The sequence below is a fragment of the Ailuropoda melanoleuca genome, chromosome 8 (genome assembly GCF_002007445.2).
Source record: "Ailuropoda melanoleuca isolate Jingjing chromosome 8, ASM200744v2, whole genome shotgun sequence".
In the NCBI taxonomy this organism is placed as follows: domain Eukaryota; kingdom Metazoa; phylum Chordata; class Mammalia; order Carnivora; family Ursidae; genus Ailuropoda; species Ailuropoda melanoleuca.
The window spans coordinates 23,375,454-23,519,632 of NC_048225.1; the positions used below are offsets into that span (position 1 = coordinate 23,375,454).

Here is a 144,179-nt window from a genome sequence, read left to right on the forward strand (position 1 = left end):
CTCCCTCTCCCCCTGCTCATACTCTGTCTCTCGAAGGAATTAATAAAATTTTTAAGAAGACATGATGGCGATATTTTTGAATTTTATTTAACAGGTATTAATTTTGAGAATGCTCTTGTAAAAAGGGTTAAATGGGCCAGACATGTATTCCTTATACCTCCCATTAAGCTGCTGGAATAAAGGGGAATATGCTTTCTTTCTCCGACGTCTTCTTAGGCATCTAGAACAGAGTTTGTCTGAAAAAAAAATCGATACAATTCTGCAAACATAGGTCCCAGCAATGTGAACATGAGTATGACATGGTTTCAGTCTTTACAACTAGCGGAAGACTCAGAAACAGACGGGTTCAATGTCATTTAGGAGAATGATAGAGTTATTCCTAAGATGCTTGGAAGCACGGAGGGGCACTAAATATTTACACTCGATGAATAGCTGTGGCCTAACTGTGTGGGAGTGTTTGGAGATCTAAAGTTGGCATGAGCTGTACAAACGCAGAGTGTGATTTTTGAAGAGACCACCTAGAGTCTGTTCATTTATGAGCGGCCCTGGCTCTGTCACTGACAACTGATGCGAACTTGAGCAAGTAAACCTTCTCAGAATCTGTTTCCTTTGTTTACAGCATTAGGAATTGAATGACAATACTTTTTAAGTTGAAATTTTGATAGGCTCTCATTTTAAGCTGGGTGATTTTGTGGCTTCTCTGGTTCCAGACCCCTTGCCTCACTGCCTTCTCCACCCAGGGCCCCCAGAGCCATATAGTGTGGCCCCCTAGGATCCCTGCAGCCTTCAAGGTGGGATGTGAAAACCTTAGGCCCCTCTTTCGGGAGACGGAGGGAAGGGCCAGGGCAGGGACCTTTAGTAAGCTCTCCCGCCCCTTCTGTGCACAGAGACTCATCCCCTCCAGAGCCCTCCCTCGGAGCCCCCTCAGGCAGCTGAGTCATCCCCTTCTCCTCCCACTGGTTTCGAAGAGAAAGAAACTTCTGTACTATGTCTAACGTTATCTGGTCCCTTTTAAAAAATGAGACTGAAATAGGCACGACTCCTCTCTCCAAGGGAATCCCTCATGGCACTATTTTAATTGCGTGATGAATTAAGCCCCGCTGAGCTGCTTTCATAAATCAACCGGATAATGCTGGAACGTTAGGAGGGAAGACAGAATCAGACGGGGGCTCTAAAAGTCAACTTAAAAGACAGAAGGGGAAACAGAGAAGGACCAGACTTACGCCTCAGAAAAGAATCAGATTTGCGCTCACGAGAAAAATTGAGGAAACGGAGAAATGTCTCTTTCTCAGAGCCTGGTTATTGTTGGCAAGCACCAGGGTTCTGCTGCAGGGACCTCCCATGATGTCCAACAGAAAAAATAAAAAGATGAGGCTATGCGGGTGTTTTCATTTTAATTAGGGTTATTTATAGAGCGGAGAATGCTGTGTTTACGTGTTGTGCATTTTCTGTCTCAATGGTCATCGTCAGCTTTTTTGGTGTTCTCATTACAGAAACAGAGAGGCAACCGACCACTTCTGGTTAGTGCCGATCTGAGTGTTGGTCGGCACGCAGAGGGGAGATTCCAGAAACCCCTGCTGAGTCAGGTAGAGATTGAGCTGAGTCTTAAGAAGCAAGAATTCTGAGGTCCTGCCATTTCGGTCCCAGAAAAGATAAAAACTGCTGACATGCCCCGGCTGCCCCTGGGAAGGAATTTTCTGGTGTTAGTCTGGACCGTGAACCAGGAATCTCAGGAAACAAGGAGAAGAGATTGCAAAAGTCTCTCCTGTAGAAGCTGATGAGCCCGAGAAGTGAAGGAAAACACTGGAGGCAAAGCCCCCAGATCTGTCCCTTCACAGCTCCAGGGTGTGGAGAGAGGGAGGAAGGGCCACTGAGTGCTTTGCTGCTGACCCAGACAAGGGGTCTGGGATCTAAGTGCTAGTCCCAACCATACCATAAGTAGGAGTCCTGCGCAAGTCACTTCTCTTCTCTGGTCCTCAGTTTTCCTTTCTGCAAAATGAAGACGCTTGGACTCAATCATCCCTCGGAGTCTTTACTGTTCTTTCATAAACCGGGGAGATCTGTGAGAAGAGGAAAGGGCTGCCTCACTCACTATTTCTTCAAACCATCGTTGGCCAGGGCATTGAATTTCCCAGCATGCCTTTGGCCAGGGCGTTGAATTTCCCGGCATGCCTGTGAACCGGTACCTACTTCTGAAGGAAGGGATAGGGGAGAGAAACAGAAGCTGGTCCAATCCGTCCAACTCCACATGACACCATATACACAGAGATACATTAGCAGAGACATTTCTCTATTAACGAACATGTAAAAACACACACCTTGGAATGCCTTAGCCTGTTGTTTTATGTGAATCATTCTTGATTCCTCTGCAGAGAAGTGTGTGTGCCTCTAAGGGTAAGAAAAGAAACATATTTATCTAATAAACTATCACCCACATTTCAGAGCATCATGGTAAGGTTATGCATGGAGGGGCAAAAAGACAAAAAGAAAGGAATGGAAGTTGGTCTTGTCCACCTCTCACAAAGCAGCCAGTGGTTCCCATTTCATGTCTAGGTTGCCTATCTTCCCCAGACCCTGATCCTGACTTCCTGTTCCTTAAATCACCCCAAACACACCTTGTCTTTGGTGGGGCAATAGTGGGAAAAAAAAGAAGAAAGGTAAAAGATCAGAGCGAAGGCTCTAGAGAAATTTATAATGAGCTAAACAAGAGCCAAAAGAAAGAAGAAAGGACAGAGAGAAAGAGAGAGAGAGGCCACAAGAAAATTTGCTGTTGTGGACAGGACAGAAGAGGTAAATTGGGTTATATAGGCAACCTCAAAGCAGGCTGAGCTCTGAAAACTGCATTCCCCTCCTTGACCATGACCAGAGGACCGCACCCCTGCCACCCTTCCTTCCCCACCAATGGTTTTCCCATCACCTCTCCCCCACATCTCCCTCTTCTGTTTCTAAGCAATCATTCTAGTAACTGAACAGTGCCCTTCCCTTACACTTACACAGATGTAAACAGTTCTCACTGCCCCGCTCACGGCAGGCAGATCTCATTCTGTCTGCCTCCTTCAATCTCTTCTGAAGATAAAGATGAAAAGAATGGTGGGGACACTAGGTTTCCAGGACACGGCAATCAAAGACCAAATCTTCTGATCTGGAGCAAGGCTGAGAAGGTAGAAGAAAGATTAGCAAAACCGTAAATTAGCTTATAGGAGCTGCGGTACACAAGCCCGCTCACAGCAAGGAGAACCCCCAGCAACTCACTGTATTATTCCTAAGAATTTGACTCATGCCTGTCGCTTTGCTTCAAGATCTTCCTAACTTTTTTGTGGTTCCCGTATGCTGAGAAAGCCATTCTTTAAAAGGGAACTGTTACCCATTCCTCAAGTTGTGCAATCATCAATTTGCAAAACCAAAGATTATTACTGCTCTGCCAGATTTCATCTGACCCCAAATAACTAAGGTACCAGTTCTGGTCATTTGCATGGCATTTGGGATCCCAAAAAGGAATATTAAAAGGAAGCACTCATCCTTAAAAGATCAGCTAAAACAATCTTATAGCAGTTTTTCAAAATCTTGTAGCAGTTTTTCAACTCTGTGAGTCCCCAGAAGGCTCATAAATCTCTTCTGACACTAGGCACAGGCCAATAATGATATATCAGATAGAAATTGTCCAAAGGAGTTTAGTATTAAAGCTCCAAAATTTGACCCCATTTCAAAAAATCACAGCCGGATTTCCTTTCAGCCCAGCCACGTTTTTCTACCCCTTCTTCTTCTGGCCAACTTTGAAACAACTGGCTCCATCCTAGAATAGTTCCTTTATTTCATTTACAATTCAGGGGAAGGGTGGCCTTACCACAAGAAGCAAAGACACACACTGTATACATTCAAATGTGCCTGTCCCCAAACCAAGGCACATTTGCACAGGACCCTAAACCCTTAAACCATCCATGCCTTCCTTGCCAGAAACATTCTGGCAAACCGAAGGAGCAAGGATCATCTCTCCTTTTTCTCAGGGTGGATCAGGACTAGGAGAGCTCTCGAATATGTCTTGTTACATCCATCCCTAAGATCTCCACTTATCTTTTCTACACCTTTGAATCCAGGAAGCTGAGGCTCTATTCTTCCTACTGCTAAGAGAGACTTCTATCCATTAATATCCATTCTTCCTTTTTTTTCCCCCCTTAGTCCAACATTTCCTATATTTCTGAATCAGCAGCTGTGCATAGCTGGCATAAACAAGCTTTTTTTTTTTTTAATTTGTCACCTCCTAGTTTTCTGTTTTCCCCGGTTTATTGAGATATAACTGGCATATAACATTGTATTAGTGTAAGGTGTATACCATAATGATTCATTACATATATGTTTTGCAAAATGGTTGTCACAGTAAGTTTAGTTAACACCCATCACTTCACATAGTTACAACTTTTTTCCCCGAGAGATGGCAGATTCTACCAATTTCAGCATCCACCCCTAATTTTTTCTGCCCTTGTTCCCATAAAGGAAGCTTGGGGAAATATTACCAAATCACTCTGCTACTCCTACCTTACTTAGCAAGAGGGTCCACGCCACAAGTTAACCTCCTTCCAGACTGTCTCTATAACCCTTCTTTCTGGTTCTTCCATTTCCCTCAGAAGGGGGCTTCTGTACCATCTCAATCTGGCTGGCCTACAGATAGTTCTCAGTCATTCACTTTCTCACTACAGTGCCGGCAGAAAAGATTCTAGATGTGTTCCCTTATCTCCTTAGTAGCTTTTGATCTTTTAATAATCTGGAAAGTGGTAAAGTGAAAGAATTGACAGCCATCTGAAGACACTTCTCTGGCTGATATCTCTATGGTCTATTTTCTAAGATTTTTCTGTCATCTGAGACCTCAATCTCCAAGGGGAATGGAGTCGAGTACCCATCCTATGACTCAGTCCTCACACCTCATGTTGGGTGAAATTATGTCTATGTTTAGATGTTGTACACTCATTCTTCTTTTCTTAATATCATACTTAACTATTGCTAAGAACTGGCCTAGTTCCAACCATGGAAAGAGGAAAAAAAAGTGACTTGAAGGATATGTAAGTCTAAATCATAAGAGAATCATGGTAATATTTTTTCTCATGATGTCAGGTCATATTCTATTCCCACTACGTTCCATTACATCAACCATCTCTAGTGAGCACAGTAATTTCTAATGCCCAGCTAAGGGACCACTTATTTCAAGAAATATTAGATATATCTACTTACGCCTAAGAACATTTTAAAAATCAGGCAGACCCAACAGACACATGAAAAATTGCTCAACATCACTCGGCATCAGGTAAATACTAATGAAAACCACAATGAGATATCATCTCACGCGGGTCAGAATGGCTAAAATTAACAAGTCAGGAAACAACAGATGTTGGCAAGGATGCAGAGAAAGGAGAACCCCTTTACACTGTTGGTGGGAATGCAAAATACAGCCACTCTGGAAAACAGTATGGAGGTTCCTCAAAAAGTTAAAAATAGAGCTACGTTACGACCCAGGAATTGCACTACTAGGTATTTACCCAAAATATATACAGTAAGTCAAGGGGGCACATGCACCCCAATGTTTATAGCAGCAACGTCCATATTAGCCAAACTATATAAAGAGCCCAGATGTCCATCGACAAATGGATAAAGAAAATGTTGTATATACATACAATGGAATATTACTCAACCATCAAGAAGAATGAAATCTTACCATTTGCAACAACATGGGTAGAACTAGAGGGTGTTATGCTAAGCAAAAAAAGTCAGAGAAAGACAAATATCAAATGATTTCACTCAGGTGGAAATTAAGAAACAAAACAGTTGAATATAGGGAAAGGGAAGGAAAAATAAAACAAGATGGAAACAGAGAAGGAGACAATTATAAAAGACTCTTAACTCTAGGAAACAAAATGAGGGTTGCTGGAAGGGAGAAGGTTGCGGGGGATGAGGTAACTGGGCGATGGGCATTAAGGAGGGCACCTGATGGAATGAGCACTGGGTGTTATATGCAACTAATGAATCTCTAAATTCTACCTCTGAAACTAATAATACATTATATATTAATTAAATTGAATTTGAATTAAAAAATTTTTTAAATAAAATCTTTAAAAAATTTAAAAATTAAAATAAAAATCAGGTAGATCCTTGGGATTGTAACGGAAAATTGTCCATGGAATACTACAGTCACCCTGGTAAATTTCCTTAATCTGTCTTCTCATTTAGTCCTCTGTCCACCATCTCTGGATCCATAAAGCTACATTAAAACCAAAAAGATAAAGGCTTTACTGTGATCTACAATGCCTGATATAATCTAATGCCTATTTCATTTCCAACCTACTCTCCTGCCCCTGCCCATCTTTACTTATTTATGTTTTTAATCAAGCCAGCCTGAAATATACCATGTTCTTCCCTACCACACTCCCTGGCAATCTTTCACATGCTGTTCCCTGAACCTGGAAGGCTTTTCAGCTTCTCTAAAATGTCACTAACTTCGACACATCCTTCAGATCACAAATACTGTGTCTTCCAAAAAAGAAGTCTTCTCTGTTGTCCCCAGACTAATTCACTGATGGTGGACATCTGTGGCTTTTGTGCCCCTGTATCCATTCAACTTTCTAATAATAAGCCTAGTCCATCATTTCTGGGGAACCATGCACCCTCCCCTCAGTCATAGTTCATATTCTCCTGGTGGGGATCCATGGAGTCTAGACCTAAGCCAAAATGATTGGTACAGAGATGGGTTTATTAACCAATCAGACTTCTTAAAAAAAAGATTGATTTATTTATGTGAGAGAAAGACAGAGAGAGTGCACACATGGGGTGGGGGCAGAGGGAGAGGGAGAGAGAGAATCTCAGGCCAACTTCCCTGAGCACGGAGCCGGACATGGGGCTTGATCTCATGACCCGAAGATCATGACCCAAAGTGAAATCAAAAGTCAGATGCTTAACTCACGGAGCCACCCAGGCGCCCCTACCCAATCAGACCTTTATCTGAGAAAGCTGGAATAAAGATTCTTGCTCTTTTCCACTGGGCTTGAGTTGAGATGTAAGCTCTGAAGCTACCGCATCTACAAGACTTCTGAAAAAGGCATCCGCACGGTCAGAGCAGACTTGTGAAACAGAGAAAAATAAATCGGGTTCAGATGGCTTTGGAACCTTTATTGCCAGAGACGCCTACAGATTTCAACTTTTTAATTATGTGAGCAAATAGCACTCCCCCTTTTAAAAAAATATTGATTAATGAATTTATTTATTTATTTTGTTTAAGCCATCTTGATTTGGATTTTCTTTCGTTTTCAAGAGAAAAGTCCCTGAGAACCCTGTGTTTTCTTGCATTTTGGCAAGTCCCAATGTGACTAAGCGTTCGTCCAATTTCTGTTTTTCACATTAGATTGGAAATTTTATGAGAGTGGAAACCATGTGAGTCTTATTTATTGTTGTGTTCCAGTTGCTAGTATAATGTGGGGCACATAGTAAAATATGAATATTTTTGAATGAACAAAGGAATGAATAATGCATGAATGGGAAATTCAAGGATCCCAAGGCCCATCAGGTTCTTTGTTCCAAGGTCCTGACCTCAAAAACAGAGCATAGTTCCCTGTGCCTGATGTTGGCCTTCATGTGCTGTCAGAGGACATTCTTAGCCTCCATTCCCAAAAGAGTAACTTACCCATGTACACCTTAGCGCTATAGTCCGGTAGGCTCCGCTCATGGTTCCTCTCCCACTGCACCACGCCTATGGTTTGAGGGCAGTGGGAGGAGGAAGTGTTCATGCAATGCACACACTCTCAAGCAAGACCACATGACCTTCACACCTAAACCATATTCTCCAGCTCCTTCTTTACTAATAAAGACAATACGTTCACTTTCATCCCATTGACTCCATAGGCTGCCTCTCAGTGTCTACACTGGGGCAAGAAACAAATAAGAAGCTATTTACTCTCCCTATGAGCCCCAACATCCTGTTTATTGAGTTGGAAGTCTTCAGAAACTTGGAAAACCAAGTAGTACTTGTAGATTAAGGGTCCAGTGGGTCCCGGATTGAAGTCTTGAGGTCTTAGATTTTAGCAACGGTGGGTATTGTGAGGTTTTGACCTTATGCCATGGGACTGGTTTTTATAGTCGTGTGGTTGGCTTGTAACTAGAGCAACCTGTGAAGGCGGATTTCAGCCTTAGGCTTTAGAAGTAAACCATATGGGATTTTGACCTTTGTAAGTCACTGTAGTTTATGGGAGTTTTATGTGCAGGTGAGCAGCTTTTCTTAACACCCACAGACCTTAGCAAAATGCCAAACAAATGGGGGGGGTGCTTAGTAAACATGTGCAAACTGTACCATTTCTGGCAAGGATTTGATCAAGGGAAAGAGTCCTGCTTCTCCACCCCTTTGGGCATTGTGCTGGAACAGGGAGTTGCTGGGGCTGAATCAAGGAAGGGATGCTGCAGAACAATGGGGGGCTCCCCCTCCTGGGTTTCTCAGTCCAGAAGTTAGGTCTAGACTTTAAACTTCAAAGGTAGAGCTACTTTCCATTTGTGCAAACGTGCATTATGTGAGAAGCTAGCTTTAAATTTTGAAACCAGTAAAATGTGTCTTAGATCAGTTGCCCATAATTTTGTTTATCTCCTGTTATTCTGAAGAGGGAAATGTAGAAGGAATAACTTTGCATTCATGTAGCTGATTCACAGGTTCCAAGTCACCCCAGAGTAAACTGAATAACTGATCATGTAGGTTTGGAAGGAGGTTTTAGACTGTAGAGTCCCACACTACAGTTTCTCCCAGAAAAGAATAAATTGTTTACATAAACAAATGAAAAGGAAGGAGGGTCTTTATTATTAAAAGAATATGCCATTATCTTGGGATGATAAAGAAAAAAATGTGATTATTATTAGGATTATTACAATCATTGTCAATGGAATTATTAAAAACTCAAAGGCTAGAAGAGAAATTTAAATAGCTATGTCTATAATGCTTGATCTCTGGGAACCCAGCCAGCTCGAGAAATTCAAGAGAAACTAGAATAGTTTGCAAAATCAAAGCATTTGAGTCATACAAACAGAACAGGGGCAATAAAATAGTAGGAAAAGTGGTCCAAAACCTGGAAAAAATCAAAGGGGGAGGATGGTATTTTCTTTCAATATCATACAGAAGCATTGTTTAATAGGCCAGCCCAAGGATGATTTAATTTTGGGGGGGAATTTGTTTATGTTTGGCTTTCCTATTACAATTTGATTAGAGCCCAGACATTGTAAAGTTTGGGTTAACGAGAATATTTGTCTGGTAGAGAAGATAATCCCAAAGGTTAAGTTTTATTGCCCTGTAGGACGTTCACCTACTTGGTATCTACTCTCGCAATCTTATTCTAACGTTCCTTTCTTTAATGCTTATAGAATACCTAGGTCCTCAAAGCTGTCCGCTATGAACCAATTTTACTTGTTTACCAGTTCCCTCAGTAATGAACAATTATGAATAAGGTTTGAGAAGTAATCCTTCCATATTTGAAAGAAAGCCATGTTTTTAACTTTTTGAAAACTGTTCTGTAACGGTTTGGGAGGTCCCACTGAGATGCCCATGGAGCCAATTAGCTGTAATTGTCCATTTCATGGATCAAGTCCAAGAATGTCATTTCTTGGTCCTGTAGTGAGTCTCCAGAGACCCTACAACTTAACCAACCCTGACTCTTTTTTCTGGTCTTTTTTATCTCATTCTGTGTTTTTGGTTCTGCTTCTATCCTTAACCACGCTTGGTTCTGGGTCTGACTTGTGCATGGTTGAGGAATTCTTCCCCATCAATGGCAGCACTGACTGGGAACCTAGTCTTGACATCTGACCCTTTGGGGATCTCTCTTGGATGATGGGGATCTCTTCAAAGGTGAGACACAGTGGAGATTCTGGGTTACTAACTTTTGTCTTACTGTCTACTCATGAGCTCAAATGAGTACTATATGCCCCGTGAGAAGGAGAATAAATCTTTGAGATCTAGTCTGGGGAGTTTTTGTTTTACTCTGACCCATGGCTGAAGTTGCAAAATTGTATCCGGAAGTTTGGAAAGACTTTATCTCTCAGTTTGTGAATGTGAAATAGTTTTTTTTTTTTTACCTCTGGAGTATATTAAAAAATTAGATCATAAAGCACTATAAATTAAAGGAGCAATATTTGAATTAGTTTAGAGAGAATAATAAATGCTTACATAAATTTTTTTCTAGAATTCAGAATATTTTCCTAGAAAATTAAGAAACTGAACATCTCATACTTTGTATTTTTATAGAAATAAAAATTCCTTCTTGTAGAAATCACTAACTCAAAAGTATTTTTATGTAAAAATCCAAATTTGTGTAATTATGATGAATCCACACCGGTTTGGTAATTTCATTTGAAGACATCCATATTTTTAAATATGTATGTATTTTAAATGTGTATAATATAAGCATATGTTTTATTTTTATAAATTTTGAATTATTCTCTCATGAAGGAATTATTCTGAACTTCCTAAGTTTCTTGTATGGGCTTAGTGATCAAATTAGCCAATATTACTCCTACATAATCACAATGATTGTGAAAATCGTAACACTATGTGTTCACCTAAATTAAAATACAATTTCGACAAAGTTTTAACATGTTCTATAATGTTTCCACTTAAAAATAACTCCCAAGATCTTTATTAACTTTAACTAGGACTGACATTAAATTTGGCTAATCTTTGCACACCCCAATAATCTCTAAGTATGATAGAATACACAAGCATTGATCATAATATATATCCTGATTTATAGACTTTTGTTTCTTGCTTTTATATGTTATGGAGTGAATATCCCTCTGGGTCACATCATTGATGACATTCATTTTCATCCATTTAGAAAGGCATGAGTGGCTACTGCAGTTCTACCATGTTATACCCTTGCAGGTCTGCTAAAATGCTAGCAAATGGACAAGTAATTATCAATCATCTACCTCACAGTTTTTTCCTATAAAAGCAGAAGTTAAGGAATTTACGTTATAGTTAATATGGGTAATTAAGACTATACTAACAGACATAGTGTTTGCATAATGATAAGTGTGACCCAGGGAAGAACTGATGCTGCAGTTTAAATTCAGAAGCTACCTGCTGTCAGAATTCCCTTTTGCTCCAGAGAGGTCAGCCTTTTGTTCTAAGGCAAGCCTTCAACTGTTTAGATGTGGCCCACCCACATTCCAGAGAGCAATCTGCTCTACTCAAAATCCACCAATTTAAGTGTTAATCTCAGGCAAAAACATACCCACAGACACATCAAGAATAATGTTTAAGGAATTATGTGGACAACTTGGCTTAATCAAGTTGACACACTAACTATCACACTATTGTTTCTCAGGTGCCTATAATACTATCTTAATCTACTTGGAGAACTCTTGAATTTCTTTTCCTGACATCATATTCTAAATTGGAAAAAAAATTGAACCACTATATTGTACACCTAAAAGAGATATAACACTGTATGTTAACTATACTGGAATTAAAATTTAAATACTTACTTAATACAAAATAAATAAATAAATAAATAAATTGCCCCTGCCCCCCCCCAAAAAAAGCAGTTTCTTTTACACCCAAAACTATTTGGGGGATTTCCCTGGACAATCACAAAGATTTAGTCTTTCATGTAATATAAAGACAAATACTAGAAGGGATTAGGTATACTTGCTATGGTCTATACTTTTAAATTAGCTCAGTGATATTTCCAGAGCTGCATGGGAAGAGTTGTTAAATCAAAGAATCATTTTATGTAGGTAAAATGTCATTAATATAAATGCTTCAGAGATTGTACACTTTATGAATTAAAAGTACCTGGAGATTTATTAATGTCTTCACTCCCTATAATATGTTCTTATCCTCAGGAGAAACATTTGTCAAACCCTTATGAAACAGTTATGTATTGTCCTCCAATAGAGAAGTCTGCAAACCTCCGTTTGGATATTATTGATGACTGTAATAAATTAAGGACACAAGCTATGATTAATTTAATTTCATCCACAAATATTTTCTCCTTCCCTCTGATGCTTACCTGAAGGCTCACAGACTTTTTGTGTGTGTTCAACAAAGGACAATCTCAGAGCCTCATGCGAAGGACTCCATTTTTAATTACTGAAATTTCAGAGTAGAAAGTCCTACATATGGGCTTCCGAGCTTAAAGCTTACAGGCTTTTTAGTTCAAAATCAGGTGAATTCAAGAGCACAGACTGAATCCAATGTCTAGCAACACAAGAATTAATTGCATAGACAGAATGAATTATAAGGGACAGTTCGTTATGGTTATTTGGTGGATTCTCTCTTCATATCCAATATTCTGATGAAAATAAGGAAGACCTTTCCTTTCCCTTCATAATCCACCTTAAACGTTCAATGTCGTAAACTATGCTTTTGTGAACTTAAACTTGTATAAATGGTATCTGATTCTCGATGACCACTCAGAAGTCAGAAGCAATTTGAGGGTTTGCAGGCCATATGGTCTCTGTGGCCACTGCTCAATTTTGATAAATAGATCAAAATAAACATGGTGGTGAGTAGACCCAAATTCTAAGTCGGCCATGGATTATATGCAAATGAATACATATAGTTGTGTTCCAGTAAAACTTTATTCAAAAAAACAGGTGTCTGGCCTGATTTTTACCAGGTGGGTCATAGTTCGTCAACACCTGATCTCAAGCATCCAGAAATTTCTCATTTGTTGCCCTAGGACTTTGACTATTCCAGTATCCACCTAATTGCTAAGTCTAAAACTTATCAAGCACAAGCTTTTATGGGTTAATCTTTTTTAGGGTCTTCAGATTGGTGAGGCTTTTCCTCTCCCTCTGTCTAAATGGATATTTTCTCTCTAATGTGGTGGAGGCTAATAAGCACCAGCTATCTTCCATGCAATGGGAATTAATTAAAAAACACAGGAGTTAGACAGAAGGGAAAAATGGCACCTCTACCGCCGATGTATTTGGGAGAATGCAGCCAAGTGGGAATGCTGGTACTTGATTCTGAATTAGGCAGGCCTGCTTACCCAATCACAAGCACATTCGGAAGCAGGCCTCTCCATGTGGACCTACCCCTGTAACAATCAGAGTGCAACGAACAAGAATGAATACACTCTGCAGGAGTATGTCAGCAGAGGCGTAAGGAGGAGGCTGAATAATTCATGCCCAGGTTTATCTCCCAAATTCTCAATCAGGAAAATAATTCCTCCCTCCCTAGGAGGGAATCAGATTAGGGGATTCTGAGGCCAGGAGTATTTCTGTAATAGAAGTTTATTCACAATGAAATATAAACCAGGGGGAAAAAAGAAAGGGGTTTCTGCCAATACTTAAATAATCTCTGATCCTTAAACTCAACTGATCAAAATGTTCAACAACCCCTCTTTCCTTAGAGGACCAATTCTGGTATTGTAGTCTGGTATTAAGATGCGTAGCTATCTGGCTCTAATTTACCAATGTGATCTTATTAGCCACTCTGGCCAGATGAGTGGACTCATGATTTCTAGAATACGACATTCATATTCCTGCCTCCTTTCTTTTCCCATGCCACTGCTTCCACCCAAAATGCCCTCCCTAATTTTCTTCTTTGATTCATATCGATCCTTTAGGGCCTGCTCCAGCCTCTGGGGAGACTTCCTTGGTCGTTCTAATTCTCTCCACCCTTGAACTTCTAAAGCCCTTCGTGACTGTACCACTCATGAGGGTATTTGCAATGCGTGTTGTCAGTAAATTTTTCAGGAATGTATTCTATTGCCAAACTTAGATTTTTTAGTCCTTAAAGATCAGAAGCATTTAGTAGGATTCTTTGGATTCTCAAAGCAGCTAGCACAGTGATTTCACATAAGGTAGATACTCAAATGTTCACTCGTGATTGTTACGTACATTTTAGAACGATATGTTCTTTTTTCTTTTTTTTAAAGATTTTATTTATTTATTTGACAGAGAGAGACAGCAAGAGAGGGAACACAAGCAAGGGGAGTGTGAAAGGGAGAAGCAGGCTTCCCCCCCACCCCGAGCAGTGAGCCCAATACGGGGCTCGATCCCAGGACCCTGGGATCATGATCTGAGCCGAAGGCAGACGCTTAACGGCTGAACCGCCCAGGCACCCCTTAGAACGATTTGTTAAACGGTTACAAATTTCTAACATTAGGATTCTTCACTAATCCAAACTACTCCCATCAGTAAAAATTAATGAGGAATTGCTCTGTTCAGAATAAGTCTCCAGGCAATTTTACATGTTTTTGTGCTGTTATTGACCCAGAACCATGAAATGAGTTTTTAGTGGGGTTGTTCTCAGCTCTGTGGAAATGCAGGCATGCTGACTTCCTGCCCACTCCTTCTGTGCACAGCTCAGATGTTAAGGCTATTTGCTTCCAGGGATAGAAATGGAGTAGAGTGTTTCTTTCTCCTTCAAGAAACTGTTCAATCATCTTTTGCAATAATACCAAGGTAATTTGGAAGTGTTAGAACACTTGCATGGATCGCGTGAGATCTTTTAAATAACACTGTTCCACAAAACATTAATGTTAATTTGTCAAGGCAATTTTTTTTTACATCAATAGTTCAATGCAGATGTAGCCCCATGCTGGTAAAATAGCCTTAGAAATTTGAAGTGAATTTTAGGTTGTCACAGTATTGAGAGGGGATGCTACTGCCATTTAGCAAGCAATGGCCAGGGACGTTAATCATGGAATGTATAAGACATCACCATGCAATCAACAGCTAACCCACACTCCAAAGGGTTTTCAAATGTCCCTCCAGACATTCACGTGGGTGGAAACCTATTTATAATTCTCTAAGCTTAATACTTAATTGCATTTACATATAAACACCTAGGACCTAACTTTTGTATAATTTTTAAAACAGTTTTGTGTGGTTTAAATTTTTCATAAATGCAAATGCTATGTAAATCGAGGGAAGACTGCATTTTGGCTTGTATGGAAATTTAACAAGCTTCATTAATCATTCTGAAAGTCATATTTCCAGTGGCAGAACCACCTGTGGCATTTGAATCCCCATTGCAACACACTCTTCAGATGTAGAATCATTATTTCAGGTATTTCCTCCATAAAGTATTTTCCAGAAACTTCTTTTCTCCAGCTGTATTCAACCTGCTAATCTACCTTGCTCTTATCTATACTAAAAACATGCTCAATTGTACTTATTAATGCGGGCTACAATTTTTATTAACGTTCATGTCTCAGTTTCTAAAGTGTGAACTACCTTGTGAGCAAAGACTATACCTTATTCATTCTTACACCTGTAAAATCTTGCATGGTACCCAATATATAGAAGGCACTTCAGAAATATTTTGTGAATATATTAATTCATCCTTGCATTTGTTTTATAACAAATATTTATTTAGCATTTACCATGTATAAATAGTGCCTAGATGATAGGAACATTTCAGGCAGCAAATCGAATATGGTCTCTGATCTCATGGAGCTTAACCTCTAATCAGAGAGAGAAAAAAGTATTATTTACACAATTTCTAGCTTTGATAGAATTGTCATACCTACTACAGTTGACAAGTATAAGGTCACTATGAAACTATGAAAGTGGCTAAGGGAGAGAACCAGATTGAGGCTAGAAGAGAACTAGGAAGTGATCTTAAAGTGTATTAGCTATCTACTGCTGTGTAAGAAATCAACCCAAAGTGAGCGGCTTAAAACAACCACTGACAATTGTTGCTCACAAGTCTGCAGATCAATTCAAAGGCTCTGTTGATCTGGGCCAGGCTCTGATCTCAGCGAGGCTTCCTCATGAGTTTGTGGGCTGGGGTTAGTTGGTCTGGGATGGCCTCAGCTAGAATCCTCCAGGAGGTCAGACCAGGGTCATTCACAGGGTGATGGTGGGGTTCCAGGAGAGCAAGCAGAAGCCTGCAAGCCCAGCTGAGGCTCAGGGTCAGAACTGGCACAACATCTCTTCTGCGGCATTCTATTGATCAAGGCAGGTCACATGGCCAGCTCAGATTCCAAGGGTGGGAAAAGAGACCTCCCCCTTCTCAGTGGAAAGAGCTGCAAAGTCACCTGGCAAAAAGTGGAGATGGTGGAGGGGTGGAGAATTATGGCCATTTTTGTAATCAGCTACACCAGGTTAAGACTGAGAGAACAAGTAGGAGTCAACCAAACAGAGGAGAATTGCAGTCAGCATGTAAAGACCCTATGGCAGAAAGAAGCTTGAATCCTTGCAGGAAGTCAAGGAAGCCAGAGAGGCAGCGTGCCGAGTGAGAGGATGAGCTGTATCAAAGGAGACTGGGGAGGAGGGAGGAGCCACAGACTGCAGAGCCAATTCATACAGGCATGTTAAGAATCTGGACCTTTCTCCAGGCAAATGGCTTAAGTACAAGAGGGACATGATCAGAATTTATACACATATATATTTAGATCTCTTATCTTATGCGTGGACCACATCTCAGACAAGTTAGATTAGTATTTCTGGGACCAGGTACCTGTACTAGTAAAATCTTCCCAGGTCATACCAATGCGCAGCCAAGGTGGAAACTCTCTCTCTTAGAGAGAGGCAAGACGTAGGAAGTTACTACCACCTGTTGTCCAGGTGAAAGATGGGAGTAGCTTGAATCAGTCTCTTTACTGAGTGAATGAATGAATGAGTAAATGAGTGGATGAATGAATGAGTAAATGAATGAATGAATGAGTAAATGAGTGAATGAATGAAATCGGACCCAAGTGAGAGGTTTAGGACCTGCCGTGAAACTGCCTTATTTCAAACCACAGCTCCATCGCGTATTAGCTGGGGGACCTCGGGCACCCTGCTTACTCTCTTTGAGCTTCCACGTCTTCATTTCCAAAACGAGGATGGCAGTAATGCCCACCTGCTCAATGTGTTATGCAAACTAATGAGGTAATCCTCCCAGGACACCGAACGCTGTGCCAATGGAATGACAGGCACGCAGGAAGCATTAGCGGCCGTTACTAGCAAACGGATGGTGAATGGATGATATCTACAACAGTCCGTGGTCTCACACAGTGAACAGCTTCATCCCCATTAGTCTCCCCGAGGACACTATTCTAATTGCAACCACACTCTGCAGCCCTGAGTTGGCTCATGTGGTTGTGATTAGGCCAAGGCCTGAGCTGGGACGAGATAGCGTCCATTTCTGCTTGGCTAGCCGTCGACCCCCGGGCTGCTCCTCCTTGGGTCTAATGCTCTGTCATCTGGCTTCAGCCCATCTGGGGGAGGACAGGGAGAAGCCAGACAACCGTGAATGTTGCTGTCTGCTCGCAGCGTTTGCCGTCTAGAGAGGACTGAGAGGAGCTCCTGTCAGGGGAAATGTATAGCTCGGTAGCAAAGGCAGATGCCCTTTGGCTGTGCCATAGCCCAGGGTCAGCTGAAATCCCTGCAGAGACAGCAGGGCTCAGTTGGGGCCTGAGTTTACCACAGACTCCTGTGCAACTCAAAGTGATAAGCAAAGGGGAAAAGGAGGGCACTGGGGCCTGAGCCAGCGCTGTCTCTGAGCGTGTGTGGAGCTGGGGGCTGGAGCAGAGTTCAATTCCCAAAAAAGAGGTGATCTTGCACCATTAAATGTAAAGAACAGTTTTGACTCAATTGCATGTTTTATGGAGGCCTGGACAGAAGATAGAACACTAAGATATCGGAATGATAATGGTGATGGTCTCTGCGTAGTAAGATTGGGGGTGTTTTCATTTTCTTCACCCGCCTTCTCAATAGTCTCATGTTTTGCCACTAAGCCTGCATTTTAATAATCAACAAAAGTGAGAATTTAAAAAATCAAATGGTAAATATGTCAGGAGTTTCCCCTGCATTCTTACTGAATGAATGAATTGTTCTTTATAATTCTATAGTGCGGTTCTGGAGAAAAGAAGGTTGCACTTACAAACAATCCCAAGGGACTCCACTTGGTGTCTTAGATAATCTGGGACCCCAACGAAGCAGACCCATAGTCTCCCCTGCCTTTCTCCTCGTAGGCCTCCTCTCCATCAGCTCTTGCCGCCTGAGGTTTCCCGTACCCATTCCTTGGGACTCAAGGGCTCAGTTTACGGTCTAAGAGGGGAGCTGAATGTAAATCAGATGCTTCTCAGTCATGTAAGTCTAGCTGGATCATCTGTAAAATGAAGATAAAAGTAGTGCCCGTATCACAGGATGCCTGTGAAAATTAAGTGAGATCCTAGATAGAAAGCACTTAACAGCGCCTAGCGTATCGTGACATTTAGGGCAGGATGATCCTTAGTCCAGCCTCTCTCGCTGTCATGCATTTGATACTGACAATAACCTGGGGGCTCTGGTCCTTTGCCTGATAGGAAATACACACAAGAAATACAAATTAAGTCAAATAATAAAAAGAGGCCAGTTTTTCTTATGGCAGCATATGCCCTGTTGAAATCACCTAGTTGTTTTCGGCAAACACCAAGTGTTTTCTGAGGAATTCGAGTGCAGAGGACCCTGTCCCACGTATCTCCCCACCTGATAAGAGGCCTTTGCCTGAAACCCATGGTGGTGAGGAGCAGAGCTTGGAAGACAGGCCTTGGTCCACACCCTCTTTCCCCTCCTGACAGCTGCAGGACTCGAGCAAGCCGCCCTGAGGGTTTCGTCGCTCCCTGGGGTAATGACACCTACCCTGGAGAGCTGGGGTGCAGGTCCTAGTCTGGGATGCCTTCCAGCACGGGCCCAAGAACCATCCCTCACTTCTCTCAGGCTCTGATCGAATGGCAACTTCTCGGAAGGCCTTCTCTGATCAGCCTGCATCTGACAGAGGCTCTCCTCTGTCCATCCCCACACATGTCTGCCCTGGCTCCCCTCACCTCCAAGATGAACACCACAGTGCAACGTGGAAAGAAGTCCTGATCGGTCTCAGCCAATTAAGTACTCAGTGATACCGCGCTGGGCTAGTACATTGCTCTCTGAGCCTCAGTTTCTCCAGCTCTAAAAGAAAGGCAATACCATACTTACCTCAAACAGCTAGGTGGAGGATAAATTTCAATCATGGAAATAAATCTGCCTTGAACATCATCATATAAAAAGGAGACATTCGCATCATTTTTTTTTAAAGTAACATAGCAGTTTATTTCCTGGGTGACACCCTAAAATGAAAAAAAAAAGGGTTTCAGTCAGAATGGGACAAAGAGAACACTTCACTTGGGATCAACGTCTGATTTGAAACCTTGCCACCTCTACCTGACACACCCAACACCCCCTCAACCCCTCCGTCCCCCGGCCCGGCCTCACAGCTAGCTGCACAGGCACTGCTGGGAGCTGGGCTCTGGAACCCTCCATCGCCCTCCCCAGCAACACGCCTTTGGCACATCCCGCCCTGGAGCCAGCCCAGGCTTCGTAATGGGATACAGAGCTTCTCGCTGGGCAAAGTAGAGCTTGTGCCAGGAGAGTTGTCGCTTTCTGCTGGTTGCCTGGTGACCCTAATGGAAAATGAGCTGTGGCAGACAATACCACAGAAACCACTCCCTCAGCTGGCGGGCTCCTCAGAAAGCCCAAGTGCCCAGGGAGGGGGAGGGGGCTGCCTCCAGAAGCGGTTGTCCCTGGGCGCCTCTGTGTAGGTGGTGGTAGGGATGGGCACCCAAGGAGGGCTGGCCACAGCATGGCTCTCCTTGCTGCCTGACCTGTTGCCTGTGAAGGAAGGGTGGGCCCGGCACACTCATGAATGCGGGCCCCGGGCCCAGTTGTAGGTACAAGCACACACACACAGTGTTCCATCTGTGTTGACACTCTGCAGCTCTCACGGCACGTGAGGATGCATTCCGAACCTTCGATGAGGCCCTCTCTCAGACTCACGGCACTGATGCTTACAGTCGCCAGAGAGGGAAGGCTGGGCACGTGCGCTGGGGTGACCCAGCCAAGAGAAGCAGCTCACCCAGGACAAGAGGAGGCTTTCTGGTTGGGTGGCCTTATAGGAAAGAACACCAAGAGGACACTGGTTAGTTGTGAAAATACGTGGTTTAGTTAGTTGTGAAAATAAATGATGGAGTACATTTAAAAGAACTCTAGCTGGAGCCAGGCCGGCTGAAAATGCCAACTTCTCAAAAGTGTGCAGAGGCCCTATGTGTACTAGACAGGCTCTCCCATTCTTATCTCCTTTAATTCCCAGGTTATTATGATAATATTTGTAGCTATCAAAATTTGTGATTTAGAGATGAAATCAAAGCTCGGAGAGATGGGACAATATGTCTGAGGGTCACACAGCTACTCAGAGACTCAGGATTTGACACTTGCTCTTCTGATCTGAAATCTGGCGTTGCTTCCCTAACATCCCCCTTCCACACCCCAAAGAAAAGTCTTTTCCAACACCACACCACCCCTTTTTGTCTCCATTATTCCCCTTCACTCAATCTCTGGCAAGCAACATGCCCCACTCCAGTGGTACATTAGTCTGACCCTGATTTGTCAAGAACAAATGCTATTGATTGATTCAGTCGTTTAGTCAGTCACTCAGCCATTGAACAACTCTTCTGTGAGGCAAATGTCAGGCCACCACGCCAGGTGTCGGGGTGGCCACAGCAAACTTCGAGGCATGCTTCCGATCCTCAAGGAGCATGTATTTATTTATCCCTTGACAAGACAGTTTCCAGACTTGTGAAGGAGTTCCACAAATAAGCGACAGCCAATACCCAGCTCCACACGGCGCTCCCCGTTACTCCTCCTGCTATATTTGGAAAGAAACACAATCTGCATTTTTTTTCCATCCTCCTCTATTCAACCAACCGCCTGAGCAGCACGTCCCTCATCTTCCCAGTCATGCTAGTGATTAGTGTCTGTCCAATGAAAAGGTTAAGAAAAATAACAAGTAATATTGTCTTGATTCATATTTTTGTTTTAGGATTGAAAAGGATTTTGCTGAAAGTATTTCAATGAATTTGTTACCAGCACTTACATAATGGTCTGAGTGCAATGAATAATGGCTGAGAGCACAGCTGAGATCAATCCCATTCATGAGCAAATGAGTCAGGGAGACCCTGCCAGGAGTTCAACCCTCCCTGTCTGCCTCCAGGCCTCGGAGTTTGGAGCAATCCTCAGGTTTCTGGGTGCTTCAGTTCATTTGTACTTGGCTGAAGACAGTTTCCTGTTTCTAAGAAAAGACTGCTCGGATGTCTTCTGAGGTCCTTTGGACAGCACATCCTGCTGGCCTAGCTAGGCATGGCCCAGGGGTAGCGCGGTGGGGGAAGGGAAGCTACAGAGGCAGGGTTGGTTCTCATTAACCCCCTGCAGCCCAAAGGCGTCCTGGGATTCACAGAATGAGGTTGTTACAAATATTTGTCAGATTGGCTGAGAAATGAAGAGAAGGGTAGGCCTGGGCCAAATACACCCAAGCTCTTCGAAGAACATCTGGATTTGCTAAGCCTCAATCAAAAGACACGACAGGACAAGGCCCACAGAAAGAGACAGGTGCGCGCGGCACCTTCCAGCACTGGCGTGGAAGCCGCCCACTCCGGCTGCGGCTCGGGCTCGGGCTCTCTCCAGCCCCGGCTCCCTGCCTGCAGCTCTGCCGTCCTACAGATAGCTTTTCCAGCCACACCGCAGGCTGTTACCATGGAGACAGCTGTTAGGGCAAAACAGAGCTGTCCGATCTTCACCCTGTGGCTCACAACCCCAGGCCCAACGTGGAGGCGAGCCATCCTGCGGCCACAGGCCTCGGTGGGGCGCTCTGGGGACAGACGTAATGGGGACCGTGGGGAGGCGCCGTGGCAGGAATGAGAGCCCGTGGGGGAAGCCCACAGGAGGGTGGGGCGAGCCTCCTGCTATAATGAGGCCAACTCCCTGGCCACCAACCCCAACCCCGCCCCAGCTGGACTTTTCTCCCTGTCCCAACCATCCCAACCGTTGGCTAGCCACAGTTGACAGCATCACACAGTGACTTAGCCAGGCTTTTGATGGGAGAAACAATGCACTGAAGGTTTATCGGGGAGGCTCTGGGAGCAGAGCCTCTGGGGTTGAAATCCTGCCTCTGCTGCTTACTGCGAGGTATGGTCTCCCTAACACCACTCAGGCTCCCTGAAACCTTAGTTTTTCCATTCAGAAAATAGCATGTCACCCCTTGTCAGGTTCTTGTGATCATCAGTTGAGATAATGTAGGTAGATTCCTCCTGATGGATCTCCTGATTTTCATTCTTGCTTCGTTCCGATTCTTACCAAGAGCCAGAGATCTCTTGTTAAAATGTGAACCAGATTATGTTGCTTCCCTTCTGAAATATTCCAATGGCTTCCACCAGAAATAAGAGTCTTAGCGTGTCCCACAAGGCCACACCCACTACCCCCCCCAAAGCTCAGCTCCTGCCCCAGTCTCACTCATGGATCTGCTCCACCCACCCAGGACCGCTTTCCCTTCTTCAAGTTTGCTTCTACCTCAGGACCTTTACACATCCTCTTCTCTCCTCCCAGGAACACTTGCTATGTAAGACTATGTAAGACTGCTATGTTTTACACCCCTAGAGACTCTCTATCCCATTTTCTTATCATTTACTTCTTGGTAGACATTCATGTCCAAAATTGTCTTCGATACTTTTGTGTAATTGTTTACTATCTCTCTCCCCAGAGGAACGCAAACCCCGGGAGAGCAAGGATTTTGTTTTCAACCTCATTGCCAGTTCCTACAACAGTGCCTGACACATAATGGGCACTTAAATAAATGTCTTATTAAATTAAATTATTTAATGAAATGTCTGTTACATAAATATTAGTTGCTTATATTATTAACTGATAGCATAAGAAACATATATCATTAATTGATAACATACTACCTTGTTTGAGTAGTGATAGTAATCACCTCAGACCCAGAAGGGTCCATTACGAATTTATGGGAGGTTTTCACCTCTCACAAAGCTGAGGCCTTGCTTGAGCTTTACAGCTAACCTACAAGATGGCCAGCCCACTTTCACTTGTAGGTGGGGCTGGAGGAGACTTGGCAACCTGCTGGACTTGAAACCAGGCCTTCGCCTTCCGACGCCAAGACAGAGTTTCAATCACCCATGATCTGCCTTCAGATAACGTCACATCTCAAGCTAGAAGAAAATCATACCTATCCTCTGCAGAAGACCTCACTTTTGAGGTGAGAGGAGGCGAGGATTTCAGGCCCATGGCAGGCAATGGTGGGGGCCCCCCTCTGGTCACCTTCAATCTCAGTTCCCTCCATGGCCAAGAAGGGCTGTTTCTGGCTGGTGTCATCTCAGGGGGCACATTGTCCAGCACTCCATCGTCTGAGGCACTGATTCCCTCCATCTTAACAGCTTCCTCCTGGCCCTTCTTCCCCTAGCCCTTGTCTGTTTAAGGCAGTTAGAAGATATGCAAATCAAGGCCTGGGAGAGCCTACTGTGGGCTCTAAGGGCCCCAAGAATGCAAAGCTTACTTAAAGGTCACAGCTGAGGGAAGAGGGTTTGGAGCCCACTCACCCACTCTCTTCTTTCTCTTCTCTCCAAAAGGTCAACAGGGAATTCCCCATCCAAGTGTGGAACATGGAGGCCAAAGGAAGAGAGGAGGTTCTGGGGCTAGCGCCTCTGTGCAGACTGAAGCAAGGGGGCATTCCCTTCTTTACCCTGTGGGATGCATTCATCAAAATAGTCAAAATCGTAATAATGCAGGTCCCTGCACTGGGGTGACCACCTATGAGGGACCCCGCTGGGCTCTGGGATACTGTGGAAGGACCCAGTTCCTTCTGGCTGAGTCAGTTGATCCTAGGACATTTCCCTTGGTTTGCTCAGACCCGAGAACATTTATCACTGTTGGCTGTCAGGCTCACCCTTCTCGTTCTTTCCACCACATCAAAATGGGAAGGGAAGTTTGGAGGGATAGAATCACCTGTCTCTTCCCACCTTTCCTTTGGATTTGCTTGAGGAAAACTGTATAGTTGTGTCCTGGCATTTCCAGGACTATTAATACTCCTTTCCACATTTTCGGGTGGTAGCAACAGCTTAGTCTTCCATTCCCACCCACATCCAGTCACTGAAATGAAACTAACACACAAGTTCCAGAACTAAAGATCTGGCCAGGAATTATTTGTGGGAAGATGGAAATGAAAGGTCTGAGCACCCAACTCCCAGAGACCCGTCATCTCAGTGACGCATCCCATGGTGGGACTAGTTAAGGTGACAAGGATACATCATGTGACACCGTAAGGTCGTTCAGGGCTAAATGTTGACTTATGATTCAGAGCTCTCGGTTTCCAGAGAAGGAGCAAACACTTCTGGGGTAAGTATACCCTCTGCAGTCAACCAGCAAGGGTACAAATCCACTTACTAGTTGCATGAATTTGGGCAGGCTGTTTATCCTCTCCACCCTACCCCCGGCCTCAGTGTTCCTATTCACAAAATGGGCGTCATAAGAGTACTTTTCTTTTAGCATCGTTATGACAATGAAATGACATGAGTTATGAAGCGTAATGGGCACAGGGCCTGGCACATACTCAATGAACGTTAGATGCCGTCACTGCAATTACTATTATCATTCAGTCGAGGCCGTGCATGCTGCTGGATTCAAACATGCTTGTGCATTTCTGGCAAATTCATCGCTGAGGCCATCCCCAAATTTTTACTTTTATTAGCCACGCAGGGTCTCTGCGAGAGAACTCATTCAGAGGAAAGTTGGAGCTAGGTACAGCTATAGTGAATTGTCTCAGGAGCAAACCTTTAGCCAAACAAGGCTGTGGGAAGATTCTCAGAGGCTCCTGTAAATGGAATCAAGGCCCTTCTAATGGGACCTTGAACCTTTGTCTCTATTAGTGATGGTGGAGGGTCGTCTGTTCATTTCAGTTTAGACATTCGAGACCTTGGGCTCTGATATTAGTCATTTACCTCTTAGTATGAATTCCGCCAGGCTCTTAGCTCTCCCTCACAGTAGGAGCATTGAAAACTCATTCTCTGGGTCAAGTGGAAGTTTGTAGCAAGTGTTGTGGGAAGTGGGAGGTTCTTCCTTGAGATCCTAAAAGACACATGGGAAAGACACTTGTACAATGGAACTTTGAGTCCTAGGTTGTCAGGAATGGTCTCAATTTCAAATCATCTCATCTGTTATTCTCATGACCCATCAACTTTTTCTGGAAACTACATTTCCCAGGCTTTTCTTCACACTTGGATGTAGTACAGAAATCCTTTTTTATACCATGTGAGTCTCAGATTTGGTCTGTTAGAGGAGGCCAGTTCATTAGTGGAGAGAAGTCTAGATGACAATCAGTTCTGCTCTCAGCCGAGGACTTCTGATGGGCTAAGAAGTGGAAGAATTCATGGCACATAACTCAAACCAAGCACTCTACCACAAAGGCCCATTCTAGATCCTTTCAAGGCCCTCAGAAAGAACCACCAGTCCCTGAAGTTTCAGTAAAAACCTCCCTGCAAGAATGATGGAGTCCATAATAGAGAAATAGATTAACACCCTCCCTTGGGAATCTTAAAACAAAATCTACTTAGTCCTAATACAGCATCACTTGAATTTGAAAGGCTGACGTAACAAAGATCTGGGGCCTGAACCATCTATGGCAAGAGTCAGTGTCTAGCGGAGGGATCAGATTGGAACTTGATCGTCCTGTGCATCTGTGATTGTCTTAGCCCGTGGAACCTAACGCCCTAACCCGGCTCTCACCAAATGTCAACATGAAATAGCTTCATTAAGTAGAAAGCAGCTTAAGTTTAAAAGGCAACACTGTTACAGAGAAACTCCTTTCACCACCAGTCCTACAGAGATTCCACAAATAACATTTCCTATTACTTAATTTTGATGCTCTCAGCCTCTGCCTCTGCCTTGCTCTGCTCTAATTTGACCACTATTCCAAATCATTTGGGTGTGTGCTCCCTGCCCCTGTTTACTCTGCTGTGAAGTCTGTGGGTGGCAAGCAGGGAGCAGGAGCCCCGGCACGGACCTGGCCTCTGCAGAGAGACTTCCTCATGGAGGGACACCCCTGTGCTTAGCCGGCTGGGGCAGGCAAGTGGGGGAGGGCTATCAGGGCTCAGCCCCCTAGAGACTTTGACTCTCTGATTCCTACTGAAAGCTGTAAGGAAGGGTCTAAGCCCTAACCTGGACTCACATACACACAGGCACACCCCCCCCACACACACACATACACACACTGCCCCCATCCCCCCACCTCCCACTCATTGTATGGAGGAGAAACAGAGCAGAGATATCCCACGCCTGGCTTTCTTTACCAGGGCTCACCAGCCCTCACCAGCCTCTGTTGGATTTGGCTCTTTCCAGTGAAAAATGAGCCCTAAAGCCCTGGAGCCTTCTTGGTGATTTACCGAGAACTTTACTTCCACATGGGCTTTCCGGCTGCAACCAACCCCAAAGAGGCAGAGGGAGGAAGAGGGAGAAATTCATAAATGGATAGGAAGATGAGAAACAGATGTTTGGAGCCTTCCCTGGCAGGGAATTCTCCACCTCGACCTCCTCTCTTCACGAGATTAGAGGGGCTGAGTCCCTGAGAGCAGTCACTTGCTCTACCTACATTTCTCCTTCCTCCCGACCAACCCCCCGACTGCCGCTCCATCTTGCAAAGGTCTTCATGGCGCCTTGCCATGTGCGTATCTACCCGGTTAGGTTATTTCTTTCTGGTAACAAATGAATGCTAGGTGCTCTGACCGTAGACGTGTATTAGACGCAATCCTTTGCCATCAAGCAGCTCACAAGCTAGCAAGGGAGACAGAGAAATAAATAGGCAGATCCAAGAGGATAGGGTCTATTCTAGGACAGAGATCAATGCTGAATATTCTGGAAGCACACGGGAGGGACTCTGAACCCAGTCTTGGGGCTCAGATGAGTGCTGGAATGTCAGAGGACATGGGATCTGAGTTTTGAAGATGTTATTCAATGGAAGGTGGATAGAAGTCACTTTGGATGTATTAACTTCGCAGCCTTCAAGAATTTCATATATTTATGTAGTATAACACAATGGTTAGGGGAAACCTCTCCAAAGCCAGACTGCCTGAGCTCAAAACCCAGATCAGAAACTTACCATCCCATTAGGCAAGTTAATGAAACTCTGTACCTCACTTTCCTAATTCATAATGTGAAGACAATTATACCTGTCCTGTAGGGCTGCTGCAGGAAGTATGTGAAAAATTACTTGTAAAGCATTTAGACTAGTACTTCGCACATCGTAAGCCCTATCTGAGTTTTTCAAAGAAAAAAACTGGTAAGTTCAGGAAGTATTTTGAGCCTGCTCTGTATCAGGCAATGTGCAAGTCCTGTGGATACTTAAAAGTCATAGTCTGTCTTTTTGAGGAAGGCCTGAAGAAGGGTGGTTGAATTCTCAGTGAATTATGATGCAGTATTTTGGGTGGTAAGAGGGAGCTGTCTATAGGTGTGACAACTTCTCCATCCTTCCAGATGATCAAACCTGATCTAGGAGCCAGTATGGACCCTTCCACGGCCCACCCCCAACCTCACACATTTCATCAGCATATCCTACAGAGTCGACTTCTTTATGATCTGTTGAATCCCATCCCTTTGTTCCTTTCCCATTGTTGATGCTTCCTTTGGTTCGTAGTCACCTCTCACCGGGACAGGGACGAGTGAATGCAGAACCAGTCTCCGTACCTCCAGCTCTCTCCTCACCTCGACCGAGTCAGTTCCTTTCCTTCTTCTTTGGAGAAATATTTCTTCAAGTTCACTTTAAAATTGTGTTATTTGGGTTTTTTGTTATTGAGTTGTGCGAGTTCCTCACATATTTTGGAAATTAACCCCTTTATCACATACAAGCTTTGCAATATTTTCTCCAATTTTGTGGGTTGCCTTTTCAGTCTGTTGATGCTTTCCTTTGCCATACAGAAGCTTTTTAGTTTTAAGTAGTCCCGCTTGTCTATCTTTGCTTTTGCTGCCTGTGCCTTTGGTGTCATAGCCATGAAATCTTCAGACCAATGTCATGACAACTTCCCCCTATGTTTTCTTCTAGGGGTTTTAGAGTTTAGATCTTATTTTAAATCTTTAATCCATTTTGAGTTGAATTTTGTGCATGGTGTGAAAGGGGTCCATTTTTATCTTTTTGCATGTGAATATCCAGTTTTCCCAGCACCAGTTGTTGAAAAGACTGTCCTTTTACTATTGTAAAAGTAGTCAAAGATCAGTTGACGCCCTAGTCAAAGATCAGTTGACCGTCTATGCCTGGATTTATTCCTGGGCTCTCTCTTATGCTCCGTTGGTCTATAATGTCTTTTTTAAGGCCAATACCATATGGTTTTAATTATCAAATGTGTTTTTTACTGTACTAGAGTCATGATTTTTGCACTCAAATTTCCTCATAGCATTCCTCAATTCAGAATTTCTCCATTGATCCCCCATTGGCTATAGACAAATAACTAAATTCCTTAACACAGAAGAGTGCTTTGTGATCTGATTCTTATTTTTTTTCCCACTTACATCTCTGGACACCCTCAACCCCTCAACCCAGGTGACACATCCTTCTGTGAAATCACTGTGCTATTTACGTGAGCGTTGCTCTCCATGTCAGGAAAGCATGTCCTACTTCTCTGCTAAAGAATGCATGCATCCTCCGTAACAAATTCTCTGATTTCTCCAGTTCTGCCTTCATCAAAGTTCCTTGCAGCCTGCACCTAACTACACAATGATGGGGAGAGATTGAGGCGTCAGACCATAGCACCCATTTTTCCTACATGAGCTGTGAAATATTTTTTTAAAAAGACCAAAAAAAGTAGATGGAATAGGATCCCCAAATATTACTTTTATCAGTGATACAGCCAACATAATAGTGTGATGTTGATAGCAATGGGCAACTGGACAAAGGAGCTTCCTAATAATGACCCCAGAATTTGGCTATCTTAACCTTCAAAGCACAGGTTCTGATAGACTGGGTGAGTCTTCCTCACTGCAGGGCCTACCTCTGTAAGATTTAGAGCATGGGCTAACACAGGAGACTATGAATCCCTTATGAGCAGGACTAATTTCTCCTTTCAAAACTCAACAAATATATTAAATATATTAATATTTAATTAATTAGTATATTAATCCTTGGAGTGGGGCAAGAAAAGGACAGAGAAAGGCTAGGACTGTTACACTAATGGAGCTCCTTCCACATTAAAGGAAACACCAGGAGTAGAGAAGAAAATTACCTATCCCTTCCATTACACACACACACACACACACACACACACAGGCACACTATAACTCTTATGTTATATGGCGTTTTCCTTTTCTTGTTCCTCTATGAGATTAAAAGATACTTGTGGACAAGAAACATGCCTTTTCATCCTATATAAGTATAAGTCAAATACTTATACTTGACTCAAAGTAGGTGTTCAGCCTCTTTGTTAAATGTTGATGAAGAGTGAAGAGCCAAAGTGTGGTGGGTTCACTTGAGAGGGAACAGCTCTATCGGCAGAAGTTGGAGGAGAAGGAAAAATTGGGAGGAAGCCTTCATGAAAGAGAAGATATCTGAGCTGGACTCTGGCAAATATATCTGCTCTTACTACACAGAAAAGCCAAAAACAACAACAGTTGCATAAACCCAGAGGCGTAAGATTGCATAGCAGGTCCCGGGATGAATGTGGTATATAGAATGTGGGAGGTGAGGCAGGAAGGGCTAATTGTGTTTCCCCACCCTGGAATACTTCATAGAAATACTGAAAAATTTAGCAACCCAAAGAGTGACTCTCTCTTCGAGTTTAATTTTCGTTGTTGTTGTTTTAGTTTGATTTTGATCGTTAGTACAGTAGGGACAGTATTTTAAGCTATAGGGAAGCCTCCTCTAGACCTGTCTGCTTACTCTTCCTAATCCAAAAACAACTCACACTAAGAGTACTAAGAGCCTCTGGGCTCACATCTGGGAAAACCCACAATGCTGATGTCACTCGAGCAGTATGAAGCAACAGGGAGTTGGAGGCCACAAACGTTGGCATCGGGGGAATCACATACTGCATGTCTAGATGATGAAAAATGAAAGTCTGAAAAGGCTGCTGGTTGCAGATGGTGTGATTTTTCTATTTAAATAAAAACCAGGAAGATAAGACGATGTTTCCTTTATTTGCATTTTAAGGATTTTTTTCTCATGAAATAATTACATAAAAATTTCCAGCATAAAATTAAGCTTTATTTACGCAGGAAATCTATATTTGAACCTAAAGTTCATCAACAATGTGTGGACTGTATCCCAAATTTTGATTTCGGATAATACTTGAAACTCTATGACGTTTTGGTGACTCACGTAATGACCACCTACAGAGTTTTCCTCCCGGACCCTCTTTTCTGGGAACAATGTGTCCCACCCACAGGGGCTGGTAACCAGTCATATTTCTGCTGTGTGACCCTGACCCCTGGCTGTACCTAATTGGTTCAGAAATAGGAACTTGACTCACGCAGAGAATTTGGAATTGGGGCTGAGTTAATTTGTCCTTTATGTGACTTAAATTATAAAATCTAAACTTGGGAGCTGAAGATCGGCCATTTGTTGCCTTTGTGTGGACCAAATAATAGAGAAGGATGGGGAGCAGAAAGGAAAGAAAGACACTTTCCTGGATGGCCAAAAAACTTGGCAAGAGACTGGATGCAGCAAAGGAGGGAAAAGGAGTGGTCCAGGTTGATGTCTCAGTTTCTGGCCACGAATATTGTAGGAACTTACAGTACTAATAACAGAACAGAAGAGCAGTTAGGAAGGGGATAAGGATATTAAAGATGAACATTACAAAAGCTCTAAATGAAGTTAGCAGAGTTGGTAAGTTCCTGAGAGGGTGCACTCCCCGAGTGCCGAGCCCAGATCCTTCGAGGCCACCCAAAATTAGGGGCAGAAGAAAAAAAGACTCTAGGAAAGGAGTATAGGAATGAGTTAAAGACCCAGGAGAGATGTTCCACTTTAGGAAAAAGATGAACCATTATATTCTCCCTCTCCAGTATTTTAATTATCTATTCTTTAAAAGATTTTATTTGTTTATTAGAGAAAAAGAGAGAGAGAGAGAGCACCAGCAGGAGGAGGCCCTCCTTCTGCTCTCCATGAGAAGCAGGCTCCCTGCTTCTGTCCTAGGACCCTGAGATCATGACCTGAGCTGAAGGCAGACGCTTAACCAACTGAGCCACCCAGGTGCCCCTCCAATATTTTAATGATCTAAATTGAATATTACAATTATCTAAATCGAATATCACATGACTACTTGGATGTAGTGGGACAGACCACAGAGTTGTTATTTTGATTTAGAAATAGTTGCTCATATACGCTATCTGTGGAAATGTGGACCATTTTGGAGGAAAGCACGGTAATATACATTAAAATTATTGCATGCATAGACTTTGACCTAGTAGAGTGCCTACCCAGACAACCCTCTCTAGACACTGCCTGCCCTACCCACAAGAGAAGCTCCCGGAAAGAGGGTTCCTTTCCCATTGCTGCATGGCCAGAGGTGAGCATTTGACCCATGCTGAACTACTCAGAGCCCTTTCCTTGGGATTTTAAAAAATTATGACAGAGAAAGAGAAAGATTTGGTTTCTTGTTATATGGTTGGACCCAGGCCACCCAAACTCTGAAACTTTTGCAAGACCATGTTTCGTATCATATGGAACGAGAAAAATGGTGGAAGCTTGCCTGCCAAGAGAAGGAATAAAGCTGCAGAAAAGTACAGAAAGGAGAAATAGGAGATGGACAGGAAGTCCTGATGATCTTTCAGTCCCTGGTTCTGGAACCTTCACAGTTCCAGCTGCCTTCCTGTCAGCCACAGAGGCCCATCACTCACCCCTGAATCCATAAAATGCATATTTCCCTAGGAGAACTCAAGATGCCTTCTATTACTTGTAACTAAATGAGTCTCAACAGTAATCCCATTGGGTGGTGATGGATGTTAACTAGACTTATTGTGGTGATCATTTTGCATTATATACAGATATCGAATTATCATGTTGTACACCTGAAACTAATATAATGTTGTATGTCAATTATGCCTCAACAAAAAAATTTTTTAATAAAAGACACTAAGAGTTTGGCCTTAGGAAATAGTTGCAGATCTGTGAAGTTATATATACATTAAGGATAAATATCACTCTTCCCATACAATCCAGTGATCACACTCCTTGATGTTTGCCCAAAGGAGTGGAAAACTTAGTACACACAAAAACCTCAATAAAGTTTCTCTATAATGTTACCAGTGGCTGGTTAGCTCAGTTGGTTGATGTCCAATATCAGTGAGGCCAAGACCATGAGCTTGAGTCATTCATAGGCCAGTTAGTTTCTCTATTTCCAACAGCAACAAAATGCACCTGTATTTTTCCTCAATTTTAGGTCATTGAATTACCATGTGAATGGCTTAGGAAAACTCATAACCACTATAAGGAAAATATAATTTCTCCAAGTGAATTGTTTACAGGCAATGGATCTTAGCAGACCCTTGGCTGTAATGGAGAGCATTATATTTTCTAAAAATGGTTTCTAACTAAAGTATACTAAACTGCACCCATAGAAAGTGTATAATTTGATCTGCTTGGAAATATGTATGGTTTCATGAGACCGACACCACAATTAAAATAACAAATACTTCATCAACTCCAAAATTTCTTTCATGCCCTTTGTAATCCAGTCTTTCCTCCCCCTCATTCCCTGAAACAACAGAACTGCTTTCTTCAAAGCTGAATAGTTTGTTTTTTCTATAATTTTATATAAATGAAATCATAAGTAGGTACTATGATATCCCTTATTATATTTTAATATCTCCAGAAACTAGCTATGCCACCTTTCTTCTTCCTGATATTAGTAATTTGGATCTTCTCCTTTTTCTTTCCTGACCAGTCTAGCTAGAAATTAATTGATTTTAATGAGCTTCTCAAAGAATCATCTCTTGATTTCATTGATTTTCTCATTGCCTTTCTATTTTCTAGTCCATTGATTTGGTCTCTGATCATTCTGTGTCTTTTCTTTCTTTAGGTTTCATTTGCTTTTCTTTTTCTAGTTTATTTTATTTATTTATTTTTTATTACGCTTTTAATTTCAATGCCTGTAGAGTTAACACACAGTGTTATGTTAGTTTTGGGGGTACAATATAGTGATTCAACACCTCCGGACATTACTCAGTGCTCATCGTGATAAGTGCACTTATCACGATGAGCACTGAGTAATGTCCGGAGGTGTTGAATCCACCGCCTTTTCACCCACCCCACCACCCACCTCCCCTCTGGTAACCATGAGACTGTTCTCTATAGTTTGGAGTCTGTTTCTTGGTTTGTTTTTCTATGTTTCCCCCCCCCTTCGCCCATTTGTTTTGTTTCTTAAATTCCACACATGAGTGAAATTGTATAATATTTGTCGTTTTCTGACGTATTTTGCTTAGCATAATACTCTCTCCTCCATCCATGTTGTTGCAAATGGCAAGATTTCATTCTTTTTTATGACTCATAGTCCACTGTATATATCTACCACATCTTCTTTATCCATTCATCTGGGGATGGACACCTGGGCTGCTCCCATAAGGTGGCTATCATAAGATAATGCTGTCATAAATATAAGGGCTGCATATATCCCTTTAAATTAGTGCTTTCATATTTTTGAGGTAAATACCCAGTAGTGCGATTACTGGATCATAGAGGAGTTCTATTTTCAACTTTGTGAGGAACTCCATACTGTGTTCCGGAGTGACTGCACCAGTTGGCATTCCCACATAGTACACAAGTATTCCTTTTTCTCCTCATCCTTGCCAACACTTGTTATTTCTTGTGTTTTGATTTTAGCCATTCTGACAGATACGAGGCGATATCTCCTTGTAGGTTTGATCTGCATTTCCCTGATGGTGAAAGGTGTGGAGCACCTTTGCGTGAGTCCGTTGGCCCTCCAGATGTCTTCTTACGGTGGAAGCTGAGTTCATTGATTTGAGGACTTTCTCTCTTTTCTACTATGAGAACTTTTGTGCTATGAATGTTCCTATAAGTAAGACTTGAATCTACATCTTCTAGGGTTAGTTTTGTGTGTGTGTGTGTTAGGTTTTTATTTTTGCTCAGTTCAGAACACTTGGCAGCTTCTCTTTTGATTTAGGCTAAAACCCATGAGTTATTTATGAATGTTAGCTTACGACTACTTGGGGATTTTCCAGCTATCTTTCTGATACTAATTTGTAATTTAATTCCTTGTGGTTATAGAATAGATTTTCTACGATTTGACTCCTTTTAAATTAATTAGATTTGTTTTATAATACAACATATGGTCTGTCTTGGTAAATGTTTCATTGATACTTGAAAAGAAAGTATATTCTGCTGTTATTGCTTACAGTGTTCTGTAATTGTCAATTAAGTCAATTTGATTAATAGTGTTGTTCCAATCTTCTGGATACTTACTAAATCTTTGACTGTAACTGTGGATCTGTTTGTTTCTCCCATTGGTTCATCCTTTTTTATCTGTTTAGTGCAGCTCAGTTATTAAGGGCATGAATATTTAGGATTGTTATATCATCTTGGCAAATTGACTAGTTTATTATTATTAAACAGCCCTCTTTATCCCTGGTTATATTCTTTGTTCTCAAATCTACTTTTCCTGATATTAATACACCTACTCTAGCTTTATTTTGACTAGTAGTAACACTGTATATCATTTTCCTTCTTTTAATTTTAACCCGTTTGTACCTTTATTTTTGAAGTGCATTCTTAGTGAACATATAGCTGGGGCTTTCTTTCTGTCACTGTGACATTTCTGATTTTCATTTTGGGGTGTTTAAACTATTTCTATTTAATGTGATTACATACGTGATTGGTTTTAAATTTACCAGCTGGCTAATTTTTTTTCCATTTGTTCCATCTGTTTTTTTGTGCCTTTTCCCTACTCCTTATGCTCTCTTTTGGACTAATGGCATATTTTTATTATTCCATTTTATCTCTCTTTTGTATTTTTTTAAATGGTTGATTTTGGGTTCATAGAATATGTCTTTACTTTATCACAGTCAGCCCTCAAGTAATAGTGTACTGCTTTACACACATTAAAAGAAACTTACAACAATAGACTTCCCTTCCCTGCCTCATGGACTCTGGGTGACTGTTGCCATACATTTTATTTCTTCATATCTAATAAGCCCCACATACAGTGTTCTTATGTCTGCCTTAAACAATCAGCGTTCTTGCAGAAAGATTTAAATAATATGAAAACATGTATTTTATGTTTTCTCCGTATTATTACCATTTCCATGGCTTTTAATTCTATTGCACACATTTCCATCTGGATTATTTCCCATCCTTTATGATATCTTTTTTTAAAAATTGCTTATTTTATTTTATACTTTTTAAAAAATATTTTAAATTTTATTTTAATTCCAGTGTTGTTAATACGCAGTGTTACATTAGTTTCGTGTGTACAATACAGTGATTCAACAATTCTATACATCACTCAGTGCTCATGAAGATACGTGTGCTCTTAGTCCCCTTCACACATTTCACCCACCCAGCTCCCCCCCGCCCCCGCTCTGGTAACCATCAATTTGTTTTCTATAGTTAAGAGTCTGCTTTTTGGTTTGTCTCTCTTTTATTTCCCCCCTTTCTCTGTTTGTTTTGTTTCTTAAATCCCACATATAAGTGAAATCATGGCATATTTGTCTTACTCTGACTGACTTATTTAGCTTAAGATTTTAATCTTTAGATCCNTATATATATATAGCATGCCACATCTTCTTTATCCATTCATCTATCAACAGACACTTGGATTGTTTCTATAATTTGGCTATTGTAAATAATTCTGCAATAACAGAGGGGTGTATATATCCTTTCAGATTAGTGTTTTCATAATCTTTGGGGAAATACCCAATAGAGTGATTACTGGATCATAGTATAGTTCCATTTTTAATTTTTTAAAAGGATTTTTATGTATTCATTTGAGAGAGAGAGAGAGAGAGGAATTGAGAGAGAGAGAGAGCACAAGCAGGATGAGGGGCAAAGGGAGAGACAGACGCCCCGCTGAGCAGGGAGCCTGATGCAGGGCTTGATCCTGGGATTCTGGGATTGTGACCTGAGCTGAAGGCAGACACTTAACGGACTGAGCCACCTAGGTGCCTAGGTGCCCCTATCTTTAATTTTTTGAGGAATCTCCATACCGTCTTCCAGAGTGGCCATATTCACTTGCAGTCCCACCAACAGTATGAGAGTTTCCTTCTTCTCCACATCCTCACCAGCTCTTGTTGTTTCGTGTGTTTTTGGTTTTATCCATTCTGACAGGTGTGAGGTTATTTTATTTTCTTCTTGATTCAATATCTCTGTAGGTTGTGAAATGATCACAGTAAGTCTAGTTAACATCTCTCACCACATATAATTACAAATGGTTTTCTTACACTGACAATGTTTAAGACTTGATGATTTCTCATAGTGCAGTTCTACTGGTGATAAAATATTTCAATATTTTATATCTGAAAAAGTCTTTGTTTTGCCGTTGTTTTTGATATCTTCACTGGGTATAAATTCTAGGTTGACCTACTTTTTTTTTTTCTTTCTGTTCTTTAAAGATGTACACTGTCTTCTTGCTTGAATTGCTTTTGAAGAGAAATCTATTATTCTTACTTCTTGTTCCCTGTATATATCTTTTTTCTTTCATTACCATTAAAGTTTCTTTTTTTATCACTGGTTTTCAGCGATCTGACTGCCGTGGGCTTTGCTGTAATTGTTTTCAAGTTTCTTGTGCTTGGGGTTTCTTGGACTTCTATACCTCGGATCTTTGAGTCTATAGTTTTAAGCAAATCTAGGACAATTTCAGGCATTAACAATTCTTTAAATATTTTTTTCTATCACACTCTCTGCCCCTTTGGGGACTCCAGTTACATGTTTATTCAGACACTTAAAATTTCCCCACAGCTCACTGGCTCTCTGTTCATTTTTCCTTCAGTCTTTCTTTTCTATGTGCTTGATTTTGGCTCACGGCTATTGCTATGACTTCAAGTTCACTATTTTTTTTCCTTCTACTGTGTTAAACCTGCCATCAATCCCATCCATTGTATCTTTTGCCTCTTACCTTATAGTTTTCATCTCTAGAAGTTTGCATTGGGTCTCTCTCTCTCTTTTTTTTTTAATGTTCCACATCTGTACTTAACATGTTTAATGTTTCCAATAGCTGTTACGAACATGTGAAATTGTTACTCTCTTGTAATGTCCTGTACACTAATTCTATTATCTGTGTCATTTCTGGGAAATTTCCTAACTGACTTTTTTCCTCTGTATGGGTCATATTTTTCTGCTTCTTTGTATGCCTGGTAATTTTTTATTGGATGTCAGACACTGTGGACTTGTTGGGTATTTTTGTATTCCTAAAAATATTCTTGAGCTAAGTTATTTGGAAATAGTTTGACCGTTCTGAGTCTTGCTTTTAAGCTTTATTAGGCAGGGGTACACAGCATTTAGTCTAGGGCTAATTTTGTTCCATGACTGATGCAAAACCTTTCTCAGTACTCTACCCAATGCTTTATGAATTTTGAAGTTCAAGAACTGGCAAAACTAACCAATGGTAATAGTAGTCAGAATAGTGATTGACTGTAGGGGGACTTGAGAACTTTCTGGACTGTTATGTACACAGATATATCAAATTGAACAATTGAGGTTTGTGACTATCATTGTGTACAAGTTTTACCTCAATAAAAAGTATATTTAGTATTAAATACACTCATATTCAATAGTTAAGAATATAAGGTGATTTGTAAAATTACCTTCTGAATATTTTTCAGTTACTTAAATTTTCAATAAATGTACAATGTTTTTAAAACATAGATAAAACTATTACTTAAAAAAAATGAAGGTATTTTGGGGGAACTCTCTGCCTTGTAGAATGGATGAAGGAGAGGAAACAAGTATTTACTGGACGTTTGCTATATATTAACCCTTTAAAAGTCACTTTATTACATTATTCCATTTGATCAATGTGATAGTTCTATGAAGTAGATATTATCCCATTTGCAAAATAAGAAATGATGGTTCAGGGAGACAGTTGTTAGTTCAAGGTCCCTTGACTTGATCTTAGGTCTGCCTGCTTTTGGAGTCCACGTTTTGATTCTAAAAAGAGACTTAAGCTCCTGGTATGGTCTTTTGAAATTCAGAGAATAAAAAACGCTTGGCAGGATGAGAAAGTCCCAGGAATATATCACTGTCTGCAGGCTGAGGAATTGGCACCTGGACTCAGGGAGTTCACTCTTCTGGCAAAGCGAATTATTCATCAAGGCCGTCATGAATCAAGTACAGTTAATTTGAAACTCAAGGAAGTCTGATCTAAAACAAGAGAAGTGGGTCTTTCACAGAAAATCCAACCAATCTAGGACCCTGCATGGTTAATGTTGGGAGCTGGAGCGATGTGTTTCTTCCTAACAATTTGTCAACAGCTTATAAGGACAAAGGCTGCTTTGTCCCCAGATGGAGTAACCCCTCCAAGGTCAAAGGTCACGGCTGTCAGGTTAGAGGAATGGGTGCATTCCCTGTATCGGCTGCCTCCTGCCCAGGCAAGCCTGACTCACAGGTTGGTCACCTGTCTGGAATGGACTGTGGGAGAGCACACTAGTGAGGTCACCCAGAGAGCAGTGGGCCGGAGCAGTTTCCTTGTCAACTTGTTCAGGTCACACCAGCTCACTCCACCTTTTGTCGAACGCTGTTTCTTTGTGTAGTGAGTCTCTTTCAATATCTACAACATACTTTGATTGCTGGGCGTTAGAAAACCTCATTTGCTTTCTGTGTATTGGTCATTTTCTTAAAGTTTGGGGTATGGAAACTCTGATTCCCAAAAATCCCTCCCAGGTCCAATTGCAAGGGTCATGGGGAGCTCTGGGATTGACTTGAACCTAAAACTCTATTTAGAGTGGGGTGGGAGTAGGCTCTGATGGCTATGTGCAGGCTGGTCGGTGTCCTCTCAAAGCTAGCATATGACTGTTAGGAGGCCATTGAAAGGCTAGTTTGAGCAACAGTTACGGAAGGGAGTCGGCAGAGAGGACGAGCGCGGCTCTCACACTCCAATGGCTCCCACATCCTTCATCTTGTATCCTTGTGTGCAAAATGGGAGCCAGGGAGAAGCACCAGAAGAACTGAGCCTCACTCCCCACCCCTCCCCCACACACTGCCTCTTTTATAACAGGGCTGGGCTGTGCCAAATCCTTTGCTGAAGGCCAGGCCCCAGGCTCCGTGGAGGCTTCCTAGCTTCTATGGCTCATTCGCTTCTGAGACCTTTGAGACCTTTGGCTGAGTTGCATCAAGGGGGCTAATTACTGCCAATTGTGGCTCTGTTGTGTGCTATCTTCTGACGTAAAAAAAATGATCTGCTGGGAACTGGGCTAAAAGTGACATACAACCATTGAGTGCACACACGTTCGGAAGCCACCAGGAAGGCCAACCCAGAGCAGTTTTTAAACATACACACTCAAACCTTCTTTCCTATTAGAGCCAAGAACAGTCAATCAGTGATTGTTCTGAAAAACAGAGGCTTACCTTCTCAACCCTAAGGGAAGGACCCTCTCTGAGGGTCAGTAGTAGGATTTCATGGAGAATGAGCTTCACCTTAAACCTCTGAGTCTTCCCTAGTTTCCCAGCAGAAACAAGATGAGAATGGGAAAGCAAAACATGTCTTGAGGGCTTACTCTATGGGAAGTACTGTTCTGCGCACTTAATATAAGTTAATGGATATTTGAAACCGATCTGGGAGGTAATTGTCATTTTGTGGAAACTGAGGCTCAGAAAAATGATACATATTCCCAAAATCGTATAACTTATTATGTGGTGGAGTCAGAATTTAAACTCAGATTTTAACTGATTGCAAATGCTGAGTTTTCTCCACCATACACAGAAAACTTCCTGGCCCACAGCAATTATTCCTTTAGACTAGTCATCTCCAAATGTTTCTGACCTTACATTCCCATCAGTAAGTATCTTGCAACACCACCTCCAATACATGCATATTGATGAATTAGACACACTAGTTAATATCTAACAGCATTGATTGATAATACAATACCCCAGGGTATTTACTCTCATTATTGACTATAGTTGTAAATCTACGTTTAATATAATGTTGATAATTTAGAAGTTTTGGGGGCCAAATCTAATTAAGTTGCTGTTGTTTTAACTTCTGTATGTGAATGACAAATAATTTGTTCCAGGAGTAGAAGTCATCTGGCTTTTTTTCTTGTCTCTGTGTGCTGGCATGTTTCCTCTGTTTACAACCCAGTTTCATTGTGGGAAACACTGGAAAGGCGCTGGTCCATTCTGTGAAGGGTATTTGGTTAAAATTAGATATTCTGGTTTATAAATGTACCCATTGTGTATATGTAAACCATAAAACACCGTAAGATGCTAAAAATGAAAAGAGAAATAAGAGTACTGGTATACACACCCCTTTTCCATTGCTTAATTCCCACTTTCCCCTAGGTTGTGTGGAATATAGGCAAATGACCCAAGGAAGCCTAACCGTAGGCACCAGGGTCAACATGTATATTCAATATTAGTAAATAAAAACGCATTTCCTAGTTTTAGACTGAAAATAAATATGAGTAGAAGTTCTAAATGGTTTTTTCCACACCCCATGTCTTCCTCTGAAATTCCTGGAGAGTGCTAGGCTTTCCTGGGAGACCCCTGCCCTAGAGGAAGCTGCCGCTCTATTCTCATGCAGATACAGAAGGCTGAGGGTTCGGAGAAGAAAAACAGCCAGTCGGGAACTAAGGAGTCAGCGCGTGGGGCTGGGTCCAGAAGCTGCCCAGGCTGGAGGGCCACAGTAAGCTACGAACACAGGCAAGAGAAAGGCTCCGGGGCCATCCAGCAGACCCCCACCCAGGGAGGGATGGTCAGTCCAACAGCCTGGGTTTCTAGATTTCATCCTTTCTGATTCCAGGTCTTTGAGAGATCTCCCTCCTAAATGTGTGAATACCAGAGTAAATGAAAACACTCTGCGGCACAATGACCCCTTAAGATTTGTTTTCCAAGATGGAAAATAAAGGCATTTCAGCCCTTCCATGGATAAAAATAACTCATCCGTTGATTTTGAAATCCCTTTCATTTGTCTCCCACAGACCAGCCCCATACAATGGCACTTTGTGTGAGAACTTTAGGCATGGGCCAGCCAGGCCCTGCTTCCTTCTGCCTGCCAACGGGAGGAGACGAGAGGCGGGCTCCGAGCCCGGCGGTGGGAGAGGACTTTGGGCAGGCCCAACGTTGCTGTTGGACGTCATTCAGAAGTCCCCACTCCGTGGGGGGAGTCCAAAGAGGAAAGCAAACAGAGCAAGGAGTAGTGGAAAATGCTGAGTCCTGGAGCTGGCCGGAACAGCATTTGCCTTTCCATGCTCAGAGCCAGGCGGTCTGCCCACCTGCAGCTGTCATAGCAAGCGGGCCCATAGCGAGCAGGGAGGCCTGGGCACCCAGCGCCCTGGCCAAAGGCTGGGAGGACAGGGAACAGACGCTCCCGTCTCTTCAGACAGGCCCTCCAGGGCCTGTGCCCTCAATGCTGAAGTCTTCTCCTTGTCCAGGGAATCTGGGGGTGGGGTGGGGTGGAGAAAATGTTTCAAAGGAGGGACAAAAAGACTTTCTTGAGCTGTAGTTTCAGATTTACTAAGAGCTCCCACTTACATGACACTATGTGTCAAACACCAACATATATTAATTGGCAATCACCATATCAGTAGCATTGGTCCTCTTTTCTGGATGAAGACATTGAGGCACAGAGAGGTGAAATAATTTGCCCAAGTCACACAGCTAAAAAGCAGCGGGGCTAGGATTTATCACCGTACAGTTTTACAGCAGAACCCGTATTCTTCAATGTTACTGACCTTCTCTTAAGCCTGTCACGTATATTTCCTCCCTAGGAATAGACAATATGAAGGACAGAGAAAGGAAACTCAGATGAAGAATTAAAGGAATGGGTGAGGAAAGGGTGAGGAGTGATCACCAAGGACTAGAATAACAGACTTTAAAAGAAAGAAAGAAAGAAAAAAGGCAAGAGGCTGTCAGCCCAGGAGAAAGCATGTGAGACCAAGGTATAGAGATGGCAGGAAATGCTGGGCTGGGAGTGGAAGCCATGGCAGCACGGGCCAAACAGACACCTGTTCTTTTGTATGCCCCAAATAGGACTCTGGAAATAATACTCAGAGATCACTCAGCAAATGGGGCTCAGACAGCTCTCAGGGAAGCTGGAGAGCAGGCAGCTGGAGCAGAGAAATGAGCACCTTCTCTCTCTTCCAGTTACAGCCTGGGGTGGAGGCAGGTGTTCAGGGCTCCAGGGAGAGATTAGCACCCTGATGGGGAGAGACAGCCTGTGTCAGTCACCCAGGGAGGCCTGTCACATCCATTTGTAAGCTGAATAGTTCTTGTTCCCAGAGGAAGGAAGGGTAGGAAGGAAAGAATGGAGGGAGGGAGGAAAGGAAAGAGGGAAGGAAGAGATAGGTTATTTGGAGGGGCAAGCCCTTGACCTTCATTAGATACATAGGGCTGGCCTTGGAGTCAAAAGACGTACAACCTAATTTTGCCTCTGTCACCAGTTAGCAAGGTAATCTCAGATCAGTCACCTAAACCCTCTTACCCTAAACCCTTTAGATCTACAATGAGGGGATTGGACTTTATCTCTAAGGTTCTTTCCAGATCTAAAATCCATAGAATGGTGATCTTGGGACCAAGGACAAATCATCTTTGCATACCCCCCAAGTCCTGGTCCTAGCACAGCGGCCCACCGCCCATCTACGCCAACCAATCACTGAGTCCTAGCCATTCTGTCTCCGGAGTACCTCTCTGATCTGCTCACTGCAGATTCTCTTGGAGGTTTCTCTTCCGGACAAACGAAGCCATTTTCCAACTGGTCCACTGCCTACATTCTTGGGCCCTCTGATGCATTCTCTGCTTTATAGACACAACGATTTTTCTATGCACAGATTGGATCATGTGACTTAGCCTGCGGGACAGTCCTCAAACCTCTGCCTTACCCTTCGCATGGGACATGAGGCTCGTCATCATCTCTCCATCTCCCCCTCCTCACCACTCACTCCTCCATTTCAACCTGTGCTCTGGTTCCACAAAAGGACTTGCAGTTTCTCTAGCAGTCCACGAACTTTCTCACCTCTAGGCCTCAACCTGAATCTCCTTCCCTTTCTGCTTGGCTGACTGCTACTCACCTTTAGGGCATAAATTCTTCCAGGCTGGGCACTCCTCCCAGATGTCAAATCATACTGTAATTGCGCTGGATAGCCATTCCCCCTTTACTTGCCTATAGTCTTAATTTATTAAAAGCAGAGTCAAGGTAAAAGTTGTTCTATCTTTTCCTTATGGTTTCCTGATACTGAGTCCAGTGCCAACCACAGAGCAGGTGTTCCATGAATGTTTGCTACCTGAATAAATTTGTTGAGTAGTATCATCACATCCTATAGTCTCAGGACTTGCAATTTCATATCTCCTGCATGTTCAGTTTCTGAAAACCAGGTCTAAAACCTTCTACCACCCCAGGGTCTCCCCTTCTCAACCTGAACGTGAGCACTTAGCAGATTGCTGGACTCCATCAGAACGAATAAAAAGAATTATCATGGTCAATTCTGAATCAGCTAGGGTCAACTTTAAACTAGGATGTGTTGCCTGGAAATTGGATGAGACCCAATACAGTAGAGGAAGAAGGAGAGGGCGGGGAGGACACAGGGAGAATCAGACCTACTTTCTAGTAGAAAGTCTACTTTTGTCACTAATCACATGACTTTGGGCAAGTCTTCTGGCCTCTCTGAACCTTGAGTTCACGCATGCCTCATCGAAGACGCTGGACTAGATAATCCTTTAGGTCCCTTTTAACTTGAAAATGTAAAATTTTGAATTCTGGTGTTTGCTCTTTCATTCATCAGCTTCTAGGTCATTCTCGGGTTTTATAAGGAGACCATGTAAAGTATCATGGAAATGGAAGGAACTGCTGTGAATAATAATTCCAGGACAATGGGTTGACCCTGGGACTGTCCCAGGTACGCCAGTCTTTGTGGTCACTCTTGTTTTAATTCAGTCTTTTTTGGCTGGGTTTCAGGTTTGTGGTTGCTATTTGTGGTGGCCAAGAAGATAATTTGGAATTTGTGGGATTTCTGTTCTGAAATTTCAAGCAGGCTGCACACATGGGTGCCCGGAACAGCTTACACGCCCCACCATCATGCAGGTGGCCCACCCGGTGCCCCTACCTGCTCCCGAGCAAGAAGCCAGAGCCCAGATGAGTACATTCCCTACCCCAGTGGTCTAAAGCCAGTCAGTGAAGAAAATTCTTTAAATCCCCTTGGGTTCAAGTATACAGCTCTGTGCTATCATCATGAAAACTTGACCCTAGGGAAAACAGATACCTCAATGAAATGTCTGTTTACCCTCCAAACACTGGTCATTGTCTTTACCATCATTCTTAACTTTCCCCTGATATGTATAAACATTGCAGACAAAAGGTGCCTTGGCTGCACTATGATTGTAAACTTTCTTATTCTCATGGAAACCAGAACAAATGGGACAACATCAGTCTGCCCGAGAAGTAGATAAGCAGAGAAGATTCCCCAATTCGGTCACTCTCAAGGTCCTGAATTTGAGTTCCCCTAAGATCTGTTTGAAAAAGACCAGTTCGTATGACCATTACACCATTCTCAAAGCCCTTTCGAAGTTCCCAATCCCATCTCTCCTTCTCACATTTGGCATATTCTTGCCTCAAAAAGGCAGTCCCAGATCAAAGCTCATAGTCATCATCAAACTTTCCGCCTCGTGAAGACTGTTGGCACCTCTTCGAGTCACTGACTATTTCCAGGCACATCTGGAGGACAGCCCTCGAAACAGGAGAAGAGTCACAGCTGAAATTTTGGGACTTGCCTGTGGAAAGATTAAAAATAGTCTGCTACTGCCCAGGGTCAGTGTGGAATGGGCAGGGAGAAGGTAGTGGCTATCTCTTGACCCCCTCTAATTCCCACAAGTGGCTGCCAGAAACTTCCTTGCTCCTCCCTGTAGTACCCCACGGAGTGAGCAGAGCTGACCCGACATCAAAGCTCTGTGAAAATGCCGTGGGTGAGAGAGCACTGGAGCCGGAGTGGCAGGGAGGAGAGATTAGGGACAGGACTGTGAACTCACAAGGGCTTTGGGGATCGCACAGCATGTCATGAGACCTGGTGGTCATTGTTGATTCTCTCGCGTTGCCATGGGCAGTTGAGCGTCACTATCATGACTTTGGACGTCAGCACATTGAGATAGGAACCTGGCTTTCTCAGGATAGAAATATTTTCCAGGAAAATGGAAAAGGGAAAAGGGATTGGAACACGGAGTAAAACAGGAAATGGCAGAGGCCAAGGGGCCGAGACAGAGCCACCTGACTCCCTGGTGTGCAGTTTGAAATTCTCATTAAGGGTTTCTTACTTCAATCTCAAGCCTTTTCTAATTTTCTTCAATTGATCAACACCTGCTTTTATCGGCATCCCTAAATCTATGTCTCCTCGCTAGAAGTGTCAGGAAAGTGCTTTTCTCTTCTGTTATTTGTTGTTTTCAGCTGAGGTTCCTCATAGCACGGAGGGATCCCTAAGAGCAGCGGACACCAGCAGCACGCTGAGTCTATTCACCCATAAAATGGCAAGGGCCAGCTACCCAGATCATGTATCCCTGTATCTGAGCCAGAGAAGACCTCTGTACAACAGAACTTGCATGACAAACCACCTTCCCGGAGCCACCACTGTGGAAAGGCAGAGGAAGGGCTGTGGAAGCGGAAAAACTTCCTTATAGAAAGAAACGCTGTCCTTGTCCCATGTTTCATGTATGAAGTGTACCTCCTAGTAACTGGGACTGTACCTCCCGTGGACGCGGGGCCATTAGCCAACATCATCAAAGGAGGCAGTTGGGTGGTAACATGGCCTAATGGAAAGAACAAGGGCTCAGAAGTCAGATGGTGCTGATGAACATGATGACCTTTGGTACGCCCTTCCACAGTAGGTTCTAGAATAAAATGAGCTTCCTGCCAAGTAAACACGGAAAGTGAATAGACAGATATCTTCATTAGGGTCACAAAGCCAACTTCTACAGGGACCGGGCGGGAGCGTAAATGTGTGGGGCTGACCTCCTGGACACGGGAGATTCCTGTTCACTTTGAGGGACACCCCGCACTCAGCGTCACCATGGGTGCTTGCTCTAAAGGAACCCCAGTATTCAAAGACCTCCTGTGACCCTACCTCATACATGAGTCCCAACACTGTGAAGGCCAAACCGAACATCTTTATGGTGCACAAGATCAGCCCACAGTCTAGCCCACGTGTAACTTCTCATCTACATTGCCTGCCTCATTTTACCCAAAGCACAAATCCCAATCCTCTTCCTTTTTAGGTTGAAATAGCTCTGTTGCTGTTGTTATTTGTTCGTTTGTTTTTGTGTGTGTGTGGCTTGAGTGTTCTATCTTGCTCCGCCATAGCAGTGGTAAGCCAGAATAGCCTTGAGCAATGACTTTACCCCGTAACTCCCGGAAAGCCAGTCAAATCTGGATTTTTGATGACCTGCTTCTTCTGAATGACTTCCCTTTTCTTTGCGTCTCTTTTTATCCACACCCTACCCTATTCCCCCAAATCCTGCAGTCGTTTTAGACGATAGGGTCTCTGGCCCAGCTGCAATATGGTGGCCTCGGCAGTATCATTAAGAGAAATCACGAAAGCCCAGTTGCCTGAGACTTCCCCTCTCAACTCTAGCTCCTTGTTGGAGAAGCAGAGGTCTAAGCTTATTTCATTCAAGCATATCTTGTATCTTTTAACCTGGTCAGCATTAAATCAGATACTTCGGGAGAGAACAGCAACTTGGCACCGAAGGATAAGCTCTCCGACCAAATTCTTGACTGAGGCAGAAACCTATTCTCTGTGCCCTGTTTATTCAAGGGGAGAGAGCTCAGATGTGGCCTCAGGTTGGCTCAGGAGTTGTGGCTTTGCTTGGGTTTGCAGCCGAAGACTAAAAAATATAAGGACCTCAAGCCAACTTCCCCAAGTCTCCCAGTGAGTGGTGGTGGCTTGACGGAGGTGTAGGACCCCGAGCCCCCCTCGCGGCCGGCCCGGCTCTCTAACCACTAGACCACACAGTCAGTGTTCAACGTGCACTCAGCAAACCTCAAGTTCCAGGCCGGGAGAAACAGATTTTCCAAACACAGAGCTCTCTTTGTGAACAATTCAGCAAAAATTCTCTTTCCAGCTGTGAGTTGGGGATTCATGTTGCAAATGCTGGTGTTAATTAAAAACATCCACCTTCCACAGTTTCAACAACAAGAGAAAAAGTACCACGCAGGATGTGTTCCTAAGCACTCCTCCCCAAAGCACTTATAAATATGATTTTATTTATGACATGGGCTGCTGGGGGTTCGGGCAGATATGATCATTCCCCCTTTTCAGCCCCCAGTGAAAGAGTTGGGGCCAAGGAGATGAATGTGATGGGTCCAAATTTGCACAGAGCAAAATTAGTATCAGAAGAAGAAACCAGAATACTGTTTGTGTCCAAAGCATCAGCTAAGCTGTTCAACTTTCTGTGTTAATATCAGGAACTTTACCCAGTTGAAATGAAACGTTTATCTGTTGAGTCATAAAAAACTTGCTTCACGTGGCTCTTCGTTCCTTCAGACATGAGCAAAATGCGATGTGACGAGACCAGGAACATTCCACAAAGGATGACACCGTATATTCAATAATCGGGGGACAGCATTATACTTCCGTATATTCTCATTATAAGTTTATTAGGAAATCTTTGAGCTGGTCTTGAGATCATGAGATCAGCAAGACTGAACTACATTTCTTCCTTAGCTTGTCTCCGGTTGGTGAGTCTGTCCTGCTTTTTCACACATGCACCAGACAGGAAAGAATCGAGCCAAACCCACATTGTTATGAATGAATTTCTTTGTTTTTAATCTCACACAGTTTAAAATACAATATGAAATCAGGCTACAGTATATAAAAAACTCTCCAGCAAAATGATGTGCCAGCATCAGCTACTAAAATAAACAAACAAAAAACTCCCCCATAAGAAATTTTTTTGCATTTAAAAAAAAAACACATAGACACTTACATCGCTACATCTCTAAGCTACCTCAGTTCTGATTTTTAAAAAGCACCTGCTTTTCCTTTTTTCATCTTGCTTTTAAATGTTCAGCTTTTAAAAAATATAAATTATATGAAAATACAAGTTGGAAAATAGTCAAACACAATATAACATCTTTTTCACCCCTATACTTCTCAGCTTAAAAAAAAAGTATTCTTAAAAAAAGTTCAGTAACTGAGGCAGTATTCCTGATAGAGATAATTTCATTTTAATATATATACTTTATATATGTATATGTATACATATATTTATGGTTCCTTGAAACTTCTTTGGAATGTAGATATGAGTTCAACACATTTATATAGACCCCAACAGAAAGCAGCATGCACAGCATGACTAGAACAGAGAAGGTGTGATTTTCACCATGAAGATTAGGCAGGTTAATGCTCTAAAACCCAGAGTGTTTGTCTCCAAAGTGAGGAAAAGCACATCTGATCTTTGAATGCTACCTCTGATCCCCAAAGCCACAAAACCAGGGCTCTGTGTAGGGAAGTCCCTCCCCTGCTTGGAGAAGGAAACAAAAGTGACCCTGAACCCAACAGCCAAAACCAACATGGGTTAAGGCATCTCCAGGAAAATAAGGGTTTCATCAGCTCAACCAGATCTGCCCATCCTTCCTCTGAAGTTAACATGTGTTTTTAAAAAGCATAAATGCAACAATTCTGCTACATTTCCAGTGTATAAACCACCCACCACTCTTCCTGGGATGGTCTCTGGCCTCTGGACAGAAGGAGAAAAAGCATCTGGCCAGATGCACAAAGCTGGCTTCACTAGCGCGCTATCTACAAATGCGGAAAACGGCGGACCTAGAGAGAGAGGCATCTTAGCAAACAAGCGGGCTCAGGAAGAGGTACTTTCTTCTCTCTTAACTGCTATGGAGTTCTTGCAGGACTTAGACACGCTCACACGAGGGGAGTTTCCAGCAGAAATGCAAGAGGAAAGGTTGGATGCACTGAGAAAGTCACGTTCTGCCTGGTTGCGAACAGCAAGCGATGGCCGATGCCCTGCCTTGGTTCTACTCTTGCCCGTTACTGAAATGTGGAAAGACTTCACTGAAAAACCCAGGTAATATTTTAGCGGCAGTTCTGCACGTCTGCAAGCGCGCACACGCACGCACGCACACACGCACACACACGTACACACGTGCACGCACACACATACACACGCCTCTGCCAGTGCCCAACAAAGATCACATAATCTAAGAGAAAACAATGTAATCCAAAGGTTCTGCCTCATACTCCCTGAGCAGCTCCTAAAATATTTCGAGAGCTTCATTAAGGCACCCGCATCCGGAAGAAGGTGAGAATACACAGCTGGGCCAACTCTGCCTTTGCTTTCCAAGTGGGCACTCCGATTTATCAGTATGAGGAAACTCAGGAATCACAGAGCTAAGCTCCTGATAATTCAGGCTCTGCAAGAGGACCTGGAAGTCAACGATCCACTTTCTTGAAGATATGCTAACAGGTAGTAACTACTTCCAGTCTCTCAGCCAGAGCCCAAGAAGGGCTCGCCCTGAGAAGCCCACCTTAAATGTCCCTTCGCCTCTCCCACTGAAATCTGCAAGAGAGCTGTCCCTCTGTCATTATCCCTTTTAATCAGGCATCTATCTGGGGGAGGAGGGTGCAAGTGTATTAGGCAATTGTCCTCATTGGTTAGGTGTTTGTTCCCACCCTCCCCACCCCGGAAAAAGATCCAAACCTTTGCAGACCACCCTTCAACACTGCCCCAGTCAAGTGAGTTTGTCGTTGAACTTTGGAGGAACTAGAAATCTATTCAAATCTCACAGACCACCTCATTTTCTTCACTCAAGCTCCTTTTCTTATGTTTCCTTTGCCTTCAAGTCATTCGTCTCTTCTGTAATTATTAACCCTCGCTTACCCTGTGCCAAGATAACAGATCCAAGCACGGGCCGAGTAGTGTCTGCACTCCACTCTGCCTACACGGCCTCCCCTGACACCTGACTCTACTAGCTGAAACTCTTCAAAGGAAAGCCTTGCACTTCTCCTCCCAAAGACAGCCAAGCCACATTTTACTTCTATGCAACCTTAACTTCCATTGTTCCTAAAACCCAGGACGTCTATATGGCTTTGTCAGACACTCTTCACCTCATGTCATGACTGCATTGCTCTTTCACTCACCAATCGGAAAGCTGGACATTTCTCTCTACTGGGTAACAGGGTGGGGGGAAGCAATAAACGTAGGTTGCGGGACAATGAGACATAAAGGAGAAAGTGTAGAGTGTTGGTTTGGAATGACATGCATTCAGGACTTACTTCCAAAGACCTGAGGAGTAATGCCCATGCACCCAGCTTTTATTCCAAGTCATATATGTTATAGGTATAGAACCAATAAAGAACCAAGTCAGTCTTCCTCCTTTGATCTCCTTTCTATGACTTCAACAGTGCTCCTGGCTCCAAAACCAGGGCCGCAAAATACATTCAGTTCGAAGACTTAATGCTTCTTAGTTCAACGTTAAGTCCAAACCCCAAGAATCCACTAATGACAAGTAAGAAGAGGGGAGTGATCATTTTTTAAAACACAGATGAAATTCATATGCACAGGTCCCTTGTACCCAAATCAGCATGATTTTTTTTCCTTCATATAGAAGTCACGTGAATTTGGGATCCCCGATCTCAGTGACAGCACTTTGCATTTCCAGTGGGGTCTATATAAACAGTTTCCTTGCACTGTGACAGAATCCTCAGCTGGCAAACAAAAACAAACTTGCGTGGCACCGCAATACTGAGACCACTTTAGAGCTTAAGACGATTTTTAAGGAAAAAAAAAATACTGGCACAAAATTTAATAAAATAAATTTTAACACAAAAAACAGTTTGGGCCCCTCCCCACTGAAGTCCATCTTTGTTTCGAAAGTTGAGTAAAAAGTAAACAGTCCTTGGTTTTTAGTGCATTCCCCAAATGTTTTATCCCACCTCCCTCTTTTTTGCCCTCCCAGAGCTAAAAACAAAAGCAAATTAATTGCCTTTTCATGGGTCTCATGACTCCTCTGTGTCAATTTCTTTTGCTAATAGGTCCATAACTCAAGACACATTTTTTTTCTCATGGACGATTTTAAAAAAATAATGGGACACGTTAGTCTCCTCCTCCCTTAAGCCAGATTCTTCAAGCTTCTAAGAAGACCTTTCTCTCTCTCTCTCTCTTTCCTGAAAATTTGCTCTAGAATTTTTCGTCCCACCCACCCCACAAGTCCTGGCTCTCTTTTTTCCAACTGTGTACAATTGACTATAGCTGCAGCTCACTTAGCTCCCACCCCTGAATGTAAAAAATGAGTTCTGGAAAATTAAAAATAGAATAACGATTAAAAATTAAGAGTCCGACCAACATGGTTGTTCTTCGACATGTCTCAGCAGAGCTTCCCCGACCCCTTTGGTGTCCGTCACTCATCGGCATCGGGTTTGACGTCCAGCATGGCGTGGAGTTCCTCGGGCGTGTAGCCCAGAAGGCTCTGCAGGTCACACACAAAGCGGTACACGTAGCGTTTACCCGCTGTCTTGTGGATGATGTTTTTGTCATAATAGTAGCGTAGGCCACGGCTCAGTTTCTCATAATTCATCTTAGGCTTGTTTTTCCTTTTTCCCCATCTCCTGGCCACCTGAAATTAAAAGAATAACAAGCGAATAAGAGATGGGGTAGAAACCTAGAGGATAACCCCAGTAGACACCCTGATATGCCCGTATATCCATTCATGTTGACCCATGATGTTCAAGGAAGATGGCTAGAGATTCAAGTACATGGAAAATCTTTCTTGCACCCACCTATTCCGAATTCCCATTTTCAAGAACTGGGCAAGATTCTCTAAATAAATGAAAATACATTGACCCTGTGTTTCTATGTAACAGAGTTGAAGTATTAGGGAGGAAAAAAAAAGACAAGCAACACCATAGATTCTTCTTTTTCTTTATGTTGTTGGTAGGCTACGCTCGCTTTGCAAGCGTGAAATTTAGTGTGAGGGAGTGGAGCCAATCAAGCTTGCATTTCATCAAAGGGAAGCATTTTTTCTGTACTGGGGCGTGCTATCCTCTCGTGTCTGCCAGACCAGAGATGTTGTCTCTCTTGTTCAGTGTTTTCAATTCTGTCATGCTCAGATTCGGGCAAGGCACAGAGCAATCACTCAATAGGCATTTGTTGAATAAAGCAATACATTAGTGAACAGATTGTACTGATCTTCTAAGACCTCTTGAGTTGCCCAACCCCTTCCAGAAAAGGCAACCTATATTTACGAAGGGCCCACTGTGTCCCAGACATTTGTGTATGGTATCCGTGAAATCTTGGAAAACAAATGGGCGGTATAGATATTTACTCTATTGTCTAAAGGATGCAACTCGATCTCGGACAGGCTACGTAACTGGCTTGAGATTGTACCAGCACCAAGGGGCTGAGGTGGGGCTGGAATCCTAGGAAATGTCATCCCGGCCCACATAACCACTTTCCGGAGTTCACTCTCAACCCTCTTCCACACAGCGCTCACGAGTCCCTCCCTTCTTACCTCATCTGGGTCAGAAAGCTTGAACTCCCAGCCGTCTCCTGTCCAGCTGATAAAAGACTGACAGGATTTATCAGTGAGTAATTCCAGAAGAAACTGCCACAGCTGGATTGGTCCACTGCCTGGAAACACAAGCCATTGTGAATCATTACACCAGAGGCTCCGCTCTGCCAGCAACGAATCCCATTATACACAGTGCCCCTCCTGCCTGCTCTCCAGTCCATCCAGCCCCAGGAGGATGACGGCGGCACATAGCACAGAGGCTGGGGGAGGTGCTATGAGTTCCAAAGGACTGAAGGTAAAAACTTCCTACCACTCCCTCCCCAAAAAAGCACTTACAATATACTATTGTCTTATCAATATTATTTTGACTTAAAGGTCAGTCCATTTTTACTGCAATGCAAATTCTAGAAAGAAATTACTGGATCTATCCTCTGAGACATTCTAAGGTGGCATAATCTTTTGTGCCTTCAAGAACTAAGTCATTATTTTTGCCTTAATTAGCAATAAAGACATTAACTAAGGAATATCTTTGCCAGTTCCCATCTGAAGTCAAAGCTCATAAGTGCTTCTAAGAAGGACACAGAAGTTAGACATTCTTTCGGTCACAGGCACGCACCCAAACTAAGAAAGGAGAACGTCATCACTCTATAAGGGATTAACCTGCCACCCATGAAATCCTCAGAGGTCAGGTGAGGACTGTCTCAGAAATTCTTCATGGGTCAGTATATTCTAACTTACACACACACACACACACACACACACACACACACACACACACACACACACAATTCTCTTGTCTTAGCCATCAACGCTGCCAAGATCTTAGTTCTGGAAAGTCAGACATATTCTGATAGTCCATTTATCTTATGCTAAAGGATTTATGCTAATAGATTTCCCATTAAGATAACTTTCTATTCAGATATGACAATGCTGCCAGTGATTCCTATCTTGTTTATGGGTGCAGCCAGAGAAACAGATACGGGTTCAACAGTCCGTGGTGCTTGCTGTGGGGCCTACACTTACAGCGCTATCTTAGAAGCCATCTGGACAGGGGAGGGAAGATGAAGGGGGCCAGGAACACTAACTCACACAGGAAAACTTGACTTTCGAAGGCTCTAATCCTGAACCTGAGCTTCAGATCTGTCTGATCCAAAGTAAGGTGAGATTCAACAGGAAACAAGTTTTTTTCATCTAAAAAAGAAACATTCTTTATGACCTAGAGAGGTCATCTCTTGTTATACCTTATACTTCCACAAGGTATGTTCACATGCATCATTTTGCTTCCTACTAAAATCCACTCCCCTGCCTTCTCTATAGGCAAGGCACAGCTGGTCTTACTGTTTCCATGCTTTCAAGGCAGAAAAATAAAAATGCTCAGAAAAGCGATGTGACTTCGCTCCAGGGCTTTGAGTTAGCGCCCAGGCCTTCAGGCTCCAAGCACCAGGGCAACAGCAGGTGACCTGAATATTCCTTGGGCAGCCAAAGGACGCATCCCCCAGTAACTGCCTGCTGGGGGCCATTCCCGGTGTCCTCTTCAGCACAGGCCAAGCTAAATACGGAAGAGGAAATGGCTCTACCTCATCCTTCTAGCATGCAGCTTGAGTTCTCTCAGACCATCCTGTGAGAAATACCTTACACGTGCTGTACCGCAAGATGGTTCAGCGGACCCTCCGAAATAACTGAACATTCGAAGACACAGCCCAGAATGCTACCCCAGTAAAGCCTTACCCTCTTCTGTTTCCCCTCCTGTTAAAACACCGTTTTGCATACAACTCAGACCCATGTGCAGATTTCTTGGGAGTTGAGTTCAAGTTACCAGCTACTACTGCCTGCCTGGGCTCACAGGACGAAACGGGACATGATAGGAGGAATCTGTGGAGAAGCCATTTTGGACGGGCAGGCGTCAGTCCACATATTGCTATTAAGAAAGGCTATGGAATTTCTGGTAGCCAAGAAATTCAGAAACAGCAGCTGTAACAACCTTGCGAAAGAGCAGGCTTCCGGAAGCTGTGCGAAGTGACTATACACCCAAGAGCATTGTCTTCCTACCCTTTTGAAGAGAGACATAACAAGGAAAAGTCAACTACTCGGAAACTACGTGAATGAGCCCTGGAGTCTGTAGTCGTCCCCCGGGGCCAAGCCCACAGACGGGAGGCATAGCACACAGAGATGAGTCTCTGTAACACCTCGGATGAAGAAAAATGCAAACAAGAGCTAGGCCTTGTCGCGCTCACTATGCACGGGACACTGTGCATGATGCTTTATGTCCATCTCATTATTCCTTACACTTACTCTTACTCCAGGGAGTAGATACTAAGATTATCAAATTTGCTTTTACCATTTTTCACAACAGAGAACTCTGAGGTACTGCGTCACTCGCCTGCAGGCCTTGCCACAAGGCCATTCAGAAGTAAAATGGCCGTGAATGGTACCCAGGAGGTCTGACCCCCAAATCCTTCATCTCGGTACTGCTCTGTCCTTAGACAAGACCAACCCAGGCGCGGGCATCTGAAAGCCTGCCTGGTTGAGGTGAGCCACGGGATAAAAAGACCAAGCCTCTAAAACAAAACAAAACAAAACAAAATCTCTTCCTCACCTCTCACAGCAGACACAGGACACTGGGTTGGCCGGCGGTTCTCCCAACCCTCCAGCCACTGGAGACCCTGGTGTTCACCTCCACAACTAACATGTCCAGCCCCATGAGTCAGTCCCCTCCTGCTAGCCTTTAGGCTAATGTCACTTTACTGTTTCCTCCTCCCACTATTTACCTGCAAACCTCTTTCCCACTTTTCATCTTCATATCCCTTTGGGGAGTGGAGGGCTAGTCCCACCAAGCTGAGGAAGGGGAAGGAAGGACATATCGGGATCCTTCTACCCAGGCAAGTCCTAGTCACTGGCAGGGAGCAGCAGGCACATTCCAGGTCCCAAAGAGAAAGGCCCAAGAACACATCCCAGTCCCTTGCCCTTGGGATGGGGCAGCCACAAAGTGCAAAAGGGGGAGTTTCAGTCCTGTCGCTGGAACAAGCTCACAGAGGCAGGGATGTCAGACAGAATTATTCCTGCTGTTTGCCCTGCCCAGTGCCATTTCCCGAACTGAAATGTCAGAAGTACAAGCTCTCGCTGCCTGCACCAGCCCCTGCTCTGTCTGTATGGCCGGGGTGTGGGGGGAGGGAGGATAGGGTAAATCCCTGTCTGCGGGTTTGGCTTTATTCGCATTTGTGAATTTTCCTCTGTTCATAGGGAACATAACACTGTGAAATTTGGAAACTAGGAGCCTAGCTCATGGGTGAAGTACTGCTCAAGTTCTTTTTACTATTTAAACCAAAGGCAAGAGACAGCATAAATAGGGAAAACAGATGCCTAACAAAAGTGTAGGCACTTGAATGGGGAGCAATGTCTCTGGGAAGCTTCACAACAAGAAAGTCAATATAGGGTGATGTCAGCTCCAGTCTCCTCCCCCCGATTCTGGAAGAAAGTAAGCCCACCAAGTGCTGACAGGCACACACAGGGCTCCTGCCATGGATTCCTAAAGTGGCTGTTCAGCCTTCCGAAAGCACATATGTGGTACCAAATAAAAGGGATCCATGAGATCCCCCCGCCAAGATTCCTCCTTTTTGCTGACTCTTAAACTGCCCTTTTAGCGGTGGGGAGCCGTAACTAGGAAGGACGTGGAATTATTTATTCTCCCAGCTGGAAACACCGGGTCTGGGCAAGCGTTCTGGGTCGAGGGTAAGTCCATTCTCTGGCTGGACTCATGGACGGTCCTACACAGGAGCTTGCTTCCACAACCAGGGTCACGTTCACGGCAGGTCTGGGAAGGGATATCAGGGCCCCTGATGGAAGCACACAGCTGGGAGGTAGCCCCAGGATTGCAATGCACTCTGGAGACCCTGCCAATCACATCCACATCTCGGCCCATGGGAACTTCTTAGGCCCCAGACTTGCTGAAACCCAGACATGAGGCTAGCACTCCCAGTTACAGACTCTCCCAGAGGACATTTCTGGATTGCTTCGTGTAGCTCTGCCCAAACCCCTGGGGCCGCAGGGCTCCTCCAGCCCTCACCCTTGCTCCAACATATGCTAAAATTGTAAAGCCTCTTCCTCACTCTCCCTGTACGTCCTCTCACCCTGGGCCCAGCCCCATCCACCCACCCAACTGGACGGTGCTCCCAGTGACCTTTGTCCCAGGGAGCAGAGAATGGTACTAAGAATAGTGCCAGTCATGGGAAGGGGGAGTTCACACACTCGATGTGACTCACAATGGTGTCCCTGTCTGGGGGCGCCAAGGCAGTCAACGGCGTCCTTCACCATGCTGCCCCGGGTGTCACACATCAGGAATCCGGTGGCATCACTGGGAAACTATGCTTCTCAAGTAGAAACTCTCGGCCACAACAACAGAGGGGTCCCTGTTAGAAGGGAGTCTCTCTCCAAAGAAGTGAAGGAGGGAGGGCACCCCACAGACACACACACACACACACACACACACACACACACATACACACACGCTGGCTGGGCCTGCACACCCCTGCTGACTGCTCCCTCCAGTTCCCTCGCTGGCTGTAGCCGGGGGATTTCCTCTGACTGCTTTGTTCTTCTCAGCTTCTGGGTAAGAGGAAAGTTCTTAGTACAACACTGACAGTCCTGATTTGAAGAACGTGACAGAACCCTAGAAGCAGAACTATCAGGTGGGGACCCTCAAGGCACTTGAGATCCAAGGTGTCAGTCTCTCTTTTTTTTTTTTTTTTTTAAGGCAAAGCTTCAAGTAAATTCCTACTCCTCTGGGTGATGTTTGAAGTCCCCTCTCCTTGCCTAGGAACTGGAAGTCCCACCATCTCTCTTGATGGGGGCTGGTTATTAAAAATCCCCTGTTGCTTTGCTACTGTGCTTGTCAGTATTCCCTTCCTCTGAGTCTAAGTGAACAAGTTCAATATACAGCAATGGACCGAGGACAAAATCTCAGTAAGATTCTCCTGGGACTCATCCTTTCCATCTGGCAATCTGTCCGTAGCTTCTCATTTTCTAGTCCATTGCCATGGACTCACTGCTGGGGAACGGGGAGCGGGGAGCGGGGAGCGGGGCTGGACTGCAGTTTTTCCTTTTCATTTCAACTGCAGGTCCTCACCCCATCATCAGTGCCCCAGCGTGAGGCTAACATATGAGAGCTGATTTCCATGCACACAGAGGTCAGCACGGGGCAGTCATGCTCTCTGGTAGCCTTCTAGCATGGGTTTGCTTCCACGGACACCAAGCCTGACGGTCTGTCTGCTCCGTGCCCATCTCTCATCACTAGAATCAAAGCTCTCAGGGCAGAGATGGTGTTTTTTCACTGGTGCAATGCAAAACGGAGATACTGCCTCACCAACGAACACCGACGATCAAAAAGTGACTTGCCGTTGAATGAGCTGTTCGTGCCCGGTGCGCACAGACTGCGTCTTAGTGACCCTTCTTTTCTCGGCGGCAGGAATGGTACTTCGGACAAGTGCTCAATAAACATTTACTAGCTTGGGCTGCTGAAACACTCGTCCTCTGCAGAAAGGTGTCCACCCCAGCTGCTTCTCTCTATTAAACCCTATATCTGGGACTCATCAACATGAGTGACTCCCAGGCTGCTGGATCAACATGTTCCCCAAAATAAAAACACCCACACCGCCTGTCCTTTGGGGATTCTTTTGCTACTTTGAGAAGTTAATCTCTTCAGCTTGACTCTAAAAGTCAAATCAAATACCTCAGTGCGGGCAAGACACCACGTTTATTTTAACCTATGAAACTCTCATGGTTGGTCACCCTTGCAACAGGGCAGACTCTGCCCTAAGAGCGCACATCTGGCAGGTGGTCCTAAACCAGAGGAACGGGCCTTGACTGGCCCCTCCCTTCCCCCCAGGTGTCTCTACCCACAGCCGAACGATGATGGCAAAAACAGAACACACGAATCCAGAAATGACCCATCTGTTCACAAATCTATCTTCCTCTCCTGCCACTGTAAAGGTGCCCGCCACGGGGGGTACAGGGGTGACCCCGGAGTCTCACAGGGATCACACCCTTCCTGTCAACCCCCTTCTAAACTATCATTCACAAAAGATGGCCAAATCTGTGTCCGTGAAGTCCTTATGAAATGAAGTTGAATGACAAACAGGAAACATCCTGACCATGTCTTGCCCTCCCGCTCCCGACAGTTTCTTGCCCTCTGGATCAAGCTCAACCTGAAACTGCAGACGTCTTCTGCCCGAGGATGAAGAACGGCTCATGGTTTGGCCACCAAAGCACCGGGAAGATTGTTAAAAGAAATGGAAGGGTGGAGACTGCTTGCCATGTTGGTGTGGGGTTATATCTGTAGGTACATTTCCCCCACTTCTGAGTTATGCCCATCCTTTGCCCCCACCCCACCCCGACCTCCTCTCCTCTCCAACACGATCTAAATGCGGTACATCCCATAACTAGCCAACAACGCCTTGGTTCAATGAATCACATGGTCTAGCAGTAAGTTCGTATATCGATGGCTGATAACTCAAGGACAGCAGTTGGGATACAGGTTCTAGTAATTCAACACACAAGCACACTATCTGACAGGTGCTTGAAAAACACACTCCACGAACACAACGGACAATGACTTCATGAACTTGCATTTATTTACTGCTGAAAGAGCCAGCAGCTAACAACGGAAGCAGGTCAGAAAACAGCTCTCAAATCATGTAAAACCAGCCTTTGATGTCAAGTCCATGTCCCCGGCAAGTTAGACCAAAAGAAAGGAGAAAGAATTTCAAAAAAATTAAAAATAAACAAACGTGTCAGGCAGTGGAAAACTGAGAGATGAGAGCGGACAATACCCTAAGAAATTAAAAATATATAGATGGCCAAGGAATGCCCCAAGTGGGGAGGTCAAGCACCCAGCACTTTGCACCCACTTCCTCCCTGATTCACTGCACGATCTTACACAACTAATTTAACCTCTCTGGGCTTTAGTTTTCCCATCTCTAAAATGGAACTAGTGATCCCTGCTCTTCCCTGGTTTATAGAGATGTCAACTAAATCCCTGTTATTAAAAACATATAAGTATAAATTTAAATATATACACACACATATATACAGAGGCGACCACAGTGCTGAACATTCTGGGAACCATTTACAACAGTGAGATTGAACAGAAGAATGAAGCAACAGAAAAAGTATTTTTAAAAGCAGACTTTTCAAAGAAAGACAAGCAAAAAGGATGAAATTTTTAAAAAATAAACATAGCAAAAGCACTAGATAAAATTCAATTATTCTTCCAAGAATTAAATTGGCCTTTTACACAGCAACTTTGGAAAAGGATAAAGTTGCAGGCTACAAGAAAGGTTAAAGTACATAAATGTGACATTTTAAAAAATACCGTACATGAGAACAATCAGTGTGGATTTGTTAAGTTTGGGATAACTCTGTGAAGTTCTTGCTCTGATTCAAAGTAGGTGCGCACAAAAAAAGGACAGATGCAAACTGCTTTGCAAGTGAAAGTATCACAGACATTTAGGGTTTGGGGAAATCTTGGCCACAGACAGACTTAGATCCTCTTTCCCCCAATGTGCTTTTCTCCCTAATCATTTATGCTCCTCGCAAGGCCCACCCCACCTAATTATTATGTAAGGCTGACCCAGGAATTCAGCGGCATTGCCACAAATGTTGGGCCTAGAGTTTGGGGCCTAGAGACAGATCCCAGGGCATGAACTGAAGGTAAAGCAGAAAGTCCTCTCTGGCTAATCAATGCCCCAGACAGACCGGGCCACAAGCCCAGGTGGCAGGCCACGGGTCGGCCAGGCTGCCCCACCTGGAACAGACATTAAGTGAGGCTCCCCAGCCCGTCTGTCTTGGCCTTGAGAAGAAGACAGTTACGCGCGTTAGCGTGTGTGGAGGAAAGGCCCTTGTTTTTGCTTGGGGTCGCCGCACCTGCACATGTGCAAGTACACCTGTGTGGGGGTGGAAGGAGAAAGGAGACTGGTGTTCTCTTAAAGGGGCAGCCTGTATTCAAATGCAGCCACCTCTTCCCTCCAAAGCCAAGGGCTCTGTCTAACCATAGTCAACCTACCACTCAGACACAGACTCGGACAGAGAGCTGGGGAAGCTCAAGTCAGGAAGTGGGTTCTTTAGAGCTTTTCCTTCTGATGTCTTCTAGGTAACTGACTGTTTTAAGAAGTCACCAGAAAGGGTTAGGTTTGGATTTGAGGGTAGGGGGTGAGAATTTTGTTAGAAACCAAAGAAATGCTTTTTCGAACCAATGCAAGTGTCTAAAGACAATGCCTCCCTATGATGTATCGAGGTAACAGAAAAAAGAAAGATAGGTTGGCTGATTAGGATTAGAAAGATGAATTTGAGGAGCGTGAAGCCCATATTTCATGGGCAGAGTGCAGTCTCTGGAATTTATTTCATCCTGGCAGTATAGTTGCCCCTGCATATCCAGGATGAGAGACACGACTAGCAAAGGCTGTTAGAAGGCCTGGGAAGGTGAGCTACATGCCAAGTCATAGGGGCCCTGAAGCTTTCTCAAGCCTTCATCCAGAAAATAATTTCTGAGCAACCCCTCAAATGTAAGGTGTGGCAGCCAGATTGGACTGGATGACAAACAGAACGGGAACGGCAGCAAGTGGCAGCAGAAGAAACACGCTTTGTTCCACCGTCGTGTGAAGAGCTGAGAGTGTCCTACCTACGCCTGGCTTTTAAAGAAGAAAGGACCGAGAACCTGGCCTTGAGGGGCCTTCAGAAGAACTGCGCCCACTTCAGCTCTGAATGTCAAACACCTCCACAGGGCTGCGCCCCGCGAGCACCTCTCCAGCGAAGAGCCTCCCAGCCTCCCGTCAAAGTTCAAACTTTCACATTCACTCACCTTAGGAGAACTTTCACTCTTGTGATTCTCAGGGAGAGGTGAGTCACACAGAAGACAATGCCATTTGCTTTGTTACAGTCAACAATGTGCACGGAGCTCTGAAGCCTACCGCGGGCCACTGAGACCATCGGGACCGGGGGCTCGAGCCATGCCGTACAACCAGCCAGACAGAAAAACCGTGCTGGCCTATCTGACAACGCACCTCCATCAGTCAGGTGTGATGTGCTGTGGTCACCTGAGCAGCGGCAGCCATGACAAGGGGCGACTGAGACCTCCCGCTGCAGGAGGAGGGGACGCGAGCTCCTGCACTGGGCAGCTTTGACCTGACGGTTCCCCAGGAGTCTGGCCAAACATTTCTTGGAACTGAGCTGCAGATGGAGGCTCTTCCCCACCCAGATCCTCCTTCCCTTCCCTCTCCCCTTTTCCAGGTGACAGACCTGCAGCATGGTCAAAAGGCTCCCCCTCCCCCGCCTTCCCTGGCCATCCCCCACTTTGTCCTTCAGAGATCTCCCTCCCACCCCAATACATGTCTTGCAAGTCCAATCGGGTCTTGCCATCTGTGTCTTAGCAGACCTCAAACAACACACTAAACAAGTGACTGCTTTCCCACTAATTGTCTGATATTGTGAAAAACTTCGAAAGGCATCTTCTTAATGGTTTTCTGGGTGACTTCGGCCTAGACCTCTTTCCCGGTCTGAACCATGATTCCCTCATTTGTACAATAAGAATAACCGAAGCCACCTCGTGTGGTTATCAGTGACAGTTAAAAAAAGAGGAGGTAATGTACACGAAAGAGACTAGGGAGCTGCAGGAGCTGAACACACATGTGCGGTGAGCTGAATAGCAGAAATGACCTGATCGGATATTAAATATCTTCTTTGCCCTAAGTCACTGCCACCGATTACTGGAACTCTAAATAAAATACACTGTCCCCTGACCTCAAGGAATATAAATATAGGATATACTGGAGGGGTACCTGGGTGACCCAGTCGGTTAAACATCTGCCTTTGGCTCGGGTCATGATGCCGGGGTCCTGGGATCGAGCCCCGCATTGCACTCCCTACTCAGTGGGGAGCCTGCTTCTCCCTCTGCCTCTGCCCCTTTCCCCTTGTGTGCACGCTCTCTCTCAAATAAATAAATAAATAAATAAATAAATAAATAAAATCTTTTAAAAATGAAGAATCATATTAGAAAGCCGGAGGCTGGAGGATAATATGGAACAGTGGTACTTGCTATGGACCTAGCAAGGGTTCTGGGTGTTTTCCACGAGCTATGCCTTCCATTGTCACAGCAACCCTCTGAGACAGTAACTATTATTACGAGCATCTTGTAGACGAGAATCCTGAGGCACAGTGATGTCATTAGCTTTCCTGAGGTCACACATGGTCCGAGGCAAAGCCGGCCACGCTTGGGCTGACTGGCTCCTGAGTCCGGCTCTTCACGCCTATGGGAAGCATATGCAGGGCTTACACAGCCTGACAAGGCCTCCCTCTGGGGTGTTTGATGGGGACTGAAAAGAGAAGGCAGTCCCAAGGGACAGACCTTCCAAACAGCAGGCGGCACATGAAAGCTGCCATGGGGAGGACGGGGAGAGGAACAGCTTCCCTGGAACGGAGTCTCCATGCCCAGGACCCAGGGAGTGCACTGCTCGTGCTCCAGAGCAGTGAAGGCCATCCAAGGAAAAGAGAAAGATGCCAAGGGGCAACAGCAGGGATATCTGGGACATCTGGCAGGGCCTTTCCCAACAGAAGCTGCAGGGAGTTTCCAAGGCCTGTTGGTTAAGGGCAACAAGGTACGGCGGCCTCAGCAGCACCCGGGCTGAAAATCGCTCAGTGAAAACATTTTACTTCAAAGACAAAAAAGGTGGAGCCTCAAACTGGAGACAGCTGAATTCCAGAACCGTCACCACCCAATTCCATCGTATGTAGTTAGATTTTGTTAAAGAAACAGTGACCCATAAAATGTGAGACTTCGGGATGCCTCCAAAACAGACAAGGGGGCTGTCCCCAGAAGAGAGGGGTCACCATACGAGTTTTCTGCCATCCCAAATCCACGCACCCGCTCGGCCTCGGATGGCTGGGAACAGCACCCGGGACCAAAGCACATTTTGTGAAGTAAAAATGGGCAGAGACGGCTTGCAAGGTATTTCTGTAACTGAATCAAGACAAGGAGGTGGTTCAGTCAGCTGAGGCCTTCATAAACAACTGGCGGAAATGGGGAACCTCCCTTTCCACATTTTTTAAAAGACATTTAGAAAAAAAAAAATTAACAGGGAGGCCAAATCCTGCTGCCTTGTGATCTTTTTCTACTCCTGCAAGATGACTGAGAACGGTCACAAAGCCAATCAGGAGGCAGAACAGTGAAAGTGCTCTGTGGACCACAGAAAGGGACTTCTCTCATCCAGTTCAAATTTCCCAAGGGTTTCCCTCCCCCATGCTCCCAAGTATTTTCCCATCAGTCTCATAACTGAGCAGTACGTTAACCCATTACTCCAGGGAGATGCCCCCAAACCATTCCACGCACCACCCCCTCTGGGACCCACCGCCAAACACAGCACAGGGAATGGGAATCCCGCCCAGCTTTCAAGATGCTGGCTGGCAGCAAGGTCCCATTTAGGCCAAGGGGGGTCTGCCCGGCTTCCCACAACCTGCTAATCACAGGGCCTCTGAGCCAGAAAGGGGAGACACTCTCTGCTGCCACCTTTCTCATCTCTAAGCTCTTTTCCTCTTTTCCAACCAGGCGCTGACTAAGGATGCTCTACAGTGAGACAGCGGCGGCCCCCTGCAAGCCTGGGGGCCAACTCCAGCTTTGCCTGCCCCAAGAACCTCAGGGCCCCTGGCAAAGACAGCTCCTGCCCCAGACAGGGACCAGAGTTCTATACTCCTGTCAACAAGTTGTTTCCTCTTCAATTCACACTGTCTTATACTGATAGCACTTACACAGACACTACATTCCAGAACAACTTGGATTGGATCATCATCCCCCACCTCGCCCCCAAGCGAAAAAGTTCTATGCTGTTCCTAATAACATACCCACCTGGGTTTAGAATTCTAGAACTCCTCTGCACAAATTCACACTACACTATGAATTGCTTTGTGACCCCTCTCCCCTTTCCTGATCAGTAACGGAGGCTCGTACCAAAAGCTTCCTCAGTTGTTATTTGTCCCTGAGTACCTTGAGATTATTTTGCAATCCCGTTTTCCTTCAGAAAACTGTGATTTCAGGTAACACTGTCAAATCTCAGGTTTCATTCTGAATTGAAGGGCTTTGAAGCACTTCCTTTGCAATGAAGTTGTTTATTTTCAAAAACATGTTTTAGCAGCAGCTCTGGGTTACTGAACCCTAAAACTTAACTACGAGCCAGAACTCCAAGGTTCTGGGCTTGGCCTAGGGACTTCCGTACTGGATGACTGGAGACTGGCTCTACAGTCACCTATGACATGGCAGGGCGATTTCTTTCAGTCCAGAAGCAATTTGAGAGGACCTACAGGGAATGCGTGGGGCCTCTTTTTCTATAAGACTAGCAATCTCTCTCTCTCTCTCTCTCTTTTTTTTTTTGGTGATGTTTTATGCAAAAGTATTTGGAAGTTGAATTCCACGTAGTCCCAAATTTAGCCATAAGGAAAATGAGGGACTGTATTTTCACAAATCTGCACAGCACTGGAAGACATAATTTTGTGACAGTTAATGAGTGGCTTTGAGTTTAGCCTTTTTCAGGCTTCAGGATGAAAAAGAGACCCTAGCCACCTCATTCACGATTTTGCAGCTGTGGGTGGGGACATACCCGGGCGCGGGAGAACAATAGCATTACTACCAGGCCGGCTCAGGAACAGTTGCAGAAGTGCTAGGAACAGATGTCTTATCTGTGGCAGTGCCTTCTCTGTCTGGCAATCTGGAATGAAGTTCCATGAAGGTGACTTATGGGCCAGTAACTCCAGGCTGATGCCAAAGGCTAGCACTATGTCCTACACACCCCTGACCCATATACACACAGTGCTAATTGGTAACAAGCGGGACACAAGGCCCCTAATCTACTATACGAAAGCAACTGAGATAAGCAAAGAGTACTGTCATTCCTTAACACAGAGTGAGACATCTGGCACTTAAGATTCCACTCAAGAGCTACTTCTGTGCACATGGCAATTATCTGGTCTTGAATAAGTCACTTTTTTGTGCCTCAGTTTCATCATCCATAAAATGGGGCTGGAAGAGGAGAGAATACTAGTTGACAATAGAGTATACTCTTTTACAGTTACTATGGTTGGGAAAAAAAAATCAGCGATCCCTACATTTTTCAGGGATCTGGAAAGCATTTTGCTTAGGTCTATTAAATAGATAGAAAAGACTGGGCCACTTCTCTCGGATTGTTTTGTAATTAGATGGGGTTCATAATGTATCTTCAAACAAGAGAAAATGGAGCTTTCTGATTGTATCAGTTTGATAACCGTAAGCAGTTCACAGTAAGGTAAGAAGGTACATTTTGGCGGAAGCCAGCATTGCATTTGATGTATTCTTAACTCAGCTCACAGGCAGGCTTTCAAGCCATGTTATCTGCCCCCACATCTTGACCTAATTTAACAAGTTGCCATGGGAGCCCAGTGAAGGTTGATGCAATTTTCTTATCTTTGGAGGAAGAATGTAACTGTGCAAGAGAATGTGAAAATTCAGTTTCTAACTGATTTCCACACGTACAGTGCAGTAACTAAGACATCATATGAAGAAGTGAAATGTATTCCTTTGAAGGTGATATAGACAAAGGCCCCCCATGTGTAATGGCAGGGAAATGACTGTCTTCCCAGCTCAAAGGATCCATGCCTACACACTGCAGTTCAGGCCGAGTCATGGTGATATAAAGGTACAACTGCTCCTACCACGTGACCACATAGACTCTGGAGTATTTGGATTTTAAGAAGGAACAGAAAGGAGGCAGAACTTCAGATAGAAAATAGGTCTGATTTTTACAAGCAAAAGTTTGCCAACACTCATACAATGCTTTCCACCTTCCAAAGCACTTTTCCAAACTTCAGCTCATCTTAACATGTTTGTGTAAGGTCAGAGCCCCATTTCCAGGAATCCCACGCACCGCCTGCTCCCAGGCCGGTGAAGGAGGCTGCACAGGGATGTTCTCACCTATCCCCACTCCCTTGGATGTACCTGGAATAAGGGACCACAATGGGTGTGTAAAGGCAAGGGAACTACCATGTAGAATGAGTCTGCAGTGTGGACAGATGTTCACCAGGCACTGAGCCCAGGCAAAACGTCACCAAAATTTGGGCTGTCCCCCATGTGCCTCACAAATTCTGACCTTCATTCAGACCACAGCATCAAGAAAATCCAGTCCAAGTCTAAGGACAATTATAATATCTCGAATGCGACAAGATAATGAACCCCCGAGGGCAACTGGCTCTTATCTGCACTCGACATGTGCTCAGAAACATTTGCTGAAACAATGGATTTGTTATAACTGAGCTCCCCACACCCCATGTCTGGTGCAATGTCTAGCACTCATTTGTTTAATTAATTGATTTAGTTAAATTACAGCTTCACAGGTCTCCCACCACCAAGATAAGGATGAACACTTCCACTTCACTAAAAGTAGAAAGGGTACAAGGTAAATTTGCCTAAAATCACACAGTGTGCCAGAGCTGAGGGGCGGGGGGGGGTGCCCAGGGGACTTCTGTTTTCTGGGCTATTGTTCTTACCACCATCTGAGACGGTGTGAAAAGTTCCATCCCCAGGGTCAGAGAGCAACACTGAATGGTGAGATGCTTAAGATGTGCTTTTTAATTCAACTGACTACTAACTGAGTCACCTATCCTTTTCTTCCACTCATTGAATGTTTTATTCCCTTAGAGAGAGAAAGAGAGACAGAGAGACACAGAGGGAGGGAGGCAGAAAACGAGAGCACCTTTTAAAAACAACCCATCCAGATAAGAGGTGACATCCTCCATAACGTAGACCTCCAGGACGTACCTGTATTTGTGCTGAAAGAACTTTCTGAGGCTCTTATCTGTTTGGTTCTGAGTCTAGATTGCCAGAGTCAGGCAGCATGCTGGTGTTGGCTAGCTTGATGGCAGCTCATGTCTCTAATTTGTATTTCACATTCGTTCCTAGTTCTTAGAATTTCTGATTCATCCCTTTCTGTCTTGCCCTGAAACTGGACACTGGAAACATTTCCCAACTCTCAGATAATTCTTTCGAGGTACTAAGGTCATCTAAGTCAAAACACTTTAAGTTGCCCTTGTAGATGGTAGCTCTGCAGGCTTCTCCCACATAGAAAATGCAGTAACTAATACACATCACGCTGTCAGAGGGGTTTCTATCTAAGATGGAGATCAGGCTTTTACCCTTCTCAGAAACTTCTAGATCTTTTGCAGTGTAGCCAGGAATCCTTACCAGAATCTTATCCCATCAAGGTTGACCTCAACCATAAGGCTTTCTTTGGCCATAACCCAGACTTTAGAACTTAAAGTCAGTTTATTCAGTCTCGTTATCCACAAAACCGCCCTAAGTAGCAAACTTTTCATTATGATGTCCCTAGCTAAGAGAGAATGATGCCATGGGAGAAGACCGATGATCGTGGATGCTGGTGGTTTTAGGGGAGAAGATGCCAGAGAGAATACAGAAATGTTTCCAATAAGGACAAAGCAATTTGAGGAGCCAGTGGAAGCTGCAGACGAGCTGGCCTTTACCCTCAGCAATAGGCAGAGCACCACGAGAACAGAGGAAGCGCAACCAGTTAGAGACCCCGCCACCCGCAAAGCCCACACAGTCATGCTGCAGGTTCCTTGGCCTTTCCTTTCTCCCTTGATTAAGCTGCACTTCTCCCCTCCTTCATCAGTATCCGACTGGAGTCCAGGGCTGAAAATACCTAGAAGTTAAAGCTACGGGAGCCAGGACTCTCGCACAACTTGAAAGAGACTGAATATGCTCTCTTCCTCATTCCAGATGTCCTGAATGCAAAAGAGCGACCTCTCTAGCAGTCTGCTGTCCGGAGATGGGAGAGGATTCCCTGAAGAAGCAGCACATTCCCACACACTAGTGACATTCAAGCAAAGACTATGGGAGGTTCCAGGAGAAAGAAGAGGGTAGGGGACCTTTACGTGCCTCTCCGGGTCCTGACTCTCTATAGACACCTTGTTGCTACCTCAAAACACAGACATAATTCCTGAGCACCTCTTCATGCAATGCTCTGCCCTAGGAGCTAGGTGGGATGCAGCATAAAAGGCACACTCCGGATCTCTGAAGGAGTGATTTCTCCAAGCCTTCGAGTTGTTCTCAAAGGTCAGCTGGCTTTCCTAGTAAAACCCTGAGACTTCCCTGACACAAGAATAAGGATCGAGCACACTCTTAAGATCAGACAGGTACCTCCCTGGAAACACAGGGAGGACTGTTTGCCTCCATCCACTCAAAGGGTCCCCATGTGTCACCCTGTCCAGGGTGGAGTCAATTAGAAGAGAATAGCGGCTACACCACAGCTGAGTAATCAAAGCTGAAAATAAGCCCCACTCACAACACAATTTCTAATTCTTAGAAAACACTACAATCGTACAGAAAGGATCTGACAGCTAACCCATGAATGCTCCTTGGATGTCTCTCGATACACTTTTCACACGTCTCCAAGGTTAGGCAGCACCCAAGCTAACAATTCATTCAGACAATGAATTGTTTTATTACTAGATTCTCAATCAAAGCCTAAGCTCTCAACATATATCCTCCTTTCCCAATGCTCTTTCTTCATTCACCACTACTAGAACCCTCACTCCTAGAAGAAAATCAATAATAAAGCTAAACGAGAAGAAAAAAAAAAAGGTTTCCTACAGAGGCCAGGAGCTGAGCAGAGCATAGGGTGACTAAGAACACGTTTCGCATTTGAACAGCTAGCCTAACGAGAGCTCTACTACAGAAGAATCTAGAGTGTAAGCCGTTCAATGATACCCTTGAGAGAGGAGTTCTTCCTACCACTCTTGGAAACGATCCCCTGGGATAGAATGATACTGTTTACTTCCAAAAATCAATGGCCATTCACACACAGAGTGGTGTAGAGACTGACCAGAACTCCTAGAGTCTTCTTCTCCCCACTCTTCCAAAAAAGAAAGAGGCTGACCTCCGTCTCCAGGAATCTGCGCCGGGTGCCTTCTACGGAGCCCCCCATGGCGACAAGCACACAGAGGCTGCTGAGGTAGGGGCAGGGCGCCTACCTGTGTAGCCAGCCAGGGCGGCAGCAGGAATGACAGGCTTGTCCTTGTTGAGGTCAGCACGGTCACGCACATAGTCCTTGAAGGTGCCCTTGGGCTTGTGGCTGGGCAGGGCGGCTGGATAGTCCTCGGAGTCGAAGCTGTCATAGGAGGGGACGCGCTGCAGGCTGTTGAAAGATGACTGGCTGCTCCAGGACTGGGTGAGGCGGTCACAACTATCGTAGCTCTCCACGCTCTCAAAAGAGTCCTGGCCCCCGAGCTTACCTGGAGGCAAAGGAGGTAGGAAGAGGGCAGGGGAGGAGGAATTGGGAAAAGACAACTGTGAAAACCCTCTTAGTGAGGACGGATTACTAATCAGACCTGCAGGAGGGATGGAAGAAGGGAGAGGCCAGTGGAGACGGAAGCGCATGGGTTTACTGTGGGGAAGGGCTCCCCACGGGGCTGCAGTCCGCGGGCCCAATGCCACTGTGTTGTTTTGTGTTACAGGGCCCTAGGACAGAGTTTCAGTGGCATGCGGCTCATATCTGTCAGAGGGAGACAGCAGTGTTTGGGGCCTTGAGATTCCTAGAGCCGGAAATCCAAAAGTGGAGAATCACACATGATATTACGGAATTTCTGGCTGACGTAGGAGACTCAATGAAGGGATGAAGAAATCGCAGCAGTTGTCAGGCCCAACTCCCTATTCCCACTCAGGCCAACGAGATGATTTCAAAAGGCCCAATTTGGCAAAATATTTTGGTCATAAGAAAAAATATTCCATTAGACTAAGAGCAGATTGACCTTCCTTGACCTTGGAACTCAAGTGTTATTTTTTAGCATTTTTTCCAAATACTATTTTAAAATGAAATATAGGCCCTGCCTCCATGCCTTCTCAAATAGAGAAATAAGTTATGAGATGCTTTTTCCAGGAGGTTAAAAAAAAAAAAAAACCCACTATCGCTCTTCTAAATAGAAATCCATGTTCTTTATCCACTCCAAGTACAATTTTGTACTTGAAATTTATACTTCAGTGGGGGAGTGTGGGCAATAAAACACAAAGGAGTTGATTAAAGAGTTAAGGTCCATAGCAATGTCAGAAATCCTTTACTCTGTGAGTTGCTTAAGGCATTCTTAACTGACCACAAGATCATGCAAGTTCATTAATTTCCCAAACCAGGTTATAAACAGCTGCTACGATTGCATAATAGCTCCTGGAGAAATTTCCATTGGCAAAAATGCCATGAAAAGGGAGACTAACCAAAAAAATAAATAACTTGGAGGAAAATAAATGTATCTAAAAGCTGAAAAGCTCACAGGAATATTTTCTATGTTCCCCTTTCAGATACTTTTCAGGCAACCTAAATTAAATCAAGGGAGACTACATGACCATCTCAGGTCAGCACAGGCCAAGAGGCAAACAGATGTGACAAACGTGTATGTAGAAATGCTGGGTCAACTCTCAATTGTTCAGGGGTGCCTGGTCTACTATAAAGTTTAAAACCCAGAATACGGTTGGCTGGTATAAGCTAATACTGGTGGGTTTCTGGCATATTCTCCCCTTCATAATAGTGGGGACTGGTTGAAACAGTGGAATTCAAATACTTAATTATGGTATACAAAGCAAAATTAAATATACAGTAATTAGGAGGGAAGATATGTTGCTCATAAAATTTAAACAAGCAACCAAAAAAATCCAAGATAAAAGGTATTCGGTTAAATATATGTTTTTTGTAAGGCCACTGTTGTAAGATTTCCTGAACCTCTTATCCCCTCCAATACTGCTGTTAACAGAGAGATAGTTATTTATCCGCTTAATCTCATTCCTTCCTCGAATCATCCAGAGAAGAGTAATCTCCAGGAGGCAAACTCAGAGCTCCACGGGTTACTGGCACCGTCTACCCCGTCCACTGGCACATGTGTAAGTTTTTTATTATCATAACAAATGAAAGAATCGTCTTTTCCAGAAATTCACATGAAAAGGCTCAAGAGAACAGCCTACAACCGGAACGCAAAAGCCTCATTTTAACAGGACGAGGAAGATCTGCGGCCTCCCATAAAAAGGTGTTTGCTTAGACCAGCTACCCATCTTAATGGTCATTCAATTTCTCTGTGAGACAAACACACCAACAGCCTAAGAAAGAGAACTCATCTTTTCGTCAAGAACACCCCAGCAAGTCACCAATACTTAAGGCAGCATTTATACTTCAATCTCTCTGGAACGGTTCTCTCTCTACCAGTCACTTTTCTGTTTGGAGACCATGGAGACTGAACTTTCCACAAGCAGGAGAGCTGAGTTTCCAAGGAGCCCCAAGAAGCAAGGGCACTAAACTAGGCCATAACCACCCTCTGGCAGCCTCTCAAACATAAGCCAAATGTGACTCTGTTGAGAGTTGCGGTTTATAGCAGTAGGCTGCTTTCATTTTAGCTCTGTTTCACAATCCTGGAGCTGGGAACCTTCGTTTACGGGTATTTTCTCCAAAAATGGGGTGGATCCAACTGGATTAGGCACTCAGTTATGCTACTGCATTCAGGCAGGGCAGCCTGTGTCCTCTAAGACGCCCACTGGCCAGCTTCTCTGTGAACTGTCTCAGAGCAAGGCCTTCCAAAGCCATCTGACTCCACCAAACAGACCTCAGAGCATGCTACACAGTAGACGGGGTAGCCTCCCCAGCAACGCTCTGGACAGACTGACACAAAGACAGTACTCAGAGACCAAAGAAGTGGCACACAGAAGCACTTTGTATCCTATAATGCCGTATACGGATATCATGATCATCACCGCTAATCATCAGCTAACAGTCATGCTTTCCGTCCAGCCAATCACCGCACGCCCCGATTCCGTCAGCCCCTGGGAGGGGCAGGTCTGCAGGACCTCTAACATGCAAACAGCAGCCGCGAACAACAAGGGCTTCCTCTCCGGTGCCGATGGTCAGTGAGGGAGGGGGAACGGGGTCCGAGAGAAACACCTCCTGCCCCTTTGTACGGGTCGCTCTCTGGTCCCCAGTCACCGACACGGGGTTGGAAGGATGGGGGGCCCCAAACCCAGAACCGAGAGAAGGAGAGGGGGCAAAGAGATGACCACACAAAAGCAAAGCCAGACGCGACTCAGAAACAACGTGATGGCAGGGCTCCCCGAGTGACACCGTGGCTGGGAGCCAACGCTCAGAGCCGGCCTCATCCCAGAGATGCACAGAAAGCCCCATGAGAAAGAAAGTAGTTTTGTTGTTTTGACCTGCCTGAAAAAAAAAGAAAAGAAAAGAAAGAAAAAAGATACACATACATGTGTGTATGTATTTAAATAGACATGCATCCAAAAATAAAAAAAAAAAAAAGAGTCAGAAAGGGGAAGGCAAAACTGGTTCCACCCATCCCCTTCGGTCTGACACACAAACACTTTGGGGCCCTAAGAAGGAAGACTGCAGGTTCAGATTTTGCTAGGGACTTTCCCTCTGCAGGGCCTGCCTCTCGTCCTAGGGCCTGCCGGGAGGAAGCGTGAGGCTGACGCTCGAAGACGATGACAACGTGTGTGGCCCCTGGTGCCTACAGAGTGAGTCTTCAAAGTGAAGATGTCTTTGGGCTCCACTCTGAGAGACTCAGAGGAGGGGAGCAGGGCCATCCCTGAGCAGAAATCACTACGAGGCCGGCCAAGCCTGACACCTGCGACCAAGTGCCTCAGAGCGCCACCTGGATGAGCTTCTCCTGTTCCTCCTCCTCTTTGTACTTTTTTCCCCTTTATCCATGGGAAGAGTCATTTTTTTTCAACTCTAGAAATCAGCTCGTTCTTCCTCGATGAACAAAGCCCTCCTGACAGGGGACCGCACTTTTCTCAGACAAAAAACAATCTGGACACTGGAGGAGCCGGGCTGCACCTGAATGTTTGTCCTAAATGGTCCTAAATTTGGGTGTACATAACCTTTTTTTTTTCCTTTATAAAGTCAGTCAGCTCTATTTTGAAACATTCACTTCACTGTCAGTGAATATTTTATCATTGTCATAATAGTCATGTCAATAAGAGTACTGTCTTTTGGAAGCCTCTGGCCACCTCTTTCCCTGGTCCTCTAGCTAAATACACACTTTCACCACACTGCTGATGACCGGTTCCAAATAAACCGTTGGTTAACCATCTTGTATCTTCCCAAACCAGAGAAGTCACAGGAGGCTAGAGAGCCCGGGCTGAGAAGCAGAGGTCATTCAGATAGCAAACCCGGGTCCACAGTCTGACCGGGACTACTCTGGGAGGATTGCTAGGCTACGTGGGAAGGTAAGGGCTTTCCAGGAGGGTCACCTGAACCATTCTTATCGGACTGCGTCTTCCCCAAGCAAAATGCTCTCACAGAAGATAAATCAAACCTTAAAAACAACCACTTTCCACTAGAGTTATCACTTAATAAAATGTTTTACCCAAAGAAGAAATGGGATCGGTCATCACACCAATTTCACCATGGATGCACGGTCTTTGTCATCATGGTGGACTTGCCTACACTTCCATGTTGGAAAGCTCTTAGTATCTAGACATTCTAATAGAAAGGCTGAAACTCAGGAATGTACAGGGCCAATAGCAAAGAAAAAAATAATGGGACCTGAAAAACTCACAAAGCCAGGTCCTTCTTGGAAACCCAAGAGCTTCTAGAGAAGAAATCTGACCTACCACGACTGGTCCTCCCCATGCACATGTTGTCTGGGGTTACAACTTCTTGTTTGATGGCAAAGTAGTCAGTCTGCAAGGTGTCTGTCTGCAGAGGGTCCCGGAGAATGACCGAGGGGTAGTCGTTCTCATACTTGAGGGAGAGGAGCTCCTCTGAGCTGATGGGATGGAGTGTCTGGTAGGACTCTGTGATGAAGCTAGGCTCTGAGAACTCCGAGGGAGGAACGCACTGAGCATGCTCGATACCATAACCTGGAAACAGAGAACGTGTGCCGTTGGAGAGAGGGCCAATTTGTACCTACAACAGGCAGGTCTTCACCATTCACAACAGCCCCACCAGATGAAAACAAGTGGCCTATCTTAGAGAATGAAAGGAACATATTTTAAGTCAGAGGGGCCCGGGTATTTCACCTTGCTCCACTACCTAACAAGATACTTTATTGACAAAATACTTCCCTTTTCTGGCTTAATTTACACATCTCTGAAATAGGGATGATTGCAATCTCCCTCAGAGTGCTGTGAAGAAGAGCAAAGGAGAGTATATTGTAAATGCCCACCGACACTGCCGGTACACGATAAGCTCTTGCTATCTCGGTACTTAATATTATTGCTGCTATTAGAATACAAATCAAAATAAAATAAAAATGTAAAATGAAAACAAACCTGCTCAAGACTCCCTTCAAAAGTGAGGCCATCGGATAAGAACAGTCCTACCCTAATTCTCTTCCGGCCCGCCCTCCAGTAAAGTTAGGTGTCATCTACTATAAGGGAGAAGGCTTGATTTTCTACAACAGAATCTGAAGCCCCATGGCACACTCCTGAAGGAGCAAAGGAAATACTGCCATACCTACTAGTAAAAAGGGAAAGAACAAGGGCCACAACCAAATCCCTAACCCCAACCTCGGATGGCCACCATGGTACCCAGGATCAAGTAAGATCAAAGTTCGGGGGTCAGGTTGCAGTCCCTCTGCACGACTTTCGTGCTGAAGCTCGCGGGAGAGGTCCTGGTGTGTAAGAGTTGGCAGGTTCATAAAAATACCAACATGTAAATAGGTCGAAGCCTCATGCCTTGTGGGAGTCACGAAATAAATAACAAAGAGACCACATTTAAGAAAATATTATTTTCCACGGAATTACCATGAAGGAGCCTGAGATCATCTGGGACAGGAATCCTTTCCTAGGTTCCCACCATAGCAAGCAAAATGAGAGAAGGGTGGGAGACGAACTTACTAATGAAGTAATCCGAGGTATAGCGGGATTCTGGATAGGTAGGGTTGACTCCATTCACTTGATATGGTTTCACGTCCTCTGTAACAGACAGGGCAGGGAACCAAACAGAGAGGTCAACATGCAAGAAACGTTTGGCCTAAAAGGACCTTGGACACAAGGACTGCAATGATCTCAGTACCTCTTCTAAGAAATCAGCATGTTCATTAACTGAGCTGGTGTCTGAGTCTACCCTGACTGGGGCCTTGTCTAGAAATGAGATCACAAAAGTATGGCTAAGTCTATTATTTCAGTAGCTGCAAAATGGGATTTCATATCTTGGAAGCAGCACCAGTGAGTAATCTCCAAGGCCTGGGAAGCCATTCAACCCGCATTCTGATGCTTGCGTGTTCCATGTTACCACCAGAGGCTTCAAAACATCTTGGGAAGTTAGCCGAATCGGTCCCCAGCGCCCGAACGGATCGGTTCCAAAAATTTTTTCGGAAATATATTATAATCTTCAGGTACTTAAACTTTAGAGCCTCCACTTGTTCTAACAGATGTCTGGTTTTTGTGTTGTGTTTTTTTCCCATCGCCCCCAAATTTCAAGGGTAGGCCCAGAGAAGAACAGGACACCTTAGGTAACGTGACTGTTTGGTGGATATGGCAGGGCTCTCGCGAAGACAGAGAACGGTTATCACCAACTGCTGTTGGCAACCAGGGGCCAAGTCCCCTTGGCATGAGAACGGAATGTGGGTGAAGTTAACAAAGCACAGATAGGCTCTCCACTGAACTAAGCTGAGCTTGAAGATCCTCTCGTTACCCTGGAATCCAATGGTGTGACCTCGACCATTGAATGGAAGGCTCTGATTCTATTTCTCCGTAGACTCAGACACATAGAGGGAGTGTTGGCTTGGGTTTTTCCTCAGATATCTGATAGCTTGTTGGGAGCAGAGGCTGCTGGGAAAACAAGTTTATGCCTGCACAGAAAAACAGCTCCCAGTTGAGATAAAATGATTAAACTCTGTTTTAGCAGCTTATCAGATTGAAACATCCCTGTACCTTTGGCCTTCCACCGCACCCCAAACAGCTATGTTCTGGGGCTCTGTTGCTCTTGTTTAATTACAGAACAAAAGCTGTAGCCTCCATACAAACCTCGAGCTGGGCTCTTCAAGGCTCTAAAGAGAGATGGTTGCTCCCACCTCTCCCAGTGGAAAATGGGTGGGATGACAGGACTTTTGTTCTTCAACCTTCTCAGTGATTTCCCGATCTGCCTAAATTCTCTTAAACTTCCTTTGCAAGAAAGGTAGGCCACACCTGTCTTAGGGGCCCAGATATTCCCCTGCGAGTCCATATTATTATACCAAGAACACAGGGCAGAAAGTTAAATCGAAAAGACCAAGTTTAAGGAAATGAGTGATCTTGAGGAAACCACCTAATCTGCTCTCATTTTACAGATGAGGACACCAGCAGAACATGGTCCTCTTAGGGCTGTTTTGAGAATCCAAAGAGAAAATGCATCAGAAAGCACTCTGGAAACAAGGAGCTGCTCTACAGTGATTAGTCACAACCATGATCACAGACCCTCCAGCACACCTGGTCGCTCCATGGAGATAAATAGAGGGAAACAGCGTACTAGTAGGATATATTTGGGTTACACGGTCTGGTGGAATCCACTGTTGAGTTTATACGCCAGCAGACATCACATCTGTTATGAGCCTGCCCTATCTTTTCCCTCTATAAACAGGTCACTTGTGTCAACCCGTGGGAGTGGGTGTTTGTGCAGTTACGCGGACACCACATCGGTGCTTCGGGAAGCCTGTGTCCCACAGTCCTCAGAGGAGGGAGCCGCAGCAAGATTCACCTAGTTCTTGACTGTGTTTATTTATTTGTTTTCCAGCAGACACTGAAGACAAGGAAGAAAGATAACACTTCTGGGCCCAGAGGAATCTAATTTGGGGCTCTCCCGAGCATTGCGGAGTAGAAAATATCCTTACACAAAGGAAGGTATTATATGGAATAAAAGTGCTAATCCGGAGCTTTGCTGCCTGCCCCCGGCGTCTGTGCCGAGGGTTGGAGCTGGTGACCACAGGGAAAGGGTGGGCCTGGGTCAGAGAGGGCAACAGGCTTCTAGGTTTACAGTCAGCTGTAGGGCACCGCTGACTGCTGGTAACTGCAATTTATTTTAAGAAGAAATTCAGAAAAATAAGTGCAAAAACACCCAAGTTTGCCGCCTGCTGCTGTTTCTATACTCAGCCAGGACTGTGGTACATGAGTCACTTGGTCCAAAAAGGTTGGAAGAGACTGGTAGGGGAGGCCGTGTCATTACTAGGTTGCAACAAGGTGTCCTGATATAACCCCCATTGCTGCTCCAGATGAAAAAGGTAGCCCCCACACCAAGGCAATCCCCCCCACCCCCGCCCAGGAGTGGGCAGAGAAGCCAGTCTTAGTAATTAGCTCTCAGAAGCTAAGCTCTCTTGTGGAGGCGGACAGATATCACCCTGCCATGGATCAAGGGAATGTGTATTAAGACGGCCAAGAAAAAGAACAAAAAAACCCAAAAAACAATGATCTGTTTTGGGGGCTGGCTGCTGACACTGCTCGAACAGCCCTTGAGTCTAAGGTAAGGACTGGGATCAGAATTCTGCATACCAAGAAACTTCGGGAGTGCAATCTTGCCGAATATTAAAATCTGAACCTCCAAATCATGAAAGAAAAAAAAAAACCTGACATTTATCGCATACCTGCTCCATGCCAGCCTAATGTGCCTCTGGAGACGGGATACGCCGTGGTAGGACACCCACAGCATGGATGTCCCGCCCTTGGGTATGCTCCCCCTCCCACTGCTGCAGCAACCCCACACGGCTTCCTCCTCACTCCGCCCCCACACCGTTACCTTTCTGCAGGATCTCGAGATGCTCCCACAAGATGTCCCCAACGAAGTCTGGGGCCAGCTCGAGAAAGCAGTCCTTCCCGAGTGCACAGAGGGCCGCTCCATTCATACAGAACTTCTGGAAGTCCACACCTTTCAGGCTGAACTCATTCACAGCCCACATCACCCAGTCCCGAACATGGGTTTCTGTCCACTGCCGAGGGTCTGAGGAAAGAGATTCAATGAAGACCCAGCGGGTCAGGCTGTACCTCGTGCCCAAGCATCAGGGAGGACACTGAAGGATCTGAACTCACGTGAGGATGTTCTCTGATTTACAGATTTAGGAAGCACCCGCCTGCAAAGTCATGTTATGGGGCACTTTCCGTAACACTCTCCCCCACACACACTCAATATGCCCACCTTCCCCATCCTGCAAGCTAGGAGATCACTACCATCAGCTAAAAAAGTAAGACGGAAGTAGTCTCCACCCTCTGTTCAGACAGAGACTCCTAAATCTCCTCTCTCACTGCCTTACTTTCATGAGACTTTTTTTTTTTTAAAGGCCAGGACCAAGGAACAAAATGACTTCTTTCATAACAATCAGAACAAAGTCAAGTGCGTTCTGGAGATTGCACTCACCTATCCCTATTCCTCCCTGTCGTGATTGGCCTGAGACGTTAGTATTAATCATTTTTATCTTCGCTAACTATGGCTAGTAATAATCACGGCAACTAGTAAGTCATTCAAATGGTCCTTAGTCATAGCAGCATTATCAGGGGCCTGATTTCATTATACTAGACACTGCAAGCGTGGAATAGCATCAGAGAACAGACAAGACGTACTCTTCCCGCGTGGCTGAGGTCAGACATGACCACACCAGCGTGGCCCTCTCAGAGCTCGGAGGACGGCAGGCAGGCTACGGCGTTCACATCACACCTGCTGTCCGGGCCCCACCCTTCAATGTAGCAGATGACTTTATGAGATGCTAGAAAACCCAGGGGTCAGAATTCACTTGATTCTGCTTTGGGATCCTCATGCGATGTTGGGCGTTGCTATCAGCCGAGGTTTGAGGTTAAGTGGTAGACACATGACAAAAGGTTTGGAGATACATTCACAGACTCTGTCTAAGATGTGGGAGTGACCGGCCTGGAAGCAGCAGACAGTGTTACTCTTACTCGAGAGAAAAGTGTTCTCCCTGCTCTCAATTGTTCAGGAAATGTTGCTTGCTGGAGGCTTAAGTGTTCTCCAGTCATTTGTCCTTTCTGACAGCTCCAGTCCCCTTACATTCCTGAATAAACCCTTTCAGATGAGAACACCCAAGCATAAACACATCTCACCAAAGCACATGGAAAAGAAAAGAGCAATCAGTTAAATTCCAAGGAATGTAGCTCACTGGGTTCATCCAATGATGGCCCAGAGTGACTCTAAGACTGTGTTTTTCAACCTTGACAGTGTTTTGGAATTACCAGGAATCGCAACTTCATGGGCCTGGGACATGGCCTGGGCTGTGGAATTTTTTGAAAATCCTGAATCTCGTGTGCCAACAAGTTTGGGAACCGCTGTCCTAAGAACCAAGATGGCAGTGTCAAAACCTGGGAGATGGGGAAGTCTTGGCATGTGTCTACGATTGTTCTAGCAGATGTCTGCAACCAACTGTAGGGGCTGACCGAAGTGTGGTTAGTCATAATGTCTATCTCACACTACAGCTGAGAAAACTAACCTCACCCAAAAGTCTGATCCCATCCCTCTCTTTTCCCATCAACAAAACACACCTTTTGGAATTCCCAGTCGTTGCTGTTCTTTAGAGAAACCACTGAAAGTAGCTTTCAATGCTTGAGACATCATTTCTTTGCTGCTTGGAGTTAATAGTGGGACATCAGCACATTCCATATCTGTAAGGAAAAAAAATATATCATATGATTAATAAAAACAACACAGGTGATGAAGACTAGACACTATAGTCATCATTAAGCAATAGATACAAATATCAAATCACTATGTTGTACACCTGAAACAAATATATGCTAATTGTATCTCAGTTTTAAAAAACTAATAGGTAGTTAACCACCCATAAAAGATAATAGGGCATGGATGGCCTGAAGAAGGCAAGCTGAGAAATAACTGTACTGACATCCTCACCAGGGCAGGTAAAATTTGGGGGGCTTTCCACAGTGTGCTAGGCCCCTTAAAAAAAAAACACCTGACTCTTGCCTAGAATGTTCTGTATCCTTGACCAAAAAAAAAAAAAAAAAAGCTTATTCTTTCTGTATAACTTTACTAATTCACTCATAGTCCCTACCCATCCTTCACATTCACTGAGAGTATTAATGTTGCTACCTACTTCCATGAAAAGGAAATGACAACATTCATTCATCCAACACATCATTACTGAGCACTTGCTATGTGCAAGGGATTAGAGAAGCAAGCAGTGAGCAAGACAGAAATGACCTCTGCCCTCACAGGGCTGGATCTCAGATGCTGGCAGGGGATTCAGGCATCACAAAACTAGTTACACAATTAAACATTCAAATACGTCAATACAGGCTTCATAGGAGAAGCAGAAGATGAGATGTTAACACAGAACAGGAATTCCTGCAAGTCTGGGGGAATCAGAAAAGGCCTCCCTTAGGAGAACAGAGGTGCTTAACCTGAGATCTAAAACACACATACTAGTTTTAAAAAGAAAAAATACTCTAGACCGGTAGTTCTCCAAGTGCGCCCAGACCAGCTGCATCATCACTACTTGGAAACTGTTAGAAATGAAAATTCTCAAAAATCTCAGGTCCGCTCCAGACCTATTGAATCAGAACCTCTGGGAAGGGGGGGGAGAGGAGCCCAGAAATCTGTGCTTTTAATGCACAATCCAGGTGCTCCTGGTGACACCCAAGTTAGAGGACCATGGTCCTTGACAAAGCAAGGGGAGAAGCACAGATGAAGTTTATGAAATGGGGGAAGGAGGGGAAACCTGGCCCATTTTAGTATCAATGCAGTTGGAGCAGAGGAACCAGGAGGACGATTGATTGAGAGGAGGTGGAAAAATAAGCATGGAATCTGGTAAGACTCCCTGATGGACATGAAGTGGTACCATGCTGTTTTGCTTTGCATTTCCCTAATGACTAATGACTAATGATGTTTAGCGTCTTTCCATGTGCTTATTGGCCATTTTTATATCTTCTTTGCAGAAATGTCTGTTGAAAGACTGTGCTCATTTTTGATAGAATTGTTGGGTTTCAGGAGTTCTCTATATATCCGAAAGAGCTGAAAGAGCTGAAGCAGGATCTTGAAGATAGGTTTGTATATTTCTGTTCACAGCAGCATTGTTCACAGTAGCTAAAATGTGGAGGCAGCCTAAATGTCCATCAGCAGATGAATGGATAAGCAAAATGAAGTATAGACATACAGTGCGACATTATTCAGCCTTAAAGAAGAAGAACGTTCTGACATGAACTCTGACATGAATGAAACTTCACATTAGGCTACGTGAGATAAGCCAAACACAAAAAGACAAATTATAGGAGGGACTTAGAATAATCAAAGTCATAGAGACAGAAAGTGGAATGGTTGCTGCCAGAGCCTGGAGGGAGAAAGGGAATGGGGAGTTGTTATTTAATGGGAACAAAGTTTCAGTTTTATAAGATGAAAAGAGTTCTGCAGGTGGATGGCGCTAATGATTGTGCAACACCATGAACGTACGTAACACCACTGACCTGCTCGGTGGTGAATTTTATGTTATGTGTATTTTACCACAATAAAAAAAAAAAAGGAAAAAAAAAAAACAGAGAGAAGGTCACCTTAGCTATTCCGTAAAGAATGGTTGAGTAGGTAACTATGAATAGATGTGGGAAGACTTGGTAAAAAAGTTCTTGCATTAGTTGTGGTAAAAGATGATGGTGGCTTTGACTAGGAAGCTGGTGATACAGGTAATGTGAGTGGACAAAGTAAGCGCGTGTGGGAGGTAATATCCATAAAACCTGATTTGTGTAGGTGGCAAGGAAGAGAAAGGGATCAAAATCTGCACGTTCACGAGCGTGTCATCCTTTGAGACATCAATTTGTATTTTTATCTCTATGTCCAATCTCTCTTGTGCTCAGACCATGTTCAAAGCAAAGATACATAAATATGGCTCAGGCTAAAAATTCTCAGCATTCACCTTAGGCACAAGCTCCCATAAAAAGCTAAGAGGCAAAGAAATGACCTGAGAATTCCTACTACCCTTCGTGAGATCTTCAGGCAGTGAAACGCTTTACTGTAGTAATTTCCAGAAGCCCTCTTCCTCACCCTGGATCTTGAAGTTATCATATGAAACTGACTTATACAATGGCTGGGTTTCAGGCAGGCTAAGGTGGAAGCCCCTCAACTAGCCAGCCCTAAGCCCTGACCAGTTAAAAAAATTCCCTGGACATACGTATGTGTTACTGGATGAATTAAATGGAAACAGAGAAGGGAAAAGATGATAATTGGTGATCTCTGAAAAAAGGAGCAAATAGATTGCCTCTGAATGTCAAAATGAGTGGAAACTACGTTGCAAGAAAGAAGAGCCAGCACTTTCCCTCCCGTTGCTCTGAGTGATGCCATCAGGAAACAGCTTGGAGTCCAGCTCCGCCCTGAAAGAGCAGAAGGGTTCAGGGCAGCTGCTCCCCAGGCCCTGCCACCGAGGGTGAATCTGAAGTTCTAGGGAGTGGAGAGTTTGGGCTGCCCTGGGCCATGCCCCAAAAAATCTAGTAATCTAGTGGAAAAATCAACATGCCTCCAGGAAGGTTGACAAAATGATGGAAAATCCCAGATTGTTAAGAGGGAAAAATGGGGGGAGGGGATAAAATGTTGATTACATAACATCCAGCCCTTCAAACAATGGAGTAATCATCAAATGAGTCACCAAGAAAGACATCAATGCTGCCCCTTTGTCCCCACTCTATACACCCAAGAACAGCCAAGTGCCAGGTCCAGAAATGTCTCCACTTAGAGTAAGAGTCAGTGTTACCTCAGAGAAAGGGGCTTTTTATTTCACCCAAGAGCATTCCTTGTGAAAGGGACAACTGCAGCATCCCCCACCTCCTAGCACAGGGCAGAACACAGGAGTCAATCGACAACTGTTTAGTGAATTCACTGTTTCCCAAATTTGAATCAACTTTCCTTCCCTTCACTCCCGTCCAACACAAATTCATGAACTTGAACTGTGTGGGTTTTGTTTTGTGTGTTTGTTCCCGCCATTGATTTATGATTCGATGAAAAGAACTTTACTGATGGCGGAAACTGGCCAGGACAACACATGTGGAAAATACAGGCCAGGCCAAATGCACAGGCAGTAGTTGTGCTAGAAGCTGGAACCGAAGGGTGAGGCGGGCTAGGAGGCCCCAGGCATCTTCTACACACAAACTGCCAAGGTGATGTGAAGCCTGAGAAAGAGGTTTCCTGGAGTCCGCTTCCTGTAACTCCACACACTCTGGCAGTATGGTCTGGACAGGACCGCCGGGCTGACGAAGCCCCACGCAGGTTCCTGGTTCCTGTCAGGGAACCAGCCTTTCCAGGCTCTCACTCGCTCTCTCCAAGAGAAGCAGCTGGAATGACTTTTGCCTGTCAACCTCAATGCCATCTCCCAAAGCCTGGTCCACACGCTGTCAGCTGCAGCTGCACGGCGCCCATCGGCTCTGCCCCTAGCTGCTGGTTCTCTTGGAAAAGTGCTCACAGCCCAGCTGGCTGGTGAAGGCCAGCCCCGCACACTTGGGACACCTGCATTTGGACTCGACAAGCTCAGGAGAAGGCATGTCATTGCCCTTGAACCCAAAGGATTCAGACAGGAAAGTCAGAGCTTTTCTCCCTTGTTGAACAGTGTGGAACACTGGTTTTAAAAAACACCAGCCCCCTCTCTAAGGGAGTGAACAATCAGCCAGGACTGTCTTTATCAGTAGTAGCCTGGGCACCGCATTTAAATGATAATGAATAATCACATTTGAAAGCAGACATTAATCTACAAGATTAAACTCGCTTCATAGAAATTATGAAGCAAAAATCTCCCCTATGGTGCTAGCTTGTGATCGCAGCAGTTCTGTGAATTACACTGATCAACAACGATAATGAAATCATTACACAGGTGGAGAATCCGACCTAGTTTAGCCCAAGCAGGCATCACTGTTATTCCTGCCACATTTTATCTCATTGCCTGTTAGATTTTTGCATCAGGTACCAAATATGTCTGATTTTAGGGATGGCATCTAAAAATTAACCAATGCCCCCCACCCCCAGCCAGGAAATTCACTAACTGTATTTCAGGGACAAGTACTAAACTTGCTTTTGTGTTATTATTTGTAACTGCAGTATCTTAAATTCAAAGAACACATTTGTCTCAAAATGCTGAGAACCTGACCCAAAGATATATTGTGCCAATACAGTGGAGACTATTGACACAATGCACGAGAAACTGAAAACGTTTACGAGCATATCAGATTTCCCACCCAGTGTTTATCCCTCAGGACCCTAAATGTGAGTTAATATTTATAAGAATCACCCCAAGTTTCAGAGAAAAGAGTCGTACAGAAGCTGGTGAATGAGTAACAGTCCTAAACTCTTGTCTTACCAAGGCTGCATAGTATCGAGGCGGAAATGGCAGGGAGCACTCCCTGAATCAGTAGGGGCATAACGAACCAGGGCCATTCTGAATGCGTAGAAACATCTGCTCATTTTGCATTGTGGCCTGACCCTGAACGAAAGTTTATACACACCCCATGGATGTTTTAAGTCAAATGCTGAACAACGGTTTCAATTCACTTATATGTAACTCAAGGTTAAGGGCTGTTCAATGTCCAAGAACCCGTCTAGGACATTTTCATGTGAATTTCATGTGACTTTTCATGCCACTCTGTTCAGCTGTTTGGAACCGAATGGCTCATATCAACCATGTTACATAGAATCTATGCCTTAAGTGATGTTTGTTCCAGGAGAAGTCAGGACGGTGCCTTAGTGACCTGAGATGTTTCTTCCCTCACCGTTCTCGAATAAAACTACAAAATAAAGTGGACTGTCTGGGATCGTGGGTTAGGTGATGAGAAACAAAGCTAAGAAGTAGAAATGTCAAGTGCATTATTCCAGTCTTGCACAACCATCCAACTGGCCAAACCCTAGTGGGTGACCACGATGATATTATCTGTGCGTGTATGGGGGCGGGGGGGTCCCCCATCCCAATCAAGAGCAGCATCCAAGAAACACCGAGAATGAATAATATGCTTGACACTGAAAACCAATTTATGGTCCACTAAAACCCTTCACCAATACGATTTCATGATACCACATGTGAAACTTCCAAGGGTCCCAGGAAGGCACTACTGGATCCCCATTTTACAGATGAGGAAAGAAAGCTCTGAGAGATCAAGAGTTTGGTGCAAAATCACAGGGCCAGGAGGGCCCAGACAGGGCTGGATCCCAGTCTGTCAACTCTTAAAATCAAGCTCTTTCTACTCCATTCCACCTCTGCGGCAAATAGGAAGAGATCAGAGATCCAAGAAAACTAAAATTTTTACAGTTCAGAGACAGAAAATGGTACTTTTATTTCTTAGTTGGAAAATTAGATACATTTGAGGAAATAATTAAAAACTTAAACAAAACCTTTCCTGGACTGAACAAATCCAGAATTTCACATGGCTAGCCCCATAAAGACACAATTAAAAGCCATTTACAGAATCAACTGTAATCTTGTCCTTTCTCGGGGCTACGGGTAGTGACACTTCCTTCCTTCCATACAAAGTGACACAGGTTAAATGACAACCTGGCTTCCTTCCCTGTGTTCACCCCTGAGTCACTTTGATGGGCAATTGTGTGCATAATATAAGGTTAATTAGTTACATAAAGTCTTACTGAAATATGTTTCTTAAAGTGAAAGGAAATCAAGAAGAAGCCTTCTGGTTCATACCGGGAGGAAATAGAACAATAGTCCCAACTGGAAAGAGAATTCTGAAGACAAGGGAAAAAGACAATAGTGGGGTGTGCACAGGGCTTGCCTTGGCTTGCTGGTCAAAATCCATGGGCTCTTATCTCAGTGTTGCCGCTAATATAATCACACTGGATAAGTCACTTAATCAGTGCATTGCTTAAAAGAAGTCTATTAATAGGTTCTAGGTTAATGTTGAATAGCATTTTTAATTTTCCTTATCGCAATTTTCAAACACACACCAAAGTAGAGGGAAGAGTACAATGAAATCGTATTTGAAATCTATCAACACTACCGGTTCCTAATTCATCTCCTCCCCCGCCCCCGCCCTCCTGCACTGAAGAACCGTAAAGCTAATTCCAGACCACATGTCATTTCACCCACAAACATTTTATTGTCATGCAGACATTCTCTAGATAAAGGAAGATCATAATAGGAAAGCTGACAAGAAACAGATAAACTCACAGAAAAGGAAAATAAGCCTTCAGATTACAGTGCTTCCATCTAGGTCTACATTTTATTTATCGGCCCATTTGAACCACAGAGCTGGTTTGAAAGCAACACTGCCTTGATCGGGAAAGTGAGGAAGTTGGGTCAGAGAGAGACGAGCTCAAATCAGGACGGAAAGCCGGACCCTCGGACTCCCCTGTCCTACAAGCAGAGACCGCAGGGATCGTTCTTCCTAATGGCTAATGTCCGCAGGAACTTATAACTGTAACTAGGAGTATGCAAGAGAAGGCTGGGGATGCTGGCAGACATCCAAAGGGCAGTGCCAAGCTGCCTAGAAAGTCCCAGTGTGGGAAAGAAGGCATCTTTACTCCTTTAGATCAATAGAAAGAGAAAAATGGCTGTGGCCAGGGGCTGCTCACTCTGACCCCGAGGTTGACGGTCCCTGGAAAGTTGTTCCTGGTCTCTAACAGGACTTCCCCCGTGAAGACTAATATCTCAGAAGAGTGTGACGGGGAATCTCAAACCCCATGTCTGTTGCTCTATCACTGGTGGACGAGTGGATTGGAACTAGGGATCAAGAGACCTGTCAGTGTCCTCTTTCTCCCACACTCCTGATTCTAAATCCTGTAATAGGCCCTAGAAACTTGGCAAACAGGCCTTCCAGTGGAGGGAGCTGGTCTAATCCACAAAGCCTCTGGGCTGAGGTTAGTGCAAAGAAGGGAAATGAATGTCCCTCCTCGGCCCCTCCACTCTGTTTTCACAGACTTAATAATGGGACGGAGCAATGAGGGCCAGGCAAGACTGAGCTCCCGCAAGCAGGGAGCAAGATAGGTGCCCGTCCTGGAACCACCCATCCCTACCCAACAGTCTATAGCTGTCGCATGTAAGCGGACACCAGGAGCTCTGAAACAGCTCCTATCAGTTAGGGAAACCTACAACCAGGCTTCCACCCTCGTCTTCATACCCAGTCTCCTACAAGTCACCGGCCAATAGAAAAAAATCCAGTCCAAAGAGGGGAGAAAGCAGCAGCACAGAAAAATCCCCAATTTGCCCTCCAATGACCTGGCTGACCAAAAAGGCAAGCCAGTGTCCAGTTACAGCCTCTCGGTCCTGCTGCCACCGGGGAGTGCACAGGGCTTGGGTACCACATCCCGCTCAGAGGTGGATGCCCTTTCTCAGACGGAAGCCGCCTCGGGACAAAAAAGATGGTCCTCGGTGGAGGCAAAGCACACTCCCAATGGCCCCAGGAAACCGGCCCCGGGGCCCACAGCCGGGCCTGGGAAAGATGCCTGCAGAGAGGGCTTCTGAACATCCGAACATCTGTAGGAAGTGACTTCAGTCCTCTCCCGTCTTCCCTCCATCCACCCCTGCCCCATCCCCCAAAAGGAGTTTTAACACATTATTACCACTGAAGTCCTGAGGATTTGGTGACTCACCAGGCTCACACATGGTTCCAATGAGCCCTTGACCATTACATGGTAGGGGAGCAGGAAAAACAAATGAAAGCGGTTGTAATTCGGCAGCACCGGAGTTCAGACCTGCCAGACAAAAGGGATTGCAGGCATGTTCCCAAATCCGTTCAGGCACCTGACATGCAAAGCTATTTTTAATCACTGGATTTATTTCTTTCCTACGCCCTCCACCATCCTCCATCTCAGCAAATGTTTCGAAGTCAGAGCAAAACCCAAATTAATTCCAGGTGTTCAGGGAAACCCAGAGAGGCTCTTCCGTTCCAGAATCTGAGCCAGAAAGCAGAACTGCCCCCTGGGTCCTGCAGCTGAATTTTCTTGCTCTCTACTTAGAGTGGTTCAAATCTCCTACCCTACACATTGGGCAAATGGCCTAAGAGAGGAAATATTTGAATGAGTGCGCCCTGCTGGAATGACTCCTTGATTCTGTGTTTTTTTCTAGCAGCCCTGGCAGGAGAAGGTGCACGAGGACAGGTCTCCAAGAGCGGCAAGATGGAGCATTCTTTCGTTATCCAGGATTCTTTCCCCACCTTGCACGGAGGATTAAATTAAATTAAATATGTGTGAAAATACCAGAGCCTAACACACAGGAGGTGCTCAATAAATGACTGGTGACTTGGACGAACTAAAAAGTATCCTGTAAAATATCAAGACAAAAAAAAAAAAGTACACGATTTTATTTCCTAATGCTTCGAGAGACAGCAAGGAGAAGGAATCTGGCAATTTTCCCAGGTACAAGTAAAGCCACTGAGAAAATAAGAAAAAAATGAATGCAAAAATCCAGTTCTGAGATGTCAATGGAAATCAACATCTCCAGAATCCGACTCTTAAAGAGAACAGACTAATTTCTGACCTATTCTGCACCCTCCCGTCTGCTAAGGGGAAACCTGTTATGCAGCAGTATTGTCTCAAGTGTGCCTTGCCACGACAACACATCACAGCTCCAGGATCCGACACACCTAAGATGCTTTTCGGTTTTCCAAAGGTTCTACGAGTGCCATTTCAGAGTCCACACAGCACAAAACAAAATTGTAATTTGGGGCTCAAAACACTTTTCTAGATGTTTGAAACTTGCCAAAACCCAAGCTGCGTTTTACCCCCGTCATTCATGTGCCCTTCAATGAATGACACTCTCATGATTTAAAAGAATGTTTTAACTGTGGAGATTTGGATTCCTGCATAAAAAGGGAGAGCTCAACAGAGTATTTTAAAGAATCACTGAAAGTTCTGACATGACCCTTTCAAGCCATTTACTGACCATGTCCCATGCTTCAGATCATTTCCGAGGTAGATCATTACACTTGACTCCCACCACACCACACATTTTACAAGTCCTGAATGTCCCAGAACCGTGAGACTTCTTTGTCATGAAAAATACAGAGAAAAACACAGAGCCCCGTTTCCGTATTACTCAGGAGGAAAGCCTGAATTGGCCCCTTTCAGCCCCAAAGCTTTTCAGATGGCCACAGGAGCTCCTCTGGGCTCTTCTCCTGTCTTACGCTTCTGAGTGAGGCCAAACTCCTGTCCTGCCATCAGCGAAAATCCTCATGACAGGACTATAAGGCTTTTGGAGCCAACATGGCCCAGGATCACCCCACTCAAAGAGACTCGGGAAAATATCTGACACGCTCCATCTTGCTATAATCCCAGCTTCCTCTATGTCGAGTTTACACATGGGCCTTTGATGCCTCCCTCCCCGAGACCCTGGAGATGCTGGTTAATTGGGCTAAGCAATTTACCTTCACTTCACTTGCCTCTGATTTTTCAGTACTGCTATCAGAACAGAATTTTACGTTTTACAGCACCTGTTTCCTCGTACTCTAACAGGACCCTGAAAACCACCGGGTTTGCCGTATTATCTCCATTACATAGGTGAGGACACTGAGGCTCACAGAGGTCACCTGAGTGACTTTGCTAAGATGGTCAGGCCTGTGCAGTGGTCTGACCAGCGTGCAAACCCAGATCCTCCGATCTTAAAGCCAGGTGTGTTGTGCCCAGACCTGTTCGCAGAGGTTAAAGCAGGGGCGGCGGAAATGTTGAACACCAGGACATTTCTTTCCGTTTCCCCCATCATTTTCATTATAGAGAACATTCCTCCAGGAGAAGAAAAGCGCCCCAATCCCTGAGACCCTCTGCGGAGAGAAGCCACATCCCCAGAGCGGAGGGGCCTCTCTGCACATCCTCCCCTAACCCACATGGCTCAGGGCCCACCTGACACTTGGTCTGGGGGGCAAGACAGGCATGGTGGGGGGGTGGGGGGTTCATGAGGATCACCAGGAAGGCCAGGCTGCTCAGGGTGGAGGATGAGGAGTTTTCTCCACGGGCAAAGGAAAAATCTGGGCAAACAAATGGAGTGGAGCCCGTTTATTTAGGCTGGAAGAGGTAAAGTTTTTCTGCACTTTTGAACTGTTTTCTCAAGGCCTGCCTCTCCCTCCCACGCAGGAAACAAACACAGAGACAGGCCTCTTGCAGTGAGGGCTCTAGTCGCTGAAGGCTAGCCAGGGATAGGCAGAAGGAAGAGGGGCGCGAGGTAGGCGGCAGGGTCCATGGGTGGGGGGGGGCAGACAGGGAGGAGCTGGGAGAGGAGTAGGAGGGGAAGAGCTGGCAGGGAAGGCAGATGGCAGAGAAGAGAGGGAAAGAAAGGAGAACGCAGAGGAAGGAGATACTGGGAAATCTTAAACCAGAATAAAGGCCAGAGAGTAGAGTGGAAGTGGGCTGGGAAGAGCCAGCAACTTCCAATTAATGATGTTCAGAAAGCAGCATTTTTCCATAAATTTTGAAAGGAAATTCTCTCTCAACTTTCTTATTTATTTATACATTATATAAATACATTTTTAAACCAAAAAAGGACCGTTTTTTCCAATGGGAAAAAGCCTTGTCTGAGATGAAAGCCAGTCTTCAAAAACCCCTTAGAGGAAGCTGAAACCCCACATGTCTTGGTGCTACAGAAAGAAAAACAAAGTGGACATTCTTCCTGTGTTCTAAGGCTTTTTTATGCAGATGTGTTTTTCTTTTAATAAATAAATCTGGACAGAGAAGGAAAAAGCATACTCGTACACATTCACACAGTGCAACTGTCTGTTTTCAACCCAGGGAAACCACAATGAAAAAGAAGAATACATAAGTCCACATTCCCAGTATAGGGACAAATATTCTCAACAGGGAGGCCACAGCCAGTGAAGCTTTACAGTCTAAGTACGCAGCCCGCCCAAGCTCTCCAGATGGACAAAGGACGATGTGCTAATGAGTAACGACAAGGAGAGGTCGGGCCGGACCTGAGACCCAATCACCATCCTTCCCAGAAGGGCGCCCAGCGGTCCTTTAGGATGACACCTGACTTGCTAAGACATTCAGTTGCTCTGCCCTTTTTGAGCCACTCCATTTTCTTTATGGACTGCAGTCATGATTTCTTCATGATTACACACACACTGAGTTCAAATCTGCCTTCTAATGAGGCCTATATTTTGACCCTCCTTCTGTGGGTTGAAGCCATGCATACGAGTTTCATCCTTCTTCATCTATCGCTTTCCCAACTGCTCTAACATCCCTTTGTCACCACTTCTATCCAGGTTTTTAAATTCCTTGTTGGTTCCTTCAAGCATTCATGATGGGATGGTTCTGTCCCTGTCCCTGCCCCCACCCAAGAGCATTCCTGCATGCCCATGTTCCTAAAAAGCATCAAGAACATTCCCAGGAGAACATGATGTTCTTCAAGAAGAAATGAGACCATCTCCCTACTCTGTGCACTTCTCTGGGTAGCGACCAACACTGAGTCTTCCAACAGCTACACGACAAAAGCCACTCAAGGTACACTGAGGCTGAGCCAGTTCTCTATCCATTCACTGAATCTTATTAACCTCAGTGTAAGGCTTCACATTTATCCATATTGAACTGGACCTCGTTTGTTTTGATGCCTGTTTCCAGGTGCAGAGGTCTTTTTTTATATCACGAATCTGTCCTCATCCCATGAGCTTTGCACCATGTGCAATTCAGTAACTATGTTTTCTGTATCCTGCTTTAATCCGAACCCCTGATAAAAATGTTGAAAAGGCGATGACCAAGTCCTAAGCCCCGTAACAACAGAGACCATGCGTCATTCTGACACTGACACGTTTATCAGGACCCTTTTGGGTGTAGTAGCTCAACCAGTTACAAGTCCTGATTTTACCATGGTTGGGTCCACACAGCCCCATCCTGACCACAAATATATCATAGAAAGACCTGGACAAAAGCCTCACTGGAATAAAAATAAGATTTAAAAAAAAAAAAAAAAGATTCAGATGCTGTGCCCAGTGTGGGGCCAGTTCTCCCCAGGTTCTCTCTAAGTGCCAGGCAAGAGCAAAGGCAAGCTGAGGGAAATGGAGCTGGGATTCAGACCTGTGAACGAGGAGAGAAAGACAGAGAAAGAAACCCAGAGAGGGAGGGGGGTAGGAGGGAGGCAGGGAGAGAGGGAAGGAGGAAGGGAGGGAAGGAGAGTGAGAGAGAGCACGAGAGCGCTCACTACAGCCACTCTGCATCCAGAAACAATGGGCACTTAGAGAACAATGGCTACAGACAAAGTCTTGGTCTATTTATATCTGCCACTGTTAGTCCCAGACAGGAGGAACTGGAAGTCTGCCCTGTATGCACAGCTCCAACTGGACCCGAGCTGGGAGGAAGATGAGGTCACCAAGAATGTTGCCTGCTTAGAACAGGCTCCTTTTCGGCTTGCATAGTTTCTTCCTAGCCTAAAGGATCTCTTTAGGCGAATAAAGAAGTTTGCTTGCCTACTGCTAAAATACAGCCACCGCTGAGAAGCTTTGGTCACAATGGTAACCACTGCTCAGCCAGCCCAAGGCAATTGCTGCCTTTCTCTACAGAGGCCAAAGGAAGGTGGGGATGTCAAGGGAAGACTAACCAGTAGATGGAGGTCAACTCTACGGTTCCTGATACAAGAGTCCTATCAGATCTGTTCATTACACATATCTCAGAGCACTACAAAAGAGCTTTTTTCTATGGGAAAGTTCCCTCCTCACCTCTTCGGAGCTAGCACAAGGAGGATAGGAGCAGAAATTCACAGATTTGTGTGTTCACGTCTCCTGAAGATCTCTGCCTCCCCTTTAGTTCAGCCCCTTCTGACAGTCTCTCTCTTCTGGAAAGGTCATCTTCTGCTCTAACATGACTTTGGAGTGATCATCAATTCCAATCCTTTCTGTTACTTATATTTTCTTTTGTAGGGTTCCACTTTTCTTTTAAGCTTTTATTTTATCTTATTTCTAGTATAGTTAACATACAGTGTTATATCAGTTTCGGGTGTATAATACACTAACCATGTTACTTAGATTCTTAATCCTCCAAGAGGCAGGCTAAAGAGAATCATCAGTGCCCTCATCAGCCTGTGACAGACACTAAAATGAAGATGAACAGAGCTGAGCCAGGGAAGAAGGGGTGGGGAAACAGAAGTGAGCCCTGCAGGCAGTCCCCCGCTGCACCCCTGCATTGTCTGTTTCCCCTGACAGCCCTCAGCACCCACAGGCAACCGGTAGCCAGCAACTGCGCCTCCTGGATCCAGTCCAACCTGACAGCCTCCTAGAATCCTAAGTGCAAAGTTGGCATCTCCCAAAATTCAGGGATTCACAGAGATCCCCTGAGGAGCCATTTCAGCTTCCCACTCATGCCTTCCAGTACCTACCACCACCTCCCTTCTTTGCTCCTCGAAAACCAATGCTAAGGAGGCAGAAAGGAACCCAAATAAGATCATTTTCCTCTTTTTCATTTAACTAGCTTCGGATGTGTCATTGAGACCATCCCAGGTCACGTCACCACATTCACAGGGAACTAGAGGCAATGTTTTTTTAATGTAAAAGCTTAAGCTCCGAGCAGATGAGTGCTGGACTGCAGTGGGTGCCACCAGCGAGTGGTACAATGTGATGTGCTGTGTTCCTTCGCCACCCCACTCCCACCCCCAGCGACTTCAGAAGGACCTGCGTCAAGATGCTCAGGGTTTCGGCCATCTGAGGGTGGTCTAAGAAACTTGAATTACAGGGTAGCTGAGATAATCTGTACAGGCCACCACATGCAAACGCTCCTGTACATCTTTCCTTCTAGGCAGATGGTGGGGACTGAGACCCAGATGACACATCGGACCACCTAAACTACACCAAACTGAAGATCTAAGTGGGCGCATGGGCCACCTCCACTGCTCCACTATATTCATTCCAACACTGCCTCCTTGACCCCCTCCCCACCTCCCCGCAATGTCCTCCCAACAGGCTAAAGGTTCCCTTCCACTCCAAGGGCCCTGTCGTACCATCCCCGGTGCAATTCAAGAGAGCCATGTGGGAGCCACATGGCAGAGTGGGGAGAAGGTAGAGAGACACACATTCCCACCCTGAAGTGGGGCTGACATCAGAGGAGATGCAATAATTCCCACCCATCGTATGTTTGGCAAGTGCAGGAGGCAGCCCTTCTCTAGACCTCTCTAACAGTCTTCCCTAATGCCTGCGCACCAGATAAAATGTACCAAAGACTGATGGCATGGCCCGAACATGGAACATCTGAAGTTTAGAGCATCAGGCTTTATGGATTCAACAGCTCATGAACTAAAGGCCGCACTCAGTTCAGTAAATCCAAATGCACGTTCCTAATGAGGAATCAGAAATCCTGTTGCTTTGAGGGATTTAGGTAATAATTGCAGGGTATGAGCTCAAGTGCCCTGAGCTGCTAAGGAGGTAGTTAGGACCCAGAGAGATCACTTCAAAGGGATTATGGGTATTCTCCGTAAACCATCGGGTTCACTGCTAAACCTATCATCTGAGGCTACCCCAAGGTTTGTTTAGAACTACCTAATCTATAATTTTGGCCCCTATAGCTTCAACTTTGGCCTTTTTTATGGTGTTGGGCAGTGACTGTCATCCCATCCAACCTACTTGTGTTCACACTTTTAGTTGGCTCTGTATTCCTCTATATTGACCTCACCATGGCTCTATGACACAAAAAGCCTTATCTGGGGCCCAAAAGCAGGAAAGAGGAATTTATAGAATTTGCTATAAAACTTTAACAACTCCTTGGAGGGATGTTCTCCTTCCTGGCAACTCGGTGTAATTATAAGATGAATGAAAAGCAGGCTGTGGGTAGAGAGGAGGAGGAGCCGAGCTCTGTCACTGGTCAGGGGTCCCACACTATTCCCGGAACACAACCTTAGAAGGCCCTTCAGACGTCAGCTAGATCAAACCCTTTCTTTTACAGACAGGGAAAATGAAACTCAGAGAGGTAACATCAACTTGCCTTTGGTCACAGGGTTACTAATTCTAGACCTCTTGACTCCCTGTCCAGTATTTTTTTTTTCCCTCTATACCATTGTCGTTTACTCCTAGCAGTGCATGGGGAAGGGGATGGTCTCCCTTCTGACTTGGGAGCCCTGGTTCATCCTTCTGGACAAACACTGCTCTTCTCCAAGGTCCTAAGAATCAAGAAGGAACGATTCATCCAAAGATCTAAGAAACGGGACTTGGGACTGTATAGACCCATGATGCTACCTGTTCCTACTCCAGATGATAAGCTTTCAATAACAATGGTCAGGCTCTACTAGAGAAGAGTTTCCTTGGAATTCCAATACCAATTCCTTGGTATTCCAGTTGAATACCAGGAACTATAAAGCAAGCAACCTTTTAATACCTAATTTCAATTGCATGATACCACTGTGTATAACAGCTCTAAAATTTGAAGGTGCTGTTCCCATCAATCCAGACAGAGTGAGGACAGCGGTTAATTTTAGTGATCTAGTGACCTTTATCTGAAAAGCACCAAAAGAACAGATGACCATCATGCTGGTCAAAGGTTCTATAACACTACCACTCAAGTCCCACCAGTATTCCAAATACAGTAATGGAGACACAGAGATAGGGTTGGGGGGATACAACCAACCCCACCAACAAAGCCAGAACATAAAATCAGGGGCAGTGGCCTCTACATTGAACCTGATGCTTCTAATTAATGAGGCCATATGTCTGGCTCAAAAGGCCATGTCCGAAAGCAACATCGGCAGCTCCAGTTCTAAATGAAACCCATTTAGAATGCAGGGAGCTAAGGATTTAGGGGGAAATACACCTAACTGTGATCTCTTCACCTCTCCAGGGTTTTTTTTTTTTTCTCTCTCTTGCCTTTCAGAACAGGCCTTGCCTCACGGCCCCAAACCTTCTGACCACCCCACCACTGCCCCACAGTGTCGCCCACGCTGGCCCAGAGCAGACCACCCCGGATGCCTCTCTCAGTGGCAAACCCTTGTGGCTGAGAAGTCGCCAGCCAGACCCGATCTCCAGATCAATGGGTGTGATAGGCCAGAGGGAGGAGAGCAGAGAAAAAGTGATCAATGCAAAAGGGGGAGGGAGCAGAAGCCACTCTCCATCTGCCCAGGTCTGGTAGGAAAGGGAGACTGAGATGCGCAGCCCTCAGCCCTCATCCGCCACTAATAAATGGCTCTGCCTCATCAGGAAGCCATTAGGAAATTGCAGCCACCACAGCCCTCAGCTCTCGGACCGAACGGTCTGCATGCAGATGGTGAAAGCACTCATTATCTCTGCCCAGACGTCCACTGGCTCGCTACCCAGTGGAGCCGAAGCAAGTGAGCCACCAAAATAAAGCTGGGGCTTGCCTGGTGAGGCAGAAGGCAGCAAGAAGGTCCTTAGAGCCTGGGGACACGCAGAGAGCACCCCCGCCCCCAGGAAAGTGCATGGAGCCTCAGGGGAGAGTAGTGGGGGGGCTCTTATCAGGACACACGGGTCCACCTCCTGACGTCCTCTGCTGGATAGCTTTGCCAGCATTCCTTTATTCAAAAAGAGCTACTGTCTGCTAACGGGTATGGGGTTTCTTTTGGGTGTGTTGCAAACGGACTAGAATTATGTATCTGCGATGGCTGTACAACTCTGTGAATATACTAAAAACTACCAAATTATACACTTTAAAATGGTGAATTTTATGTTATGGAAATTAAAATCTCAATTTTAAATATATATGTGTCTGTGTGTATATATACATATACATATATACATACATATATACATATACATATATATATGTATTTTTTTTTAAGAACTAGTGAGCCACCTGCTATGAGCCAAGCAACAACTCTGTGATTGGTAGACACAGACCCTTCACTTGAAGTTTCCCTTTTTGTGGGGGGAAACCAACCTCACATAGGCACACAAGCAATAGCCACACAGTCACATCTCGTGATGAGCGACAAAACGATGACTAAGACAAAGGTTTTGCAATGGAGACAAAGTGAGGTGGGAGCTGGGCTCCAGAAGCTTTGGGGAAGGAGATGGGAACCGGCCGGCTGATGTCCTCTGTGGGGGGGTGCAAGACAGCGGGAGGGGGGGCAAGGTGTGATGTAGGACTCTACGGATGGCGTTATAGGGAAAGGGAAGACTGAGGGGCTGGGACTCTGCCACGAGGAAGCCTCCTGAGATAGCACATAGGCTCTGCCCACTGGAGACCAGAGGAGAGGCCGGACAAGCTCCACTTCCAGAGGCCACCTTGCCGAGTCTACAACTTCCGGTGTCTACAACTTCCGGGGCGGGGCCACTTAGGCGAGGCCTGAGAGGGAGGGCCACAGACGCAGAGCAAGCGGAACACCTCACGTTCCCCTTACCCAAAGATGTCCCCAGAAGATGCTGCCCAAGAGCTCCTACTTCGATCTACAAGCCTTTCAAGAGAAAGCAAATCATCATCAGACCTGGTTCTTTCTGGACGTTTCTCTCCCCACCCCTGGAGGGAGACAGAGGAAGGGCAGGCAGAACAGAGCTTCAGGCAAACACACACCCCCACCCCCACCCCCGGGCCAGGCTCACTGAACGTGAACCGGAGGAAGGTGCAGTCACAGCACTGTGACCAAAAGAGATCTTTTGGAAAATTCTTTTCCAAGAGGGATCATGAGTTTTGTCCCCTGGAATGCCCCAGAGCAGTTCTGATTGGTTCCGTGGCCCTGACTCAGAATGAGCACAGCTCCACCCTCAGATGAGTAAATAAACTGACCCAAGGAAGGGAGGGAGGGAGAGGAGAAAAGAGAACAGACGGGCGCAGGGCAGGAGAGGAACCAGGAGAAGGCAAGCGCTGACCCTGGGGCAGGGAGCAGACAGATGAAATTTCGAGTCCGTTCCAGAGACGGGTGGTGTGGCAGAATTCAAGGAAGAATTCTGAGCCTTACACCCCACTCCAGTTGGGATACAGCCCTGCCTTGGCAGCCTGCTCATTGCTGCTTTATAATATACTGAATTAGTCACTGGATTAGCAAGCACGTTTACACACACTGGCACACAGCTGTTTAAAGACACAGGATCCCCTTTTCTAGGTGCCAGATTCTGGCTGTAAATCGACCATTGCAGTTGGCAACTGGCAGACTCCAGAGCTGCATGGTTTCTACAGACGTCTTCTGCCGCAAAGCACGTCAGGGAGACTCAGCTAGAACTGGGGAGATCTAACAGGCATCTGCTGGAGGACAGAGGGGGCAGCGTGTGGAGAGGACACAAAGTGGGATTTTTTTCAGTCCTGAGGTTGATTTATCTTCAGGAGGTTGCCAAACAGATTCACTGGCCCGGACCTTCCCAGGGAGGAGCGAGCTCTGCTCCAGGCTTGCTCTCTTCACAAGTAGCAGAGGCTCCGTCCCGGACCTCGACTGCCTAAGGTCGCTCCCAAGAAAAGAAAGGATCCCGGGGCAAAGAAGGGAGTCCTTACACAGCTAAAATCGTTCTGTGCCCTCCCTGAGAAGCTGCAATTCCAAGAAACATCCTTGTAGACGAGGCAGGGGCAATGCCTGAAAATAATGCTTTCGGGTTGGAAACGTGACCAAAGTCCTAACTCAAGTCTGGTAAGTATGCGTGAGAGGAAGAAGGTATTGCTAACTGGCCACAGGGACTGCTCTGGCCCGCTGGTTATGGGGGTGTCGAGTGGAAAATTTTCTGTAACCAGGTTAACAGTAACCACAGTTTTAACAACCACTGAAGTCATAAGAGCACTGTCAGCAATGCACACGGTGGCCGACAAGATAATGATAAAATACCATTTATTGAGACCCTGTGGCAGCGGAAAAGTATTGTCTCAAATTGTCTCGAATCCTGACAACAGCCCTGAAAGCTCTTTATTAGGGTCTCCATTGTAAGAATCAGAAAAAACAAGGCTTACGGAAGCTAAATACTTTGCCTAAGGACAAATCAGCAAGCAGAGTGTCTGAATTCAAACCCAGGGCCACCTCACATCAGCCCTGCTGTTCCCAGGACACCATGGTGCCGGCAGTGAGGGACATCCTCATCACCTACATAATGAAGGGCAGACTGTGATTTGGGGACAGAGATTACTTTCTACGGAGCAACCTAAATGAACCTAAATGCATATCCCTTCCCTTGGACTTAGATGTCTCATCCACCAAATGGGAAAAAGAGAATATAGAGAGATCTTAAGATTATGGGAAGAAACTTGTGGCATACGCAAATCCACCCGGCAAACAGAAAAAGCAAATACAATTTCTAAAAAAGGTACACTGCAGTGAGGCATTTTGAGAAGATTTGCGAAGAGATTTGTGACTGGTTTGCGTAGGAGGAACCTATCTTGCACCACCAGCTTTTAGAAATTCAAATATTAATTCCCTGGAATTGGTGTGCCCATAAAAACACTGAAAATATTCTCTTCTTAGAAAGCAAGGCAGCCGATGGCCACCGGGAGACGGGACTCATCTTTGCTCCTCGCTCGCTGTCTGCAGCATGCCTGCGAGCAGCGCAACCCAACCAAACCCTATTGAACCCAGAGGCAAGTCACCAGGGCCCAATCTCATTTTTAAAAAAACAAAATCGCAGTTTTGTTCGTCCAGCACCCAAAATCCTTTGGAGACACTGAAGCCAGTTTGGAATTTCACATTTCCCCCATCAGCCCATCCATCACAAAGGACTACAGGTGAGGGTGTGGAAAAGCCACAAAGCCCCCCTAAGAGAAACCTTCAAAAATTCAGAAATAAAGCAATAGATACTTTATTTTTAAAAAAAAAAATCTGCAATTGAATCAGAGGTTAACTGCAGGTCCGCCATGTAGACACTGATTCATTCCATGTGTGTTTATTTATCTACAAACATTCCTGTTGCATCAAGTGGCCTCAAGGCCTAGACTTGTGCCTCTGAACGTCCCCTCCCTGGAGAATTCTCAAGCAAGGGTGGAGCTCTTACTTCATTTCTCGATTTCCCAATCTGGAAAATGGGGGCCAAAGCCTCAGTTCTGTAGGTAAGTTTGGTGAATTTAGTTGGCGACTTTTCATTTGTGCATTTTGAATTTGAAAAGGCGTAGTGAGGGGCGCCTGGGTGGCACAGCGGTTAAGCGTCTGCCTTCGGCTCAGGGCGTGATCCCGGCGTTATGGGATCGAGCCCCACGTCGGGCTCCTCTGCTGTGAGCCTGCTTCTTCCTCTCCCACTCCCCCTGCTTGTGTTCCCTCTCTCGCTGGCTGTCTCTATCTCTGTCAAATAAATAAATAAAATATTNAAAAAAAAAAAAAAAGAAAAGGCGTAGTGACAATTCTAGGAACTTTTTTTTTTTTTGGCTTTCTCTGTATTACACATCCCAATGGTAGATATTTAAAGATCTACTGAATGTTTTCTTCCTTACCCTGATAATAATGAGGAGCCTGAGGGAGCCTAATGCACAAAATGATATTCCAAAAACAAAGCCTCTGATGAGAATGTCAGCAAATTCTCTCTCTGAACAGATTCTAAGTTGGTAGGACTTTTATCATTGCAAAGATCTAAGATCAAATTTGTGACTTGAGAGCTCTAGAACCTTGGCAAAATTAACTGAGCCTTTCTGAGACTCAATTTCTTATCTTCAGAATGGGGGATTAAAAGACCAACCTCACAAAGTTGTTTAAGGAAGGTGATTATTAGGGCCAAGCACCCTACCATTTGCCTGGCACATAGTAGGTACTCTATAAATATTAGTTTTACTCCTCTCACTCCTCCAAACTGAAACCCAGATACATACAAAGACCAAAAACAAGCACCCAGCAGGTCTGAAGAACGTTTGGTTTCCATTAGGAGGCAAGGAAGGTGTAAGATTGAACTCTTGATCTGACGTGAAATCAAGGATGCATTTCCTGTACACACACACATGACTCACCCTTAGTTTGTATGTATTCAGTATCGTAACTCTGTATCATATCTCTCCTTAATTTAATAACATTTCTTGTATCACCAGTGACTCCAGAGTACTTTCTAAACCTGAGTTCATGAACTCTCCCACTCTCCCAAGGAGAGGCAGCTCTCATAGGAGGATCGAGCACCCTTCTTCCAAAAGAGAAGAGTGATGCCACAGAGATGTGGAAAGAGTAGAGTGATGTCACAGACATGTGGCAGTATCTGGCATCCCAGAGTAAAAAGCGACCCAGCTCTCCTCATTCCCACACCAGGCAATAAAAGGTAAAAGCATAACCACCTGTAAGAAGACCTGCCCAGTTTCAAGCTCAGAAAACATTCAAACCGGGAAAAGGTAAGACCAGGGACTCCTTTGGCTTGACCCAAACTCCCCACAAGTGGAGAGCACGAAGCCAAAGGTCAGGTTGAGAAGGAGACACACTTCCAGCCACACTAAGATTCGCCTTAAAAGACGAGATTTTCCTGGCAAGCATTAAGTTTAGGGCTGAGATTCAAAAGTGCCAAACTTAACATGATTATCTCTGTTTTTGCTGCAATCAGGGGTACCACCCACTACTCCCTATTCCCATCTCCTCTTGCCCTACAATCCAGAGCCCTCCCAAGGGCACTGCTGGCTACTTAGGGTTGCATTCACCCCTAGGAAAACAACAACATGCTAAGGGGATACTTCTCAGTGTAACAACCTGTCACTCCACCTCAGAACGCTCTAGTTTCCAGAATGACCAACACAAGAGGGAGGGGGCCTATTTTATTGCTAAAGAACAACACATTGTATGAGTTTGCTCAACTCGGTCGTGTATATACCAGGTGCCATGGCAAATGCCCCTGCCCCAGGTGTAAACTAACAGGGGAAAAAAAACCCACTTATCTAAGATATCATTCCTTCTTATACACCTTTTTGACACAATTCTTTCTCATAAAATGCAGTATGAGATTCAAAGGTTTTTGTTTTTCAGTTTTTGGGGTTTTTTCCCCCCTCCAGCTACCTGAAGTTCCTGCTAGTCATCAAAATGGACCTCATTTGTTAAAATGGGTAAACAGAGGCACAGAAGACTATATATTTCAACATAGCAAAACAGGTTGGACAGGGATTCTTTTCAAAATTCTTTATATTCAAAAAATAATATATTTCTCCAAGTCCAAAGTCAACCCATCCCAGAGGGAAACTGCATATTTATCTAAAAGCCTGCAGAGTAACTCATATTTTTTTTTTTTTTACTTCTTGAGAAGAAACTAACTTGCCATCCTACTTAAAAGTTGGCCAGTGCGTTGGCATCATGGAAAGCTATGAAGATTTTTCGGATCCTATGTCAGAGTCATCTGTGCAACCCACTCTGAGCTCACTAGTTAGCCAACTGTGTGGGACCCACTAACTACATATAAAATATGTGGGGGAAATCTATTTCTTGCAAAAGAGAAGAGGGTGTCTTGTTGGCATTTCTGATCTCGAGCTAATGTTTATTACTATTATTATTATTACTATTATCATTAACATTGAATGCACTATGTACTCACCAAATCAAAGAAATAGTGAAAATGTGTATGGCTGAATGGAAATGTCAGGAGGTCTGGAGGAATACAGCTTCCTGCTCTAACTCTGCCACTGTACTGACCGTGTAAACTCAAGGAAAACAACAACAACTCAGAATCACTGCTCTGCAGTTGTCCCATTTATGAAATGTTACTAATTAAAATAATTACCTTGAGGTTCAAGTGTGGTGAAGTCACGTGTCTAACTGTAAAACTGCTACCAAATGATAAACAAGTATTAAGGGACTTGGTGGATAATAAACACGAAAGACCTGAGTGTTTCCCCCAAATTCTACAAGCATCCCAATATTTCTGCACATTTTGGAGGCAGCAGACCCGGAACTGCCGAGTAAGTGGGTCTGAATCTAGAGCCCTGCACTCACCAGCTGTGTGAGCTCAGGCAAGTTGCTGAACCTCTCTGTGTCTTCCTCTGTGAAATGGAAATAATCCTTAGCCATTGGCAGTTAGTGTAAAATAATGAAGCCCTCAGCACATGAATACCCTCGCAGATGAATATATTAGCACCTAGCAACCAGTGGGGGGAAAAAGAGGGGCAAGATGAGGGGAGAGAAGGGCCCACATAAGTACTGGTAGATAGAGTATACCTTAATACCAATGGCAGTTTTTCTTGTTTTTCCCCAAACTGGCATGCCGCCCTTAGACGCCTGCCGCTGACAGAAAAGGGGAAAACTGTGACAGGCCTTTCTCAAAGTGTAGAAATAACATCAAGAAAATGATTTTCAGATAACAGCTGTGTGCAGGCGACACTCTTCCACGGCTGCAAAGAGCGGCCTTTGAGAAGCAAGGAGGCCTGGGCTAGCCACGCCCCAGCACCCGCTTGTATCTTCAGGGACACGGCTGGGGCCACTAAAGCAGGTGGTGTCTTTGTGGCCGCTGACTTGGCCGGACGGCCAGCGCCTGCAGAAGAGTCAGCTGCTTGCTGCGTGAACAGCCAGAGCCAGCGGGCCTGGGCCCTTCCCTCTATACAAACAGGAGGCAGGGGCCTTGACTCACGGAGTATGTCAGGAAGAGGCACTGTGGTGGCTTTCAGCAGAACGCATTCCTGCTGCAGGAGGGGACTGTTTCCCTCCTGAGCCGCACGCTGAGAAGTGGCAGCTTAGACAGAATCGGCTCACTGCTCACATGCTCAGCCTGGAGGATGCAGCTGGAGCCGGCTGCCTCTCCTACCGGACCCCTCACCTACATCTCCTTCCTCCAGACGAGACCCCACACTGGAGCTGCCTTCCGCTGCAACTGTAGCAAAGGCTGATGGGGCAAGGAAGATGTTTCATCGAGGGGGACCAAGAGGAAAGTCTGCCCCTGGTCCAGTGTCACCCCAGAGACAATGTGCCCGGTTTCTCCAACAGCAAGCAACACCGGGAACAGTTTCCATCACCTCCCTCCACGAGAGTTACTAACCTTCACAGATGTATCCCAAATTCTCCCAATGATGGACAAAATGTGAGGATTAGGGAGAAAAACATCCTCATTTTGCCTACCTCTTGAGTGACATTCTATGTTCTCTCCCAGCATGAATTATTTCAAATGTTCTCTAAAATCATAAAATGTCAGGGTAAAGAGAAACCTTACGGGTCATCTTCTCTGGTTCGTGTATTTGACTGAGGAAGAACATGAGGTCCAGAAAAAATGAAATGAGTTGCCCAAGGTCACACAGACAAACAGGTGCAAAGCTGTGGCTACACTCCAGGGCTGTTGACTCTCCAAGCAATGATGGGCCCCCCCAGAGTGTACCCCCTACTCACAATATTTATTCCTACTATGCTCCTAAGTCTCCCCTTACCATGCATGAATCCTCACTGTATTCCATACATTTAATAGTATTCCAGTGATATAAGACAACTTTGAGTAATGTACAGAATTCCCTTAAGTTTTAGGCAAGGAATATCAGATAGAAAAAACATACAAATACTAGAAGTACAAAGGTCATCACATGGAAACTCTTCCACCAAAAATGTCCTGGTGATGGACTTTCTGAAGGGTATTTTAAAATCAGATTCAACAACACTCTTATTTTAAACATGAACGCTAAGTAATGAATTACCCTAGCACAAAACTGTCATCACACAAAAATGACATTCGATGAGAGCCGTTATAGAGCCTACCACATAGCAAGAGTTCCTAAATGCCTCAAAAACCATGGATCTACAAACACTCCCTGGGCTTAGGAATGCCCTTGCCTGACCTAGATGTTTTATTTTCCATTCGTACCTTGAAAATATGTACCTGATTGATTCTGTCATCTACTCTGAGGTTTAACGCCTATTCTGATAAACTGATACAGAGGTTTTAACAACTAACAGTATGAGTAGGAGGTAAAGTAATGCTACCAAAAAAAAAAAAAATCATCTCTCTCAGAAGCCTATTCAGTAACACTTCTCTGTCCTTAAAACCTGCCTAGCTTCAAAGGCAAAATTCATCCTGAGACTCAAAATGTTCTCACATGGGTCCTGCCTTCACGTTTCCTTCTCTCTTCCTTTTCTACAATCAAGGTAGTTTTCTTCATATTTATGTAAGCTTTTATTTTACTCTAAACTTTCGGCATTCTTCCCACACTGTTCTTTCTATCTAAAATAATCCCTTCCCTGTTCTTACGCCTCCTTCAAATGCTTCTGAAATAGCCATGTTCTCCCTGAAGTTGACCTGTGAAATTATTTTAGCCTATAAGTGTTGCAAGAGAGAGCCCAACAGGCACAGAAAATATAAATAATCATTGATCCACATGCAGGTCCATAAATTCCCACAACGGTCTTCTTGCATTTTCAGCCATGGAAGCATGTGGAGCCTAGGGAAGATCTCATCTGATTTACCCCCACCAGCCCTGCATCTGCAGGGGATTTAAAGACTCCTGAAAAGATTCCACAGATGAAGAATGGAGAGCCAAGGTCACCCACCTGGCCACCCAAGACTAGTCCCTATGAGGATTTTTCCAAAAATCTATGAAATAACCACTTCAATGCTTTTATTCATTTTCGATTATTTCTTTTTGTTTCTTTATGAGTTCTTTCATACTTTCTTACTCCTTTTTTCTCTGTCTTCCTTTTTAGCCAAAAGGGATGTTGCAATTGAATCCACCATTCCCTTCCTCCGCTCCTAAAGCACTGAGGGCTTGCTTTTTACTTTTGTTTTTGTGTTTACCCACTTTAATGGTACAAAAAAAAAAAAAAAAACCTCCTTTTTTTCTTGCCCTTTTTGATCCCATCAGTAAAACTTCTCATCTTGGACAAGCATTAAAACAAAACAAAGCAAAAATGTTAATTGTCTTCACTTGTGTAATGATGACATTTCCCCCCTACTCAAAAGTTCATTTTCACACAAACACACCCCCCCCACACACACACACACGATGTGCAAAAAGTTTACAGTTCCTCTGCAGAACCTTGCAAAGCAGAAATCAACAGCTTAGCATAGCTCCCCAAAGCTACCGAGAGGTTTCAAATGCTTGAAGTGAACTTGTTTGAGGTTGATTTGTAGTTGTTTCTCAGGCTCTCAGAAATATTATATTATGCGTCAAAAACACATTTAAAAATATAACTCACGGTTGGGGGAAAACCACACTGAACTTGAATTGTTTCAAACTCTTAATCTGGCCCTCGTAGCTTACTTTGGATGGTCTAAACCCCAAGATTAACAATTGAGAATAGATAGTATAAAAAATATTATCATCTAAGTTCAGTGTCTAAATGGTGTGACCCTCATTTGCTGGGAGAGTCCCAGCTCACGTCCATCATTCTAGTATAATTATTCACAGCGCTCATTACATTCTGAAAAGTGTCCCAGTTTAGATGGTATGAACTCACTACCTATACACCATTAAGATCTGAAATCCAACAGCCTAAAACCAGCCAATACTACTTTGGGTCTTAAGCACCATCCAGGTCAGTATTTTATAATTCTCAGGGACAAAACTAAATGCTACAGAAAAGGACAATTGAAAAAAGTTGATGGGACAGTAAGAAGCAACATGGGGAGCGTCTAGTGACAGGCTTGGACCCAAGCAGCAGAAACTGGAAAGCACCCGGGAAATATGACAAAGTTGGCCAAATGATCAATAAATATTTATGGCTTGAACAGCAGTATTTTGAGTGTGTCTGTAAGCATGGCTCCCTGCCAATGAAATTGGATCTCCTGCAACCTACACCACAGACCAATTTCTTTCTGTATCTGCACGGAGACTCTGAACTACACAATTAAAAGAAAAAAGTAACACAGATAGGCACAGGGCTTCGGAAAATTAGCCAAGTAGAAATATCCTGCTTTTGCAATTTGAAAAACATCTACTGACATTTTGAAAAAAAGATGTCTTGAATCCAACTGAAAAAAGTGAAGCCATAGACACATGACAAATAGAAATGATAGATTTGGGAGTTGTCTTAGTGTTCTCAATGCTGAGTAAAGGACTGCTTAGCAGCTGTAAGCAAAGAGTGGGCCTAAGAGGCTGTGAACAGGAGAGCAATTCTCATCGGACATTCTGTACGAGCAGGGAAGTGAGGCCAACATTTCATTCTGGAGCAGCCAGATAAAAATATGGAGACTGTATTGTCAATATACAAATCCACCTCTATGATGACTGTGTAGGTTCCAGGATATTAATTACTTGGAGGAAATGCTGCCCATAAGGCAGAGATAGAGGAACCCATATCTTACCCAGGGACAAGTAGTCGGGGTGTCTGTTTCTCGATTAGCCAGGGGAGGTCGTGGAGGGCTGTGGGTCTGCAGGTAGAATCCCAAAGCTCGCCATCCCTCCTTGTGCCAGGATAACTACACACAGTCCCCCGACCCATGAAATGGCCTTGAAAATACTACATTTTAGTTGGGAAAAAATAAAACAATTGGTGTGTAGACAGCAAATGTAGGGGCCTGTGGCTTCTTTTGGAAGCAGGAAAATTAAACTACTGCTATATTAAGAAAACAAACTTGTTGCTGATCTATGTCTCTCGCGGGCCAGATTGTGAGTGAGATTGTATGCAGAGCTGTGTCCGTGATGCAAGAGGCAAAACAGGCAGTATCAGGAGCCTCCAGGAAGGATGTGACCTTGGAAGTGAACATAATCGCCTCCCCACCTGTGAGAGAGAGAAGGACATCTGGAAGACATTGGAAAAACAAGAACCCTAGTTCTCTGCTTGGCCATCTGAGGCAAGCCTGGCTCGAACCTGCAAGCACCTTCCTACAGCACCACATCTGGACTGGCAGGCCTGGAGCCTGCCCATGGAACAGGCCTCTCCCTAAGCTCATCAAAGTCATGCAAGGTGGCAGGAAGTCCCGCACGGGTTCAACCCCCAGAGGACCCACCATCACTGCTTTCTCATATGTCCCCTTTATATATATCTATATAGTTGTTTATATATAATTGTAATTGTTTATATATATACACATATAAATAATTGTTTATATATATAATTGTAATTGTTTATATATACACACACACACACACACATATATATGTAATTGTTTTAAACATAGCCCCTTTTAATTTCCAGAATTTCTATGAATAACATGGTGCTTTTATTTTAGGTATAAAATGCCTGCCACAGCTTATCAATGTGTAAGTTTCTAACAGTGTGGCCTTGGGCAAATTATGCGTCTCTTTGATTATCATTTTTCTCATCTGAAAAATGGAGAAAATAATAGCTCTCCCCACCTGAGTTAGTGTGAAGGGCAAAAAAGTGTTATTTGATGTGGAAGTACCAGGTCCATAATGGGGGCTCCATAATTTGTCATTTGTGGATGGCAAGACTCTACCTTCAGTGCCAGCTCATGGGATACCACTATAGCCACGGGTTATTCATTCCACAAACCGGAGAGATGTCTGTAATTACGCTGTTGCTATAGCCATTGGAGAGTTATCTGTGCTCTTTGAAAGAGAGAGCCCTGCTTTCCTGAAAAATCCTACACTAACCAGCTCTCTGCCTTGCAAAGCATTTTGCTGGAGCCCAGAGTGAGCTGGGTTCTGGGAGGCTGACCACGGGCTGGTTTGTCTCCTGGGGGAGGGCGGGGGTGGGGGGAGGCGGGTGGTGATCCTCCTCCAGGGTGGTCTGGTCTCTTTAAGAAAGAAAAAAAAGTTACATAGACAAAAAAACAGCAATACAAACCAACCAAAAATGCCAGGAATGCAAACTCTGCCAACCAAATAAATAAATAAAATGTGCGATACTTTATAATAAGTGGACACGATGCCTTTCTCAACCCTGCATAACTGAACCACTGCTTTCTTCATCAGCCCTTCAAATGTCCCCCCGGCCCCTAGTCTTGGTGGCCTTCTTGCTTAGAGGTAGCACTGACACCCTACATCACCCAAAGTAACTGACCAACCCCTGCCCCTTTCTTTAGCTCTGTGTTGGGATCTGGAGGTACTGGGACACTCGGCAAGTTACCTGGCTCACTGTGTTGGCTCTGTGAGGCACAGCATGGAACCCCACTGGCACGAGAGATCTCAGCCAAGGTGGTGCAAGAGTTCTCTTTAACTTGACCCTTCCTGCCCTCTCAAAAAAGGAGGGGAGGTGCATAATAGAGCAGTAACCCCTTATGAAACATTTCAAGGGCCCCTGAAAATTCTACACTGGTCAGGCTCATTTTCTGTCAACTTGTTTTCTAATTAACAGTTGAGAATTTCTTACAGGTCAGTACTGTTTTAAGATTGTTTGCACATCAGGGGCGCCTGGGTGGCACAGCGGTTAAGCGTCTGCCTTCGGCTCAGGGCGTGATCCCGGCGTCATGGGATCGAGCCCCACATCAGGCTCCTCTGCTATGAGCCTGCTTCTTCCTCTCCCACTCCCCTGCTCGTGTACCCTCTCTCGCTGGCTGTCTCTATCTGTCAAATAAATAAATAAAATCTTTAAAAAAAAAAAAAAATTCACTTATAAAAAAAAAAAAAAAGATTGTTTGCACATCAAGAGACACAATTCTCCTATCAACCCTAAAAGATCGAACAGTTATTACACTCATTTTGTGGATGCAAGAGCTAGAGCACAGAGAGATGAAGTAATTTGTCCAAAGTCACACAGCTAGTGAGTGGCAGAGCTGGGATTCAAACCCAGACAGGCTGGCTCCAGAGTCTGGGCTCTGAACCACCGGGCTCGTTAGTCACTAATGGAGTGTGGTCCGTAGGGGTCTGGAAGCACAGTGAACGAGCGAGCTTAATAGCCTGGGCAGCTCTGCCCTTCTCTCTTGTCTACACTGATGAAGACACAAAGGCTGACCAAAGGGACGGCGAAAGGAACAAATCTTCCTATCTCTAAGGGCAATATGAGTCCCCGATCAAGGCACATCCCCTACGGGGGTAGTGAACAACCAGAATTAGAACTCCTGCTCGTCTCTGGACATTATGCTCACCTCACCAAGAAGGTGGAATGGGGAAGGAGGGGAAAAATGAAGCGGATCGGGAATGTATTTGCTTTGGCACCCAGCCTCCACCCTTCTCAGTAAGCTCCACACCAGGAGGGGACTCCGTGGACACTCCACTCTCCATGGCTTTGTTTGTTTTAGCCCATTTAAGATCCGAGAGCCCCCCGCAATCACCTACTGCAATCAAAATGGTATACCCACTTCACACTTCCAAGGGATATCCAATTCCCAGGTTATTTCAAAATACATGTTAATTTGGTACTTAAAGCTGTTGAAAATCCTGGGAGGTCTCAATCTAGAAGAAATGTGAATAAAGGTTCTGGATCAGGTCCTAGCCACAAAGACAGGCACATAACCCAGGGCTCCTGTTTCAACACCCACTTCCTACAGACTCCCTACTGGCTCCCATGTATTGGGGGAGGTGGGGGGAGGGAAATCCTGGTTTAATTATTTAAGCCAGATAAGATCCCAAACTAGTTGTCTCCACACCTAAGAAACTAAACGACCCAAAGAATCATTCTGAAAAAATATTTAAGTCACAGCTGTGGACACAAAGCCACGCTGTGAAAAGTTAAACTTTAAACACATGTCCTATATGGTCTGATGGGCAAAGCAAATCCCCTCTTAGTCAGTGTCTTCTCCACCCACCAACAAAGGCAGGCAGCCCTGGCCAATGTTTCTTCTATCCATGCACCTGCAAGGTTAAGCCTCAACTGAAGTTTCTTTGCTGAGTTTTTCAAAGGTAACTTGCAGTATTACTCAAGGCAACATACACTGAGAAGTTAGAAAAAGGGACTGATTTTACTAGAGCCACTGGCTTACGAGATTTTCTTAAGTAAGTGACTTACCTTCTCTGGGACTCTATTTTCCTTTCTGAGATATGGGTACAATGTTCACATATATGCTACTAAAAATCCAGAAAAAATACATAAACTAAAACTGCTAAATAAATTTTCAAGTTTCTCTATTTTCCCCCAAGACAGTCCCAGAAATCAAATCTCATTGTGATGAATGGCAGAAGATTGCCCAATTTCTCTGACCAGCTGAAATTTTGTTGTCTCGAAGGCTGCTTACAAAACCTGAGCAATGGCTTGTCAGCCTTTTTTGAAAAAGAGAGGCACTCTAAAGACACTTATTATAACAGATTTTGACTGTAGGATTAGAGCTTACTGTTCCCATTTTACAGATGGGAATGCTAAGCAAAGTTACTTGCCCTGGGACTTATTTTTATCAATAACCAAAATAACACTACCACATGCTCAAAATCTCTAATCTATAATATTAAATTACCCCCCCGAACAAAATGACTTCAGCTGTTTACTGTTATCTAAAACATGTGTTCCCAGGGGCGCTGTTTCATTCCCAGCACAGAAATCCGCTGTAGGTACGTGGACTGACCTAGCTGACACGATACTTCCCAGACAGCCAAATCTGTCTCTTCCCCATAAACACGCATATAAACAAGCCATTCTTAAGGAAAGAACCTATAAGTCGAGTTTATATCTTTGCTGGGAACTATCCTTTCATTTCTTTGATACACGGCTTGGATCAATTGTGACTAACAGAATTCATTCTTGGCTTCCTTGAACCCCAAACACAACCAGCACAACGACATCATTTCTGAACTATAGCTCTAAGTGCATGAAATGTCTCCACGGTTCTAGTTGATCTCAGCATTGCCCTGACCGGCATCATCCTTGTGACAACAAACAAGCTTAGCCTTCTTTGTGCACTTCCCACTGGAACTCCGAATACTGGGGTTGAAGGTTCGGGGGTCTAACGGGAGAGGACAGGGCCATGTCTTCATTAACATTTCGGGAAGATCTCTCCAAAGGACAGAACATCAGCTTGGCTTGTGTTGGAAGTTTAAGCAGATGAAGAAAGGGTTAAAATAAGCAACTGATGATGACAGAGGCAAAGAAGTGTTAACCATAGGCAAGAGCAGCTAAACTTATCAATAATCAGATACAACAGAGCAGCAGCTCACTGCAATTACTTATTTTCCAGAAAGCATCACCTTCTCTCCGTATCTTATTATATATACCTTTACCTCTAAAATCACTAATCTTGAAAGGATAGCTGGCAGTTCCTTATTCTAAAAGAAAACATCTATTCTTCTCAAACTGCATTTATTCCAGGACTTCTGGACTCCGTGAAACTGCTTAGGATCAAAAATTGTGTCTAAGACAAAATCAAATTCCTTTCTTATCCCCTTCTTCTAAATCCTTCAAATCAAAGAGTTGGATAACACCACCCACCAAAGACCCAAAGTCACGTCTGGGGTCAGGATGTTTTCTCTCTTCTAACAGATCTTTGGTACCAGAGGACAAACATATGGCAGATGAGAAAGATCTGGATAGGCTAAGTAACCTGCATGAATAGAATCAGGATGTTTCCAGAAGTTAAGATGATCATTTCAGTTCTCCTACCACCTCCTTGCCCTCAACCCAGAACAGAAGAGCCAGATAGCAAAGTGACATGTGACAGAGGAGCTCAGGAAGGCAAGACGTTTGAAAATGTGCTTGTAGGCCAGCCAGCGAGACACTGTTTCGGCTCTTACTGCCCAGGGCCCTTCATCCAGCTCCAGTTCTGGGAGATGCAGGGCCAGCGGATGATGTCTTCTGCGCAGTATCCATCCCCCCTAACGCTAAGGAATAAGGCCAAGAGCGTGCTCGCTCATTTGGAAAGATTTAAAAAAAAAAAAAAAGCAGGAACGAGGGTGCTGGACATTCTATAGGCTTTTTCCCACTATCCACAAAAACATAGCTGTGAAAATAAATACCACCCCCCAAACAAGGGTCTCAGGCCACCAACAGTCCTCCTCCTCTTCTCTACCTTGCTCCAGCTGCCACCAGCATCGCCTCGCTCAGGCAGAAACGCACTGGGCGGAAAGGGGGAGAAGCGGAGGGGACCCCAGCCTCTCGCCGAAAGCTGGCTTGGGGGCCTCGACAGTCACCACTCACCCGGGGAGGGGAAAAGCTCCAGATCGACTTTTTCCGTCTTGATGATGGTGAGAGTCGGTTTGAGATCGACGGCCGCCTTCATGGTGCCAGGAGTGGGGGGCAGACAGGATTATAGCAAGTTTGCTGTTATTCTTGTTGTTTGTCTTTTTAATGGGGATTAGTAACAGGGGAAGGGGGACGGGGGGAGTCCGACTTTCTTCCCTAAAATCTCAAATTCCCGCTGACTTTTCCCCGCGCCCAGAAGGTGCGCGCCCGGCACTCTCTCCCGGGAAGTTGGCACTTTGCGGAGAAGTGCGCGCGCCCCGGGTCCCAGCCTCGCCTGCGCCTCGCCCCGCTCCTCCTCGTCCTCGCCCCACTCCTCCTCTCCGCCGGCAGGCAGCTTCAGCTCGCGCTCGCTCTCCGGAGCCGCGCTCTCCCTCCCTCTCTCCCTCCTCTTTAGGGCGTTTCTCGCGGCGCCGAGCCTCGGCCGCCGGGTCTGCGCGCCCGCCCCCCCCATTCCCCAGGATCTCCGCTGGGGGCGGGAGGGGTGAGGGGCGGGCTCCTCGGCCGCCCGCGCCCGCGCCCGCGCCCGCGCCCGCTGCCTGCCGAGGCCCAGCAGCCCGGCCGCCGATAGCTGAGCGCGGAGCCGGCGGGGCGCTGAGCTCGTTGCCCGGCCAGGAAGGGCCCAGAGCGCGCGAACAGACTGGGTGCAGAGGCTGCCGCGGCCGTTTCGGGAAAGTCCGTCTGATTCGCCACGCATTCTTGAGGACTTGGTCACCCCGCTCCTGCCCCCCCTCCCAGTAGCAGCATAGTTTTCCTAGTGCGTGTACATCATTCATTCACAAAGACTGACACACAGGACGTGAGGCATGCGGAGCTTCAGGGGCGTGCGTGCGAGCGGGCGCAGGGGGTTCTCCAGCCAGTGTCCTCCAAGGGCTTTAGGAGTCCTGGACTCTAGCCGGTTAGTGAGTCAGGAATCGGTGCAGTGTTTCTGGAAGAGCTTCGATTTTTCAGACACCCCCCCTCTCCCCAGTGTCATGGTTAAGAAATGAGTTAAGAAAACACGGAGGCAGCGTTCGTGAGCAGAATTCTCGCTGCCCTTGAGAAGGATCAAGCCCAAGGCAGCCTACAGGACACCCCCAAACAAAGGCCCAAATGCTCATGTATTATTGGGAGAGCAGAGAACAGGGTCCCCAAACTGGAATCCAGTCATGGCCTTCTGTAAGCGTCCAGTTTACCTATAGCAGCGGTTGGGTGTAAGGGGAAGCTATTATTGTGTTCCTCTAATTATGTCGCCATTAGCCTTTCGTTTCACGGACTCTCCACTAGATAAAACTGACAACCACCACCACCACCACCACCAAAAAAGTGATGCAGACGCTCTGTGGTTTTGAATTTCTGGAGTACATCATTCGCAGCTGTGACAGAATCACAATGCACAGCCCCTGTTCCATTTGGGAATTCCAGACACTTCGGACACCACACCACGATCCCAAATAATTAATGACTTTGCACTAATACATTGGTTATCATAAACGGAGCTAGTTGGTTCTAATTAACACATCAACCAGTAAATCTAGAGGAAGGTACACAGACACACATATGTGTAGCTGGAGCCAGACATGGAGATCTACTCTTGATTAACTAGAAGATTAAGCATAAATCTTTCTGAACAACCTCAAAGAAAGCTATTTTTAATAACGTTTCCTGATTTCTAAGCCTAGGTTGAGCTACCACCACTTTCCTGCAACTGGCTCAGATCAGTTGTAACACACCTGCTTACCCTCGCCTAATCCCAGTTTTGTCTCCTTGAAGCATTAGTAACTTGCAGGTTTCCCACAGCAAATGAGAAAAGGAGCCAGGAACAGAAAATAAATCTCTGGCTCCAGGTTCAAACTTCAGATTACACCCGTCCTTCAGTGCCCAGAGGAAAATATTTGTATGTGACAATTCTAATTTTTGAAGGATTGTTGTAATCCAGCTGTGTTTTCAAAAGGTGTGAGAGAACAATGCTGGCCTCCAGATGACAAGAACAGGCACTTCTGATCCTGGGAAAAGTTGGGGGAAACGGCTGGAAGAATGAATGGGATATTTATACGTCCAAAGGAGCCGCAAAGGAAAGGATCTTGAACCCCTTCTGCCTTGCCCTCTCTGAGTACATCAGCAAAAGAACTGAGCAAATCAAGAGTTGCTTTGGGGAATCTTGTTTTATTGATGTTGTGTTAAGAAAATTCTGTTATTTTTAAATCCACGTGTGAGTACTTTTCTACTTGCAAACGAAGCTGCCTCAGAGCCAGTCTTTCTCTTCCCCAGAAACCTCCTCAGCTTTCTTCCCCAGGCTAGCCTGAACCCTGCAGCCAACACCCCCCACCATCATACACTAACAGAACCCACCACGATCCAAGCGAAACACTTTCCACTCCACTCCAGCAGTGGGGGAATTTATTCCTTCGGTTCCTCAACAGCGACATCTCACCTTGTCCATCACCCTTTTGTAACCCAGTCCGGCCTCCCAGAAGCTCAAGATATTTGAAGGTCCAAATCAAGGAAGGGGGTTAGGTAAGACAGGAGGGTGGGGGGGGATAGCCAGGGGCCCACCATAGACCTCCAGGAAATCTCCTTCTGTTTGAGGCTGATGGTGAACAGTGAAGTTATCACAAATCATGCATCTAACTTCAGATCTAACTGAAACTTCGCTTGGGACAAGGGGCACTGATGTAAACAATTAAAATATGTTTACAAATGCGGGATATTAATAATCCAATCAGGCCTGCAAGTATCAAATCAATGTTGATAAAGGAAATTTTCATTCTCTTTACGACACGAGTCGATTCTTGTAAATGTTCTATGGACTTCAGATGACATTTCTATCTTACCGGAGCCTATAAGCCAATCCCTAGCCCAGTGCCTGACACATTGCAGACACTCAGGAAATACGTATTCAGTAATGGACTATCAACTTCCTGGTCACCAGGGGCGTCCACTTTGCCACCAACTCTCTCTAACTAAAAGGTTTAAGTGATCTGGTTCTGTCTGCTATGGCTTGTGAAGATGAACTAGAACATGTCAGGGACTCCGCCCCTAGGCCTGCCCTTTGTCCCCCACAGCAGAGCTGAACCCCTATTCCCCAGCATTTATGTCCACTCGGGTTCACTTGTGCCTCAGTTTCCCCACCAGCAAAACAAGATCAGCCAGGCCTTGCCTTCCAGCTATTTGAGGCAAGTTGTTTCAAGGCTAGATCTGATTGTGAGGCACTTTAGAAAAATCAACCATGGAAATACTTTCTTGCTTTTGTTTGTCATGCAACAGTCCGCTCCTCCCACACTTGGGAGAAAACAGAACGGTATTAGTAAACATTCCTAAGACCTAAGGAATTACACCCAGCAAGTGCTAAAACTCCCTAAACTAGGAACATCATGTCAATAAGAATCAAAACGGGGCTGCAAGAGTTGGGGGGACAGGGGTGTGAAGTTAGATATTAATGCTATCAAGCAACTAGTCACATTTTTATAAGAATTCCGTCACAAGCATAGAAGACGTCCACAGCATAAACTTTCTCTTTACTACTCTGCCCCTCAACTACACACCAGCCTCCATAAAAAAGAAAGATAAAAATACACTGAATCTCAAACAATCGTGAAAGACAGACTCTCCCTCTCCAGGAGCGTGGAGCTTGCAAAAGTTTGTCTCTTTCTTGAATCTTAAACTTCACCAAACCAAAGAACCTCTGGGTTTTGAGCTAAAATATGTCGTATTGGAGGTAGGTGCAAAAACATTCAGACCACTAACGGCTGATCCAGAACAAGTTTATGACTCACAGATGTTGATTTACTGGTTTAAATGTAAGATTTAAAAAAAAAAAAAAAGTCCTCAATTAACAACCTGTCTGAGTTGCGTTTGTGGTTGTTTTTTCTCTAAGAAAAGGCAACAGTCTCCATCACACACAGGGACCTAGAAACAGGCTCTAAAGCTTCACTCTAAAGCAAGTGGTTTCTCCGTGATAAGTTGAGTCATTAAAAAAGCACAGTGGGGCAGAAAACTGCCTGGGGCCTCGATATCTACCATTATCAAGCAGCAATAAAATGGCAAATTGGAGATCGAAAGGAAAATGAAAATAACTCTCTTAATTAAACTTTGATGCCAGAAGGCCTGAGGGTCAGTTCAAGAACCCAAGTGGCGGGCTCAGAGCTGTAGGGCTGCGGGCTGGCTCTGTGACCTCACCAGAGCCACTTAACCTTTGTGTGTGACAACCTCATCTCTGTCTCGGGGAATAAAATCACCCCTGGCTCTCCGGACCATGTAATACACACTCATTAGCTATTGTTTAGAAGGTACAATAAACAATGGGCCATAAGAAGAGCCGTGGTGAGGGGGAAGTAGTGGGGGGAGGGCGGACAGGGAGAGGGAGGACTTGGGGGCTGCTTGGCCCCCAGGGAAAGCTTCCACAATCAAACAAAGATGAGAGTGAGCCGTGTAGGCTCTGGAGTGGGCTTAGGTTCGAACTCTAGCTCGACCGGCAAACCGGCTTAATTCCTGCTCCTAAATGACTTACTCTAAAACCTCAGCTCCTCCACACTTAAGGTCGAGACAATAATAGCACCCCCCTTTCAGGGTCATTGGGAGGATTAAATGGGATAATGGGTGCAAAACACTTACCACGGTGTCCAGGTCAGAAAACACGCTCAGTTAAAGTTAAATCGTTGTTCCTGCTGTTAAGATCCAGGATGAGGTGAATGGTCAAGAAACCCTGTTCAATCTCTGTGTCCATCCCCTTCGCATAGTAACTTGGCTCCTCTATTTACCTGAACCGTCTTTGGGGAGAGATAGGGAGAATGATCGTGTTGAATTTAAAAATCTTTCCAGACCCCTTCCTCACTCAGTTCCTGATTTGGGAACTTACCCAGCTTTGGCCTCCCTTGAGAAATCCCAGCACTACCTGATTAGAAGAGAAAACTGCAGATTTGTATTTGTTTTAAGGGTCATGGAAAAACCGTCGTTCAAATTCAGAAGGAAGATCATGTGGGTGGTACCTCGGTGAGCCAAAGTCTTGGGTCTTGGCTTTGTCACGTGTTGGAGCTAGCTGGGAGTCTCCTAGAGATTGTCAAGTCCAGCCCTCCTGCTCAGCAGAGGGAAAAAATGAGTGCGAGAGGGTAGGGCATTCTGCCCAAGGCCACACAGCTTGCAAAAGACCATGTCAGTCCTACAACAGCATCCCCTGGACTGCTGTTCTGTCCGTGGCATCTCCTTGGGTCTACAGATGCCACATTTGCAGAAGCCACGGCCGTTCAGCGTGGTCTGTTACCAGACACTCTTGAGACACAAAGCACAATCCCATGTACGCAGAAAGAGATAAATGACCTGCCTCAATTTCTAGAAATCTGACAGTGTTCTCTGCACCCGATGTGTTGTCTTTGGGCAAGTGCAGTGCAGGATAAGCACACTAGTGTTCCCTGTGGGAGCCAGCTTGGCATGGGCTGTAGGGAGAGAAAGGGTCTGGGTTGGCTCTATTGCTGTCTGCAGTTTCTTTAGACTGTAATTATGAACCATTCAGCTGCATCTGCAGCCCCAACAATGTGGGATGGATTGGCCTAATCCGCAGACCAAGCGACACTGTCAAATCCACCAGTTTAGACATCACGTCTTCCCCTAGCAGCAAATCAGGCTCTGCTCCCACAGAAAGAGGTGAGGAGCTGCCTATCAAGGCTGCCGGGTTCCGGGTTCCGAGGCTTCCTCCACACCCACACTGAGCCCATTTCCTGGGATTGTTGCTCCCTCCTGGGCCTGGATAATGCAGAATGCAGGCTTACCCTACGAGCCTTTGGGGATCATGTAGTTTGGATTCCAATTTAAATTGTCCTAAACTGGCCTCTTGAGGAGGTAGAGGGATGATAGCCTTAGCACAGGTGGCAGGAGAACCAGTGCTCCTTAATAAAAAAGCAGAAGCAGAGAAGCAGGCTCTTAGCAAGGAGCTCCGCACCCCAGGAGAACAGAATCCTGGCCCCCTCCCCAGGCTGCAGGTGGTTTCCTCTGGTGGAAGTCTAAGGCCTTCCTCTGATCTTACCCTGCTTTTCTCTTGGGTTACAAAGACAACAGCAGACTTCAAAACAGATGTTCTCTGCAGTTGTGGTCTGAATCTTAAATTAAGATAATTTCATTGTGGAATCTTCCCCCCCCCTTCCTCCCCCTTCCATTTTAAAATGCCAAGGCAATTGCCCCCAAAGACTAGCGTTTGCCACCTCCAGAGATGAAGGAGCAGAGAGAGGGTGAAGAATTCCTCCAGCCTGTTCTTTTTTTTTTTTTTTTTTTTAAAGATTTTTTTTATTTATTCGACAGAGATAGAGACAGCCAGTGAGAGAGGGAACACAAGCAGGGGGAGTGGGAGAGGAAGAAGCCGGCTCATACAGGAAGAGCCTGATGTGGGGCTCGATCCCACAACGCCGGGATCACGCCCTGAGCCGAAGGCAGACGCTTTAACCGCTGTGCCACCCAGGCGCCCCCCTCCAGCCTGTTCTTGATGCTGGAAGTGAGACAGAGGAAGCAGAGAGCACCAGAAGAAGAAAAAATCGTCCTGACGGAAAAAGGACGGCAGTACAGGAGGAAGCACTAGAAAGCGACCTTCTCTGAGAGCAAAAAAAAAGACCAGTTGGGGTCGGGGGCAGGCATGAGGAGGTACAGTCATACAATGCTATATCCTTGGCCTTTGGGGACTTAAATCCCCAAGATCTCAAAATGAAATTAAGGCCTGGTAATGTGTCCAGTAGGGTCCCAGAGCCCATTTCATGGTCCTGCATGGCCAATAGCCATGGAAGGACAATAAAGCAAATCGTTAGGTGGTTCTCAAGCTGAAAGAGCAGCACAGGACATCAAGGGGGAAAGAAGGGAGAGGATCTTGGAAGGAGGATCCAGAAGATGCAAGGGAAGGTCAAGTTGGAAATCGACCTCAAACACAGACTTTCCCCCACATGGATGTGTTGTATGCAAAGAATTTCCCTCCCCATCCCCACGGGGTGCTCCTCTTGTGCTCGGCAGCCTGTGCAGACACCTGGTGAACATTTGAATGGGCATGTCTCCCTCCGAGGCCCCTAAAGGCAGCAACTGGGCTGAGCTATCACGACCTCCAAGGGCCCAGCTCAAGACAGCAGGAGCTTAATAAACTCCGTGGATGATTTAATTAATGAACAGGTAACTTTCTAACATTCCAAATATGGATCTTTAGATATCCGTCTTTGATTTTATTTACTTACTTGTTTGTTTATTTAGTCTAATGGGCCACTGAAAGTTGCCCAAGGCTCAAGACTGAAGACCTAGCCAAGTGACCCTTTTCCAACTGAAAAGGTTTTTATATAGTTTTATTGTGCTCCTGTCCTCTCTCNGCACAGGACATCAAGGGGGAAAGAAGGGAGAGGATCTTGGAAGGAGGATCCAGAAGATGCAAGGGAAGGTCAAGTTGGAAATCGACCTCAAACACAGACTTTCCCCCACATGGATGTGTTGTATGCAAAGAATTTCCCTCCCCATCCCCACGGGGTGCTCCTCTTGTGCTCGGCAGCCTGTGCAGACACCTGGTGAACATTTGAATGGGCATGTCTCCCTCCGAGGCCCCTAAAGGCAGCAACTGGGCTGAGCTATCACGACCTCCAAGGGCCCAGCTCAAGACAGCAGGAGCTTAATAAACTCCGTGGATGATTTAATTAATGAACAGGTAACTTTCTAACATTCCAAATATGGATCTTTAGATATCCGTCTTTGATTTTATTTACTTACTTGTTTGTTTATTTAGTCTAATGGGCCACTGAAAGTTGCCCAAGGCTCAAGACTGAAGACCTAGCCAAGTGACGCTTTTCCAACTGAAAAGGTTTTTATATAGTTTTATTGTGCTCCTGTCCTCTCCGACCTCCTTTAAAGGAAGATGTTGTGTAAGGTCAGCATATTCGTTTTCTTTTTCATCTGTGCATATTTGGTATAGGTGTCTGTGAAAAATGGCATCTGGCTTACCACAAAGCCAACCAGTCACTTTGTTGTCAGTCTGAACTTCTATGCAACAGACTGTCCATGGTCTCACTCCGCTGCTCAGAAGCAGTGTTCAGGGCTTTCTGAACTTTAAGTTGAACCGTTTATTTCACTGATTATTGTGAAGGTAAGATGCCCAGTCATTACACCCATTATTTGTAAGATTTGAGAGANGAGCCTGATGTGGGGCTCGATCCCACAACGCCGGGATCACGCCCTGAGCCGAAGGCAGACGCTTTAACCGCTGTGCCACCCAGGCGCCCCCCTCCAGCCTGTTCTTGATGCTGGAAGTGAGACAGAGGAAGCAGAGAGCACCAGAAGAAGAAAAAATCGTCCTGACGGAAAAAGGACGGCAGTACAGGAGGAAGCACTAGAAAGCGACCTTCTCTGAGAGCAAAAAAAAAGACCAGTTGGGGTCGGGGGCAGGCATGAGGAGGTACAGTCATACAATGCTATATCCTTGGCCTTTGGGGACTTAAATCCCCAAGATCTCAAAATGAAATTAAGGCCTGGTAATGTGTCCAGTAGGGTCCCAGAGCCCATTTCATGGTCCTGCATGGCCAATAGCCATGGAAGGACAATAAAGCAAATCGTTAGGTGGTTCTCAAGCTGAAAGAGCAGCACAGGACATCAAGGGGGAAAGAAGGGAGAGGATCTTGGAAGGAGGACCCAGAAGATGCAAGGGAAGGTCAAGTTGGAAATCGAGGTCAAACACAGACTTTCCCCCACATGGATGTGTTGTATGCAAAGAATTTCCCTCCCCATCCCCACGGGGTGCTCCTCTTGTGCTCGGCAGCCTGTGCAGACACCTGGTGAACATTTGAATGGGCATGTCTCCCTCCGAGGCCCCTAAAGGCAGCAACTGGGCTGAGCTATCACGACCTCCAAGGGCCCAGCTCAAGACAGCAGGAGCTTAATAAACTCCGTGGATGATTTAATTAATGAACAGGTAACTTTCTAACATTCCAAATATGGATCTTTAGATATCCGTCTTTGATTTTATTTACTTACTTGTTTGTTTATTTAGTCTAATGGGCCACTGAAAGTTGCCCAAGGCTCAAGACTGAAGACCTAGCCAAGTGACGCTTTTCCAACTGAAAAGGTTTTTATATAGTTTTATTGTGCTCCTGTCCTCTCCGACCTCCTTTAAAGGAAGATGTTGTGTAAGGTCAGCATATTCGTTTTCTTTTTCATCTGTGCATATTTGGTATAGGTGTCTGTGAAAAATGGCATCTGGCTTACCACAAAGCCAACCAGTCACTTTGTTGTCAGTCTGAACTTCTATGCAACAGACTGTCCATGGTCTCACTCCGCTGCTCAGAAGCAGTGTTCAGGGCTTTCTGAACTTTAAGTTGAACCGTTTATTTCACTGATTATTGTGAAGGTAAGATGCCCAGTCATTACACCCATTATTTGTAAGATTTGAGAGAATGCATGAAATGAACCCCATTATCTCCATCTTTGTGAGGAAGAACAGACTGTCAGGTACTTACAGGGAAGCCAGTACCTGTTACAAATCCCCTTTACCTTCTCAGATTTGCTCTAACTGGTCAGGTTGCTAGAAGCACGGACCATATTGCAGACATCCCCCATTAGAGAACGAGAACGGGAGAGCGTGGGAATGAGGAGGGCAGAGGGAGCACACTGAGCCACAAGCACCTAACAGGTGACACTAAAAAATAAATAAATAAAAAATAAACACCTAAAGAAGGCCTAACTCCTCCTGTTGGCTGCACGGTGACAGCCCACTGTTCTCTGTACGTGGTTGTATCTACTACTGAATAATGGAAGTATCGCAACAGAAAAGCAAGGTGATCTTAAACCACAGAAACAAAGGAAATTACGGGTTTGGCTGGGGTCCACCGTTACCCCCAAGCTGTGATTAGGATCATGAGCACACATTATTTTATCACCCCAAGGAGAGGACCTACGTCCTTTTTTTCTTGGACCTATTACATGAGAAGAGGCCCAAGAAAAAACTGAATGTGTCACACCGAGAACATCTTCCTAGCAGGAATTATAACATTCTGTGGGTCATCTACAAATGTCTTACTCAGGAACGTATTCCTGTCTCACCTTTAGCATCCTGCACTGAACATTATCGTGTCATTAGGAATTCATACGAAGACTACCTTTGCCCCCTAAATTCCCTTGCTGTTTCAGATCTCCTTTTGTACATGGACTGCCCTGAAAAATGTACATAAAATCCAGAGTTTTGTAACTCGTCGGGAACATAAATCCATAAAAACAACTCTACGGTGTCCAGGGTAATTATTCATTTTTGGAATTGACTAAGTACCCAATATACCACTGATAGAAAGTTGACAGGTGAAAAATAGCCTCAAGAAGGGATATGTCAACTTCTCCAGGATTACAGCTCACATGTAATTCTCTGCTCTTAAGGGCCGAGGAGAGATGAAGTCTTCTTTCATTTGCAAGGAGCCAGCTGTGCTCACTCTGCATCTTACATCACCTCTCGGGAAGGAGTCAGAATGGAGTGGATGGTCCTGGCAATGACGCATGAGGCGGAACAGACCCCAGCTCACATCTCATCTATCTGGATTGGCTTCTATACAATAAAAACCTTTCTTCCTCGGAGTTGGTGAAGAGGAGAGAAGCAAATCCGACACGTGTGACGTGCAAGAAGGCGCCATTTAATCAGTCAGGCCTGTGAAGCACTTTCAAGCGTTCAGGGCTTGAAATGATAGGTAATGATAGGTAATGTGGAGCACGAAGAAAGTCGAAAATAGAGAAGTTACTTCTTAATGGAAATGTATTTCATCAGACTGATCAGAAACATGTGTTTTCCCCAGACTGGGAAACCATTTTGAAAGACCTCATCACAAAAAGGCCTTGGGTGGGAAGGGCCACTAGGGACCTGCTGGAGAGGGGAGGAGGGAGGTGCAGCTGGGTGGGGAGCTGGCAACAGACTGTGGGAGAAAGAATAAACAGCAGTCAGCTCTCTGGTGGCAGGTTCCCAGGAGAGATGCCTTTCCAGGAATTAAAAATTCTAAATAATGTTGAGAATTGTCAAAAATCAAAAAGATTACGGACTTTTCTTTCAGGGAATTCCACAGCATTGAGAGAGACCAGATGGCTGGCAACAACCATTCCCAGATCCGGGAGAGGCCCGGCATCCACATATACTCTTCATTTTCAGTGAGCTAACATTTTCTGATATGGAGAGTATTTTTTTTTTAATTGAACTGAATTGGGCTGAGGTGTAGCGGTAAAGAGACAATTCCAAATAAGCGTTCCTGTTTTCAAAAAGCCCATACGACGAAGACCAGCAGTTTCTTGTCAAATGGACTATCGGGCTTCGGTGTCTTAGCTTCATAGACTCTACTCAAGCTCGAAAATTACTGAGGAGGCAATGCAGTAAAGGAGTTAAGAGCATAGGCTTGGGGTCGCCTGGGTGGCAAGCGGTTAAGCGTCTGCCTTCAGCTCGGGGCGTGATCCTGGCGTTATGGGATCGAGCCCCACATCAGGCTCTTCTGCTATGAGCCTGCGTCTTCCTCTCCCATTCCCCCTGCTTGTGTTCCTCTCTCGCTGGCTGTCTCTATCTCTGTCGAATAAATAAATAAAATCTTAAAAAAAAAAAAAGAGCATAGGCTTGGCAGTAGATAGACAAAAGTTCGAGTTTCAGCTTGGCCCCCCTCCAGCTGTCAGTCCTTTGGCCTCAGAAAACCTCAGCGTCTTCATGGCTAGAATGGAGGTGATCATCATGCCCAGCTCACAGAGTTGAACCAAAGACGGAATGGACGTGTGCCAAGTAATTTGCCCTGGGCCTGATGCAGAATGAGCGTTCAACAACACCTTGCTCCTGTTAGTCAGTAGAAAAATCACAATTGTGACTTTGGATTTAGCGAGCATAACATTCTCATAGAAGTTAATCCAAGGTGTACAATGTTCCCATGATGAGATTAGGATATGGTGATCCCTCTTGGTGTGTGCCATTACATCCATAACATAATAATATACATAATTTTAGGTCTGAGTATGCAAATCACACCATCCTCTTGGATGCAAGGGGATTGGTTCCCATTACAGAGACGTGACATACGGTTATGGAAGCTCTAATCGTATGTTCTTGGCCACATGCCACATTAGCGGCGAAGAAATATTCACTCTCCGGGACTCTTCCAATATTGGATCATCCCCACTTCGGGCTGCAGGTTCTCCTACCCATTCAGTGATTCCGTACAACCTGAGCAGAACGAGAACTTCAGCAAATGGCTGTGCCATTTGGCTTTCAAGCTGGTCAGTGACTTAGCAGAACCTCACTCACCCTCGGATACACACCCCGTACCATGCGGTCTGAGGCATTCCTCGAGCTGGCTCCCGTTAGGCAGTACCCCACCGCGTTCACTCCACGGAAGTCTTGTCCTGCGTTTTCCCATCTTACACTTCTCTAGCCTATCTCTTTTTCTGACAGCTAGAGTTCTCTAACCTCTTAACTTGGGCTGTAAACCTGAACCTCAACCCATCTATAGCCCCATACACATGCATTTTATTACAGACTTCTGGACCCACGCAGCACTCCCCCAAGCTTGGACTTGCCACCCAGAATTCAGATGAAGTGTTTTACTCGCTGGCATCAGCAACCCGTGCTGACCAGTGGCCCCCCAGAGCCCCGGGGAGAGGTAGTCCTCGTTGCCCCTTCCGCTGCCAGGCAGAGCCCTCCTTGCTCTGTGCTGCCCAAGAGCAACCCGGATTTTGCTATTTCGGGGGCACCAGCTACATAATCTGTATTCTGGCACCACCAGTGCCTGGCACCCAGCCATCCTGGCTGGCACAGGAGAACGCGCATCGTCTCCTCTCTTGTTGCCTGCTCCATGTTGGCAAGATGAATGCCACATCGTTGGGAAAGTGGACTTAATTGGTTTTCTGGGGGTGTTTGGTTAAGTCACCCCACCTCAGCTCCAAGTTGATTAAAGTGTAGCTTTGCCCTTTCCAACAACCGTGGCAAATAAATGATGGGGAAATACTCCCAAATGCACATGGCTGGGTGCTCTCGTTGTTTTTTTTTTCTTTCCTAGTGACTTTGGGGAGGTTTGGGCACTGATCCTGCATACACAATACCGTTCTTGTTCTTCTTTTCTCGACAGAACAGCCTTGAATAGCTCTGTCTAAAATTATAAGCAGGGGCAGCCCTAGGCTCCAAGAGATCAGAGCCCTCATGCTGGGTCTGAACAAAGGCCTTGCTTTTCCCCAACAATTAGCCCTGTAAAAAAGGACATCTATCTCCCTCTATTAAAGCCACCACGTGCCTTCAAGTCAGCCCATTGTAAAGCTAATTAAATAACACGCCTCTCTCCCCATGCAGGTCTCCTGATTAGCTTTCCTCTGTCCAAGACCTCTCTGCAAGGAGCTGCAAGATAGACAAGCCAACGTTGGACTTCTCCTAAGCCATGTTATCAATATGGTTAAGTTTGTTCATGCTCCGGAGTCTTCCATTAGCTCAGACTTTAGTCACCTCCACCTTCAAGGAATAGATAACATATATTATTACCTGTTACTATTATCTGTTATTATTATTGAGCATTATTTTAAAAAATCAATGCTAAGGGAGGGGTAAATTTCTGTCCTAGTGTGAAAGCTTTGGTGGCTATCCACCCACATCAGGCTGAAGGCGCGGCCACCACCCCCGAGGGCAGCATGTGTGAAGGACTTGGAACAGACGTTGCAGAGCCTGGGGAAGACACCACCAAGCCGGCCACAGGGGCCACTGGCCAGTCTCCACCACACACGTCCGCGGACAGGGGTGACCGATGAAGCACGAGCTTCTCGGAAAGGTACGCTATAGGAAAGCAGAGACAAGAGTTCAATCAACATGTTTTAAACATGATGTAGAAATAATGAATTCCATCAAAGCCTCCTTACTGCTGAGCAGATAAAATCCAACCAGAGCCCAAAAGGCCAGAATTGGTCCCTGCCCGTCTTCCAGCCATGTTTCACCTTCTCTCCTGCAGAGGGACACTGCCCTCCAGGGCACCCGCGCTTGTGGGGAGCCCTCGAACACACCCCAGGGCCTCATCCTTCTGTGCGCTTCTCCGGGCCTTGCCCTTTCAGGAAAGCCCTGCTCCCCCAGTCCCACTCATCTGTCAGGACAAAGCAGCAAACATTACCACCCCCACCCCACCCCCACTCTGCCCCACGCTCCCTTACCCGCCCCCCTTGAAGGTTTCCTGGGCCTTCCTGGATGAAAACAGGCACTTCCTCCTCTGCTCTCTCTGAACAAACGGCCTCCAAGTCAGCACCTCCAGGCTTCTGACTGAGCACGTCCAACACTGGGGACCATACACCTCAGCCCTTCAAGGGCGGGAACCATGATCTATTCAAATGGTAATTTCCAGCTTAAAATACAGTGACTTGGACATAGTGACCTAGTGAATGCTTAATAAAGGTTGAAAAGAACAAATAACTGACAAAACGAGTGAAAGAAATAATAAATAAATAGATGAATGAATAAAACTAGCATCTGATACGAAATGTGATCTGAGATGGTGATGGTAGTCTCAGGCCTGCTCCCGGCTTCACTGCTCCCAGCCCCGTGTGCTTGGAAAAGGGCACTGTTATCTTTCAACGTGGTTCTCCCTCTCTCTGAAATTGTCCGACCTCAGGGTGCCTCGGTGGCTCAGTCCGTTAGAGTCTTAGGTCATGATCTCAAGGTCATGAGATGAGCCCTACATTAGGCTCCATGCTCAGTGCAGAATCTGCTTGAGATTGTCTCCCCACCCCCACCGCCCCCACCAGATCATGCACTCTCTCTCACGTCATAAAAAAAAAAAAAAGAAAAAATCGTCTGATCTCATACGTGTGCATACACATGCACATACTTCTCAGATACATTTTTTTAAATACTAGAATGGAAAGAGACCAGGCCGACCATTTTCTAAATCTGCTTAATAGTTCTAGAGCTTAACTTTTCAAACCAAGCCTAGTTTTTGAGGTTTCTGGCTCATTGAGTCACTGGACCATATAAATCTTCCTTTCCAAGTGTTTTTAAGAAGATTCTACCAGCCTTCTTGAACGTCTGATACTGATGAGTGGATGACTAAATATAAAGTAAGTCCATATACCATTTAAGTTTCCCATGAAATAATCGTGCGCCTCCAAATCAGAAGGGAAAAAAGAAAAGAAAAGAAAAAACAAAAAAAATAAATAAAAATTAAAGCATGTGGCAAGAGATTTTGAACTCTGCCAAATCACCAAACATTTAAAAACAGCCGAAGTCACTGAAAGATTACTATCTTTAAAATGTAAGGCCCCGGGGCGCCTGGCTGGCTCAGTCAGTGGACAATGAGACTCTTGATCTCAGCATTGTGGGTTCGAGCCCCACAGTGGATGTAGAGCTCACTTAAAAATGTTTTTTAAATAATAAACAAAGAAACGAACATAAAACCTCATAGCAAAACTCATTGCCTGATGATTTGTCTATAAATTCACATCTAAGCTGATGACTTTGGGGTGGTTCTTCCCTTGTTATTTTCCCATCACAATCTCAACTGCTAAAAAAGATATTTTTCTAATATTTGTGGTTACCTTCCACACAGAGAGAGAAATGAAGGCGTAAAGACAGAGTGGAAGATTCCGTGGTCCTCCAGCAGCAAGAGAGAACCATTTCAGGTTTTTACCCTCCAACCTGAAACTAAGGGAAAAAACACTGTCATTCATTTGGCAATCACTTTGTTCTGGCCAGCTTCCTACTTGCTAAAGTGGAATGCCCACTTTATAATGATCATAATGGATTGAAAGCCATAAAATTAGATTCTGGCTGGCAATAAGCTCTTTATTACTTGACTTTACCACAATGGGCCTCCATTCTCAGATCTTGCCTTAAGGAAGACTCATCCAAGACCTCTAAGATATGTAAAAACAGGATAATAAATGAAGACAAATAGATCTGCATTTCTATATAGATCTGACTCCTCAAGATACAGCTTGGTGAGAATACAAAGCAGCCATTGAGCATTGAGCGTGTAAAAATAACACCTGTTAATTTATCAAAGACAGATCAAATAAACTACACGGCAGAAATAAACTATTACAACAAAGATAAATAGAAAACATGGCAGCAAGGGAAGAATGATTGGAAATAAATATAAGTGTGAATGCCACCATATTAATCAAAGAGAAATATCAGATGCACATAATCAATGCACTTTAAGCAAAGAGTAGGAACGTTTAAGATAAGAACTATGTTTTGTAAATGTGAGTACTATCATGGAGGTATTGGGTACAAGAATTAAGTACATTGGGTAAACACAGTATTATTAAGGTCCTAGAAAATAGCATACTTTATGTGCAAGAGACATGCTGCTTTCTAAATCCAATTGAAGTTTTCAGCCATATTAAAAGCCATAAAATAGACAAATCAAGATACAAAAGAACCCTCTCATTAGCTGGAGGAAGAGTTCAGAATTGAAGTGTTGATGGTTCATGTCAATATATTCCAGTTAGCAGGTTATTTAAGCGATGACATCAGAGTAAGAGGCCATGTACCTCTGCAAATGGAATCCCTGAGAAGAGCAATCAGGAGACATCATGTCACGCTACCTTCATAGAGTTTGGGTCATTTTATTTAAATCCTTTATGAGCCAAACCTCAGCACTGAATGTGAATAAGCACACTCCTTCTCTCTGATGGAAGGAACAGCAGTGCTTTCCCTTGTCTGGCCTGGAAGGTCACAAAGCACTTTGATCAACATCATGTCCCAGCACCTCCGAGATACGTCTAGAAGGAGGGAATGCATCCCAGCCCTCAGCATGCCAGTGTTTGTCCAGGGTGGAGAGACTCTCCATTGTTATTGCTCAACTCTGATCCACGAGAGCAGGGCAAAATAGTGAAGATCCACGTTTGCTCAGCTCTTGCAAATTATTCATATGTCCCACATCTCTCTCACCTACCACTCAGAGATCTTTAAGTGTGTTTTTTGCCCGCCAAGTCTTTTGTCTTCATTCGTTGGATTTCTTATTAGACCTTTTATCACTTATGGACCATAAACCACCTAAACCATCTGAATCCTTATGTTTCCACCAAGAAAGGGTGAGGGGGAGACGGAGGGAAGGCATGGTGTGGTGGAGAAGAGATTATCAATGCATTAATTCCCACCCATCTTCACTCAAAATAGAAATAAGGAGAGCTGTCATTGGGAGGTGGATAGAGTAGGGTCCCAAGTGATACATCTGGTCGAGCTCAAGGATGAACCAGAGGAAGAATGAAATCAGGGTCGGGATTAAGGGAAAGGGGGGGAAGAACTCAGCTCCCTTCCCATGGGAACTAAGAGGCGAGGGAAGCTGACATGGAGTTAGGTCTGCGCTCAGAAGGCTCAAAGTGTGCCATACATCTCTCTCACAGCTGCAGAGGAAAATGTTGGGAAGCATTAGAAGTAAGAGCAGCTGGTCACAAAACACATACGTCTAAATTGTCTTTTTTCTATTTATATATGTATACTGGGATTTTATAATAACATGTTCCAGTAGTGACTTCAGGACAAGTAGGACATACATTACAAATGCACAGACAATACATTCTGGGAAATGTTCCATTGTTCTAAAGTCACATACCCCCATTCTTCACCAAAGGCCAAGTGAGCACCTGAAAGAAGGGAGAGACAGAAGCGGGATGGGAAGAGAACTCGGGGGGTTAATTGCAGATATAATATTTATTGACGCCTCTACTGTAAAAGGTAGTTCCACTTCCTTAGATTCACAGTGGTTTTTCCTTCAAGATGCCCAAACTGAATATACTAATTTTATTAAAAGTCTTGCTTATGCCAAACTCTAGATTAAGGATATTTGCCAGACAACTGTTAGTGACTTTTTTTTTTTAAATCTATCAAAGATAAGGCCAAAAAAAAAAAAAAGTAAAAAGAGAAATGTCAATATTAATGTCTTGGAGAAACAAACATGCATTAAATGAGATTTATACAATTAATTCATAAAATGAATTAATAAAATTTTCTTAGAAAAGTCTGCTGATTTTTTTTTCTTTCTGGAGTTAAAGAAATTTTTGGAGATTTACTTATTTGTTTATTTATCCTTTGCTTTATTGACTCCTCTTAATATCTCCAAAACTTAAAACCAGTACACCAAGAAAGACAAAAAGAAACACACTGAAGTAACTTAAAAATCAAATATTGTTTGTGTTAGTTTAATTGTAATACAAGAGGTAAGGGGAAAGTGTTATGTTCCCCTTTAGGGATGAGGAAATTGACAACCAATCAGCATAACTATATTTTTAAATTTTGCATTCTTCAGTAACTGCACACATAGTGGCCACTTTCTGCTGCCTTTTCCTGGTAACTATTATTTCATAGGTCCAGTGCAAAGCCCAGCACAGGGTTTAATATTAGGCTACAGAGTCAGGCTAAGCTGAGCTCATAACTGGGGTCTGTAACTTATTAACAGTGCAACTTTTAGCACATTACTTCAACTATATAAAGCTCAGCTTGCTCCTCTATAAAATGGACTCACAGGATTTTTTGGTAAGATTTAAGTAAGATAAAACATGTAAAATATTTAACAGTGTCTGATTCAAAATAAACAACAAATGGCAATTTCTTTTCAGTTCCAAAATTTTTAAAAAATCACGTTCCAAACCAGACTTGGAGCTCAGGTATCCTCAACTCACTAAGTTCACTATCCATCAAAAAATACTCATCACAGTGAGCAATGTTGAAGAACCACTTAATACAAATGAATATCTATGCCACAGATAAGAAATACATAGGTGGCCTATGTATTTAAAAATACCTACTTATAAGATTGCCAAGACAATAGGATAAGAAAAATTTTTACTGGGGCGCCTGGGTGGCACAGCGGTTAAGCATCTGCCTTCGGCTCAGGGTGTGATCCCGGCATTATGGGATCAAGCCCCACATCAGGCTCCTCCGCTATGAGCCTGCTTCATCCTCTCCCACTCCCCCTGCTTGTGTTCCCTCTCTCACTGGCTGTCTCTATCTCTGTCAAATAAATAAATAAAATCTTTAAAAAAAAAAAAAAAAGAAATTTTTACTTATTTAAGTAAACTCTGTGCCCCACGTGGGGCTCGAACTCTTGACCCTGAGATCAAGAGTTGCATGCGGTACTGACTGAGCCAGCCCGGCACCCCAGGATAGGAAAAATCTTCCTACAAATAGTGCTGGGACAATGAGCTATACATATACAAAAGAAAGAAATTGGACCCCTTACTTCATGCTATGCACAAAAATTAACCCAAAGTGCATCATAGACCTAAATGTAATAACTAAAGCTATAAAACCCTTACAAGAAAATATAAGAGTAAATCTTCACAACCCAGGTTAGTCAATGACTTCTTAGCTGTGACACCAAAAGCATGAGAGACAAAAGAAAAAATAGATAAATCAGGCTACCATAACTAAAAATATTGGTGCTGTGAACCAAAACATCAAAAAAGTAAAAAGACAACCCATATTAAGGGAGAAAATATTTGCAAAGTATGTATCTGATAAGGAACTTATATTCAGATTATATAAAGAACTCTTATAACTCTGTAGCAAAAAGATAGCCCAATTTAAAAAAAAATGGGCAAAGATTTAAATAGACACTTCTCCAAATACAAATGGCCAATAAACAGGTGAAAAAGGGCTCAAGATCATTCATTAGCCATTAAGAAAAATCAAATCAAAACCAGAATGAGATACTATTTCCTGTTCACTATGAGAGCTATCAGAAAGACAGACAATAACACATATTGGTGAGAATATGTAGAAATTGACACCCTTGTACGTTGCTGGCAGGAATGTAAAATGGTGCCATCGCTTTGGATAACAATTTGTCAGTTCCATAAGAGTTACCATAGAACCCGGCAGTTCCACTCCTAAGTATAAACCCACGTGAAGTAAAAACATAGGTTCACACAAAAACGTATACATAAATGTTCACAGCAGCGTTACATACAACAGACATAAAGTGAATACAACTCAATTGTCTGTCAAATGGTGGGTAAATAGAATGTAACATATCCACATAATGGAATATTATTTGGTGATGAAAAAGAGTGAAGTACTAATAAATGGTACAACATGGATAACATTTGCAAATAGTCAAAGAAGTCAGCCACAAAAGACCACATATTGTAAGACTGAATTTACGAGAGAAGGCCAAAATGGGCAAATTTATAGACAAAAATTAGACCAGTAGTTACTAACATATAGGGGTGAGAGGGATAAGGGAGAATGGGACTGACTGCTAGCAGGTATGGGATTTCCTTTAGGAGAAACAGAAACATTCTAGAATTAAATTACGTGATGTTTGCGCAATATTGTGAATATGTTTAAAACCCTTAAATTGTATACTTTAAATGGGTGAATTATATAGTATGTGAATTAAGTCTCAATAAAGTTCATCTCAAAACTGTCAAAACAACAACAATAACAGCCCTCGGCTTTTCCAGAGGTGAAGTCAAGACAAATAAAAGGGAGAGAAAGAATTTCCTATCATCCAATAAAGCCTGCCCAGCGGAGTCTATGAACATCATCTCAAGACCATTGCTTAACCAAAGTTCAGTGGAAAAACATCTAACATTTCCATGACCTTCTTTTCTAAACTTCCTAAGTGGCTCAGAGAGAGGCTGCCCGGGGAAACTCCAAATGGAACCTAAAAATATTATCTCCTGGCTTTATAAACACCAGGAACACTAATGAAGTGAGGAGCAGCAGACCTAACGAATGGAACATTTCATTCAGGTTGGCAGGCCCGAGCAGAGTCTGAACTCAAATCTGAAGACAGTCAGGAGGGCCCAGGAGGGGCTAGATGAGGGCCGGGGAGGTGAAAATCAACACAGGGTGAAGAAGGAAAGAATAACAGTGAACTAGGATACATAAAGCAGAGCAAGAGTGACCACTATTCTAAACATCAGTAAAACAACCCCTTTTCAGATCTAACTCCCCATCCTCATTCTGTTGACCAAGTTTGGACAAATGAGTGCTTTTCAAGGCAAATGCCCTGTATCTTCACTTTCACGTAATTTGCACAGAGGCCAGAGGGGGAACCAGGTTGCCTTGGTCTCTCCTTACTCTAGTGTGCAGTAGGAATATTCTTACAACTCCCACTCTCCTGAGGCTCACCTGGCTGCCCAGCGTAGGTCTGTCTGTCTTAGCTTCCCATCAGCTTATGCTGATGCTCCTTGAGGACAAATGGGCCACCCTATTCTGTATGCCCAATACCTCATGCAGCATAAAGGCTCAACAAATATGTGTTGATTGATGACAGACAGAATAAAAGTGCTCTGATGTAACCAAGACCCTAAACCAGTCAAAAACCTTGCATTACCTCTAGTCCAATTGAGGACCAAGACACCAACCACCCCACCAGTAGCTCTGACGAGTGTGGACAACCAGCATACAGATATGTATCACATCCTCTGCTCTATGGCAAGTATTGGGCTAAACATTGGGAATATGGAAATAAACGGTAAGTTCCCTTGGCTTAGAGGGAGAGAAATTGAAGACAAAGAACCTTCTGGAACAATCTTTAGATTTTGCTCTGAAGATTTTAGGGTGTTTTTCTGTTTGTTTGTTTTGTTTTAATTTAGTAACTTCTTAACTGATTTTAAAATCCAGGGTAGTTATCATGACCATCCTGACAGAGGAATCTCATAACCGTGTCTTGTTTATCCAACAGACCTCAACTATGTGCCTTTGACAATCCAGGTACTTTGCCAGGTACTAGGAACAGGACCAGGACAAAGGCCTACCCTTGAGGTACATACAGATGAGCAGCAAAGACAAAAATCAGTGATTGCAGAAGAGTGAGATAATCTGCAATTCAGGTACTCACCAGTATCGGGGCAATGCAACGGGGGCCTAAACTAAGAGACTGGCAATCATCATCCTCATCATCATCCTTATAAATTCACCAGATATTTAGAAGATAAGATTGACAGGACTTGTGTCCAAATTAGTATGAGGATAGGCTGATTATCTGCTGCTTTTGAATCCTTAGAGTTCTCCCTTCTTCTTCTGCTACCAGACCCCTCCTTCTTCCCTTCTAGGAAAGACAAGAAGACATGAGCTAAAGAGAGAGAAGGAGGAGCAAGAAGAGTAAGAGAGGAAGAAAGAGACCCAGGAAGAGGAGGGCAAGGGACTTGACAAGATTATTGCTATCCTAGGGTTCCCCAGGCAGGCTCTTCTGGACTTCTCAGTTCTGTGAGACAAGAAATCCCATCTTCATGTTAAGTTCATTGAGCCAGATTTCTGCCACTTGCAAAAAAAGAGCCCCAAACAACACAAGGGTCAAAGCAGAAAGGAGGGAGTCAATACTAAGTCCTAGTTTCCTAGGCTGGTAATTAGTAGATCACTTGACTTTTGCCAAGACAGGATGGAGGGTCTAGGTTACATTACAGAGGTGGGACAGAAAGCAGTGAGCTCAGGTGTAACCTTGAGACAACCGTGTGATATCCAGGTGAACTACTCACAGGAAAATATTCATGGAATAGACTTCAACATTAACCATTAACTGATGAAACTGAAGTGCCATTTCCCCCTAAAGTATTCTTTAATTTACAAATTTTCTTTAAAGGGGGGGGGCTTATTTTTCTAATAATTATTACCAAAAAAAAAAAAAAAATAAGCCTGGCACATTTGCACCTGGCGAAGTACTAGTTCCCAGCCAGAAAGAGAGAAATGAGTATGTGTTTTAAAGCAATCTGAACCACGCAGATTCTCTCTTGCTTTTCCGGCAGGTTTTCCACTTCGCTTAGATGAATAATTTCGATTAAATGATTAATTTCCCCCTGCCCACCTGCCATAGATATCGGGAAATACGGGCAGTGGAAAGCATAAGTGATCAATAACAATGGGAAACATGTAGAAGGACATTTCAAACCGTCTCTCCTTTGCCCCCAGATCGTATTGGTCGAGTTCTCATAACACACGCTGAGTCCCCTTTTTGCTTTGCTCCTAAAGCAGAACTAGAAGATTATTCTTTTTTTTTTTTTAAGATTTTATTTATTTATTTGACAGAGATAGAGACAGCCAGCGAGAGAGGGAACACAAGCAGGGGGAGTGGGAGAGGAAGAAGCAGGCTACCAGCCGAGGAGCCTGATGTGGGGCTCAAACCCAGAGCACCGGGATCACGCCTTGAGCTGAAGGCAGACGCTTAACGACTGCGCCACCCAGGCGCCCCTAGAAGATTATTCTTGAAATCAATAGCTTTCTTTTCATATCTGACCTGGTCTTTCCCACTTGATAGATTCCTAAAACATTCCCTTGAAGTTCCCTTAAAAGGTTTGGAAATTTTTGTCTTATGTGACGGGAACAGAAGGATAACAAAAAATGACTTAACCTACTTCAGAAATATCCTGAAGGATATTTGAGGGGATAAGCAATTCACAAACTCCTTTAATAATGGATTTCGGAGTTAAATTTCACCGTAGCTAACCTAAACCTCTCTTTTCCCATTGTCCCCATTTTCCCCCTTAGTCGTCAATGGATCTAAAGAACAGCTGGTAAGTCCCTGATAATACTTTAAGAAGAGTTAAGTCTGCATAGTTGTTCATCTTAATTGATTTTATATTTAGTTCCAACTCACTGCTTACCTGAAGCTCAATGTCTATGAAAGGCAATGAAAAATTTGAAAAGTAAGTCAAGCCGGGGAAGAGGAGTGGACACGTGGCATAGCACTTGATGTCACAACACCAGCAGGCTGAATTGTAGAGACCACCCTAAGGGTTAGAGGAAAGCTGTTTTCCTCGTAGATTTCGTAATTTCAAGTTTTTAAGTGCTCTCTGATATGAAAACAGGTGGAGAGCAAAACAAATGTTCTTTCAATTCCGTTAAAACTTGTGAGATCAGGAAGAAATGCTGAAAGGGCAGATGGAAAAGTGATTAATTGTTTACTAAAAAAAAGAAAGAAAGAAAAAATATGGAATTTCCCTCCTCCGCAGCCCAGTCAGTAGGGCTGGGAGAGGCAGGCCGCCCCCCCCCCCGGGGAATTGTGGATAAATGCACAGAGGCTTAGAAGCCTCATCCCTGAGCCCCTCACCCCTGCCTGCTCCCAATTCTGCGCAGAGACATTTCAATTCCATTCTCTTCCAAGGCTCCCCCTCTCCCATCTCCAGAGCAGAAGCCCCGAATCACATCATTGAGTTTAAAATAAAGAAATGCTTTTCCTAAAGAATTCGCACACAAATAATCTCATTACCCCAGCACTTAGGTTTATACAGCAGACGTCTTCTGCCAGGAGGAGAAAAAAAAAAAAACAACAACAATCTACGCTCACTCACATGGAACAGCTGCGGGGAGAAAAATGGTATTTAATTCATTGTGAAATATTCAACAATGGCTACACTGCACTTTTAAAAGCCTTTTGATAGTAGAACCCACAGAGAACAGCCCATCCTGTGTGCTGAAAAGCAGCTTCCCCACAATTAGTCCCTCTATTCAGAGGTCTGAGAAGTCTGTGTAAACTTCAGCACGTGCTATGTACGCTGTGGATAGCTTCAAGGGTATAACCTTTCACAAACTTCGTAGGGTTTAGTCTTGCTCAGCGACTCTGTCTGCTCCCAAAGCTAGTTGGGGGAGAAGGAGAAAGGGGGCAAATGGAGTGTGATGCTTAGGTGACAGACCGTCAATGAACCCCCAGCAAAGGAAAACCTATTCTCCCAGGGGCCCTGCCGATGACCGAGCTCCTTCATGCCTGATGTCAGACCCAGGCTACATAGGCTCATTTTCTCTATTCATGGGTCTCTGGTCTGTGGGACAATGAGGAAAGCTTATATTCTCTTATCCTCTAGAGCGGACTCTAGCCACTAGGGATGAAGCCACAGTGAAGACCTAAAAAACATTTTGGGGGCAGGCCAAGTTTGCATCAAGGTCAGAGCACGGGCTCTGCCGTAGGGTCCCAGTTTAACTGACCCTCTCCCCACCTCCCAGAATTACACTTAGACTTCTTTGGGGGGGGGTGGTCAAGTTACCTCTCTGAGCCTCATTCCTCTCATCTGTAAAATGGGTCATAATATATCATCCTCAAAACAAGGTTTTAAGAGTGAAATCACCACACTTGTGTGACTCTTGGTATAGAGAAAGTATTTAATGAATGACATGACAATTACTCTTCCTCTCTAGCTGTTCCAGAAAGAAGGCAGGCCTTCTCCTGGGATTCTATAATAAGATTGCTTAAAATTGAACAAGAATGGGATATGAACTGTTTTTACTCTATATTCTTAATTTTTTTTTTTAAAACAGACAGATGCAACAGAAATAGAGATAGGCACCAATATCTAACTGGAAATTCTGAGGGATCTGAATATGTTGAGGGGAAAAAAAACCTACCAAAAGTCAAGCTTTGCATCGTGATAGTTCGGTGTTATTGTTCAGGAACTTTAAACTCAGATTTTCAAAACACAAAGTACATGGAATGGTTGACTATCGCAGGTAGGGTTGAAGCAGACACGACTTTTCTGTTATTTCCAAGTTTCCATCAAGCAGGACCACAGACATGTCAGCCACTTTCCTTATAAAACCCAACATTCAACTTATCAACGTCACGTAAGCCCTAGCCCTGTTCAGTGAAGAATGTCCATCTGTCCTGACCAAAGAAGGAAACGCTAAGACGTCACTGGGCAGTTCAAAGGAGCTGACCCAGGGTGGGGTAATCTCTCTCCCTAGATTTGAAACTTCTGAATATGGTCTCCACTTGACTAAGCCAGTTTGTGACAGGGGACAGAACAGTCAGGGGTTCCACAAGAGGTCAAAGATCAGAAATGGGGGCCGAGATCCTGAAGGGCGCCCAGACTTGGAGGCAGTTGGGTGGGGGTACATAGCATCTGGGGGTGTATGTATGCACTATGGTTGTTTTGTACACATTGTTGGGGGGGGTGAGCTCTGGACTGCTGTCCCCTTCAGAGGCAGTGTTTCTACCACTCACTCTCCCCCCCACCACACACACACCCCCTCCCCAGGAGACCACTGGGAAAGTCTATCACCAGAGATAGGCCTGTGAGAAGCAGCTCACAGTGGGACTCTCCCCTGTTGCTCTGGAGGGGCCTGAAGTGTTCTGGCCCTCCCCCCCTCCTCCTCACAGCAGAGAGGCCACAGGTCCATAACCTCCACGGACGTTTGCAGGGCTCCTTCTGTGGAGCATGAAATAAAAGGGGATGTTGCAAGTGGGGGAAAAAAAAGGAGAAATATGTTCGGACTTCAGTCAAGGCTTCAATGCCTCGGGTCTCTGGCATAATGGGACAGAATCAGCTTCCAGATTTAAATACACTCTCTTGGGACTGACCAGAGCGGTGAGAAGGGTTGATAGGAAGGAAGCTCCTACCTGGAATTCAATCCAGTTCAACAAAATGGGCTTTGCATACTCTCTCTGTACACCATGCTTTTAAATGCTGCAGGGGGGTACAAAAGTCGCTTTTCTCCCGGCCAGTGGTTTTTAACTCCGTGGGGGACTCAGACTGCTCCGAGAATCAGAGGAAAGCTAGACTCTTCGAAAACTCCTTGCACACTATTGCAGAGGGATGGCACATTTCTGACGCTCAGCCAGGTCAAGCACCCCTGCTCTTATGAGAATCGGCAGGTCTGAGACTTGGCAGAAAGTGGTCAGGGTTGGTTTTAAAAATATATATATATATATAGAAAGCAGGTAAGAAATCAAGAGAAGAGCAAAGGCCACCAAAGCCCTGCTTCTGTGGATATTTCATCCCCGGTACCTCCGTTCCTCAAGCACCAGGGCAGCAAGTCTGAGGAGACGCTGGGAAACACACAAAACTACCTCGAGTTAGTAGTTCTGTGGTCTTGTTTTGTTAATGACCCCTGCAAGGATGTGCAGAGGTTCCAAAGGTTTATTTTCTTCAACAGCAAGGACGTCCAAAAGAATCACACATATTCTCCGAGGTGGTAAGTGCGTCTAACTGGGGTGTTCAGGAATGGGGGGGGGAGGGAAGCACTCCCGGATTTTTAAAAATAGTGATCTGGAAGAGGGGACGGTCCCACTGACTAGGCTGCCAGATGCAGGCAGGGTCTGAACTGAGAGCTGATGGACCACTCACACTGGCAGCCTCAGAAAGAGCCAAAGGTTGCCCTATACATCAGCGGAAAGGTAATTTCTCTCACAGCGCAATTAGGTCTCATGTTTGACCTACAACCTCTGGCCCATGCGATATTTATGCTCTCCAGACAGGCAGCAACAGGGTGAGTGCTGAAGCAAGGCATGTAATAGGAAAGGGAAGAAAGGGCGGGAGGGAGGGAGGGAAGAAGGAAGGAAGGAAGGAAGGAAGGAAGGAAGGAAGGAAAGGAGGGAGGGAGGAAAGCAGGGAGGGGAAAAAGAAGGGAGGAGGAAGGAAGGAAAGGAAAGGAGGGAGGAGGGAGGAGAGAGGAACCTGATTATTTTACAGCAACCCATGAAATCATACATCGAGAGCCATGCTTTGGTGTTTGCCTTTTCCAGATTCAAAGTGGTGTTTTGTTCCCCACCATAATTCTGGGAGGTAGGCACTATTATATTACAAATGAGAAAACTGGGGCTCAGAAGGGCTCAGCAATTTGCCCATGGCTGCAGAGCTGGGAGGTGGCAGGGTTATAACCTTGACCTGAATCCTTCCCACCAAGCCCTCCTGCTCCTTTCTAAACAGTGACAATACACACGTGTGCTCTGGGTCGAGCCTTAGGCTCCCTTACCTGTCTCTCCATCTCCCGGACCTACCTAGAACTACCTCCGACCTCTTGCAAAACTGCATCTCAGGGCAGAATCTCTTCTGTTCCAACCTTCTCTTTCCAAAGCCCGGCTCCGGGCAAATGTGCTACCACAGACTGAATGGACGGCATTCAGGCCCACGGAGTTCACTCCTCTCTCCTCTCCTCCCTGCCTGGATCTGGATTTAAAAACTCTGGTCCTCGTCCTCGGACGCCCTACCTCCCGGCTGGCTCTGCCCGCGCCAGCCTCGCTGGCAGCGCCGGGGTTAACCGGCCAGCCCTGCGGAGCAATGATTTCTGTTTTATTTCAGCAGGGGAAGTGTGTGCCTGCCTGATTAGCCTGATGGTTTCCTCTTTTCCCATAACCTCCAGACCCCCATGGCCCAAGTGTTTACTCTCTGAAATAAAAAATCTGCTGGTGTTTTTCTTTTTGTGTGCTCGTGTATTTTGGGAGGATTGCAGAGGAGGGAGGCGGGGTAGGGGTTAGGGACGCGGAGGCTGGGGGAGGGAGCGAGACACCTCCCCCTGCGGGCGGCCCTCCCCCACCGAGCCTCCTCCAGCTGCGGGCTCTGGGCTCAGACCCCTGGCCGCCGTGCAAGAAAGAAACTTATTAATGAGGGAGCTGGGTCTCCTGCTTCAGCAGCTATAAACACAGCGAACATCTGGAGAGAGAGAGTAAGAGTCTCTCCGCGGCCAGACACTGAGAAAAACAGGCTGTCTCTGCGCATCCATCCCCCATCCCTGCACGGTCCCACGCAGCCCTCTCCTCCCGGCCGGACTCCAGCTCCCACACCATTCACCCAGCCCGAGCTCTCCATTCACAGAGTGGAGCAGGGCCGGGCCGCGCCAAGCGGGGGCCGACGCCAGGCGCGGCATCCACGGTCCCCAGCCCCCGCTCCAGGAGTTCCAGAAGAGGGGTCAAACTGCTTGAATCAAATAAGAACTCGCTGCCCCGGGGACCTTTTCCCAACTCGGACCAAATATTTGTGGTTTGAAAAAGTTCAGAGAACTTTTTTTCTCCCCAGCCCCCTGGGATTTTCAGTGCAAGGCTGTTACATCCTAGGATTTTTGAGAAGCAACGCATCGGAGGACAGCCAACAGAAGGCTTGCGTTCGAACCTGAACCCCGCTGAAGGTTTCTGCCTCTAGGGGACCTTCCTTCCCAAGCACCTACAGAGATGATTCACATCTGTAAAGCCCTTTAGGATCCTTCCTGCCCTGGACTGCTAGGCACAAGTCTAGAGAGACACAAGTCTCTGGTCCCTAATGGGGCAGAGCTCCTCTTCGTGGGCTTCACCAGGCTCTGTTCACTGGTAAAGGGAGACACGTGAAGGATAAGGTTGGCAGGTGTCAGAAAATGAGCCGTGGACAAATTGAGTGGGCAAGATTCACTGGATAAGGATGGGACGTCTACTTTCTTTGGCTCACTTAAATTCATACTCAAATCATGCTGAAAGGAAAAAGAAGGAAGGCAGTAACATGTATTGATCACCCGCTATAGGCCATGACCTCTTAAATATCTACCCCATTTAATGGACACAAGACCTCTTTGCAATCAACGCAAGTATCCCACCTGTTCAAGGTGAGGGAACGAGATTCCGGCCATGTTCTTGCTCTCTTCCATCACACCACTGCTCAACCCTCTGCTTGGACTCAACACCCCTCAGCTCATATGCAAACATTTATACCACTAAGTTCTTGTAATGCACATATGACCTAGCACAGACTGGAAAGCTGCCAAGGGGTCAGGAGATGGGAGTGGAAAGGAGAAGGCAATGTAACGTTGGTAAATGGGAGCAAATTCAGCCCACAGCGGGAGTCAGATCCTTCACTTATGGACAACAGGGTCAGACAGTCATAGAAATCTCATCCGAAGAAGAACAAAATAATACAGCAAGGGTGTAGAGTAGCTTTTTCGCATATAGATTCTCTTCCTAATGCACTCCAGGGCTCTTGCCTCCTGGCAACCTCTGGTCCTCTCAGAGATGCGATGCGGGTGGGGGGAGCGGATTCTTGCATCCAGCTTCCCTCAGCCCTGTCCCCTGGAAGTGACTTGCCAGGGCAGCGAGGCCCCAACCATGGCCTTCAGTGAAAGGCCATGAGACAGGGTTATAGTTTCCTCCTTCCCGAAGGCCAAAACTATCAAGTCAGCATCTGAGAAGGTCAGAATTTTCCCTGTGAGTAATGACCCACACGACAGCATCCCAGAAACACACACACACACACAGGATCAGAACTGTTTCTGAAGAACAAAGAAAACTGAAACAGGTCCTCCAGAGAAGGAAAACATAGCCTGAATGAGGAAAGAACAGATACGTGCCACAGATAGAGTTGAAAATACTGTTCTTTAAAACCGCGGAGCCATCTGAGATGGTCAGTGGAAAGGCCAGACCTGCTGTGCGAATAAACACTTCCGAACAAGGTGAATCTCCATTCAACAAGTCTGCCTGGCATTCTCTCAACATTCTCAACGCTTTAAAGCCAAACGTGAGGCATCTGTTTCTTCCGCTGAAACTTCCCACCTGGTGTCAAGAGCCCTTTCCAAACACTGGGCCAGGGTTGATCTCTCCCAGCCGCCTGGCCGTCTGAGAAAGCCCCAGGAGAGACCAGCAACTCGGGCTCCCGGTACATCTCCCACTTGAACTTCCAAAGTTTATTTGAGAAAGACATTCTTTCGTCCTACCATTTTACTAGTCAATTCATTTTAGAAATATTAAATAGCGAGATCCAAAGTCACACACTCACACTGCCAAACGTTATCTTATGAGTAAGTGTAATATTTCACGTGGGAGCCATTTCTTCTATCCTGTAACTGTGCCCCCCCTCCCCCCACACCCATACACGCTTGCACAAAGTCACTTAGAGACAAGGAACGAGTCTTCCCCTTCTCCAGACATCTGCTCCGTTTCCAGTATGCAGTGGCACTGACCACCAAAAGTGTTCAACCAATCAGCAGGTCACTTTATGACTCAATGATACACAGACATTTCTGGACGCTCAGGCGCTGCGGGGCAATGAGTGATGCTAGTGACCATTCATATGGTGCTTGCTAAGTGACAGCACTGCTTCCAGCTTTACATAGATTAACCTAGTGGTTTTCAAAGTGTGGTCTCCGGACCAGCAGCAGCACCTAAGACCTTGTGAAAAATGCAAATTCTTGAGTCTTGCCCTGGACTCAGTGAATCAGAAACCCTGGGGCTAGAATCCAACACCCTGTGTTTTAACATGCCGTCCAGGTGATTCTGACACACTTTGAGAACCACTGGTATATGGGAGGAAACGAGAGTACAGAGATACAGTAAGTTGCCTAAGGTCACCCGGCTAGGAAGAGTTGATGTGCAAACCCAAGCAATCTGGTTCCAGAATCTGGATTCTTTACCAATATATGATACCTACTTCCTCTTTCGTGAAGAATGAGAAGTGGAAGGTAGGTTTAAACATGGGTAGGTGAGGTTTTTACTATGTTCAATGACCAAAAACATACCAAACTGCATTATACAAGAAGAAAGAAAGGATTGT

The 144,179-nt window shown here is 44.9% G+C and overlaps 1 protein-coding gene and 2 long non-coding RNA genes across 7 annotated transcripts in view; all 3 read right to left on the bottom strand.

The window, feature by feature from the left end:
- Positions 1-1,390: 1,390 nt before the first annotated feature.
- On the bottom strand, positions 1,391-3,075 carry LOC117803277. The gene is made up of 3 exons (XR_004626966.1): positions 2,994-3,075; positions 2,319-2,388; positions 1,391-2,060 (listed from the first exon to the last, which is right to left on the bottom strand). It is a non-coding gene; the product is annotated as an uncharacterized LOC117803277 (long non-coding RNA).
- Positions 3,076-47,673: 44,598 nt separating this feature from the next.
- ETS1 (ETS proto-oncogene 1, transcription factor) lies at positions 47,674-113,501 on the bottom strand. Of its 5 annotated transcripts, none has more exons than XM_034666069.1 (9): positions 113,013-113,499; positions 87,959-88,060; positions 79,924-80,043; positions 78,176-78,376; positions 75,304-75,381; positions 74,077-74,325; positions 69,453-69,713; positions 52,401-52,519; positions 47,674-51,506 (listed from the first exon to the last, which is right to left on the bottom strand). In XM_034666069.1, the coding sequence occupies exons 1-9, from the start codon at positions 113,092-113,094 to the stop codon at positions 51,291-51,293; spliced, it is 1,428 nt and encodes a 475-aa protein (XP_034521960.1). In that variant the 5' UTR covers positions 113,095-113,499; the 3' UTR covers positions 47,674-51,290. The 5 variants fall into 5 exon arrangements, with proteins under 5 accessions (XP_034521960.1, XP_034521959.1, XP_034521961.1 ...); XM_034666068.1 differs by having other exon boundaries at positions 87,929-88,060; XM_034666070.1 differs by lacking the exon at positions 69,453-69,713 and having other exon boundaries at positions 87,929-88,060; positions 113,013-113,501.
- A 15,062-nt stretch (positions 113,502-128,563) lies between these two features.
- LOC117803340 overlaps positions 128,564-144,179 on the bottom strand; it is a 49,647-nt gene continuing 34,031 nt past the window's right edge. Inside the window, exon 4 of the long non-coding RNA XR_004627080.1 lies at positions 128,564-128,652. This is a non-coding gene — a long non-coding RNA (uncharacterized LOC117803340). The remainder of the gene's footprint in view (positions 128,653-144,179) is intronic.

Bases quoted from the DNA above. Each gene is read 5' to 3' on its own strand.
- ETS1 (XM_034666068.1), bottom strand. From the start codon at position 113,094: ATGAAGGCGGCCGTCGATCTCAAACCGACTCTCACCATCATCAAGACG. The intron at 74,326-75,303 runs GTAAGTTCGTCT...CTCTGTTTCCAG, and splicing joins TACCTCGGATTACTTCATTA to GTTATGGTATCGAGCATGCT. The intron at 52,520-69,452 runs GTAGGCGCCCTG...TTGTGTTTCCAG, and splicing joins CGCCCTGGCTGGCTACACAG to GCAGTGGACCAATCCAGCTG.